Genomic DNA, 144179 nt, shown 5'->3' on the forward strand with positions numbered 1-144179 from the left:
GCATGTGTTTCAGCATTATTTTGCTATTTTACTAGTTAGCACAAGCTTACCCTGTAAATGTTCGGCGAGCCAAGGAAAACCCAAAAATTGTGTCAAATCCTGGTTCGCCGAGTTCACTCCACACTAGTAGAGTGGAGATATGGAATGGGATAGGGAGGGTTTCTTTAAACTTTTTAAAAAATAACTGTAATTCTGAGATTGCTTTTTTTTAAAATAAAGGGAAATGATGGGAGCACACTGATCTTTATGTATTGGTCACAAAGGTACATTTTGATTGTCACTTTTCATTCAAATAACTAATTAGTTTTTTTTTTATTAACAATTGATGCACACATTTTTAATTGGATTGTGGGAATGCTCTATTTCATACAATATGATCTGTGCAGCTACAGTACACATACCCACAGAAATAGCATTCTGCACTGTGGTTACAATCTTTTCCCACTTTAAGACAAACGGTACCTAAGCTGCAACAAATTAACTTTAATTGCTTTAAATTATTAAATAGCCAACAAAGAAACCTTTCAAACCAGTAGCTTGCTGCAAGCCGGCTGTGCAATGTTGGCTAAACATAAAAGTTTGTTTGTGAAGTAATCTGTTATTGTCAGTGTGAGAAATGGGAGAAATTAAAGTGGCCAGCTTTTTGTTCTTCCTAGAAGAGTCTCATAGAATATGTATAAAAAATATGACAGCTTCTTTGCAGAAATATAGATAGGCTGTTTCTTACTCTGTTTGACTACATTTTGGAGCAGTAGTTAAAAAAAATCTACTCATTTGAACAAAGTAGTATTTTGGGAATTTTACAATAAAATGTTTTATTTGTCTGGAACTAATGATAAGACTAAGAAGACTTTATGCCTAATAACCTATATGCATCTATTACAAATTAAAGGTAAAGTGTCACATTGGAAAACCAGACTATTACGTGGTAATTATAGGACAAAAGAAGCTAAGTAGATTAATATATTGTTTCATAAAAAAAAAAAAAAAGATGCAGTATTTCTTGTACTCTATTGGTCCCTGCTCAATTTGGGCTTAGGAGTCCTGTGGGTGGTCCTACTGAATGATTAACAGCCTTAAAAAAATGTTTGCATACTGAACATCCACGGAATGCTGAAGTTAAGAAAAAGCAGAGATTTAGACATTTTCATTGTGAAAGGTTCTTTTTAAAGTCAAAGTTTTTTTTTTTTTTCAAAGAATGATGGTCAGTCTTCTATCAAATCCAGTCAAGCTATGTATCAGCCATCTCAGGTAATGGATATTATACCACAACCTTATGGAGTTAAAATTATATTCTAGGAATCCATTCAAATTACAAATACCAGACAAAAAAAATATTGAGAGAATTATACATACTGGTCTTTCATATACTCCTGCTGCCATTGGATTCAGCAGATTCACACACCTCTTAACAAATTTGCCACCGCAGACACTGTCCATGCACCTAATGTATAGATCTACACTAGCTCACAGCCATCGTAAGTTTCTGCTATAGTTTACAACAGTTGCTGGGATGAACTAGAGTAAATTACTGGTTCTTGGAGGCCTAGTTCACATTTGCGGAAAGCCATGTCCAGGTTTTTCAAATGGGCAAGGGGGGTGTTAAAGCATCAAAAAGGCACAAGTTTTTTGGTATAAATGAGCATTTTTTTTATGCCAAAACCTGGTGATAACATAATAAAAATGATAATAATAATATGACAATCAGAGGTTCAAGCCTTCTAGTTTCCTACTACATTACAGTTAGCTGTGCTATTTTATGCAACTAATAAAATGCTTAAAATAACAGGGTTCCCTGCGGGAGGTCTTAAAGGGGTACTCAGGCGCTTAGGCATCTTATCTTCTATCCAAAGGATAGGGGATAAGATGCCTGATTGCGGGGGTCCCGCCACAATACTCCGGCCCCGTGATCGACAGTAATCAGATCCGGAGCAAACACACTCCGGGGACTGATTTTTACGGGGTGCGGCGTGCAAGATCACGGGGGTCCCCAGCGGCGGGACCCCCGCGATCAGGCATCTTATCCCTTATCCTTTGGATAGGGGATAAGATGTCTAAGCGCCGGAGTACCCCTTTAAGCAAGGAATATTTATCTATGACATTAATATGCGCTCATTCCATGGCAGCATACTTTTTTTCAAAAAGTGACTAAATCCCCTGTCATTTTGTTTTTCACTTTTACAGTGTTATGCCAATGATTGTTAATTCTAAATTGCAACACTTTCTTTTTTTTAGGGACGAAGGGGTATAAATGTACGCCATGCACCCACACGCAATCTATGAAGTGCGCTTAGGAGTTAGGAGCATGCTTTATAGCCAGTTGGTTATGCCGGATATCAATGATAAGTGTTAGAGATGAGAAAATTTTTGGAAAATTCGATTCAGCCGGTTCGCCGAATTTCCCGAAAAAATTTGGTTCGGTCTAAAATTTATTTGCGGCAAATCGCTATTAACCTCTTAGGGACGCAGGACATCATACCTGGTCGGTCCAGGCGGTTAATGGAAGCTGTGACCCTGGACTAATAGTGTGCTGCACCGATTGTTGTGCCGTGTGCTATTAACCCTTTAGACGGGGCATTCAAAGTTCATCTCCGCGTCTAAAATGAAAGTGAAAGCTTCCCGGCAGCTCAGTCAGGCTGATCGGGACCATCGCGGTGAAATCGCGCTATCCCGATCAGCTAGGATGCAGCAGGAGGGTCCCTTACCTGCCTCCATTGCAACCGATTGGCGATTGAGTGCTCCAAGCCTGAAATCTAGGCTTGAGCAATCGACCACAAATAACACTGATCTTTGCCGTGCTAATGCACGGGAATGATCTGTTTTGTAGATCAGTGTGTGCAGTTTAATATCCACTAGGGGGCTATAACACAGCAAAAAAAATTGTGAAAAAAAGTTAATAAAGATCATTTAACCCCTTCTATAATAAAAGTAAGAATCACCCCCCTTTTCCCATTTTAAAAAAAACTGTATATATTGAAATAAACATATGTGGTATCGCCATGTGCGGAAATGTCCGAATTATAAAAATATATTGTTAATTAAAACGCACGGTCAATGGCGTATGCGCAAAAAAAATCTTAAATTCCAAAATAGCGTATTTTTGGTCACTTTTATGTCATGAAAAAATTTATGAAAAGCGATCAAAAAAGTCTGATCAATACAAAAATGGTACCAATAAAAACGTCAGATCACAGCGCAAAAAATTAGCCCTCATACCGGTCTGTACGCAGAGAAATTAAAAAGTTATAGGGGTCAGAAGATGACAATTTTAAACATATACATTTTCCTGCATGTAGTTATCATTTTTTTCAGAAGTAATACAAAATCAAACCTATATTAGTAGGGTATTTTAACTGTATGGACCTACAGAATAAAGATAAGGTGTCATTTTTACCGAAAAATGCACTGCGTAGAAACGGAAGCCCCCAAAAGTTACAAAATGTCATTTTTTTTCTTCAATTTTGCCGCACAATGAATTTTTTTTCCATTTCACCGTGGATTTTTTGGTAAAACTGCTAATGTCACTGCAAAGTAGAATTGGTGGCGCAAAAAATAAGCCATCATATGGAATTTTAGGTGAAAAATTTTAAGCGTTAAGATTTTAAGAAGGTTATGAGGAAAAAATGAAAATGCAAAAACAGAAAAACCCTGCGTCCTTAAAGGGGTTGTGCGCTGCCCTGCAGTTCGGAGCTCCGCTCACAGCATCCGGAAGTTCATTACTCCGAACGCTGTGTGCGGGCTTCCGTGTTTGCGGCCGCCGGGCGTGACGTCACACCCGGCCCCTTCGTGACGTCTCGCCCGCCCCCTCATGATGTCACGCCCGCCCCCTCTACCAAAGTCTATGGGAAGGGGGCGTGACAGCGGTCGCGCCCCCTTCCCATAGACTTTCGTTGAGGGGGCGGGCAAGACATCACAAGGGGGGCGGGCGTGACGTCACGCCCGGCGGCTGCGAACACGGAAGCCCGCACACAGAGTTCGGAGTAATGAACTTCCAGATGCTGTGAGCGGAGCTCCAAACTGCAGGGCAGCGCACAACCCCTTTTAAGGGGTTAAAAACAGCTATTTCTGGGCTACAGAGAGCCTCAGTAGGGGTGTAGAACACTTTGCCTTGTTGTAACACGCAAAGCTAGTGTGCTGTGTTAATGAAATAACACTGTTATTCAGTATGACATGCAGATTACAGGCATTGCTATTAGAATCACTGCCGCAGAGCATCTGTATGTGGCAGCAGGGTCAGTAGACCATATGGCGTCACAATAGAAGAGATTAAAGAGATTTTTTAATGTAATTTTTTTTTTATTTACATTTATTTCAATGTTTTAAAATCCTTTTTTGAGGACCCATTCTGGTGAGCATCGAGCTGGCGGTCAACCTTAGGCTAGCTACCACCTGTTCCAGCCCCTGCCTCTCAGAAAAACAATCCGCCCCCCTCCCCGAATGTCTTATTCTGTGTGGAACTGCAAATGTTTCATTTAATCAGTTATGGTTCATTTTAATCGCTCCAACCTGTTTCATTGGATTCTTATGGTAATTCCAGATGTAATATATGACGACGAACATAGGGCCTCAGTCTTGAAAAGATTACATAGATTTTTTAGAATTTAAATTAAAGATTTTGAATAGATTCACAAGTTTAACACACCAGCAGCATGAGGAGATCATGTGGCGACACAATGACAGCGCCTGGTAATTGGAATGAGCAAACTTTAAATTCTTTTTTGAAATACCCATTGGAGGGCAAGTTTGGTGCCAGCAGCCACGGTAATTTCAACTCCAATAGTGTATAATTGCTGCAGTGTAAACTATGGCAAAGCTCCTAGTTGTATCTTAAAATCGAGCTGGCGGTCCGCCGCAAGGCCAGCTACCGCCTGTCCCAGCCCCTGCCTCTCAGCGCACCCCCATGCACTGAGTGTCCACTTGAAAAGGGAGGGACTGCAGTACCAACAACTTGGACAGGAGCACATTCGGCTTCTGCGCTGTTGGATAAGTGGGCGCATACTTCTAGAAGTTGCTGCAGTGAAAAATCTCCTACTTTTATCTTAAAATCGAGCTGGCGGTCCTCCACGAGGTGAGCTACCACCGTTCTAGCCATTGCCTCTCAGTGCCCCCCCCCCCCCCATTTTGAAACTGCCAATATTTCATTTAAGCTTCATTGTTGTCGCTCCATCCTGTTTCATTGGATTCTTGTGGTAATTCACACACAGGTAATTTATGACGACGACCATATGACCTCTCAATTGAAAAGATTGAAGAGATTTTTTTTTTTTTAATTAAATTGAAGATTTTGATTAGATTCACAAGTTTAATGTCCCGAGTGCCTGAAATGTTTACTTTGAACTAATACTGTATGACCACAAAACCCAATATAACAAGGAGTCACATGGCGGCACATTGACAGAGCCTAGATATGGCAGAAGCCCGACGAGGGCCTCACAATTGAAAAGATTAAATATATTTTTTTTAATTTTAATTGAAGATTTTAAATAGATTAAAATTTTTAAAGTTTAAATTAATGTGCCAACAGAATGAGGAGACCATATGGCGGCACAATGACAGAGCCTGGAGGTGGCAGCATCAGCATGAGGAGACCATATGGCAGCACAATGACAGAGCCTGGAGGTGGCAGCAGCAGCATGAGGACCATGCCAACTGAGGGTTGAGTCTTAGGAACCCACCCACTGTTGACTGGGGGTGTTGGATGTCACTTGGATGTCAGTTGGGATGAGGTGGATGACCGAGTGAACCAATAAATCACAGCTACTGGGTTGCTGGTCGAGACACGACTGCTAGCTGACACCGGGAGCTTAGACCTCTTGCTGCAACTCCTGCTGCCACAAGCCCCTACTCTGCTGCAACCTCAGCCTGCGCCTGATGAATTAAGGCCTCTGCCACTCCTTTGTGCATGACCTGTCACTTCTCTGCCTGACATACTTATACACCAGCGTATATGTTTCACTTATGAGAGGAGGACAATACGCTCCACTACGCTTAAAACAAGTGTGCAGCTTTGGCTTATGACTTTAACAGGAACAAAATCATACACCACGTAGGTGTACATATAGTTTACACTTATGAGAGAAGGACTATACGCTCCACTACAAACTGTATAAGGCTTTAGAGTTGTAGTACACACTAGTGATGCAGCACATAGTCGCTGTGTAGTACAGCCCAGTACAGTATTATTATGCACTAATAGCAGGTGACAATGGCTTTTAGTGCTCATCCTAACTGGCCCCTATAAGCTTTAGAGTTGTTGTACACGCCACTGCAGCAGTACAGAGTCGCTGTGTAGAACAGACAAGTACAGTATTATTATGCACTAATAGCAGTTGACAAAGGCTTTTAGTGCTCAGCCTAACTGAGCTTTAGAGTTGTTGCACACCCCACTGCAGCAGTACAGAGTCAATGTGTAGTACACCCAAAAGTGTACTTTCTCTCTCTCCCTTCCCTGTCTGTGCTTTTCTTCAGGGATTTGGGCTAGTGGTGAATGGCTGCTGTAAAGCTGTTTTTCTGTGCAATAAACACACTGCTCTATCTCTCTCTCTGCAATAAACACTCTCTCTGACATAATACACTGGAATGGCGGGCCGCAAGATGGCTGACAATTATATAGGGCTGTGACATCACATGGCTGGCTGGCTGCTGATAGGCTGCATGCTGCATGTGATTCAGGGTCATCCCGCCTACCCGCCTTCCCAGAGTTCCTTGCCCCATGTCCTCACATGTGGATCCGCCAATTTAGATCTGGAGCCTGGATCGCACTATATGTAGTTTAATGAAGTGATTTGTTTTATCGAATCATGGAGATAATCAGATTCATTACGAATCAAATGTTTCTGAAATTCGTAACAAATTCGGATTCATCAGATTTGATTCGCTCATCCTTAATAGGAGTGATGAATGTCATTAATAAAAGTTGATTGAGGCATCTAAATGTGTTAAAAACCAGCTCATTGGGACCACTGGGGCGAGATCTCAGTATCCCGATCAGCTCAGAGGATGGAAAGAGGGTCCCTACCTGCCTACGGCTTGTGCGATAGTCACGCCTTGGCAGCCTTCACTAATATGGTCAATAATAATGATCAGTGCTTTACTATGGCAAAGCACTGTTCATTGTATGCAATCAAAAGTTTGTATGTACTAGTCCCCTATAGAAGCTAAAAAATTGTAATAAAAAAAAAATAGTTAATAAAAAAAAAAAAAAGGGATTAAAAAGTCCCATAAAAACAAAAATGGTATCAATAAAAACTACAGATCACGGTGCAAAAATGTATACCTCATAAAGCCTTGTATATGGAAAAATAAGAGTTATGAAGGTCAAAAGAGGAAAATTTTAACTACTTAACGACAATAGACGTAAATGTACATCATAGTGCTGTGGTACTTTGCGCACCATGACGTACATTTACGTCATGGACATGACCACAAGCACCGGACCAATGCTCGCAGCATGCGGCGGTAGGTCTCGGCTGCTGTTAGCAGCCAGGGACCCGCCGGAAATGGCGGACATCAGTGATCGCGCCAATGTCCGCCATTAAAACCTCAGATGCCGTGATCAATACAGTTCACGGCATCTGCGGCAGTGCGGTACTTGAAGGGGTAATCCAGTGGAAAACTTTTTTTTTTTTTTTAAATCAACTGGTGCCAGAAAGTTAAAGGGTAGCTCCCACCATAATTTTTTTTCTGTCCCTGCCTATTGGCCTTCTATCCCTAACACCCTCCCTGCCTTTATTTTTTTTTTACTATTTAAAAAATGGCATTTAGTCTGCCTGGTAGTGTGCTCACACAAAAGAACACTGTGCAATAATTGAGCCCCAAAAATGGACCCCCGCGATCTCTCCTGCAGCAGCCCCGTTTTTCAGCTGCACAGAGCGGGAATCATGTCCCACCCCCTCGATGCATGGTGGCAGGATCCCCGCGATCTAGCATCTTATACCCTATCCTTTTGATAGGGGCTAAGATGCTTAGCACCAGAGTACCTGTCACGATTCGGCTGGCTGGAGGTGGATCCTCTGTGGCAGAGAGGGATTGGTGTGGACCGTGTCGGTGGACCGGTTCTAAGTTGCTACTGGTATTCACCAGAGCCCGCCGCAAAGCGGGATGGTCTTGCAGCGGCGGTAGCAACCAGGTCGTATCCACCGGCAACGGCTCAACCTCTCTGACTGCTGAGATAAGCGCGGTACAAGGGAGTAGACAAGAGCAAGGTTGGACGTAGCAGAAGGTCAGGGCAGGCAGCAAGGATCGTAGTCAGGGGCAACGGCAGGAGGTCTGGAACACAGGCTAGGAACACACAAGGAAACGCTTTCACTGGCACAATGGCAACAAGATCCGGCGAGGGAGTGCAGGGGAAGTGAGGTATAAGTAGGGAGTGCACAGGTGAAGGTACTGATTAAAACCTGCTGCGCCAATCAGTGGCGCACCAGCCCTTTAAATCGCAATGACCCGGCGCGCGCGCGCCCTAAGGAGCGGGGCCGCGCGCGCCGGGACAGCACAGACGGGGAACTGGTCTGATAAGGGAATCGAGATGCGCATCGCGAGAGGGCGCGTCCCACATCGCGAATCGCGTCCAGGATGTTGTCCTCAGGTTCCCAAGATCTCTCCTCTGGGCCGCAATTCTCCCAGTCAACCAAAAATAATCTTTTACCTCTGACCGTCTTGGATGCTAGAATTTCCTTCACCGAAAAGTCGTCAGAGGACCCGGAAACTGGAGTGGGAGAAACAACTTTGGGAGAGAAGCGGTTAAGGATGAGTGGTTTAAGGAGAGAGACATGGAAAGCATTGGGAATACGGAGAGAAGGAGGAAGAAGGAATTTGTAAGAGACAGGGTTGATCAGGCACTCGACTTTGAAAGGACCAAGATAACGTGGTCACAGTTTATAACTGGGGACACGAAAGCGGACATACTTGGCGGAGAGCCATACCTTGTCTACGGGAGAAAAAATTGGGGGAAATTCTTCTTTTCTTATCAGCACATTTTTTCATCCGGGATGAAGCCTGTAAAAGAGAATTTTGAGTTTCTTTCCATATGGTGGAGAGGTCTCGAGTCACTTCATCAACAGCGGGCAAACCAGAGGGCATGGGAGTGGGGAGGGGGGGAAGAGGGTGACGGCCGTACACCACGAAGAATGGGGATTTAGCAGAGGATTCGGAGACTCTGAAATTATACGAGAATTCGGCCCATGGTAGAAGATCTGCCCAGTCATCCTGGCGGGAGGAAACAAAATGTTGCAAATAGTCACCCAGGACCTGATTAATTCTTTCTTTCAATTTGCCCATTGGATTGTGGATGATAAGAAGAAGAGAAGTTTAATTTGATTTTGAGCTGATTACAGAGGGCCCTCCAGAATTTAGACACAAATTGAACGCCTCTATCCGAGACGATATGCGTGGGCAACCCGTGAAGGCGAAAAATGTGTATAAAAAATTGTTTCGCCAACTGAGGCGCCGAAGGAAGACCTGGAAGAGGAATAAAATGTGCCATCTTGGAGAATCGATCAACGACCACCCAAACAACTATGTTGCCATGGGATAAAGGTAAGTCAGTAATAAAGTCCATACCAATCTGAGACCAAGGTCGTTCAGGAACAGGCAGAGGATGGAGGAGACCAGCAGGCTTCTGGCGAGGGGTCTTGTCCCGGGCACAGACTGTACAAGCCCGCACGAAATCAACAACATCAGTTTCCAGGGTAGGCCACCAATAAAATCGAGAGATGAGTTGGATGGATTTTTTGATGCCAGCATGGCCTGCGAGGTGAGAGGAGTGTCCCCACTTGAGAATCCTGAGGTGCTGGCATGGAGAGACGAAGGTCTTACCTGGAGGAGTTTGTCTGATGGAAGCTGGAGAAGTGGAGATCAGACAGTCCGGAGGAATAATATGTTGCGGGGAAGCTTCCACTTCAGAGGCATCTGATGAACGAGAGAGGGCATCGGCCCTAATGTTCTTGTCAGCAGGGCGAAAATGAATTTCAAAGTTAAAACGGGCAAAGAACAACAACCACCTAGCCTGGCGAGGGTTCAGCCGTTGGGCAGACTGGAGATAAGAGAGATTCTTGTGGTCAGTGTATATAATAACTAGATATTTGGATCCCTCCAGCAGGTGCCTCCATTCCTCAAGCGACAATTTTATGGCCAGTAGTTCTCGATCACCAATGGAGTAGTTTTTCTCCGCCGGAGAGAAGGTCCTAGAAAACAACCCACAAGTAACAGCATGCCCGGAAGAATTTTTTTGTAGAAGAACTGCTCCAGCTCCCACCGAGGAGGCGTCTACATCCAATGAGAAGGGTTTAGATGGGTCAGGTCTGGTGAGTACAGGGGGCAGAAGAAAAGGCAGTCTTGAGATGTTTGAATGCGTCTTCCGCTTGAGGAGGCCAGGACTTAGGATTGGTGTTTTTCTTGGTTAGAGCCACGATAGGAGCCACACTAGTGGAAAAGTGTGGGATAAATTGTCTGTAATAATTGGCGAACCCCAAAAAACGTTGGATAGCACAGAGTCCGGAGGGGCGTGGCCAATCCAATACGGCAGATAGTTTATCTGGGTCCATTTGTAGTCCCTGGCCAGAGACTAAGTATCCTAGGAAGGGAAGAGACTGACATTCAAAGAGACATTTTTCCATTTTGGCATATAATTGATTGTCCCGAAGTCTCTGAAGAACCATGCGGACATGCTGGCGGTGTTCTTCTAGGTTAGCAGAAAAAATCAGAATATCGTCTAGGTAAACCGCAACACAGGTATATAGAAGATCACGAAAAATTTCATTTACAAAGTCTTGGAAGACGGCAGGGGCATTGCAAAGGCCAAAGGGCATAACCAGATATTCAAAGTGTCTATCTCTGGTGTTAAATGCAGTCTTCCACTCGTCCCCCTCCCTGATGCGGATGAGATTATAAGCACCTCTTAAGTCCAGCTTGGTAAAGATGTGGGTGCCTCGTAGGCGGTCAAAGAGTTCCGAGATAAGAGGTAGGGGGTAGCGTTTTTTTACAGTGATTTTATTAAGTCCGCGGTAATCAATGCAAGGGCGTAGGGAGCCGTCTTTTTTGGAAACAAAAAAAATCCAGCTCCGGCAGGGGAGGAGGACTTGCGGATAAACCCCTTTTTTAAGTTCTCTTGGATGTACTCCGACATGGCTTGAGTTTCCGGAGCAGACAGAGGATAGATTCTGCCCCGGGGTGGAGTAGTACCAGGGAGGAGGTCAATAGGACAGTCATAAGGCCTGTGAGGAGGCAAAGTCTCTGCTTGTTTTTTGCAAAAAACATCAGCATAATCCAGATAGGCCTTGGGAAGACCAGATACCGGGGGAACCACAGGGTCTTGACTGAGAGTACAGGGAGCCGGTTTAAGACAGTCCTTGTGGCAAGAAGTATCCCAGTTCTTGATTTCCCCGGTGGTCCAATCAAGGGTTGGGGAATGGCGTTGAAGCCACGGTAATCCAAGAAGAATTTCTGAAGTGCAGTTAGAGAGGACCAAAAATTAAATTTTTTCGTGATGGGGTCCGATGCACATTAAGAGAGGTTCCGTGCGGTAACGCACAGTACAGTCCAATCTTTCATTATTAACAAAGTCGATGTAGAGGGGTCTGGCGAGACTGGTCACCAGGATGTTGAACCTGTTGATGAGAGAGGCCAAAATAAAATTTCCTGCAGATCCGGAATCCAAGAAGGCCATAGCTGAGAAGGAGAAGGTAGAAAAAGAAATCCGCACAGGCACAGTAAGACGTGGAGAAGCAGAGTTCACATCAAGAGCTGTCTCACCTTTGTGCGGAGTCAGCGTGCGTCTTTCCTGGCGAGGAGGTCGGATAGGACAATCCTTCAAGAATAGTTCGGTACTGGCACAGTACAGGCAAAGGTTCTCCATGCGGCGTCGTGTCCTCTCTTGAGGTGTCAAGCGAGACCGGTCAACTTGCATAGCCTCCACGGCGGAAGGCACAGGAACGGATTGCAGTGGACCAGAGGAGAGAGGAGCCGGGGAGAGAAACCGCCTCGTGTGAACAAAGTCCATATCCTGGCGGAGCTCCTGACGCCTTTTGGAAAAACGCATGTCAATGCGGGTAGCAAGATGAATAAGTTCATGCAGGTTAGCAGGAATTTCTCGTGCGGCCAGCACATCTTTAATGTTACTGGATAGGCCTTTTTTAAAGGTCACGCAGAGGGCCTCGTTATTCCAGGACAATTCGGAGGCGCAAGTACGGAATTGGATGGCGTACTCGCCAACAGAAGAATTACCCTGGACCAGGTTCAGCAGGGCAGTCTCGGCAGAAGAGGCCCGGGCAGGTTCCTCAAAGACACTTCGAATCTCCGTGAAGAAGGAGTGTACAGAGGCAGTGACAGGATCATTGCGGTCCCAGAGCGGTGTGGCCCATGACAGGGCTTTCCCAGACAGAAGGCTGACTACGAAAGCCACCTTTGACCTTTCAGTTGGAAACTGGTCCGACATCATCTCCAAATGCAGGGAAGATTGCGAAAGAAAACCACGGCAAAATTTAGAGTCCCCATCAAATTTATCCGGCAAAGATAATCGGAGGCTGGATGCGGCCACTGGCGGAGGAGATGATTGTTGAAGCTGTGGTAGTAGCTGCTGTAGCATCACGGTCAGTTGAGACAGCTGGTGGCCTTGTTGCGCTATCTGTTGCGACTGCTGGGCGACCACCGTGGTGAGGTCGGCGACAACTGGCAGCGGGACCTCAGCGGGATCCATGGCCGGATCTACTGTCACGATTCGGCTGGCTGGAGGTGGATCCTCTGTGCCAGAGAGGGATTAGCGTGGACCGTGTCGGTGGACCGGTTCTAAGTTGCTACTGGTATTCACCAGAGCCCGCCGCAAAGCGGGATGGTCTTGCAGCGGCGGTAGCAACCAGGTCGTATCCACCGGCAACGGCTCAACCTCTCTGACTGCTGAGATAAGCGCGGTACAAGGGAGTAGACAAGAGCAAGGTCGGACGTAGCAGAAGGTCAGGGCAGGCAGCAAGGATCATAGTCAGGGGCAACGGCAGGAGGTCTGGAACACAGGCTAGGAACACACAAGAAACGCTTTCACTGGCACAATGGCAACAAGATCCGGCGAGGGAGTGCAGGGGAAGTGAGGTATAAGTAGGGAGTGCACAGGTGAAGGTACTGATTAAAACCTGCTGCGCCAATCAGTGGCGCACCGGCCCTTTAAATCGCAAATACCCGGCACGTGCGCGCCCTAAGGAGTGGGGCCGCGCGCGCCGGGACAGCACAGACGGGGAACAGGTAAGGGAATCGAGATGCGCATCGCGAGCGGGCGCGTCCCGCATCGTGAATCGCATCCCGGCTGGGAGCAATATCGCAGCGCACCCGGTCGGCAGGTCTGACCGGGGCGCTGTGAATAAGAGAACGCTGTGAGCGCTCCGGGGAGGAGCGGGGACCCGGAGCACTCGGCGTAACAGTACCCCTTTAAGTCCAAAATGGGCTTGGCCCTTAAGGGATTAAGCATACTAATTTTCTTACAAAATGTCTTCTCTTTACATATCATGGTAATTCTATCATGGGGATTGCAGGTTCATAAGACACATTGCCGTAGATTTCATACACAGAGCTACAAAGAATATCATTTTCTTTTAGCTACTGGGCAGATCTGCTAGCAGACCAAGGCTGTTTGACAACTATGACATCATGCATTTCAAAAGGAGCTATACCCAATGGATATTTGTTTATATGACACCGATGGGTGACAAAATCACAGTGGATCCCCTGTCCATACCATTCTCTGAAATCCACCCACTGGCCTGAGGCTATGTATTATGGCAAACTATGTGGCTTCTTTATTTGGAAGGTGGTATTTTGGAAACAACAGTAGAGGCTTTGGACATGTTGAGGGGCAGTTTCTCTCTGCTGTTTGATTCTGTGATGGACCAGGACTGACCAGTATGCATATAATGAGAAGCAGACCAAAGAAGTAAATCGTAGATATCATTGATCTGTGCTATGCCTATGCACAGTACTGAACAGTTTTAGCAATCAAAACATTGCAATAAATAGTGTCCTATGGGGCCTTAAAAAATTAACAAAAGAAGAAAAAAAAGTTTTAATAAATGTGAATAAGTCCCTCCCCCAATAAAAAAATAAATGACTCCCATTCCTATTTTACAAATAAAAATAAAAAAGTAAATCAATAAAATAAAGAAAACATATTTGGTATAGCTGCATGCAAAAACATCCAAACTATTAAAATATAATGTTAATGCTCTTGTACAGTGAATGGTATTGTTATGTTATGCGCTCCGGCCGCACACGCTGGCCGTGAACGCATGGTCCCGTTACCTGCTGCTGCCGTGGGATGTGCTCGCATGCGAGCCCCAGTCCATCACTCACCGGGTGTTTCTCCTGCCCCCGCCTCTGCCTCTCTGCTCCGGCGTGCACGCACCAGAGCTTTAAGATTTAAAGGGCCTGTGTGCTCATTAGTGTAATTCACCAGTGGCTCATTGATAAATTCCTCCACCCTCCTCACTTCCCTGCTGGATCTTTGTTGCCTTGAGCCTGAGAGAAAGCATTCCTGTTATTGCCTTGCTGTGTATCTAATCCTTTGCTCCGTGACCTGACCATGCTCCTTGCTGCCTGCCTACTGACCATTTGCTACGTTCCTGACTACGCTACTGTGCCGCCTGCCCTGACCTTCTGCTATCCTGACAACAAGCTGCCTTATCCCTCCTGTGCCTCGCATCTCCTCAGCCGCCTGTGTGGTTGAGCATTGCCAGGAGTATCGACCTGGCTGCCCCCTGCCGCAGCAAGTCCATCCTGCTTTGCAGCAGGCTCTGGTGAAAACCAGCGGCACCTTAGACTCCGCTCCCTGGTACGGTTCCGAGTCATCCACCACACAGGTCCAGCGGATCCACATCCACCGGGGTTCCTGTCTTCTGAAAAGTGAGTGTTGCAGGTATAAATGTAAAAAAAAAAAAAAATGTCCCATTTTAAAAAAAGAGATAAAAAGTAATCAAAAATTCTTATATACACAAAAGAACACTGTGCAAAAATTGAGCCCCATACAGTCATGTATACAAAACAAAGAAAGTTACAGGGGGTCGGAATAGGGACATTTTAAGTATCATTTCAATTTTATTGACATACAGAATAAAGAGAACATGCCCGTTTTACCATAAAGTGCTCTGTGTAAAAACAAAACAAGTCTTCATAAGGGTCTGTGGATGGAAAAATATATGGCGAGGAGATAAAAATGAAAACACAAAAAAGGAAAATTGTCTGTGTCCATCAAGGCCAAAATTGGCTAATTTAGGGGTGGGGGGGGGGGTTAAAGCAATACTATCATGATATTGCTTCATCTTTACCCAGCTATTTCTAGGAATCAGTCTTAGCATTAAGATCCCATCAAAACTTTTGACATCAACATGACATGTCAAAAGTTTTTCATCAAGATTGTAATCACATGCTTCTTAAAAGGTATCTGTTACCAGTATATTTAAAAGTTGAGTGATCTTTGCTATTTGAGTGATCTTTGCTATTTTTATTAAAGAGGAACAAAATAAGCTTACATGGTGTTTCTTATTTATCTATGGCTCTTTACTCACAAATTAGTCACATTACTCCTTGGAACAGCTGGCTACAGATGTCAGATTGTGGGGCTCAGATGAATGATGCACAGTATATGATGTACTTAACCCCTTAAGGACTCAGCCCATTTTGGCCTTAAGGACTCAGACAATTTAATTTTTATGTTTTCATTTTTTCCTCCTTGCCTTCTAAAAATCATAACTCTTTTATATTTTCATCCACAGACTAGTATGAGGGCTTGTTTTTTGCGCGACCAGTTGTCCTTTGTAATGACATCACTCATTATATCATAAAATGTATGGCGCAACCAAAAAACACTATTTTTGTGGGGAAATTAAAACAAAAAACGCAATTTTGCAAATTTTGAAAGGTTTCGTTTTTACGCCGTACAATTTATGGTAAAAATGACATGTGTTCTTTATTCTGAGGGTCAATATGATTAAAATGATACCCATTATTACGTACTTTTCTATTATTGTTGCGCTTAAAAAAAATCACAAACTTTTTAACCAAATTAGTACGTTTATAATCCCTTTATTTTGATGACCTCTAACTTTTTTATTTTTCCGTATAAGCGGCGGTATGGGGGCTCATTTTTTGCGCCATGATCTGTACTTTTTTTTGATACCACATTTGCATATGAAAAACTTTTAATAAATTTTTTATAATTTTTTTTTTAAATAAAATGCATTACAAAAGTAGGAATTTTGGACTTTTTTTTTTTTTTCGTTCACGCCGTTCACCGTACGGGATCATTAACATTTTATTTTAATAGTTCGGACATTTCCGCACGCGGCAATACCAAATATGTCTATAAAAAAACTTTTTTACGCTTTTTGGGGGTAAAATAGGAAAAAACGGACGTTTTACTTTTTTATTGGGGGAGGTTATTTTTCACTTTTTTTTTACTTTTACTTTTACATTTTTTTACATTTTTTTTCACACTTGAATAGTCCCCATAGGGGACTATTCATAGCAATACCATGATTGCTAATACTGATCTGTTCTATGTATAGGACATAGAACAGATCAGTATTATCGGTCATCTTCTGCTCTGGTCTGCTCGATCACAGACCAGAGCAGAAGATGCCGGGAGCCGCACGGAGGAAGGAGAGGGGACCTCCGTGCAGCGTTATGAATGATCCGATCCCCGCAGCAGCGCTGTGGGCTATCCGATCATTCATTCAAATCGCAAAGTGCCGCAGGTGCCGGGATCTGTATTGATCCCGGCACCTGAGGGGTTAATGGTGGACGCCGGCGAGATCGCGGGCGTCGGCCATTGCCGGCGGGTCCCTGGCTGCGATCAGCAGCCGGGATCAGCCGCGCATGACACGGGCATCGCTCCGTTGCCCGCGGTTATGCATAGGACGTAAATGTACGTCCTGGTGCGTTAAGTACCACCTCACCAGGACGTACATTTACGTCCTGCGACCTTAAGGGGTTAATGGATACCTGATACTTTATTTCAGCTTGTTGTGTTACACCAGGAACATATGGCATTTTGAAACATTATGCATAAAAGCACCTTCCTCACTGGAGCAAACACATGATTTCAGAGCATTTGGATGACTGTTTCTTAAACAATACATGAGCACTGGTAAAACCCTTAGCTGCCTCCGCTGTTTCTCCAACAATGGCTATTCCGTTTATATAGCAAAGTTACTGAGTGCATTGTCTTGATAGCTATGTTGGCTATATTACTATAAATTAATTTAAATTACATCTTAAATTCCACAATTACCTATATCCTTAAAATATAAATAGAATGGAAACCATGTTTTAAACATAATGGCCCTCATTTATTATTTATCTGTCTGTGCCAGAATTGAAAAAAACCTGACTAACTCTCCGTTTCACTAAGAAAACCCGAAAAAGGGGCATGGCCGGTGGTCAATGAAAAGGGGCGTGTTCCAGACATTTTCACAAAAACCCAACATATTTAAGTTTTCCTCAGAAAATGTGGTGGATTTGAGTTGAGGAAAACCCTACAGATCAGAGCATGTGTAAAAAATATGTAGGGAAAGTGGAAAATGTAGGGAAACCTAAATACTGTGGAAGTTTTTTTTTTATGTAGGGAATTAAAACCCACAAAGAAACCTACACTGCAATCTTAGTAAATCAGGGCCAATCTGTAACTCAGTAAATCCTCACAATAGTTAATATTTTTTTTTTTGTAATCTAAAACAATTATGTATCACCTTAAAGTTGTTGTCTTATCTCAGACAAACCATTTTAGTTTGGTGCCACAAGCAGTCGAGTGTCTGTCCTTCTACCATGCCCAGCATGATTGCCATTCAAATCAATAGCTACTGCTGCATTATACTGGCATGTCAGGTCTGCTAGAGTGGCTAGTAGAATTGCCATGGTAGCTCAAGAAGTACAAGATCAAAATATGAGGTTGGCCATGCAATAAGGTATTTTTTTTTAAGATGAACAACTCTAGATTTGCAATGGATTACAGCAATCACCAAGAGCACCTGTCTTGGGTCTTTCTCACGGTTTTCTGATGTCTCCGAGCACCAGCAATCACTCTAAGCACTTGTATCTGCGTCTTCCTATACCATCATTGCTCCTGATGTCTAACAACACCACTAAAGGAACAAAGGTAGGAATTTACAAGGAATAGCTGAAAAGTCTCAAAGGCAAGAAACCCATACAAAATAAAAGTCCAGTTTCTGTTTTTGCATTTTCATTTTTTCCTCCTCACCTTTTAAAAATCATTACCCTTTCAATTTTGCACCAAAAAATCCATATGAGGGCTTATTTTTTGTGACACCAATTCTAATTTGTAATGACATCAGTCATTTTACCCAAAAATCTACGGCAAAATGGGAAAAAAATCCTTGTGTGACAAAATTGAAGAAAAAACACCATTTTGTTCATTTTGGGGGCTTCCGTTTCTATGCCGTATATTTTTCAGTAAAAATTACAATTCATCTTTATTCTGTAGGTCCATACTATTAAAATGATACCCTACTTATATAGGTTTGATTTTGTCTTACTTTTGGAAAAAATCATATCTACATGCACGAAAATTAATACATTGAAAATTGTCCTCTTCTGACCCCTATAACTTTTTTTTGGTTCCGGGTATGGGCTGTTATGAGGGCTAATTGTTTGCGCCGTGATCTGAAGTTTTAATCGGTACCATTTCTGTTTTGATCGGACTTTTTGATCGCTTTTTATTCCTTTTTTTCTGGTATGAAAAGTGACCAAAAATACGCTATTTTGGACTTTGGAATTTTGCGCGTACGCCATTGACCATGCTGTTTAATTTACGATATATTTTTACAGTTCCGGCATTTACGCACGTGGCAAAACCATATGTTTATTTGCAATACCATATATGTTTATTTTTATTATGGTTATATATAGAGGTGCACCGAAATGGAAATTTCAGAACCGAAACGAAATAAAAAAAAATGTCCGGCCGAAACCGATACCGAAACCGAAAATGACTTCTCCCCGTCTCCTGGTAAAATGCAGCGCTCCGCTCATTAGATTCCCCCACATTAGATTGCCAGCTCCCCCACATTAGGTCGGGAGTTCCCCCACATTAATAGGCAGCTTCCCCACATTAATAGGCAGCTCCCCCACAATAGTAGGCAGTTCCCCCACAATATTAGGCAGCTCCCCCCACATTAGGTCAGCAGTTCCCCCACAATAGTAGGCAGTTCCCCCACAATATTAGGCAGCTCCCCACAACAATATTAGGCAGCTCCCCCCACATTTGTAGGCAGCTCCCCCCCCCCACAATATTAGGCAGCTCCCCCCCAACAATATTAGGCAGCTCCCCCACAATATTAGGCAGCTCCCCCACATTTGTAGGCAGCTCCCCCCACATTTGTAGGCAGCTCCCCCCCCCCACAATATTAGGCAGCTCCCCCCCAACAATATTAGGCAGCTCCCCCACACAATATTAGGCAGCTCCCCCACATTTGTAGGCAGCTCCCCCCAACAATATTAGGCAGCTCCCCCCCCCCACATTTGTAGGCAGCTGCCCCCAACAATATTAGGCAGCTCCCCCACAATAGTAGGCAGCTTCCCCCCACCCCACAGACATACAGCTTCCAGCCATATACAGTGTATGGCTGGAGGCTGTATGTCTGTACTGCTGCCCCCACAGTGTTTCGGTCACCGCTCCTCCGGCCCGGGGTCACATCTACTGCTATGGCCTAAGGACCATAGCAGTAGGTGTCGGGACCGGGGGAGCGGTGACCGGAACACTGAACAAGATGACGTGGTCACTTACCAGGCCCCGGCCGGCGTGCGTTCTCCTGCGACGATCCTGCGGTCCTCCTGCGTCTCTATGGTTGTACGCACGGGACGTCAGTGACGTCCCGTGCGTACGACCATAGAGGCGGAGAAGCGAGGGACCGAAGGAGGATCGCAGGAGGATGCCGGGTAATGGTGAGTGACCGGCGGACAGATTTTTCGGGACACAGGGATGTCCGGGATAGGAATACTTCTTTTTCTGTGCCCGGGCCGGCTCCCGTGTGTGGCTGTAGGCGGGGGCCGACCAGAGCATATAAAAACTAGTACTGTATACTAAAAACCAGGGGGCCTCCAGCTGTTGTGAAACTACAACTCCCAGCATGCCCGGACAGACTTTGCCGGTCCGGGCATGCTGGGAGTTGTAGTTTCACAACAGCTGGAGGCCCCCTGATTTTTAGTATACAGTATTAGGTTTTATATGCGCTGGCTGCAGCTGCACACGGGAGCTGGCCCGGGCACATAAAAAGAAGTATTCCTCTCCCGGAGAGCGTGCCCCCCCCAGATGTTGCGGCCGGCCCTCCCTGCATCCCCCATGAGTGCCTCTGCCACTGGCAGTGTTTGCAACTTGTGCTGTGGGTGGGCAGGGGAGGTGGGTCATTATCGGCAAATTTTTTGTTGTTTCGGCATTTCCCCGAAACAGCTATTTTCGGACGATATGTATCGGCCGCCGATATATCGGTGCATCCCTAGTTATATATTTTTTATATGGAATTTGAGAAAAGGGGGGTGATTTAAACTTTTAATAAGGAAGGGGTTAATGTGTGTGTTTTTAAACTTTTTTTAAACTTAATTTTTTTTTACACTTTTAGTCCCCTTAGTGGACTTTTAGGAGGAATCATTTGATTCCTCATACAGATCAATGGGATTACATACAATCCCATTGATCTGTGTGCTCTGCGCTCGATTGAAAAAGCCTGGCCCTGCCAGGCTTTATCATTCTGATTACCAGAGCCGCCGCAGCAGTGGATCACCCCCCACTACTGTCCATGGTCGTTATCGGGTTAATCAAACCAAGGAGAAAGGCTTCCAGTACACAGTATTCACTCTAATATATTAAGAAGGGTTGAGACTGGTGGGAACACTCTAAGATCAAAAACTTTATTGCCATTGATCAAGGTTCTATTATAGTATTGAGTGCGAATATACGAAATGCAAATTTTTACAGCGAATATCGAAACTTCGCAATTTCGCGAATATTTTGAATATAATGATATATATTCGTAATGACGAATATTAATTTTTTATGCGAATTTATGCAAATATGTATGTGAATATTTCTGTGAATATTGGCACTTCCAAACTGGACACTGATCCCTCCCTTCTTTTAGGTGAAAGATATAATTGCGCATGCGCACTATGCGAATTTCAGTAAAAATTTTCACATGAAAAAAAAAAAAGAATGAACATAGTGCATATGCTCATTTCCCAAACATAGTACGAAGATTCGTCCACATATTCGCGAAATATCGCAAATTCGAATATGGCCCCTGCCACTCATCACTAGGTTCTAAGACTGCAGCTAAGAATCACATTCAAGTTGTTGTCAATATGTCTTCTTCAATTGCAGTAAAAAAAATAATCAAACAACCACAATTATAGGATGGTCATTCAGCTTCTTTTTTTTTAATAGCAAATACAGACATCACAAGTACAGGATGACAAAACAATGTTATTTTAACCCCTTCCCGACCTATGACATACCTGTACGTCATGGGTGGCAAGGTGTTCCCGACCCATGACATACAGGTACGTCATGGACATTACTGCCGCTACTCGCGGCATCCCGCAGCGCCCGGAAAGATGGTGGCTATCACTGATAGCCAGCCATCTTACCGTGCGACCATGGGGGGTTTCGTCCCCCACCCCCCCCAGCGATGGCTGCTATCAGCTGGTCAAATCTGACTAGCTGATAGCAGCGTTTCGCTATGAAAATACTTAGCAGCGCGGTGTGTAAGTCCCGATCACGGGGATCGGGACACACACCGCTCTGCTAAGTGTCCCTGTCCCGTCCCCCGGCGTCACTTACCCGTCGGAGCGGTGTCCCGAGCGGTCCCGGCGTCCTCCGTGCGGTCCCGGCGTCCTCCATGCGGTCCCGGCTGCGCTGCGTCCCGGAGGTGAGTTTCCGGCAGCAGGGCGGCATCTTCATTGGCAGCAGTGAGATCGCCGTAAAGCGATCTCACTGCTGCCTCTGAGAGTTTCAAAACTGCAACTCCCAGCATGCCCAGACAGCCTTTGGCTTTCTGGGCATGCTGGGAGTTGTAGTTTTGCAACATCTGGAGGTCCACAGTTTGGAGACCACTGTATAATGGTCTCCAATCTGTGCTCTTCCAGATGTTGCAAAACTACAAATCTCAGCATGCTCAGTCTGTCCAGGCATGCTGGGAGTTGTAGTTCTCTAACATCTGGAAGAGCACAGATTGGAGACCATTATACAGTGGTCTCCAAACTGTGGACCTCCAGATGTTGCAAAACTACAACTCCCAGCATGCCCAGACTGCCCAGGCATGCTGGAAGTTGTAGTTCAGCAACATCTGATCCTTCAGATATTGCCGAACTACAACTTCCAGCATGCCTTGGCAGTCTGGGCATGCTGGGAGTTGTAGTTTTGCAACATCTGGAGGCACACTAGTTGGGAAACATTGTCCGTTTCCTACCTCAGTGCCTCCAGCTGTTGCAATTGTTGCAAAACTATAACTCCCAGCATGCACTGACAGACCATGCATGCTGGGAGTTGTAGTTTTGCAACAGCTGGAGGCACACTGGTTTGGAAACACTAAGTTTGGTTGCAAAACACTTGAAAGTTTATTACTTAACTTAGTGTTTCCAAACCAGTGTTCCTCCAGCTGTTGCAAAACTACAACTCCCAGCATGCACGGACAGCCAAAGGGCATGCTCGGAGTTTGCAACAGCTGGATGTTTGCCCCCTCCCCCCAATGTGAATGTACAGGGTACACTCACATGGGCGGAGGTTTACAGTGAGTGCTGCAAGTTTGAGATGGCGCAAATTTTGCGCTGCAGCTCAAACTTCCAGCGGCAAACTTGCTGTGAACCTCTGCCCATGTGTCTGTACCCTAAAAACACTACACTACACTGACACTAACCTAAAATAAAAAGTAAAAAACACTACATATACACATACCCCTACACAGCCCCCCTCCCCCCAAAAAATGAAAAACGTCTGGTACGCTACTGTTTCCAAAACGGAGCCTCCAGCTGTTGCAAAATAATAACTCCCAGTATTGCCGGACAGCCATTGACTGTCCAGGCATGCTGGGAGTTTTGTAACAGCTGGAGGCACCCTGTTTGAGAATCACTGGTGTAGAATACCCCTATGTCCACCCCTATGCAAATCCCTAATTCAGGCCTCAAATGCGCATGGCGCTCTCTCACTTTGGAGCCCTGTCGTATTTCAGGGCAACAGTTTTGGGACACATATGGGGTATCGCCGTACTCGGGAGAAATTGCCTTACAAATTTTGGGGGGCTTTTTCTTCTTTAACCCCTTATGAAAAGGTGAAGTTGGGGTCTACACCAGCATGTTAGTGTAAAAAAATAAATTTTTTACACTGACATGCTGGTGTTGCCCTATACTTTTCATTTTCACAAGAGGTAAAAGGGAAAAAAGACCCTCTAAATTTGTAACGCAATTTCTCCTGAGTACGGAGATACCCCATATGTGGGCGCAAAGTGCTCTGGGGGCGCACAACAAGGCCCAGAAGGGAGAGTGCACCATGTACATTTGAGGCGATTTGCACAGGGGTGGCTGATTGTTACAGCAGTTCTGACAAACGCAAAACAATAAATATCCATATGTGACCCCATTTTGGAAACTACACCCCTCACGGAATGTAATAAGGGGTGCAGTGAGCATTTACACCCCACTGGTGTATGACAGATTTTTGGAACAGTGGTCTGTGAAAATGAAAAATAAAATTTTTGATTTGCACAGTCCACCGTTTCAAATATCTGTCAAACGCCAGTGGGGTGTAAATGCTCACTGCACCCCTTATTACATTCCATGAGGGGTATAGTTTCCAAAATGGGGTCACATGTGGGGGGGTCCACTGTTCTGGCACCATAGGGGCTTCCTAAATGGGACATGCCCCCCAAAAACCCTTTCAGAAAAACTCACTCTCCAAAATCCCATTGTCGCTCCTTCCCTTCTGAGCCCTCTACTGCGCCCACCGAACATTTTACATACGCATATGAGGTATTTCCTTACTCGAGAGAAATTGGGTTACAAATTTTAGGGTGATTTCTCTCCTTTTACCCCTTGTAAAAATTAAAAAATTGGGTCTACAAGAAAATGCGAGTGTAAAAAATGAAGATTTAGAATTTTCTCCTTCACTTTGCTGCTATTCCTGTGAAACACCTAAAGGGTTAAAACACTTACTGAATGTCATTTTGAATACTTTGGGGGGTGCAGTTTTTATAATGGGGTCATTTATGGGGTATTTCTAATATGAAGATCCTTAAAATCCCCTTCCAACCTGAACTGGGCCCTGAAAAATTAAGATTTTGAAAATCTTGAGAAAAATTGGAAAATTGCTGCGGAACTTTGAAGCCCTCTGATGTCTTCCAAAAGTAAAAACTTGTCAATTTTTTAATGCAAACACAAAGTAGACATATTGTATATGTGAATCAATATGTAATTTATTTGGAATATCCATTTTCCTTTCAAGCAGAGACTTTCAAAGTTAGAAAAATGCTAAATTTTCAAAATTTTCATGAAATTTTTAGATTTTTTACCAAGAAAGGATACAAATATCAGTGAAATTTTACCGATAAAATAAAGTAGAATATGTCACGAAAAAACAATCTCGGAATCAGAATGATAAGTAAAAGCATTCCAAAGTTATTAATGTTTAAAGTGACAGTGGTCAGATTTTCAAAAAATGCCCAGGTCATGAAGGTGAAAATGGGCTGGGTCATGAAGGGGTTAAAGGGATTGTCAAAGAGAATAGAATATGTTGCTTACTGCCTCACTATGTGTTAAAAAACAAAAACGGCAAAATACTTACCTCACCCACTCCCTTTGCACTGCAGCTGCCAGATCTTTCAGTCCCTACTGTGCTCCTGTTTTTGTTCCTTCTGATGATGCTCCCTTACCCAGCTCTATGATCTGACAGCTGCAGTGCCATGGGAGCAGGTGAGGTATTGTATGTTTGTCTACTGTGTTTTTTTTTAACATACATAGAGGGACAGTAAACAACATATCTTCTTAGGGAAACCCCTTCAATAGCTGAATTTCTGGCTTATGTGAAATGCTCCTTGTCGTGTCCCCAGCATCTCAATTAGAGATCAGCGAATCGAAGCTGACTGACCCGAATTCGCGCGAATTTTCTGAAATATTCTATTCGCACCGAATGCGAATATTGCTGTGATTCTATCGCGTGAATCGCTTTATTAAACTTAATTTACTGCAGTCCAGGCTCCAGGGCATCTAAAATGGCGGATCCACATGTCAGTACAGGGGGGCAAGGAATGCTGGGAAGGCAGGAAGGCAAGGCGGGAAGGGAAGAAGGCAGGATGACCCTGAATCACATGTAGGATGCAGCCTATCAGCAGCCAGTCACCCCTGTGATGACACAGCCCTATAAATTCGGCAGCCATTTTGCAGCTCGTCATATCATTCATTACATTGCATACAGATAGGACGGACATCGCTGTGTGTGTGTGTTACATAGAAAAGCTTATTCAAGCAGCATTTCACATCCCAGTCACATCAGCGTTCTCATGGAAAGAGAGGAGTCTTTTTTTCACTAATAAGGATTTTTACTGCAGCCATAAACCTCCCAGTTATTTTCTTAAGCATTGTATTACAGAGGGGGCATATAGCTGTGAGTTGCCTCATACATTTCAACAAGCTGCCTCAACTTCATAAACCTTTGCAGAGGAGGCAGGAATAATTTTTCAGTGCAATTCTGTGTCTTTGTTCCACAAAACAATTCATCTGCTGGTTATTCTAGGCTGTAGACAGTATAATACCCACTAGTCCATTCCTAATAGTCTTTGACAGAGTGCAATTTTGTGTTTAGTACACAGCTTTTTTGTGCTGCAGCACTGTTGTGTTCTGCTGGTGTTGTACAAAAATATGTTTTTTTTAAGTGTACTGTACCACATGTTTCTGCCCTCATAAGTGCATACCACATACCTACATCTAAGTGGTGTACTATTTTGTGCCTGTTAATCTGTCAAAGGCCTACATACTGTGAAAGGACAGCCAAAAGTAATCAGCGGCTGGTGTTTTACTCAAATAATTTTTGAAGTGTACAGTAGCACATTTTTCTGCCCTCATAAGTGAATACCACATACGTACATCTAAGTAGTGTACTATTTTGTACCTGTTAATCAGTCAAGGGCCTAAATACTGTGAAAGGACAGCCAAAAGTCTGGTGTTTTTACTCAGATACTTTAAGTGCACTGTAGCGCATTTTTCTGCCCTCATAAGTGCATACCACATACCTATATTTGAGTTGTGTACTATTTTGTACCTGTTAATTGGTCAAGGGCCTAGTTCCTTTGAAAGTCCAGGCAAAAGTATTCACCTGCTGGTGTTTTTACTTTATACTATAAGTGTACTGTAGCGCATTTTTCTGCCCTCATAAGTGCATACCACATACCTACATCTAAGTAGTGTACTATTTTGTACCTGTTAATCTGTCAAGAGTCCATATACTGTGAAAGGACGGCCAGTAGTACACACCTTCTGCTGTTCTAGACAAATACTGTTTTAAGCGTAGTGAAGTGTATTGTACTTCCCTCATATACGCAATAAGTATGTCAGGCAGAGTAGTGCCAGGACGTGCACAGAAGAGTGGCAGAGGCCTAAATTCATCAGGCACAGGCAGAGGTCACAGCAGAGTAGGGGTGTGTGGCCGCCGGAGTCGCAGCAAGAGTTCTGAGCTCCCAGTGTCGGATAGCAGTCATGTGGCGACCAGCAACCCAGCAGCCGTGATTGATCGGTTCACTCGGTCATCCACTTCATCCCAAGTGGGGTTCACTCTGTCATCCACTTCATCCCAAGTGACATCCGACACCCCCAGTCAACAGTCGGCATGGCCCTCATGCTGCTGCTGCCACCTCCAGGCTCTGTCATTGTGCTGCTCTATGGTCTCCTCGTGCTAATGCTACTACCTCCAGGCTCTGTCATTGTGCTGCCATATGGTCTCCTCATGCTGATACTGCCACCTCCAGGCACTGTCATTGTGTCACCATATGGTCTCCTCATGTTGATGCTGCCACCTCCAGGCTCTCTAATTGTGCTGCTCTATTGTCTCCTCATTCTGATGCTATCACCTCCAGGCTCTCTCATTGTGCTGCCATGGATACTGCAAAACATAATTACGGTGCTGGTCCCCAGTTTCAGAAATTCCTTGCATTAGGGTCACTTTCAGGACTCCTGATGCCACCTCCAGGCTGTCTCATTCAGCCACAATATGGTCTCCTCATGCTTCAGCCAACTCCAGGCTGTGCCATTCAGCCACTATATTTTCTACTCATGCTTCAATCAACTCCAGGCTGTGCCATTCAGCCACTATATAATATTGACCAAATTATCAATCACAGCAAAATAGACTATTTAAAACATAAAACTTTTAATTTCAAGCTCATAAAACAAGGGGTTCCACAAAAATATGATTATATTCACTCACAAAAGATAATGAAACGTATCTATCGGCAGATAGATTATATTTCCTAGTACGTCTGATAAAGCATATAACACAGATCGTATCTATCCACCTAGAATAAATCAGTCTGTTGGTTGATTCAGCAGACTATCAAGACAATTATAAGATGGAGATCAAATATACACAGTATGTATCTAACAAACCCTAACCCCCGATGACACAGGGAGGGTACAGGGAGGGACAACTGGAGGGGCGGGGGACCGGTAGCCTGTCACTCCCTATACTAGTCCTTCTCTCAAGCCCTATCCCTAGGCAGAATTGTTGCCCTAATAAGGACGGTTCCGCACTGGAACCTCCTAATATAGGCTGTCCTCACCCTAGCAATAACTAACTTGCTGGCTAAAATTATGACTGTCTAGCTCACCTGGCAAATCCCTATGGCTTAATTGGGAATAATAAATACACAATTAAAGATGTCACATAATACACATTGCCAGTGTCTATCAATTATATTAATGGTCTAGTACAGTATATGGCAAAAATAGTGGCTGATAGAAGATGTCCCTTCTGAATAAGACAAACAGCATTTTTAGATGTCTCCATTCGTGTGTGGCATGTAACTTAAATGTACAGTGGCAAATAATGAAAAGGACTGACAAATGGTCATATCATATTTGATAGTGTCAATACACAACTCATATGCACGGAAGCTCTTAAAGGGACGCAACCCGTGTACAGTCTGATACAGATACGACTCCTGTAGAGATGGTGTTTAGGTGGCGGTGGGTTCCTGATAATGGTCCGGCTCCGGATGAGGATCCGGATGAGGATCCTGCAGCGCTTCCACAGGAAGGTTAGTTACGATACTTGCGGCATCCTCATGGCAGCGAGGCACGCGTGATCCTTGGTAAATGATGGACAGATATTTCCGCCGGTCTTAGGTTGCTCAATAGTGGACTGGAACTGTATCGTATGTATGATGGTGGTCTCAATAATAGTATAGGGGATGCTGGACGCGTTTCAGGACTTTTTTCAGTCCTTTCTTCAGCAGCTATAGGTACCTTATTTATTTTGTCACCTTGGGTATAGGTGTCTTAATTGGGCAGCCCAGGTCACATGGTCATTCGAGTGACAGGAGCCTCTCCAAATCTGTTTTGTGATACTTTGACTACTATTTTTCCTATATGCTAGATGTCTGCCACATATAGTGACATTAATAACAAAAGCAACAATTAGTGTAGGAAATACAGATAAAATATAAACTACATGCAGCAGCACTTGTTAATAATTCCATGTATCCAACTGCAAAAGGCCGCAGTATCAAGATAGATATTAGTGTATGCAACACGTTTATAGCCACAACACTATTTATAGCCGCATATAACAACACAAATTACAGCCACAAAACCAAGACAGGTGTTAGTACAGACAAGACATAAAGCAAGCAGATTAGCTGTGCAGGCACAGATAAACCATGAATAGCAATGCCGCATCTATGATAATCCTGCAACTATATCCCCCTCCAAAGAAGGGTGCCAAAAAATCCACTATTTTAAATGCAAGAAGCAGCTATTTAGATACATAGGGTGTATACTTATACTGATAGATGTGCGATGGTATGACTCTTGTCTTATTCAGAAGGGACATCTTCTATCAGCCACTATGTTTGCAATACACTATAGACCATTAATATAATTGATAAACACTGGCAATGTGTATTATGTGACATCTTTAATTGTGTAATTATTATTTACACTTAAGCCATAGGGATTTGCCAGGTGAGCTAGACAGTCATAATTTTAGCCAGCTAGTTAGTCGTTGCTAGGGTGAGGATAGCCTATATTAGGAGGTTCCAGTGGGGGACTGTCCTGATTAGGGCGACAATTCCGCCTAGGGATAAGGCTTGAGAGAAGGACTATTATAGAGAGTGACAGGCTCCCGGTCCCCTGCCCCTCCAGTTGTCCCTCTCTGTACCCTCCCTGTGTCATCGGGGGTTAGGGTTCGTTAGATACATACTGTCTATATTTGATCTCCATCATTATAATTGTCTTGGTAGTCTGCTGTATCAACCAACAGAATGGGTTATTCTAGGAGGAAAGATACGATCTGTGTTATATGCTTTATCAGACGTACTAGGAAATATAATCTATCCACCGATAGATACGTTTCATTATCTTTTGTGAGTGAATTAAATCATATTTTTGTGGTACCCCTTGTTTTATGGGCTTGAAAATTAAATGTTATGTTTTAAATAGTCTATTTTTCTGTGATTGGTCTCCCTTTGCTGCCACAAACTCCAGGCAGTCATTCAGCCACTCTATGGTCTTCTCATACTGATGCCATGTGACATGTGATTCATTGTTAGATTTGGTCCTTTGTACCCACACGCCGGGGCCTCGGACACTAAACTTGAGAGTTAAAATTTCAACTTCAAAATCCCCAATTTAGATTTCAAAATCTTAAATTTCAATGGTCTCCTCATGCTTCTGCCAACTCCAGGCTGTGCCATTCAGACACTATATGGTCTTCTCATGCTTCATCCAACTCCAGGCTGCATCATTCAGCCAATATATGGTTTACTGATGCTGCTGGGGCTGGGCCTAAAAAAATTGATGGTATCTCTAGCTACCCTAAATCTTCAATTTAAATTTCAAAATTCATCTTTTAATCTTAGGAATAGTGAAGCCCTAGTGTCTTCTCATGCTGCTGCCAACTCCAGGCTGTGCCATTCAGGCACTATATGGTCTCCTCATGCTTCATCCAACTCCAGGCTGTGTCATTCAGCTAATATGTTTACTGATGCTGCTGGGCCTGGGTCTAAAAAAAATTTATGGTAGAACTAGCTACCCTAAATCTTCAATTTAAATTTGGAAATTAATCTTTTAATATTTGGGATTGTGAAGCCCTAGTGTCTACTCATGCTGCTGCCAGCTCCAGGCTGTGTCATTCAGCATCTATATGGTCTCCACATGCTGCCAACACCTCCACGCTGTGTCATTCATCCACTATATGGTCTCCTCATGCGTCAGCCACAGCCAAGCTGTGTCATTCAGCTACTATATGGTCTCCTCAGGCTGTCAACACCTCCACGCTGTGTCATTTAGCCACTATATGGTCTCATCATGCTGCCATCACCTCCGCGCTGTGTCATTCAGCCACTATATTGTTTCCTCATACTGATGCCACCTCCAGGCTTTGTCATTGTGCCGCTCTGTGGCAGTGATTCTAAAAGCGATGCCGGTAATCTGCATGTTATTCTGAATAACAATATTATTTCACTACCCCAGCACACTCCATATGCATGTTAGAACAAAGCAAAGTGTTCTACACCCCTATTGAGGCTCTCTGTAGTCCAGAAATAGATTAGCTGCAAATAAATTCCGATCAAACCAAATTTCTTTAAAAAAATTTGGCGAATCGGCCCAATAAATTTTTTTTAAATTTGCTCATTTGTAATCTCAATGTACTGTGTAGTGTTCATATTTACAGTCATGGCCGTAACTGTTGGCACCCCTGAAATTTTTCAAGAAAATGAATTATTTCTTACAGGAAAGGATTGCAGTAACATATGTTTTGCTATACACATGTTTATTCCCTTTGTGTGTATTGGAACTAAACCAAAAAAGGGAGGAAAAAAAGCAAATTGGACAAAATGTCAAACCAAACTCCAAAAATGGGCTGGACAAAATTATTGGCACCCTTTACTTAATATTTGGTTGTACACATTGTAAAAAAAAAAATGAAATCAGTGGCTTCCTATAACAATCAATAAGCTTCTTACACCTCTCAGCTGGAATGTTGGACCACTCTTCCTTTACAAACTGCTCCAGATCTCTCTTCTTGGAAGGGCACCTTTTCCCAACAGTAATCTCAAGATCTCTCCACAGGTGTTCAATGGGATTTAGATCTTGACTCATTGCTGGCAACTTCAGAACTTCCCAGTGCTTTGTTGCCATCCATTTCTGGGTGCTTTTTGACATATGTTTGGGGTCATTGTCCTGCTGGAAGACCCAAGATCTCAGACGCAAACCCAGCTTTCTGACACTGGGTTGTACAGTGCAACCCAAAATCCATTGGTAATCCTAAGATTTCATGATGCCTTGCACACAGTCAAGGCACCCAGTGCCAGAGGCAGCAGAACAACCCCAAAACCTCATTGAACCTCCACCATATTTCACTGTAGGTACTGTGTTCTTTTCTTTGTAGGCCTGATTTCATTTTTGGTAAACAGTAGAATGATGTTCTTTACCGAAAAGCTCTATCTTGGTCTCATCTATCCACAAGACGTTTTCCCAGAAGGATTTTGGCTTACTCAAGTTCATTTTGGCAAAAAGTAGTCTTGCTTTTTTAAGTCTTTGTGTCAGCAGTGGGGTCCTCCTGGGTCTCCTGCCATAGCATTTAATTTCATTTAAATGTCGATGGATAGTTCGCGCTGACACTGATGCTCCCTGAGCCTGCAGGACAACTTGAATATCTTTGGAACTTGTTTGGGACTGCTTATCCACCATCCGGACTGGCCTGCATTGACACCTTTCATCAATTTTTTTCTTCTGTCCACGCCCAGGGATATTAGCTACAGAGCCATGGGTTGCAAACTTCTTCATAATGTTGCGCACTGTGGACAAAGGCAAATCTAGATCTCTGGAGAGGGACTTTTAACCTTGAGATTGTTGATATTTTTCCACAATTTTGGTTCTCAAGTCCTCAGACAGATCTCTTCTCCGCTTTGTGTTGTCCATGCTTAGTGTGGCACACACAGACAAATAATGCAAAGACTACGTGCACTTCTCTCCTTTTTATCTGCTTTCAGGTGTGATTTTTATATTGCACACACCTGTTACTTTCCCCAGGTGAGTTTAAAGGAGCATCACATGCTTGAAACAATCTTATTTATCCACAATTTTGAAAGGGAGACAATAATTTTGTCCAGCACATTTTTGGAATTTGGTGTGACATTATGTCCAATTTGCTTTTTTTCCTCCCTTTTTTGGTTTAGTTCCAATACACACAAAGGTAATAAACATGTGTATACAAAACATGTGTTACTGTAATCCTTTTCTGTGAGAAATACCTAATTTTCTTGAAATATTTCAGGGGTGCCAACACTGTACATAGACAATCTATCTAGTGGCTGACTTTGCCTCCCTGCGTATTGTCCCTCTGCTGTTCCCATTCTTCCTCAGTGAAGTGAGGCATTCTGGAAAGAGAACTTTATTTTCAGATTGTGCTAAGAAGAGAAAAACTGTATTTGCCATTCTCCCATGAGGCAGCATTACTATTTAGTATATGGACTTGCCCCACAGATACTCAGTCCCAGCTGCCATCAGCTATACAAACTTTTATGTTCAGGAGCAGCACTAACATTGGTCCCAAGTCATGCCTAGCAGTCTGGCTCTTCACATGTCATCCGTGTTATTACATGTTGTATTTCAGCCATCTTGTAGTATGCTAATATGTATGTTGTATATGAACTTATGTTTTTTCTCATGTTTTCTGCTCTACTGTTTTCTTGTTTCACCGTGCATTTCCTAAAATGTAATAAATCTACTCACTTCACCATACAGGCTTGCCTGTTGAAGAGTAGGGCAGTTTATCTGCTTGCCAAACTACATACACACTACAGGGTAACGTGTGGGGAAGAGAAAATACTCCCTAAATGAATAAAGGTATATTATTTTAATGAATAATATTTTTTCCATATCAAGTATAGAAAAAAAAATATGGAATTACTCAATGCTGAGGAGAAAATAGGGAATCATCTTGTTTTTGCAAACAGGTACCAGGGCAAGTCTGAATACAAAATCAGCAGTTAAAGAGGAGTGCTTATCTTAAAAAGTGCCTGAGTTTTGATAGGTCAGGGTCTGGGTCTGTGAATTCAGAGCCTGTGAATTATCATTATGAGGCCATCTCAATCGTGTGGCACTGAGCCAGGAGAGAACAAGCTTAGTGCTATCTTCTCCTGGCTCGTTTTACTGATTGATTGGGGTCTGAATACCCAGACCCCGACTGATCAAAATTGTGAACAAGCCCCTAGGGCAAGACAATTTTTTTTTTTTTAAACTCAGTGACCTGACCTTTTAACAACGAATTGATATGGACCCACAAAGAGAGTTGGAACTTAAAAGTATTATAAGACATTATAGTATTTCCAAAATAGAAATCTAACATAAAGGAGGCGATTTATCAAAGCCTGTGCAGAGAAAAAGTGGACCAGTTGCCCATAACACTTTTTAAAAGGACCTGAAAAGAAAGAAGCAATCTAATTGGTTACGATGGGCAACTTGTCAACTTTTCCCATGCACCGGTTTCAATAACTCTCCCCCAAAGTGTTTCAGAATACATACTGGTTCTTAGTTATCTGTATGTAAAAGAAAATGAGACATTATTAAAATGAAAAAACATTAAGGTAGACCAAGGAAGGCTTCAAAGAGGTTATTTAATAAAAAAATAAAACCTTTAGAAAACCCAAAGGAAAACCAGCACAAACACCTTTACAGTGTTACAGTGGACTAAAGAGAAGCAATCATGCAGTGTAGATGATTTGATAAAAGTGATATATTCAGTGATGATTAACCATTTTGCACTGGCCAAGGAGATGATGCTGAAACTTTTGTATAGTTCCATTCTTGTCAGGTAAGGGACCAGAGCAGATGGCAACCATTAACTTAACAGGTGCACATAGACATTTCAGGCACTTTTCTTCTTCCTCAAATAGGATATTGTTTTGGTCATGAAGAGGTCATCTCAGGTGGATAATGCATTTGCCGCAAAGCAAAGAGTGTTAAAGGGGTAGTCCAATTTAAGAATATGTATCTATCTTCAAAAGGATAGGGGATAAGTATCTGATCGCAGGGAGTGTGACCAATGGAACCCCCCACGATCTCCTGTAAGGCACTCTGGCCATCCTCATGCACAAAGCGAGGGTCAACACACCTTTTCTATGCATCTCTCTGGGAGTACCAGAGATACAAGTGTACAGCGCTTCTGTGGATCCGGCTTTCCAATAGAGATGCATATAGGGGCATGTCGACCCCTGCTCCGTGCCCGAGGAGACCTGAAGTGCCATACAGATCGTAGGGGGTCCCAGCAGTCAGATATCATGTGACCAGACACTTATCCCCTATCCTTTTGATAGAGGATACATTTTCCTAAACTGAACTACTCCTTTAAGGAAGCAAAAAATGTTTTAGAAACATTGCTAACTCCACCACTAACTCCACTTCACCAGAATTCTTGCATATGTTTCATTTCAGCTCAGTATCACAGAGTCTCTTCTGATTCAATCACTGCATTAACCAGCTAAAGCTTAACATTTATTAACTTCTTAAGGATGAAAAACGTACATGTATGTCCTGCACTCATAAGCTGAGCACACTTCAAACTCGGTGGGTCCCAGTTGCTTTTAGCAGCCAGGATCTACAGCTAATGCCAGGATGATATCCAGCACTAACCCTTTAGATGCCACGATCAAAGTTGATTGCGGCGTCTAAATGTGGGAAATTAGCTTGCTGGCTAGATAAGCAGGCTGATTGGGACCACTGCAATGAAATTGTGGGGTCCAGATGAGATGTGAAGACAGCAGATGGTCCCTAACTTGCCTCTTGTTTGTCCAATAAGTGCTCCTTTAGTGCAGAAAGCCATTGCAGGCTGTACTAATAGAGCACCAATAACACTGGTCAATGCTGTTCTATGTTTGAATCACCCACTTTTTCCCTTTTTCAAATAAAATAATGTATACAAAAATAAACAGAAATGGTCTCCCTACGTGCATACATGTCCAATCTATTAACATTTTTATTTAATTAAACCACAATATCAAGGGCGTAAACGTAAAAAAAATATGTGACTTCAAATACCATAAAAATATCTTATCCCATAAAAAATTGGTCAGTTTAAATACCATTAAAAAATTAATACAAAGCGATAAAAAATCCTATCAAAACAAAAATTGTTCAGACAAAAACTACAAAAAACACAGCACAACAAATTAGCCCTAATACAGCCATGTATAAAGAAAAATTTTAAAGTTATAGGGGTCAGTAGAGGACAATTTAAAGCATCCTAATTTTCATACAAAAAATATTTTTTTTTAAAGTAGCAAAACAAAATACAGCCAACATAAACTGGGTATTGTTGTAATCGTCCGGACCTACAGAATAGTGTGTCATTTTTATTGAAAAGTGCACAGTGTGGAAATGGAAGCCACCAAAAGTTGCAAAATTGCATATTTTTGTTTTTTTTTTCTCCTAAATTTTTTTGGGAGGGGTTCCCCTATAGACTTTGTGGTAAAACGATTGAAGTCATTTTAAAGTACAATTGGTCAAATCTGGGTCTGTAGGTGGAAAATTTAAAGCGTTATGATTAATAGATAGTGAGGAGGAAGAATCCTGCCTACTCAAAGGGTTAAATATTTTTTTTAAATACTCTAAAATATATACAGTATGATGGAGATATCAATGCCAATGCATAAGCAGAAAATAAACAATACAGTACTGGTGGTAGCATCAATAGATAATTCAGCATTCACAGTGTGATACATCCCTAAATCAATCAAACACAGTGATATGAAGTGAGAAAAATACCACACATAGATGTGTTGCCACATCCTCAAATAAAAGAAGTACTTCTTGCATGGTGCCAGGTTCATCGTAGCTTATTACAGCAATCATTTTCCCGATTTTATCAAAATAGGAAAATAATTCAATTCTAGATTCTGGATTATTGGAGAATTAATTTGGGATTTGTTGGACTAATTTATCTAAATATACTAATGAGATAGGCACTGTTGTTCCCTGTCTAACAGGTATGCCGCCCTAAAATGTTCATCTTCACCCTATGAAAGCTGTGCCCTATAATATGCCACCAATATGCTTTCCCTTCCTATGCTCATGGCCCCTTTGTTTTCCTGTTTCCCCTTTGCTAAAAAGTCAATGAGAGGACCTTATAAAATAATACATGCCCTGGGCTCCAGTCATCAACATCTGTGTTAATAAACACATATTTACACTCTCAACACTAAAATACACTACACTAAAATTGTAATACCAAAAGCAAGAGTAGTGGAATTATGGAAATTACAAGATTGATAGACATGTTACTGATGCAAATGATAACAAAATGGAAATACACTAATTAAAACATCTCAATTTTTTCAGTAATCTAGTAGAACTGTCATGTGCAAAAATACACACACTTACACGCTTGGCATGGTATCAATGAGGTTATTAATGTTGTCAGAGGAATGTTCTGCCACGCTGAATGCACTTGGGCATGCAAATCGTCAAAACTTTCTTTAAAGGGGTACTCCAGTGAAAACCTTTTTTCTTTTAAATCAACTGGTTGCAGAAAGTTAAACATATTTGTAAATTACTTCTATTAAAAAATCTTAATCCTTCCAGTACTTGTTAGCTGCTGAATGCTACAGATGAAATTCCTTTCTTTTTGGAACACTGATGACATCACGAGCACAGTGCTCTCTGCTGACATCTCTGTCCATTTTAGCAACCAAGCATAGCAGATGTATGCCAAGGGCAGCACGGTGGCTCAGTGGTTAGCACTACTGCCTTTCAGTGCTGGGGACTTGGGTTCAAATCCCACTAAGGACAACAATAAATAAAGCATTATTATTATTATAATAACGTCAGCAGAGAGAACTGTGCTCGTGATGTCATCAGAGAGGATTCCAAAAAGAAAAGAATTTCCTCTGTAGTATTCAGCAGCTAATAAGTACAGGAAGGATTAAGATTTTTTAATAGAAGTAATTTATAAATATGTTTATCTTTCTGCCACCAGTTGATTTAAAAGAAAAAAGGTTTTCAGCGGAGTACCCCTTTAACCAGCCTGCAAACACTATAAGCCACTAGCTGCAAATCCAACCCAGCCTAAGGTCCAATGCTGGTATTGCAATCTGTAAAGCCAGAAATATACTGTAGTATGTTTAAACAGGAAATTGTAGCCACATTCTTGATAGCCAAGTGTAACCTCAACTTTCTGTGAATATGCCAAAACCACTAACTGCAAAACAATTCTAACTAATGGTACTGGTAACTCGCAATCAGTAAAGCTGCTGTATTAATAAAAGAACAACTAGTAAAGCCATCTTTCCAGGGTCCTGCTCTTAGAGAAACACATTTACAATAATATACTGGTAATTAAAAGCAACAGTTAAAGGGTTTTTCTGGGACTTTTACATCATCACTGTTCAGCAAAGCTGCTGCTCTGACATATACACAATGAATAGTGCCAGAAGCAGATAGCTGCCGTATATACTCGAGTATAAGCCGAGTTTTTCAGCACGATTTTTTGTGCTGAAAACACCCCCCTCGGCTTATACTCGAGTGAACTCTGCGCCCTCAGTGGTCTTCAACCTGCGGACCTCCAGATGTTTCAAAACTACAACTCCCAGCATGCCCGGACAGCCATCGGCTGTCCGGGCATACTGGGAGTTGTAGTTTTTAAACATCTGGAGGTCCTGAAGGGGGGGGATGATGACAGGGTAATGATGAAGGGGGGGATGATGATGAAGGGGGGGATGATGATAGGGTAATGATGAAGGGGGGATGATGACAGGGTAATGATGATGAGGGTGTTAATGACGGGTCTGGATGATGACAGGGGGGATGATGTATTTCCCACCCTAGGCTTATAGTCGAATCAATAACTTTTCCTGGGTTTTTGGGGGAAAATTAGGGGCCTCGGCTTATATTCGGGTCGGCTTATGCTCGAGTATATACGGTACATTAAAGGGGTACTCCAGTAGAAAACAAATGTTTTTAAATCAACAGGTGCCAGAAAGTTAAACAGATTTGTAAATTACTTCTATTTAAAAATCTTAATCCTTCCAGTACTTATCAGCTGCTGTAGGCTCCACAAGAAGTTGTGTAATTCTTTCTAGACTGACCACAGTGCTAACACCTTTGTCCGTGTCAGGAACTGTCCAGAGTAGAAGCAAATCCCCTTAGCAAATTTCTTCTGCTCTAGCCAATTACTGACACAGACAAAGGTGGCAGCAGAGAGCACTGTGGTCAGACTGGAAAGAACTACACAACTTCCTCTGGAGCATACAGCAGCTGATAATTACTGGAAGGATTAAGATTTTAAATAGAAGTAATTTACAAATCTGTTAAATTTTCTGGCACCAGTTGATTGGAAAACATTTGTTTTCGAGTCCATCCCAGGCATGGCTGAAAGTCAAACCTGTTCAGTAGCACAGCGGGTCCAATTCTATTGCTCATTACACACTCTCATGAAGACATTACCCATACATTGTCAAAAAAATATCATATCCATTGCATAAAGTGCAAACACCATAAGTACAAAACACAGAAGTGTGGAACATGGGGCTAGCACATCCATCAACCAAAAAGCAAACTGAACAGCACTCAGGGGAAAACTGTTTAGCTCTAAACTGCAAATATTTCCTTTAATTTGTATTTATTTTTTAATATTCATTTTCTCTTTTTAACTATTTGTTGTTTGTCTTCTACTATATATTCATGCACATGTAAACAGACTCTGAATAGCTGTACAGATGATTTAAGGATCTGAACATTCATATTAGGTTTATTGTCTGGCAAAAAAAATAATTACCATATGTAAATAATATTTTGAAAAACAGGAAACATCTCCATGCTTTCATCTGAATTATGTAAAATTAGATGTGATCTGAGTAACAATTTTGGTGATTGTACAGATTTAGGAGACCTTACTGAACAGATCAGCAGAGCTTCAGCATCAACACACAGTAATTTAGCTGCCAGTATTCTTACTACCTTGTTTTTGACAGTTTCCCTACTGAAATAATTCAGTTGCAGTATAATTTACATTTTTTATGCTAACCTCTTCAACATTTATCTTTTTTATTTAGCACTTATGCATAAAGAACAAGAGAGTTTTCCAATATGTAAAAAAAAAAAAAAAGATCATGTTCCTCCCTCCCTGAGACAGCCACTAAGCTTGGAATAACTGCCCCACAGGAGTGGCTTGTAAAGGGATTGCTGCTTTTATCTAAACATTTGGTGACAGTTTGGGATTGTGTTAAAATAACTAAATATAAAAAAATAAATAAATAAATTAAGATAAAAAAAGAGACTTTAGCCAATCACTGGCCTCAGTGGTCTGGTGCCATATATAAGGTGGAGCAGAGGCATTGGATGCAAGAAGGATTAACCTGGTGAGTCTTGCAGTTTGTCTTTTTGTTTTTTGGAATTTTAACAAAGTTCCAAGCAGTGGCTACATTTTTATATACTGTACCTTTATTCATTATCTATGGAAAATGCGGCATTTATTGATACGTTTATTGATAACTCCGTCTAGCTTCTTGGCTCTGTCTTGCCTTGGAAACTGTCTACTCTAAGCCTAGCACTTCTCTGTGTTCCAATACACGTGAGTTTCTCTTTTTCCTAAACTCTCTCTCCTAAAAAAGGAAAATGGTCATCCAATGAATATTTAAATTCACCCAGCGGGCCCGCCTCCTGTGCGCAAATCAGCAGGGATAGAAGAGGATCTTCGGAGGGACACAGCTCTGGACTACAGTTACGTATTTAACTTATTGACCCCCTCATCGGTCTCCTGTTCCCCCACACTTTAACCCAGTGTATTGGTGTAGTGGGTAACCAGGTTGACCGTTTTCCTTTAAACATTTATATGCAACTATGAATTTTGGTGTGATTCCACATGTGATCCACATTAAAAATCTGCAGTACTGGGATTTGGTTGCAGATCTTGACTTCCACATTGAAGCCAATTGATAAATTCTGCAATAAATCATCTGCACAGACAATTCCTGCAGCATCTGGATGAGATTTCCCCCCAGTGCTGATCCTAGGCCGGTTTATGGGGTGCACGGCACCCAGGCGCAAGCGGAAGAAGAGGGAACTATATGTGCGCTTATAAACTGCAAAAGAGCATCGTTCGTTTGCATTTTATAAGTGCACATTTGCACTGGAAACACTGAAGGTACAGTCACTGGACTAGTCCCCCTATGGATAGTACGGCTTCTGCTGTCAGAGATATCTTACAAGTGCCCTGCACTGTCTTGTAGTTACATCGGATCTGTGCTACCTGGTGTTGTCATCACCTCCATACTATCCTTAGTATCCTCCTTCTCTGTAGGATAAGAGGAGACACAAAGTATGGAGAAGAAGATGTCACCAGGCAGCACACATCAGATGTAACAGAAAAAACATGGCTGATGCCCTTAATTTTTTGGTACGCTGTCAGAGAGCGCTCGACAGACATAAGACAGGGATTGCTGGGCATCAGGTACACTGAGCTAATATACTGCAGCATGACTGTGGGGCCCAGAAAGCACCCAGGCCCAGTGTGTCACACTGTCGCTCAGCGAATCGCTGGCAGGATAAATCTGTGGCCAGTGATTCGATGAGACACTGGGCTAGGTACTTAATGAGCCCAACAGTGACGCTGCAGCTCAGGAAGATGATTGCTGCGAGGACCAGAGCAGGACACCAGAGGCAACACTGGAGTGCTGAAGTTAAGTAAAGATTGACTTTGTTATATACCCATGGGCGTGGAAACTGGGAGGGATGGGGGGACACATCCCCCCCCCAGGAAATCATGTTGGGGGACTGATAATTACTGAATACCCCCCTCAGTTTTTCCCGCATTCCCAACTTAATAAGTGGTTACCGTGGTTTTAGGTCTGGTGGGAAAACCGTATACGGGGCAAAAATTAGCCAACTGGAGTCAGCGTTTCACTCTGGGCAGCTAATTGAAGTGAATGGGGTTCCGGACAGATCCGGCTGAGGTACGGGAGCAGCCGGTTTTCGCTCCTCCCAACTGGAGGAGAACCTTGGGACTGCGGGTGGCAGATGCGGCTCCTGCACTTACAGGTGGGAGGTAAAGCCAGCGGAGCCAGGCATCGGGGCACTGCAGCCTCTGTCAAATTATATACTCAGTTCAAACTTTTAAGGTCCGCCCACCTGATGCTGCCTACGCACATGTTAGTGTCAGCCAGGTCTGCAGGACGTCTCCTCTGTCTCCTGGGACTCCCCTTGCAGCAGGCTCCCAGCTCTCACAGCAGCTCACAGGCTCTACAATATGGCAGGTGCACTGTGACCCTCCCCCACCTCTCTGGCCCTGTTATCAGCCTCAATGATGGGACTGGGAGCAGCGTGACAGAGAGTACTGTCACTAATGTGTAAACTAAAGTGTAAAAAACCATAGGACTGTTAACCCCTAAGATACAGTCCCTAAGAAAAGCAGATTTGGAGCTAATCTGAAGTGCACCCCAGAAACTCTCTTTATACCCACCATAAATGCTCTCCTGCTCTGATATCTAGGAAAATTAGTTTCTATTGGGAAATTGTTTGTAAGTAATGTGTATAAAGGGGGGGGAACAGGAGGAAAGGACTGATCTATTTTGTAGGAATTAGGGGATCACTATCGTCACTACTTTTAACCTGTTAACAGGGCCTGTTTTAGGCTTAGCCTGGCCCTGGGCAAAAATCAGAAGTGGGGCCCCAAAAGTTGTAATAGGGCACTAACCAGATGTGTACGTTTTTGAAAGGTCCCATCAAAGCAAAAATGGTACTGAAAAAACTACAAATCAAAGCGCAAAAAATGACCCTCATACATCCCCATATACAGAAAAATAAAACAGTTATAGGGATCAGAATGGTACAATTTTATATTTTTGTATAGTTCCCCCACATTATGTTGGCTGTATAGTCCCCCCACATTAGGTTGGCAGTATAGTTCCCTCCACATTAGGTTGGCAGTATAGTTCCCCCACATTAGGTTGGCTGTATAGTTCCCCCACATGAGGTTGCCAGTATGGCTTCCCAAGATTAGGTTAGCAGTATAGTCCCCCCCACATTAGGTTGTAGTTCCCCCACATTAGGTTGGCAGGATAGTTCCCACCACATTAGGTTGTAGTTCCCCCACATTAGGTTGGCAGTATAGTTCCCCCACATTAGGTAGGCAGTATAGTTCCCCACATTAGGTTGGCAGTATAGTTCCCCCCACACCACATATGTTGACAGTATAGTTCCCCTCCCCCCACATTAGGTTGTAGTTCCCCCACATTAGGTTGGCAGTATAGTCCCCCCCCCCCCCCACATTAGGTTGTAGTTCCCCCACGTTAGGTTGGCAGTATAGTTCCCCCACATTAGGTTGGCAGTATGGTTCCCCCACATTAGGTTGGCTGTATAGTCTTCTCACATTAGGTTGCCAGTATAGCTTCCCAAGATTAGATTAGCAGTATAGTTCCCCCACATTAGGTTGGAGTTCCCCCACATAAGTTTGGCAGTATAGTCCCCCCCACATTAGGTTGTAGTTCCCCCACATTAGGTTGGCAGTATAGTTCCCCCCCTTTAGGTTGTAGTTCCCCCACATTAGGTTGGCAGTATAGTTCCCCCCACATTAGGTTGTAGTTCCCCAACATTAGGTTGGCAGTATAGTTCCCCCACATTATGTTGGCAGTATAGTTCCCCCACATTAGGTAGACAGTATAGTTCCCCCACATTAGGTAGACAGTATAGTTCCCCCACATTAGGTAGGCAGTATGTTCCCCCACATTAGGTAGGCAGTATAGTTCCCTCACATTAGGTTGGCAGTATAGTTCCCCCACATTAGGTTGTAGTTCCCCCATCATTAGGTTGGCAGTATAGTTCATCCACATCAGGTTGGCAGTACAGTTCCCCCACATTAGGTTGGCAGTACAGTTCCCCCACATTAGGTAGGCAGTACAGTTCCCCCACACTAGGTTGGCAGTACATTTCCCCCACACTGGGTTGGCAGTACAGTTCCCCCACACTAGGTTGGCAGTACAGTTCTCCCACACTAGGTTGGCAGTACAGTTCCCCCACTCTAGGTTGGCAGTACAGTTCCCCCACATTAGGTTCAGTACAGTTCCCCCACATTAGGTGCAGTATAGTTCCCCCACAGACATACAGCCTTCAGCCATATACAGTGTATGGCTGGAGGCTGTATGTCTGTGTACTACCCCACTTCAGTGTTCCGACCACCGGTCTGGGGTCACAGTCTACTGCTATGACCTGTAGACCATAGCAGTAGTTCCCGGGACCGGAGGAGCGGTGGTCAGAGCACCGAAGATGGCGTTCTGCCAGCTGGTGCTGGTGACTTACCATGCCGGCCAGCGCTCGTCCTCCTCGTCGATGCTCCGCTCAACCGTTGCTATGGGCGCATGCACGGTACATCAGTGACATCCCTGCGTGCGCTACCTCCCGGCGGCCACTGCGTTTTTAAAGTTAATGGGGGGGGGGCGGCCGCAGGCATCCTTCGGGACACAGGGATGTCCAGAATATGACGGGGGGCTCCCTGCGGCTGCTCAGTGGCGGCCGCGGATCCCTCCCATGGCTTGATTAGGCCTATGCTAAGCAGCCGGCAGGGGGCCCCCTGGGGGATGAGGGCCCCAGGCAATTGCCTGGTTTGCGCTGCCCTAACGCCGGCCCTGCCTGTTAAGGAAGCAGGGCGTAAAGTTACACCCTTGACGTCCAGGACTTAATGGAAAACGGTCACCCTGATCACCCACACTAAATCCACTGGGTTATAGTGTGGGTGACCAGGAGTCCAAAGAAGGGTAATTTACTATATTTTCTGGTATAAACAGGGCGGCACTGTGTAGGTAGGTGCCAGGGACGAGTAGTCCAATAGAGGTAATAAGATCCCGGCACTCAAATGATGCTTGAAGAAATTCTTTCGTTTATTTAATGCATAAACTGTATACTGTAGTTGAGAAAGGCTTTTGTAAAGCCGGAACGTGTGCTGCATTATACAGTTTATGCATTAAATAAACAAAAGGATTTTTTTCAAGCATCATTTGAGTGCTGGGATCTAATTACCTCTATTTACAACATTTTGGCCAGTGGTTCTTGTGGCATGGGCTCCAAAAGTTCTCTTGCTATATTCACTTGCGCAGGAGGTGGAGCCCCGCTGACTGGCTGCCCTGTCTCTGTCCATCTCTTTCCACTGCTGGCCCTAAATTAGTATAATCATCTTCTGCGACTCTACATCCCAGTGACGTGGAGACACCGGTCACGTGAGCACTTCGCTCTGTAGCTGGAGCGCATGCGCACTACTAGATTAGCAGAGTGCTATCGGCAAACACCGCTCTCCCATCTCGGCATCCTGGGACCTGTGCTTCTCTAACTTCAGTGTGGTTGGTGTTATTTTTCATAATTCAAGTTGCTTATGGCACTTTAGCAGTTCTATGTTGCACTGTAGTTATTCTCTGCACCTTGCTTAGGTTCTCTTAAACTTAGCACATTGTGCTTCCATACAGACTATAGGTATTTAGGTACCTTGGAGCCTTGTATTTTACTCATCCAGGTGCAACATAGACTGCATAGCTTTTCATCTGTTATGTAGCATTATTATTTATTTGTACCATCCACACTTGCATATAGCATTATTTTCTTTGCACATGCATATACCTATTCGTCCCAGGCTGCCATCCTTTTCAATTGTCAATTGTTGTATTCCTCCCTTCTTTTAAAATAGTTTTATTGTGTCACATTTTGTGTTGATAAAGCTTGTCTATTTTTGTAAACAATTTTATGTGAGTTGCTCCGTATTTTCTTGGCTAATCATTTAGATTAGCAGATTGCTATCAGCAAACACCGCTCTCACATCATTACAACACGAGAGCTGTATAGTTCGTTGGCTTATGCGCTCTAGCTACAGAGCGAAGTGTTCACGTGACCGGTGACTCCACAACACTGGGGCGTTGCGTCACAGAAGATGACTATGCAAATTGAGGGCCAGCAGTAGAAGGAGATGGACAGAGGCAGGGGCGGCCAGCCAGGGGGGGGGCCACCTCCTGCGCGCAATCAAGTAAATATGGCAAGAGATCTTCCCCACTATAAGTCAGTGTATTGGGTTTAGTGTGGGTGATCAGGGTGGCAGTTTTTCCTTTAATGCACCAATAGCTGCGCTCGCTTCAGAGCAGTGAGTGTCAGCTACGATCCCACCGATGCCTGTCATTTACCCTTTAGACACCATGATCAATTTGGATCACGGTGTCTAAAGTGAAATTAAATGTTGCCAGTGGCTAAGTAGATCTTATCGTACCTCCGCGATGTGATCACAGGGGTAGGAGAAGGTAAAATACCTGTCACAAATCGTTTTTTCACTGATGCAGCTTGGCTTGGCCAGGCTATATAACTAAATCACTGATCTCAATGTGTAATACCATGCCATAGGCATAGCATTATACAGTGAATGCAATCTAATGAATGCATATAAAAGTCCTCTATGGGGACTTAAAAAGTGTAAAAACAAAATGGAATTATTCAAGATCTGTGCTGAGGGAAAGTTGACCAGTTGCACATAGCAACCAATAAGATTGCTTCTTTAATTTTTCAGAGGCCTTTTAAAAAAATGAAAGAAGCGATCTGATTGGTTGCTATTGGCAACTGGTCGAATTTTCTGCTACATAAGTTTTGATGAATCTCCCCCAATGTCTCTAAAATTATACTAAACCCCCTCCCCTAATAAAAAATAAAATTGCCCATATTTTCTCAATAAAAAAAGTAACACATTTGGTATCGTCGCATGCGTAATTGTTCAAACTACTGAAATACACTGCTCAAAAAAATAAAGGGAACATCCTAGATAACACATCCTAGATCTGAATGAATGAATCTTATGAAATACTTTCATCTTTACATAGTTGAATGTGCTGACAACAAAATCACAATTTTTTTTTTTTATGGAAATCAAATTTATCAACCCATGGAGGTCTGGATATGGAGTCACACTCAAAATTAAAGTGGAAAACCACACTACAGGCTGATCCAACTTTGATGTAATGTCCTTAAAACAAGTCAAAATGAGGCTCAGTAGTGTTTGTGTGGCCTCCATGTGCCTGTATGACCTCCCTACAATGTCTGGGCATGCTCCTGATGAGGTGGCAGATGGTCTCCTGAGGGATCTCCTCCCAGACCTGGACAGTCTGTGGTACAACGTGGCGTTGGTGGATGGAGCGAGATATGATGTCCAAGATGTGCTCAATCGGATTCAGGTCTGGGGAATGGAGGGCCAGTCAAAAGCATCAATGCCATCCTCTTGCAGGAACTGCTGACATACTCCGGCCACATGAGGTTTAGCAGTGTCTTGCATAAGGAGGAATCCATGGCCAACCGCACCAGCATATGGTCTCACAAGGGGTCTGAGGATCTCATCTTGGTACCTAATGGCAGTCAGGCTACCTCTGGCAAGCACATAGAGGGCTGTGCGACCTCCCAACGAAATGCCACCCCACACCATTACTGATCCACGGCCAAACCGGTCATGCTGGAGGATGTTGAAGGCAGCAGAACATTCTCCATGGCGTCTCCAGACTCTTTCACGTCTGTCATATGTGCTTAGTTTGAACCTGCTTTTATCTGGGAAGAGTACAGGGCACCAGTGGTGAATTTGCCAATCTTGGTGTTCTCTGGCAAATGCTAAACGTCCTGCATGGTGTTGGGCTGTAAGCCTCTTAAATGGAGAGGAGGAAAAAACGAAAGCGCAAAAATGAAAATTGTCCTCAAGGCTAAAATGGGCTGTGTCCTTAAGAGGTTAAGGGGAAATTAATTTTGCTGAGGGAATAATTGCTATGACTGCACCCTGTAAAGTCATAAAACCCCTCTATAAGCATATGTGTGTGTCTCTACATATGTGTGTGCCTAAATGTGTGTCTGCACATGTATATATGTGTCTATGTATACATGTCGGTGCTATGTGTACTGTATGGGGGGAATTTATCAAAAAGTTTGTCTGTTTTTACACCAGCCCTCATGTGGGTACAGTATGGGGGCCAGAGGAGTCCTGAACTACTATATAGGGAAGCAATGTGAGTATCCTAATACCATATTACCATATATGGTAACATAGGTGACTAACTGCTTTACAGGGACACAAAGGGGGCCAAACTTTGATCTGGGGGAACCGAAGCGGCACTATTACTGTGTGAGGAAATACACATGGGAGTTTGTTTAGAGGTGAAGATTCTCCTTAAGCAAGAACCAGGACCTGTGTACAGCCGGTATCTTCCTCTATATGGGCACTGTATGTGAGGAATAAGGCTCTTTGTATTGTGTATTTTATTCAGTAGCAGTGTGGTGGTCACAGTCAGTACGTGATGGTAATATGTGGGTGTGGTGTGACATTATTTTTGTCCCTTGTTTACTGGTATTATCGGTAATGTTGGTCTTTGCGTAGGGTTTGCAGTATGGTGATATTATCCAAGCTTTCCATTTTACATGGTGGTATAACTTGTTAAATGTGTACTGGTAGTATTGTTAATATTGGTCTCAGTAGACTGTATTTAGTCAGTAACAGTATGATGGTAATAAGTATGGTGATAATATAGGTATACAATAGTAAAATGGCAAATTATGTTTTTTAAGGGGAGAAAACATTTCTAAAGGGAAGGAGTTAATAAAGATAAACATGCCCACCCCAGAACAGGCACCAATAATTAATTTTGACAGGTGTCCATGACCACAGGACATTTCCTGAACATTTGCAGCACCACATCAGACATTTTTACACAATTGTCAAAGGGGGAATTTACTCCCGAAACGCGTCTGATACAATGTAATGTCCTGTCCTTTTGTATTTTGTGTCATTAAAATTTGATACCCTTTACATTTGGACTCCTGTGAATTTGACCTGATCGTGCAGCGCCATCGCAAGCTTTTTCCTTCAAGTATATTCCTTCATAAACATTTGCAGAGAAGACCTGCTCACCCATCATTTTGTTTATCTTTTCTGCAATGCTTTGTTCATTGCTATGTCTGTACGAATGCTCACTTAATATCCGAAAACAAAAACATTTACCTACTACACTGGATCAAAAGGCTTTTATATCAATACATTTTCCCCTTTGTCTATGTTATTTGTTTTTGTAGCACCATAGTGCCATCTGCTTGAGTACCAACTGCAGCAATTAGAGTTTCATTTTAGCAAAACTAATTAAAATATCCAACCATATCATTTGATTGTAGAACCCGCCACTTGTGTAATTGGCGAGAAAATTACATGTTTAAAACTTTAATTGAGGCGCATGGGAAATGTAGTGGTCATGTTAACATGTATTCTATGAAGCCATACACAAAGGCTCTGAGTCATGATAGAGAAATGGAACGCAATATATTTAGAATTAGAAAATTGACTATCCCAGTGCATAGGTTATTCTCTTGTCCTTCACCGTAATGTACACATTGGTTTTAAAACAGTAATTAAAATGAATTTTACATGGACTCCCTATTGGAATGTAAGATGTATTCATAAGTACTGTATGTGCTGCCGTACAGGGCACTTCACATACTGCTGAATTGTCTTGTCAATTATATCTAGACATCTACATACATCTTCTTCTGCTAGACTTGCAACATCTTAATAAACAAGAGGCAATGTAACTTAAAAACAGTAAATTGACTGTTCATCAAACAGAGATTTTTTTTTAGAAGTGTAGAAGGATAGAGCAGTGGGCAGTTTTGCTGAATGCTACATCAAAAAGCGCACTATGCACACCAACATATAACCACCACACAAATAACAATACATAAGTTAGGTTAAAAATATTTAGCTTTTATTAAAGAAAACCAGAAGGTATATATAAGGCCCCTTTCACACTACAAGTATCATCCTGTAAAAACCTCTGTTATTACTCCCGGCAAAAAGTCCTTAAAACGTCCGTCAAAAAATCCCATTCATGTCATTGGGATTTTTTGACCATCCCTTTGCATCAGGTATGTCCATTTTTACTAATGTCCGTAATTTTTGCCAGCAAAAAAGATGGTGCATGCACTAATTTTTGGTCCGGCAAAAATAATGGTGAAAAAACGGCCGTTAAAATTTAACATTAAAGTCTATGGGAAACAGATATTAAAAAAAACATCTGTTATCATCCGACATTGTCTGTTTTTTTAACATCCGTTTTTTGTACTGATCATGCTCAGTACAGCTTTACAAAAAAGGGTTTAAAACCTGAACAAAAAAAAAGAACAGATGTAAATGGTAATAATGGATAATAACAGATTAACATCAAGTTTTTTAAGAAAAATAAACATTAAAAATAACGGATGATGGTCATCAGTTATCATCCGTTATTACCAGTTATTGCATCTGTTTTTTTTTCATCCGTTATTGTAAAATAACTGAAGTAAAACAGCAAGATGATACCTGTAGTGTGAAAGGGGTCCTAATGAGGTATTAGAATATACACAAAGACGGAATAAAAAAAAATGCAAATATATATCAGAATTGTTAATAAGATAACAAATGGATACGGGGGTGAAAGTCCTGTTGTAATAAATTAATAAATACTCTTTATGTCTGATAAAAACTGAAATCAGTGGCTTCCTATAACCATCAATAAGCTTCTTACACCTCTCAGTCGGAATTTTGGACCACTCTTCCTTTTCAAACTGCTCCAGGTCTCTTATTGGAAGGTGCCTTTTCCCAACAGCAATTTTAAGATCTCTCCACAGGTGTTCAATGAGATTTAGATCTGGACTCATTGCTGCCACTTCAGAACTCTCCAGAGCTTTGTTGCCAGGTGCTTTATGATGTATGTTTGGGGTCATTGTACTGCTGGAAGACCCATGATCTCAGACGCAAACCCAGCTTTCTGACACTGGGCTGTACAGTGCGACCCAAAATCCGTTGGCAATCCTCAGATTTCATGATGCCTTGCACACATTCAAGGCACCCAGTGCCAGAGGCAGCAAAACAACCCCAAAACATCATTGAACCTCCACCATATGTCACTGTAGTTACTGTGTTCTTTTCTTTGTAGGCCTCATTCCGTTTTAGATAAACAATAGAATGATGTTCTTTACCAAAAAGCTCTATCTTGGTCTCATTTGTCCACAAGACATTTTCCTAGAAGGATTTTGGCTTACTCAAGTTTATTTTGGCAATATGTAGTCTTGCTTTATTATGCCTCTGTCAGCAGTAGGGTCCTCCTGGGTCTCCTGCCATAGCGTTTCATTTCATTTAAATGTCGACGGATAGTTTGCACTTATACTGATTCTCCATCAGCCTGCGGGACAGCTTGAATATCTTTGGAACTTGTTTGGGGCTGCTCATCCACCATCCGGTCTATTCTGCGTGGACATCTTTTATCAATTTTTCTCTTCTGTCCACGCCCAGAGAGATTAGCTACAGTCCCATGGGTTGCAAACTTCTTGATAATGTTACGCACTGTGGACAAAGGCAAATCTAGATCTCTGGAGATGGACTTGTAACCTTGAGATTGTTGATATTTTTCCCACAATTGTTGTTCTCAAGTCCTCAGACAGTTCTCTTCTCCTCTTTCTGTTGTCCATGCTTAGTGTGGCACATACAGACACACAATGCAAAGACTAAGTGAACTTCTCTCATTTTTATCTGCTTTCAGGTATGATTTTTATATTGCCCACACCTGTTACTTGCCACAGGTGAGTTTAAAGGAGCATCACATGCTTGAAACAATCTTTTTTTATACACAATTTTGAAAGGGTGCCAATAATTTTGTCCAGCCCATTTTTGGAGTTTGGAGTGACATTATGTCCAATTTGCTTTTTTTCCTCCCTTTTTTGGTTTAGTTCCAATACACACAAAGGGAATAAACATGTGTATAGCAAAACATGGGTTACTGCAATATTTTTCTGTGAGAAATACCCCATTTTCTTTAAACATTTTAGGGGGGGGGGCATCATTTACGGCCATGACTGTATACAACATTTGACCAATAGAAAGTGAAATAAAACACACACCTGTCGGGAAATATACTTAGCCCCGCTGGCCAGAAGCTAAGTGAGATGCCATGCTGGTCATGTGATGGTTCATATGTCTAAGAAGGCAAATGCAGCTACACAAATATGACCACCGAACAATACACTGCGCATACGTGCGCAATCCATCACTAGAGGAAAAAAAAATTAAAAAGTCCACACAGAAATGGACATCCGGCACAGAGGCTGTATAGAAATAAATGCAGAACTGGCTGTGTGAATTAACATGAGGGAGACAAGAATAGTGATGACAAAAAGAGGGGCCATAGAAAGTGAATGTGAGGCGAAAAAATTTGAATAAAAATGTGAAAATGGGGTGTGTGTAATAAATCAATGTTATACAGTTATATTGAGCCTATATCTAGAAAGGATTTTATTGGTTCATACAATGAATGCTACATCATGTCCAATGCAAAATCATGTTTTCCAAAAATCCAAAGGGGATTTACATTTTTAGCTTGACAGAAAATATGGCTGGACTATTTACTATGAAGTAAAAGTGACAAAGCAACTTATAAGCAATTTATAGATTTCTTTTGCAATACCATGAATGTTTTCTGCTGTTTCCAAGCACATTATTAGTGCCCATTGGGTAGGAAAAGAAAGGAAATTGTTTATATATGCTTAATAGAGTATATTTCTAAATTAATGTATTAAACGATTTTTTACACAATTCAAGGCACATTTTCCATATAAAAAAGAATCTTTTAGTAAAGATAGAAGATATTGTCCAATCTAAACTAGGGATCGACCGATTATTGGTTTGGCCGAAATTATCGTCCGATATTCACGATTTTGGACATTATCGGTATCGGCAATTACCTTGCCGATAATCCGATCATGCACCGCACCCCCCACCGCAATGCACCGCAACGCACTGGCCAGAGACCGCCGCCGCTGCCCCATTGCCTCCCCCATCCCCGGTTTTATAATTACCTGTTCCCGGGGCACAGGGTCCGTGCTACTTCTGGCTCCTGCAGTGCGCACAGTGACAGCTCAGGACGCCACCGAGCCAGGAGTAGTGCAGAACCCGGGCCCCGGAAACAGGTAATTATAAAACCGGGAATGGGGGAGGCAATGGGGCAGTGGTGGTGGTTGGACTAAGGGCCGGCAGGGGGAGAAAAGCGGGCGGCAGCGGTTTCTGGGCAGAGGATAGGTAGGGAGGTAGGGGGGGGGCAGCGGTGGTGGTAGGACTCAGGAGTTCCCCAGGACAGGCAGGGGGAGAGAAGCGGGTGGCAGCGGCGGTCTCTGGCACTGCAAAAGCCGCTGCAGTTCATTGATTTAAAGCGCCAGATTTAAAGTTATCGGCCTTAACCTCCACAGATTATCGGTATCGGCCCTAAAAAATCGATATCGGTCGATCCCTAATCTAAACCAAATTTTGCATGTGAGTTTTGGCAGTCAATATTTGCCCGATTCAATCAGAGAAAAAAGTGGAACAATGAGCCACCCTGCTACTGAGGGATTGCACAGTGATATGTGCTATACTTGCTATATAAATACTGTCCTGGTAAATGCACTTTGGCCCCTACCTCCTGACACACAAACACATAACTGCAATGGGCTAACCCATTTAACCTTCTTGCAAAATGATGTACATGCAAAAAAATAAAAATTTGCAGAATGTAATTCCTACACAATGCTATACATGTACATAATTGCAAATGAGATAATGTAACAGTGATTGACAGCCTCAGTAACGTCTTAGCAACCGCGTGTAGTGTTTTTACGATGGCTGTTTAGGGGGCAACCTTTGATGTTCTACATTTTTATGGTGGTGCTTCAAAATAAGATTGTAAAACAATGTTCTACATAATACCGGTTCAGTTAGTAACAGCCTTGAGCATCCAGACATCAATAAGAGATCAGTCAATAGCAACTGCAGCACCTAAAGGCCCTTTTACATGGGCTGATTATGAGTGTTGCTAGGAATGCTGGTTCCTATTTATCACCCCATGTAATAGGTTAAACAATCAGCCAACAAAAAAGAAAAGGCTTGCTTATTGGCTGATAGGATCTTTTGTGCGCACCACTAAGTCCGTTATAAGCATCTACCAAAGCACAGTCTTATAGTTTGTCTGTGTGAAAACACTGTTCTCAAAACTAGACAAATAAATCAGTAATCAAATAAATAAATACAAATTCATAAGCTGCATTCACATTACGTATAGGGTATATGGCAGCCAGATTTTAAAACAGACTCCTGCCGTGTCCCTGTCGGACCCATGCCGTGCCCCATTAATTTCAATGAGGTGACCGGAGTCAGCTTACATATGGGGTATTTCTGTACTCAGGAGAAATTCTTTTAGAAATTTTGGGGGTCTTTTTTTCCTTTTACTGCTTGTGAAAATAAAAAGTATGGGACAACACCAGCATGATAGTGTAAAACATTTTGTTTTTTTAGACTAACAGGCTGCTGTAGCCCCCAACTTTTCCTTTCCATAAGGGGTAAAAGGAGAAAAAGGGGTGATATCAGCAGTCACCCCGGTCCAGTCCCCGCCCGCCACGCGGCAGGGACCGAAATTCCCACGGGTGTATGCATACGCCCTTCGTCCCCAACAGGTTAAGGACCACTGTCACTTTAAGCATTAATAACTCTGGGATGCTTTTACTTATGAATTTGATTCCAAGATAGTTTTTTCATGACAAATTCTACTTTATCATAGTGGTAAATTTTGGTCGATACTTGCATAATTTCTTGGTGAAAAAATGTCATGAAAACTTACATATACAATATGTCTTTTTTATGTTGGCATCATAAAGTTGACATGTTTTTACTTTTGGAAGACATCAGAGGGTTTCAAAGTTCAGCAGCAATTTTCCAATTTTTCACAAAACTTTCAAAATCGGAATTTTTCAGGGACCAGTTCAGTTTCGAAGTGGATTTGAGGGGCCTTTATTTTAGAAATATCCCATAAATGACCCCATTATAAAAACTACACCCCTTAAAGTATACAAAATGATATTCAGAAAGTTTGTTAACCCTTTAGATGTTTCACAGGAATAGTAGCAAAGTGAAGGAGAAAATTAAAAATCTAAATTTTTTACACTGACATGTTCTTGTAGACCCAGTTTTTGAATTTTTACAGAGTAAAAGGAGAAAAAGCCCCCTAAAATGTGTAACCCAATTTCTCTGGAGTAAGGAGATACCTCATATGTGAATGTACAGTGCTTTGTGGGTGCACTAGAGGACAATGGGATTTTGTGAGAGGGTGAGTTTTTCTGAATGGTTTTTGGGCCGCATGTCACATTTAGGAAGCCCCTATGGTGCCAGAACAGCAAAATAAGAACCCAACATGGCATACTATTTTGAAAACACCCCTCAAGGAATGTAACAAGGGGTACAGAGAGCCTTAACACCCCACAGGTGTAAAAAAAGAAAAAAAAATTTCACTAAAATGCAGTTTTTTCCCAAAATGGGTAATAGAAGAAAATGCCCCCCACAATTTGTAACCCCATCTCTTCTAAGTATGGAAATACCCCGTGTGTGGACGTCAAGTGCACAGTGGGTGCACTACAATAGGAGTCACATTTGGCTTTTGGAAAGAAAATTTTGCTGAAATGGTTTTTGGGGGGCATGTCTCATTTAAGAAGCCCCTATGGTGCCAGAGCAGCAAATTAATAACAATAATAATAAAAATAAAAACACATGGCATACTATTTTGGAAACTACACCCTAAATGAATGTAACAAGGGGTACAGTGAGCCTTAACACCCCACAGGTGTTTGATAAATTTCCGCTAAAGTTGGACGTGAAAATGAAAAATTAGATTTTTTCACAAAAATACTGCTGTTACCTCAAATTTTTCATTTTAACAAGGCGTAATAGGAGAAAAAGCCTCCCAAAATTGTTATCCTCATTTCTTCTGAGTATGCAAATACCCCATATGTGGATGTAAAATGCTCTGTGGGTGAACTACAATGCTCAGAAGAGAAGGAGCACCATTGAGCTTTTGGAGAGAGAATTTGGTTGGAATAGAAGTCAGGGGTCATGTGCACTTACAAAGCCCCCATGGTGCCAGAATAGTGGACCCCCCACACATGACCCCATTTTGGAAACTACACCCCTCACGTAATGTAAGGGGTGCAGTGAACATTTACACCCCACTGGCGTTTGACAGATCTTTGGAACACTGGGCATGGCAAATGAAAAATAAAATTTTTCATTTTCACAGACCACTGTTCCAAAAATCTGTCAGACACTTGTGGGGAGTAAAATGCTCATTGTACCCCTTAATAGATTATGTGAGGGGTGTAGTTTCCGAAATGGGGTCACATGTTGGGGGGGCTCCACTGTTCAGGCACTATGGGGGCTTTGAAAACACACATGGTCTCCAATTTCGGACACATTTTCTCTCCAAAAGCTCAATGGCACTCCTTCTCTTCTGAACATTGTAGTTCGCCTGCAGAGCACTTTACATGAACATATGGGGTATTTACATACTCAGAAGAAATGGGGTTACAAATTTTGGGGGAATTTTTCCTATTTTCCCTTGTGAAAATGAAAAATGTAAGGTAACACCAGCATTTTAGTGAAAAACATTTTTTTTTCATTTTCACATCCAACTTTAACAAAAATTCGTCAAACACCTTTGGGGTGTTAAGGCTCACTATACCCATTGTTATGTTCTGTGAGGGGTTTAATTTGTAAAATGGGGTCACATGTGGGTATTTATTGTTTTGCATTTATGCCAGAACTGCTGTAAAATCAGCCACCCCTGTGTAAATCACCAATTTAGACCTCAAATGTACATGGTGCACTCTCACTCCTGAGCCTTGTTGTGTGCCCGTAGAATATTTTGTGTTCACATATGGGGTACTGCGTTACAAATTTTGGGGATCTTTTTTTTCCTTTTAGCGCTCGTTAAAATTAAAAGTATGGGGCAACACCAGCATGTTAGTGTAAACATTTTTTACACTATCATGCTGGTGTAGACCCCAACTTGACCTTTTCATAAGGGGTAAAAGGAAAAAAGCCCCCCCCCCCCCCCCAAAATTTGTAACACAATTTTTCCTGAGTACGGAAAGGCACTAAACTGTTGCCTTGAAATACGACAGGGCTCCAAAGCGCATTTAGGGACTAAATTGGGGATTTGCTTCCACCACCGAAATACCCTACGGCAGTGTTTCCCAAACAGGGTGTCTCCAGCTATTGCAAAACTCCCAGCATGCCTGGACAGTCAGTGGCTGTTTGGCAATACTCAGAGTTGTTGTTTTTCAACAGCTGGAGGCTCCATTTTGGAAACAGTGATGTACAAGACGTTTTTTATTTTTATTGGGGGAAGGGGGGGCGCTGTGTAAGGGGGTGTATATGTAGTGTTTTACCTTTTTATTTTGTGTTGGTGTGGTGTAGTGTAGTGTAGTGCTTTTAGGGTACATTCACACTGGGGGTGGTTTACAGTGAGTTTCCCGCTGGGAGTTTGAGCTGCGGTGGAAAATTTGCTGCATTTCAAACTTGCATTCACATTGGGGGGAGGACAAACCTCAGCTGTTGCAAAACTACAACTCCTAGCATACACTGACAGACCATACATGCTGGGAGTTGTAGTTATGCAACAGCTGGAGGCACATAGGTTGCAAAACACTGAAAGTTTGTTACTTAACTCAGTGTTTCACAACCAGTGTGCCTCCAGCTGTTGCACAAACTACAACCCCCAGCATGTACGGTCTATTAATGCATGCTGAGAGTTGTAGTTTGAAAGAGCTGGATGCACACTGGTTGCGAAACACTGAGTTAGGTAACAAACTCAGTGTTTCACAACCAGTGTGCCTCCAGTTGTTGCATAACTACAACCCCCAGCATACAGAAACTACCAAAGGACATGCTGGGAGTTGTAGTAGTGCCTTCTGCTGTTGCATACCAACAACTCCCAGCATACCCTTTTGTACATGCTGGGAGTTTTCACTAAGCAACAGCAGGAGGCCAGCCTTACCTCCTGCTGCTGCTCTGCCGGATCCTACCTGCCGCCGCCGCTGTCTCCATTCCGGGGGCTTCGATCCTGCTGCTGATGCTGGGAATCAGGGGCCCCCACTCCAGGTACTCTCTCCGGCACCTGCTCTTGCCCTCGGGAATAGGGGCGGAGTGGGTGCCGTTAGGGACACCTCGACAGCAGGAGTCCTGTTTCGTTGGCCAGTAATGACTGATGAATCAGGACGATCGTGAGGTTGCACCAGGTGGCACCCTATAGCACCTGCTGCTATAGGGTGATAGGTGCTGTGTCGGACGGCACCTAGCACCCTTTTTTTCCGGGTCACCGGGGACCCGATTGACCCAGAATCGCCGATCTGAATTGATGGGGGGTCTCAGGACCCCCAATAGGTTTGCACAGGGTGCCTGCTGAATGATTTTAGCAGGCATCCCGGTCCGGTCCATGTCTGGTGAGTGGCGCGGGACCAGAATTCCCACGGGCGTACAAGTACGCCACCAGGACGTACCCGTATGCCCTATGTCCTTAACGGGTTAAGGAACAAGGATATGAAAACTTTTTATTTGTTTTGTGAAACCACATTTAAACATGAGCGATGTATCTCGGGCTCCCCCATGGAGATGCATGGAGGGGGGGTGTCGGCCAAAGCTCTAAGCAGTGACCGACACAGTTTTGTGCACAGAGCAGTGCCCACTTAGTGCATGTGGAAAGTCAGTACACTGGGCAAGAGATTGAGGGAGGTCCCTGTGGTTACACCACCCCCTGTAAATAGGGAATAAGTTGTTAAGTAATGGAGTACCCCATTAACACATGATGAATCCTCAATAAAAACATGATTAGAAAAAGGGGCAACATTTATCATAAACACTGCAGCCCTTTTCCTTGAGCTGTGTCTGGTATTGTAGTTTAGTAATAATTGCTTGAATAGAGATAAGCTGCCATACCAGAAACGATCCTTGGATAAATTGGTGCTGTTTATGGCAAATTTTTCCCCCAATACTGGAAAACTTCTGTCCTCTTTCCCTATTAGAACAATTACAAAGGTGTGGGATGCCATTATGATACTTGTGGTTTGTTGCAGGCATCCTCCATTGTATGCATATTTATGCTGGGGATTGCCCATAGCAACGGACCACAAGTGCAGGATCTGCCCCCCATAAAAAATGCATATCGACATTTGGGGTTAGCATCTCCTGCCATGTGAGGCCACACCTTTGTAATTGTTCAAAAATTATTTACTAATGTGCCTGTATCATCACTATAGGTAGCATTAAGGTACACCTGTGAGGCTGGCAACTTATCAGCCTACTTGGGTGGGGCTTATGGCCTGTCTCCCTCCTCCCATTGTATGTGTATAAACACACTGGAATTGACCTGGGAGCAGTCTGAGTCGGATCTAATGCGGTTGTAATTGCCCACTGGCCCCTGGTTTTGCTTATCATGCACAGGTAGGTAAGTGTTAGGTCCTGTGCCACTTGAGAAACCTTGGCGTGGTGTGCAGGCTCAGGTATGTCCTTCATCTAAGGATATACTGGCTAATGTCTCAATTTCACATCAGTTTTGAGGGTTAGCCGATGCCATTGTACATCTACCACAGTTATTCACTTACATTCCGATTTATATTATACTCTTTCCCTATTAGGACTTATGGGATATACAGAGGGGATTTCCCTGCTCCTGCCTGGGACCCATCCTAGGTCTGTTGCATCTATATAAAATTTGAATGTCATGAATATAATGATGCAGAGAAAAGGTATGGTTAGATAAGGCTTCCCCAGCTGATGCTGGGTGGGCTGGGTAATGTTTGTCAGCCTGTTTTAAAGGGGAATTCTGTTGGTTAATTAAAGTGAATACAAGTGGGAGTTCCCAAAGAAACTAGGGAAAGAGGATTGAAGTGGAAAATGTCCTTCTATGAGAAGTGAGGTAAGTGATAAATCTACCCACCAAGTGTTTCTTATCTGTTCTATCATATGTTATATATCTTATACATATCAGACATTACAGTTACATCTTTGTACTGATCACATTAACTGATGGTGTGCTAGTCATGTGATGTCATCTGGATGTTGGGTTCCAGTGGTTATCAGTAATGTAGCATTCATTGCATATCACATGCTAGAAATAGAGATTATTAAGATATATACAATATTTTTATAATGTACAGCATAAGAGAAAATGCATTTTTGGCTGCTGAAGTTTATGCTACCTTGTGTATATAGATGTTACTCAATATTTAACAAAGTGTCTATGTAATGTGCATATCCAGTGCTCATATATCTAAAGTGTTATTTATGCAGAATCAATTTGTGTTCTCTACATTGTCACTTTCTTTCAAACATTAGATCTATGATGGCGTTGATAACATATGAGAGATGAAAGGCGGATTTCTGCATACATCCAGAAGCCTGATAAGCCTATTGTTTTACACATTCAGTGCCACCATGCCTGATTTATCTTCATGTGGCGATTTCATTTACCGCTCTTTTGAGATAAATGGTATTTCTATCTATTATAATGATGTTTTATGCCATTTATTTGCAGCATCTCACAACTCTGTGTAGATAGTATGTTCTCTAAAGGCCATAAACGGGCCTAAACTCCTGGGTATAAGCTGCTGTAAAAAGGTGACTCTCATCTTAGAAAATAAGGACACCACTTACCAATTAGAGATGAGCGAGTTGAGCTTGGCAAACCCAGTCTCGCTCGGAACTCTGGGGTGACAGCAGCTGGCTGAACTTTCAAACATTTCCTGGTTTGGCATCGGCGGTAATAATAAGCAGAAGGAATGAGGAGCACATGGCATTTTGGCACCTAAATAAAAGGAAAACACTGGGTAAGGTAGCCCAGCATACCTTGCAGCTACTAGCAAGATCATATGACCCCAGGTGATCCAATCATTGCTTGCATTTATGTGCAATAGATTTCCCCGGCAAATAGGACACTGCATAGGGGTGGATTTAGAAGGCTAATAAAAACCCATGCACTTCATTGAGTTTGGCATTTTAGAGAGAAAGCTTGAGAAAGCATAGACTACTGATTCCAGAAAGCCTTCACAAATCATATATTATACAGATGTTTTCAGGCTTATTTCATTACTAGTTTGGTCAGAACCTGTTTGATGCACACCTAAAAATTCACCGAAAGTTCACCAAGCCTGACAAACCAAATTTTAAAATAATAATATATTAAAATAATAATTTATTACAAATAGTGCACACTTATGATTATTGCTATTGTGTTTTTTTATATTTGTATAACACCATTGTCATGAATATAATGGTTCTAATTTTGGGTTCACTTGTTCCTAAATGGAAAATGTTAAAAATAATAGCAATAATTACTTGTACCAAAAGTTTATTTCACATACATAGTTTATAGAAAAAAACAGCATAGTGACAAAAGGTATATGTAACGGTCCGGACAGGTGGCAGGAGGTGGATCCACTGGACCAGAAGAATGACAGTGGGCTGTACCCGGGGAACGGAATCTAAGGAGCTACTGGTCTTCACCAGAGCCCGCTGCAAAGCGGGATGGTCTTGCTGCGGCAGGTAGTCCCCAGGTCGTTCCGCCCGGTAGCGACTCAACTTCTCTGGTTGCTGAGATAGACACGGTACAGGAGGAACAGGCAGAAGCGTAGTCAGACGTAGCAAAGGTCAGGGCAGGCGGCACAGGATCAGAGGCAGTAGTGACTAGCAACAGGTCAAGGCAGGCAGCATGGGTTCTGAGGCGGTAGTCACGGGAAAAGGGTCGGCAACAGGCAGGGAAACACTACACAAATATGGAACACTTTCTCTTGGCACAAGGCACGAAGATCTGGCAAGGACAGGAATGGGCAGGGAACATTTATAGATGACTTTGGGCCAGGCACCAATCAATGGTGCGCTGGCCCTTTAAATTTCATGAAGCCGGCGTGCTCGTGCCCTAGAGAGCGGGGACGCGTGCGCCAGGGGACAGAGGAGAGACGCGAGCCGCAGGAGGTAGGGTACAGCATCGGGATGCGGCGCGTGAGCGGGGACCTCCCGCCACGCTAACCGCATCCCCGTCGGGGATAACTCTGCGCTCCCGGTCAGCGTGTCTGACTGGGACGCGCAGGGACGCTGCAGGCCGGGACAGAGGCAGAGAGCGCTCCGGACCAGAAGCAGGGACCGGAGCACTCACTGTAACAGTACCCCCCCCCCCTTTGGTCTCCCCCTCTTCTTGGTGCCCAATAACCTGAGGATAAGACTACGGTCCAAGATGTTCTCCTCCGGCTCCCAAGACCTCTCCTCAGGACTGCAGCCTTCCCAGTCGACCAAAAAAAATCTTCTCCCCCGGATCAACTTGGAAGCCAGGACCTCTTTGACAGAGAAAATGTCCGATGTACCGGCCACTGGGCTAGGAGTGGTGACCTTGGGGGAGAACCGGTTAAAGATAGCTGGCTTGAGGAGGGAGACATGAAATGAGTTTGGGATCCTAAGAGACCATGAAAAACGGTGACTTGTTAGAGGCAGAGGAATTCCTGAAGTTGTAGGAGAATTCCGCCCAAGGAAGAAGATCAGCCCAATCATCATGACATGAACATACAAAATGGCGTAGATATTCCCCCAAGACTTGGTTCACGCGTTCCACTTGGCCGTTAGTTTGGGGGTGATGAGAGGATGAGAAATCAAATTTCACTTTGAACCGTCCACAAAGAGATCTCCAGAATTTGGAAACAAATTGCACCCCACGATCAGAAACAATATGCAAGGGAAGACCATGAAGGCGAAAAATGTGCAGGGAAAAATGTTTCACCAGCAGAGGCGCAGAAGGTAATCCTGGTAGGGGTACAAAATGTGCCATTTTAGAGAAACGGTCAACAACGACCCAAATGACCGTCATACCCTGGGAAGGAGGAAGGTCAGTCACAAAGTCCATGGCGATGTGAGACCAAGGGGTCTCAGGGACAGGAAGAGGTTGGAGCAGCCCAGCCGGCTTCAGACGAGGCGACTTGTCCCGTGCGCTGACTGTACAGGCTTGAACAAACTCAAACATGTCCTTAGCCATAGTAGGCCACCAATATCTTCGAGCGACTTGTTGAGGGGTCTTTTGGACACCTGGATGACCCGCCAGCAAGGAAGAGTGACCCCACTTAAGGACTTCCAACTGTTGGCGAGGAGGTACACAGGATTTGCCAGGAGGAAGAAGACAAAGATCCACAGGTGCAGCGGCAATAAGGCGCTAAGGTGGAATTATATGCTGTGGAGTAACCTCTTCACCCACTACATCTGAAGAGTTGGAGAGGGCATCTGCCCTTATGTTCTTGCTCGCTGGACGGAAGTGGATGTCAAAGTTGAAGCGAGCAAAGAACAGGGACCAGCGAGCCTGTCGTGGGTTGAGCCTCTGTTCGGACTGGAGATAGGCAAGATTTTTGTGATCCGTGTAAATGCAAAAAGGATGAATGGAGCCCTCGAGAAGATGCCTCCACTCGAGTGCCAATTTGATGGCCAACAACTCCCTGTCTCCCATAGAGTAGTTTCTCTCGGCTGGGGTGAAGGTCTTGGCGAAATAGCCGCAAGTTAAGGTTTTGCCCCTAGATGATTTCTGGGTGAGAACAGATCCGGCTCCTATGCAGGAGGCATCCACTTCCAAAGAAAAGGGCTTAGCGGGGTCGGGTCTGGAAAGTACAGGTGCGGAGGCGAAAACGACCTTCAGGGACTGGAAGGCCTCTTCCGCCTGAGATGGCCAGGATTTTGGAATAGCCCCTTTCTTGGTCAAGGCCACAATAGGAGACACAAGGGTGGAGTAGTGCGGGATGAATTGCCTATAATAATTGGCGAAACCCAAAAATCTTTGAATGGCACGAAGTCCAGAGGGGCGTGGCCAGTCCAGGCCCGCGGTGAGGTTAGGAGTTTGACAGTCGCAGGTGGGGAGTTTGACTGGGGCGGTACACCTGTCAAACCGTAACGCAGGTGTCCTAAGGCGAGCTCAGGGAGGACAGAAACCTCCCGTGGAGCAGAAGGGCCGGGTCCATCTGTAAGCCCTGGGCAGAAATTATGTACCATAGGAAGGGCAGACTGGACCGCTCGAAGAGGCACTTCTCGATCTCAGCGTAGAGGCGTTTTTTTCTGAGGCGAGACAGAACCTGGCGTACGTGTACCTGGTGTACATCAAGGTTTGGGGAGAAAATGTGAATGTCGTCAAGGTATACGACCATGCAGGTGTAAAGCAAATCTCTAAAAATGTCATTGACGCATTCTTGAAATACGGCAGGTGCATTGCAGAGACCGAAGGGCATCACCAGATATTCAAAATGGCCATCCCGTGTGTTGAAGGCGGTCTTCCACTCATCACCCTCTCTAATTCGGACCAAGTTTTAGGCTCCTCTAAGATCCAACTTGGTAAAGATTCTGGCCCCACCGAGACGGTCAAAGAGCTCAGAGATCAAGGGGAGAGGGTAACGGTTCTTAATTGTGATCTTGTTTAGGCCTGTGTAATCGATGCAAGGACGGAGGGAACCGTCCTTTTTAGCAACAAAGAAAAAACTGGCTCCAGCGGGAGAGGAGGATTTCCTTATGAAACCTCTCTGCAAGTTTGCATGAATGTAGTCCGACATGGCGAGAGTCTCTGGTTGAGAGAGTGGGTAGATTCTACCCCAAGGAGGTGTAGTACCTGACAACAAGTCGATTGGACAATCATAGGGTCTATGGGGTGGAAGAACCTTGGCTTGCTTCTTGCAAAAGACGTCCGCGTAACTGTGGTAGAGCGCTGGAAGACCAGTTGGTGGAGAAGCAACTGGGTCTTGCTTAACAGGAGCAGACCGGAGACAGCGGCCGAAGCAAGAGGAACCCCAACTCTGGATTTTTTCGGAGGACCAATCCAGGACGGGACAATGGCGTTGTAGCCAGGGCATAACCAGGAGGAGTTCCGAGGAGCAAAAAGGAAGGACCAAGAACTCCAATCTCTCAGTATGCAGAATACCAATGTCCATCTGTAATGGTGAAGTGTGGTACTGCACTGTAGTAGTAAGTCTCTCACCATTAACTGTAGAGATGAAGAAGGGCTTGGGCAGTCGGTGCACAGGAATCTGGTACTTGTCAATCAGGGAGGCGTGGATGAAATTGCCGGCAGATCCTGAATCCAAGAAGGCGGTAGCAGTGAAGGTAGACTTGGCAGACACGTGAGCTGTACAGATAATGTAAGACGTGGAGAGGAGGAATCCACACCTAGCAACGCCTCTCCCACATTCACTAGGTGCGTGCGTTTCCCAAACGTGGAGGACGGAGAGGACAGTCTCTAAGGAAGTGCTCGGTACTGGCTCAGTACAGACACAAATTCTCATTTCTTCGACGACTCCGTTCTTGAGTGGTCAAGCGAGACCGATCCACCTGCATGGCTTCCACGGCGGAAGGCCCAGAAAAGGGTTGCGGAGTCAGATGAGGATAGCGTCTTGGACGAGCTTTCTCCTTTTCATGCAGAAGTTCCTCTTTTTTCTCCGAGAAACGTTTGTCAATCCTAGTGGCCAGTAGTATAAACTCACTAAGAGTAGATTGCATCTCACGTGCAGCTAGGACGTCCTTAATTTCACTGCTTAATCCCTTCTTAAATGTGGCACATAGAGCATCATCATTCCAATTCAACTCGGAGGCAAGAGTGCGGATTTGGATGGCGTAATCACCCACAGTAGAGCCTCCTTGGGGCAGGTTCCTCGAATACACTGCGGAACTCTTGGCAAAAATTCTGGACAGAGGTAGTGGCTGAATCAGAGCGGTCCCACAAAGGTGTAGCCCAGGCCAGGGCCTTCCCGGTTAGCAGACTGAGAATGAAGGCCACCTTGGCACGTTCAGACGGAAACTGGTCGGCCAATAACTCAAGGTGGAGTGAGCACTGCGACAGGAACCCACGCCACTGCTTCGGATCTCCGCCATACTTGTCTGGCAAGGACAAGCGGATTCTGGAAGAAGAGATGACTGCTGGCTGAGGTGGAGCAGCAGGCATAGGCGGAGGTGAAGGCTGTTGCTGGACAGGAAGGAGCTGCTGCACCATGGTGGTCAACTGGGCCAGCTGTTGACCTTGCTGGGCAATCTGCTGCGTCTGTTGAGCCACTACGATAGTGAGATCCGCAAGGCTAGGAAGAGGTACCTCAGCGGGATCCATGGCCGGATCTTACTGTAATGGTCCAGACAGGTGGCAGGAGGTGGATCCACTGGACCAGAGGAGTGATGGCGTGTGTCGTACCCGGGGAACGGAATCTAAGGAGTTACTGGTCTTCACCAGAGCCCGCCGCAAAGCGGGATGGTCTTGCTCCGGCAGGTAGCCCCCAGGTTGTTCCACCAGGTAGCGACTCAACTCCTCTGGTTGCTGAGATAGACGCAGTACAGGAGGAATAGGCAGAAGCGTAGTCAGATGTAGCGAAGGTCAGGGCAGGCGGCACAGGATCAGAGGCGGTAGTCACTAACAACAGGTCAAGGCAGGCAGCACGGGTTCTGAGGCGGTAGTCACGGGCAAAGGGTCGGCAACAGGCAGGGAAACACAATACAAATATGGAACGCTTTCTATTGGCACAAGGCACCAAGATCCGGCAAGGACAAGAAGTGGCAGGGAACATTTATAGATGACTTTGGGCCAGGCACCAATCAATGGTGCGCTGGTCCTTCAAATTTCATGAAGCCGGCGTGTTGCTTTCAGTCAATTGCGAATACGTGAAAAAAATACAAAGTCCAAACTTGTGTATTTTTGGTCACTTTGTGTACAAAGTGACCTATATAACAAAATGTATGGAAAGTGATAAAAAAAAGTCCCATCAAAACAACAAATGTTACCAATGAAAAATACAGATCATGGCGCAAAAAATGAGCCCTTACACTTCCCCATATACGGAAAAATGGGGGTCAGAAGAGGACATTTTTGAACATGCTAATATTCGTACAAAAAGTTATAATTTTTTAAAAGAAATAAAACAAAATCAAACTTATGTAAGTTGGGTATCATTTTAATCGCATGGACGTACAGAATAAAGATAATGGGTCATTTTTACTGAAAAGTGCATTGTGTAGAATCGGAAGCCTGTAAAATTTGCAATATGATGTTTTGTTTTGTTTCCGTTTTTTTTTTTTTTTTTTCAATTTTACCCCAGAAATAATTTTTTGTTTCTCCATAGATTTTGTGGTGAAAGTAAAATTGGTGGCGCAAAAAACAAGCCCTCATATGGGTATGTAGGTGGAAAATTGAAAGTGTTATGATTTTAAGAAGGGTAGGAGGAAAAAATGAAAGTTCAAAAATGAAAACTTGAATGGTCCTCAAGGGGTTAAGGAAGCTAACATAAAAGTCTGAGGAAGTCGATTTCATCATATGCAGTGTGAACACTATTTATCATTATTCATTAATGTTCATTTTCAGTTCTGCTGCAGCTCAGGCAAATTTCAATTAAACTGTTGTTTGCAGTTACATTTTGTACTGATGATTCTGCTATTCTGGAGCTTTACATTAAAGTAGCCAACAGGTTTGTATATGTACTTGCCCAAAAGCTAATATTTTAAATTATGTACATATCTCTCCCTCATAATCCTAGTTTTAGACTTACCCTGCTTATTGATTATGTATGATAATCTTCATTGTTAATAACTAGCGATGTGGACATCTTAAGTACAGTATATTTTTGGAAAATTGTTTCAAGCATTTAATGTAAGAGATGATAGCTAGACTATGAATATATATTTAAGGGATTAGCTCTCATAGAGAAGAAATAGAGAAGAAAGGCACAGTTATAGCTGCTACCAACACCCCCGCTCAGAAGCCTTTAACTAAGATGGCACATACTGCACATTGCCATATCAAAGATGCACCCGTTAAATCTCATTAATGTACAGTGCATGCACTGGCACCAACCCCTATGATGGTTTTGGTAACAAAAAGCGGTGCTTCCTGCTGAAGTCTATTTGTTGTCTGGTCCCCATGGTCTGATTGGCTATTAAAGGAAAACTGTCAGATATTTTCTCCCGGACTATCAACAGGTACTGATGGATAGTGCAGGAGACGCTGATTCCAACGAGCCCTACCTTATCCGGTTAGTTTTATTCTATGTGTATATCTTGCTGTAACTGGCCTGGCGGGGCTTCTGCAGGTTAACTGGCACTGACGTCAGCGCCACTTATGAATATTCATCCCCCTCCCTCCAGTTCTCCCTCTCTTCGCCGCTCCTAACTGGAGGGAGGGGGGATGAATATTCATAAGTGACGCTGACGTCAGTGCCAGTTATCCTGCAGAAGCCCCGCCCATGCCAGTTACAGCAAGATTTCCACATATAATAAAACTACAATTGCGGGCGAACGGCCGGGCAGATCAGGGTAAGGTAGGACTCCTTGGAATCAGCGTCTCCCGCACAATCCACCAGTACCTGTGGATAGTGCGGGAGAAAATATCTGCCAGTTTTCCATTCAATGTCATTCAATGTCGGCACATGTCAAGTGCCCAGGTTCAGGCATTCTGTCAGTATTTCTTGCCCCAATAATTTCATTGACTATAGTTGACCTCAATCTTTAGACTGTAATGAATACGGCACTCTCTCTAGGTGTGGGTGCTCAGTTAAGGTCCCAAGCCATTTCAAAGAATACAAGAAAGTAACATGGCACTCCACTTGCGGTGAAATCAGAAGAATTTTATTAGTGCAATCCAGTTTACAAAAGTGACGTTATGGTCAATTCAGACCTTCATCAGACCAGATTGCTTCGGAGAAAATGATAATCAAGGATGAATAAAGGTCAAGAACCGTGCTCAGAGGCAAGTTGTGCAGCAACCATAGCCGCAAGGTAGAATTCTAGTGAATGATGCATTCTAGTCTATTAGGGTACGTTCCCACACACCGTATTTTGCTGCGTATTTGGTGCTGCGTATTTTCCTACCTATTGACTTCAACAGAGAAAATAAAATACGCAGAAGCAAATACGCCGTGTGGGAATGTACCCTTATAGTTGGAAAAATGCATTGGTGCTAAATTTATCAAAAGCGACAAGTCACATCGGCTAAAAGTTCGCTGAAATGTCAGACCATGCTGGAGCAGGTTTAAATACAGTCTAAAGCATAGATCCCAGAGTCCGTGTGCAGAATTTATCAAGAGTAGTGCAACTTTTGATAAATTAGGCGCACAATAGACCGACCTTATGCTCGGTAGGTTGGTCTATATCGGGAAATAGACAACTTTGATAAATGTCCGCCATTATATCAGACTCAGTCAAAGAATGAAAGTTGAACAGTAATTGCTTTGCAAAAGAATGAGTGGGTGCATAAACACATCATTACAAGTTAATATCATAATATCAACATGAAAAAAGCTTACTTTAGTATTAAATCATACTTTTTAAGGAAAAAAAACACTTAGTAACCACTCGGGTCTCGCAAATGTTTATTTTATATTAACCTCTTAAGGACTTAGGGCGTACCTGTATGCCCTAAGCCCGGTCCCGGTGTGAAAAACGGGGTCACGCCATGACCCCGCATCACACCGGGTCGGTCCCGGCTGCTAACAATAGCTGGGACCCTGGGCTAACAGCGTGTGGCACTGATTGTTGTGCCACGCGCTGTTAACCCTTCAGACGCGGCAATCAAAGTTGATTGTAGCGTCTGAAATGAAAGTAAACGGTTGCCGGCAGCTCAGTCGGGCTGATCAGGACATCGCGATAAAATCGCGATGTTCCGATCAGCTGGGACGCAGGCGGAGGTCTCCTTACCTCTCTCCGCGGCGTCCGATCGGGGATTGATTGCTCCAAGCCTGAGCTGCAGGCTTGAGCAATCGAGCCCCTAATTGACTGATCCCTGCAAAGCTATGGCTTTGCAGGGATCAGCATAGGAGATCAGTGTGTGAAGTGCTATAGCTCCCAATGGGAGCTATAACACTGCAAAAAAAAAATTGAAAAAAAAAAAGTCCGAGCTATAAAAATATATAGTTAAATTGCACGGTCCATGGCGTGCACGCAAAAAAATTCCAAAGTCCAAAATAGTGTATTTTTGGTCACTTTTTATATAATGAAAAAATGAATAAAAAGCGATAAAAAAAAGTCTGATCAATACAAAAATGGTACCAATAAAAACTTCAGAACACGGCGCTAAAAATTAGTCCTCCTACCGGCCCGTACGCAAAAAACTAAAAAAAGTTATAGGGGTTAGAAGATAAGAATTTTTAACATACATTTTCCTGCATGTAGTTATGATTTTTTTCCGAAGTACGACAATATCCAACCTATATAAGTAGGGATCATTTTAACAGTATGGACCTACAGAATAAAGATAAGGTGTTATTTTTACGGAAAAATGCTCTCCGTAGAAATGGAAGCCCCCAAAAGTTACAAAATGAAATTTTTTCTTCAATTTTGTCGCACAATGATTTTTTTTTTTCTGTTTCGCCGTGGATTTTTTTGTAAAATGACTAATGTCACTGCAAAGTAGAATTGGTGGCACAAAAAATAAGACATCATATTGATTTTTAGGTGCAAAATTGAAAGCCTTATGATTTTTAGAAGGTGATGAGGAAAAAATGGAAATGCAAAAACGGAAAACGCTGCATCCTTAAGGGGTTAAAAAAAAATTTTTTTTACTGAAATGTTATGTAATGTTTATGGGGGTATTACAGTTTATGCAAATAACCAGTGGATTGCCAGTGGATTGCCTTAGAACTCTGGATACTCATCTAGAGACACCCAACTGGAAGACTGAGGAGACAGGACTCCATGTTAAATCATTAGCATCCAATGAGGAAGAAACAAATCCCTCATTGCTTGGAATCTATTAGAAACCCATATAGTGGTTGGACGTAAAAGGGATGGTCATATACGTCTCTCAGTTTATAATCCATCTTAGATCTCCTAAACGGTCTAGGATAAATGAGAGATGATTTAGTAGGGGACAACCATGACCCTATTCTTTTATCTTAGTGAGCCCACTATAGAGGTTATTACAGAGCATATTGAAAATGCCTTACTGTTTCTTGGAGAGACACTCTTCTGTGAAGACAGTAATCCAGAAAAACATCTGATGGGATGAAGCTATAGGAATATAAAAATGTGCATTTCATAGGTGCAGAGAGCAAAACAACTACACTCAAGTCAAGGAGTTTTATTATCAAGAATACTCTGAAACATATGCCAAGATGTTACATCGATGGATGGAGTCCACCAACAGGGGTAGTGTACCCCTGCATACCATTACCGTGCTGCGTGCTCAGCTTCCCAGCTTCACTGTAGGGTCTGGGCATGCTCTTTCTGGCATGCCCCATAGCCATAGGGGTCATGTAGGTGCATAAGCTGACTCTAGTAGAGCCAGTGCATACTCTTGATTCCTTTTCCCCACCAACCCCTGCCAGGCAGCACATATATATAACCGCGCCACCTGTCCTCCGGTGTTCGAGCAATAGAGTAGTTCTTGCATTGTGAAGAGGTCTGAATCCTGTCCTATTTCTCCATTTCTGACCTGAGGGCTAAACAATATAAATGTCAAGAATAAATATCCTCTTTCCCCGATATCAGAATTATTTGACTGTACCTTAGCTTAAATATTCTTCAAGCTGGATCTGCAAGGAGCATGCAACTTGATCCATATCCGTGAAGACATTGGTCCTCATTTACTATTCTAAACCCGACTTGTTTTGTCGGGTTCTTTTGGCGCATCTTTGTCTGCGACATAACGCAGACATCGTGCGCCAGTCTGCGACACGATGCAACATTTTTTCCCCGACGGACCCGATGTGGATTCTCCCAAACCCGAAAAAGGGGCGTAACCCGACATTTCTGAGCTTTCCCACTAGTTTATAAAGGTTTCCAACCCAAATTTGTTGAATTGTTGTGGATTTTTTCCCGACAACTCAGAGGAGTTGGAAACCAAAACCAACAAAACCCACGTGCGACAAACAGGATGCGACATAATAATAAATACCAGGGGAAAAAAGCAGTCGGGTAAGAAAGCAAGATAGACTTACAACCCGATTTTCTAAGTAAATGAGGGCCAATGAGTGGAAGACAGAGTTTAACAGTCATGATGGCCACTACAAGTATCTGTCGTGCCTTTTGGCCTGCAATGCTACCACAAATTTTCCACAAGAATTTGTCAACAACAGCTTTCGATACCTGCTATATAATATTTGGTAGTATTTGGGCAATATGCACATGTTATCTTCTGACTTGTCTAACCACCAAAAGTCAAATGTAAGTGTGTATTTGAATTGTCCATCCTGGCTTTCTTGGAATACATTGTCTCCAGCACGGACCTGCAAATAGACCCTGATAAAGTGACTACTGTTCTAACCTGGTCATGTTCATAGGACCTGTGAGCTATCCAAAGGTTTTTGGGGTTTGCCAAATTTTAAAGACAGTTCATCTCTATCTTCTCCTTCCAGACTGCTCCGATTTCTGCTCTAGCTAAGAAATGGGTGCATGTGAAAAAGCATCCCTCTAAGGTGGAATCTGCTTTCTTGAGTCTAAAGTACTGTTTATCTGCTCCTTCTGTCCTCCATCACCCAGATGCATCTAAACATTTTTTTTTCTTGAAGAAGTTGCTTTCTCTGTTGGAGGAGGAGCAGTTCTGTTGCAGAAAAATGCTACAGTATTAAAACTGCTGCTCCTAGACCTTAGGTGAGGCGAGTGTGGACGCCATGTTGTTGCTCTGCAGTGAGCTACAGACTGGAGCAGTCACAGCAGTGCCCTGAGAACAGGACTGAGAGAGCCTTGCTGCCCTGCACTTGGAGTAACCACCACTACAAGGTCATGTCTGGATGTCTATGAGGGAGCAACCTTCTATTTTTTTTTTTTTTTTGCTGGACTGCATTGGCTTGCACCAGGTGTTTGCATAGTTCCTCCACAGCAGGTGACTGGACTGGCAGGAACGTAGCAGCTTTTATCCAGGACATATGCAGGTTAAACAGTCCAAAAATGTATGCAGTTATCACCCTTAGCAACCAGCGTGCCCGCATTCTCCACCAAAATGTGGGAATTAGCTGAACAAATGGTAGGCTGACAGGCAGAAGGCTGGTGCAAAACAAAAGGGTTTATTTAAAAAAAAAAAACAAGCAGGAACATAACAAGCAGAAGGCTTCTCAGCAGCCGGTTAACTCAGTCTATACAACAAACAAAAAAATAGAAGGTTGCTCCCTCATAAACATCCATACATGACCTTGTAGTGGTGGTTACTCCAAGTGCAGGGCAGCAAGGCTCTCTCAGTCCTGTTCTCAGGGCACTGCTGTGACTGCTCCAGTCTGTAGCTCACTGCAGAACAAAAACATGGCGTCCACACTCTCCTCACCTGAGGTCTAGGAGCAGCAGATTTAATACAGACTAAGTCCAGTAAAGCCCGGACCAGACTCAGGGCTGGTACAAGGATTTCTGCCTACACAAGCGAAGCTCCATTTTGGCGCCCCCCCTACCTGTGCATGCTGGGAGTTGTAGTTATGCAACAGCTGGAGGCACACTTTTTCATAGAGAAAATTTGCTGCCAGCTATTGCATAACTACAACCCTCAGCAGACACAGACAGCTAAAGGGCATGCTAGGATTTGTAGTTTTGAAGCAATTGGAGACACAGTATGTAGAAAAACTTCCCTATAGGACAAAAAAAAATTTAAACAACAAAGGCAATACAGTAACCCCCCGACATGTGATGGCTCCGACATATGATAAAATCGACATACAATTACCTCTCAGAGGCCATCGCATGTCGATGTCAGCATCGACATATGATGCTTTTATATGTCGGGCCATCGCATTAACTGCTATCCGACAGCGCAAAATGCTTAAGCTGCTGTCGGATAGCAGTTTAAGCATCCCAGACAGGTTCACTTACCTATTCCCTATTACCTATTACCTGCTCCGGGTCCACTTCACGATCCTCCGGCGTCTTCCGCATCTTCTCCAGGGTCCGGACCTCGCTTTCCGGCGTCGTTATTACGTCACTACGCACGCCGCGCCGGCGTAGCAGCGTAATAACGTCACCAGAAAGCAAGGCCCGGACCCTGCAGAAGATGCGGAAGAAGCCGGAGGATCACAAAGAAGACACCGGAGCAGCGGGACAGCATCGGGAGCCCCGGGACAGCATCGGGAGCGGTGAGGACCTGGTCCGGAGCGACGGGGACAGGTGAGTACAGCTTCCTATACTTTACATTGCACGGATCCCTCAACATACGATGGATTCGACAAACGATGGGTCGTTTGGAACGAATTACCATCGTATGTTGAGGGACCACTGTAATTGTAAAAAAAAAAACTCCCCTAATAAAAGCTGAAATCACTCCCCTTACTCCCCATTTTTCAAAAATAAGTAAATACAAATAAACCAACATATTTGGTATCACCGCATGCATAAATGTCCAATAAATGAAAATATAAGAATTCCCACGGTCAATGGCATAAACCTTTATTTAACCCCTTAAGGGGGCAGGGTTTTTCCGTTTTAGCATCCTCAATATTTCCTCTTTAAAAAATCCTAACTCTTTCAATTTTGCATCTAAAAATCTATTTGTGGCTTATTCTTTGCACCAACAATTCTACTTTGTAATGACATCAGTCATTTTACCCAAAAATCTACGGCAAAACGGGGAATAAAATAATTGTGCGGCAAAATTGAAAAAAAAACACTATTTTGTCAGTTTTTGGGGCTTCCGTTTCTACGCAGTGCATTATTCGGTAAAAATGACACCTTATCTTTATTCTGTAGGTCCATGCGGTTAAAAAGATACCCTACTTTTATAGGTTGGATTTTGTATTACTTCTGGAAAAAATCCTAACTAGAAAATGTATGCGTTTAAAATTGTCATCTTCTGACCCCTATAACTTTTAGATTTTTCCGCGTTCAGGGCGCTATGAGGGCTCATTTTTTTGTGCCGTGATCTGAAGTTTTTATCGGTTTTATCGTTTTTGTATTGATCTGACTTTTTGATAGCTTTTTTTTCATTTTTTCATGATATAAAAAGTGACCAAAATTACGCTATTATGGACTTTGGAATTTTTTTTGTGCATATGCCATTGACCGTGCGGTTTATTTAGAGGTATTATTTTTATAATTTGGACAGTTCCACACGTGGCAATACCACATGTTTATTTACACTTTTTTTATTGCACTGGGGGGAGAGAGGGGGGGGGGGTGGCCACAGAAAGGTAACCGGGACATCCTTGTGTCATTCCCCCTTCTCATCATTCTCCCCCTGCTCATCATTACCCCCCCCCCCCCTGCTCATCATTACCCCCCCTGCTCATCATTCTTCCCCCTGCTCATCATTCCCCCCTTGCTCATCATTCTCCCCCTACTCATCATTCCCCCCCCCCTTGCTCATCATTACCCCCCCGCTCATTATTACCCCCCTGCTCATTATTACCCCCCTGCTCATTATTACCCCCCCTGCTCATCACTACCCCCCCTGCTTATCATTACCCCCCCGCTCATCATTACCCCCCCTGCTCATCATTACCCCCTGCTCATCATTAACCCCCCCTGCTCATCATTAACCCCCCCCTGCTCATCATTCCCCCCCCCTCTGCCTCATCATCCTCCCCCACTCATAATCCTCCCCTGCTCATTGCTCCCCCCTCCTCCTCCTTTTTCTATTTATCATATTTCCTTACCTGGCCGCGCTCGGCAGGCTCAGGTGATACGTAGGGTCTTGTGGGCTGTGACGAGTTACGTCTCCTGCGGCTCCTCTGCACGGCGTCAGGGACGTCCCTCGTCATTTCCTGCAGCGCTGGAGTGTAATGAAGAAAACTGTGCCATGCAGGAAATGATGAGTTACGTCCCTGACGCTGTGCAGAGGGGCCGCAGGAGACGTAACTGGTGACAGCCCACAAGACCCGACGCATCACCTGAGCCTGCCGAGCGCGGCCAGGTAAGGAAATATGAAATATAGAAAACAGGAGGAGTCCGGGGCGAGCCCATAGGAGCCACCGCTGGTCACTGTTTTAAAGTGGCCACGGCCGGGCTATCGGGGGGCCCCGATCCGCAACTCAGCAGCCCGCAGGGATGTCCAAAAAAAAAGAGGTTAATTTTTCCGCCCCACCCCCGGCTGCGGACCTGCCCGCCCCTAAGTGGCCGCTCCGTCCGCCTGGTGGTTCCACCAGGCCTGACCAGACTGTGGGAACGGCCTCCCACCCACACTACAGCCGTTCCAGGAAAAGAGCCCACTAAAACTGCATGGCAGTCATCCTAGCTATGCACATATCAGTTAGCTACTGTTACTGATTACAAAAAATGCTCTTTTCCCCCACTGAGCCCCGGGACTTCGGTGGCACATACACTGCAGCTTCCTTGCTTTAACTTAGCTGCATGGCAACACTGAAACGGATTGCTGGATCGGCCTCTCTGACAACCCTGGAAGTTTAGTAGTGAATACAGAAATCTACTTGGCGCATATCTACCTTCCACCACTTTGCCTGCAACCTGAAACAAAAAATTGTGCTGAAAAACTCGGCTTATACTCGAGTATATACGGTATTCTTTAATCCATAGCAAATATGAACTTTCCCTTTAACACAATATTTTTGTTTACATGCACCAAATCTGTTATTTTTAATAATTCCTCTTTTTGGAGAGGTATTTTGCAAGGAGTTCATAGTTGATTGTAATATTTGTTTAGAGTGAATAACCTATACAGTATTCTATTTTGCAATATTTTTATGTCAGTTGTTTAAAACAAAAATGAATCTCTAACACTTCCTTCTATGAAAAATAATATATTTTTGCAGTGCAGAAACTAAATTTTATTGGGGAAGTGAACAAGTTTGGCTTTCTCAGGGAGGACATTACCAATGATTTTGTGGTGCATAACTACCCTAAAATATTGTGTGCAATGCCACTCAGCAATAAATAGATATTCACAGTGCCTAAACTGTATTACTATTAGTATACTCAGTAATTGGATGTTAGTGCCTGCATGCTGATTGCTTCTAAGACCACACACATGCACCAGACCACCCCTCCAGGATTCAAAATGAGCCTGCAGAAACATACCTCCTTTTAGTTAGAGCCAGCTACACCTGCTGCTCCTTTCTTTATGGTGAAATCTGGCATACATGGCTATTACGCCTGACATGGCCTGTCATTTTTGCTGCACTGGCTTCAATTTGCCTGCTACTCCTGCATTCAAGTGAACAAACAAAAGGAGGCCGAGGCTCAAGGATTAATGACTAGACTGGGTAACATTAGCTTACAGAGTATTTGAAGAACAGACACATTAACTCCTTCTATTTCACTTGAACCAGTGTAAATGTGGACTGTGCTTCACTGTTTGCCTTGGAAGCTGTCACTCATTGTTACAGTGCAGAAATGTAATGAGCCCAACATCTGCCACGGTCTACACAGATGATGCAGAGCAGAGTCTTAGAGAATATTCCAAGTATGTAATTTGGGATTCGGTTTCTGCATTAATTTCCAAGAATATGGCAGTACTGTTTGCACAGACGTTCTGGCTTCCTATTATATATGCATATATGGATTTCTTGTTTGTAGATGAATGTGTTTGGATAGAAGAAAGCAAAACATGAACAGCAAAAAGCATCAGGCTCATAAAGCAATGGAAATTTTTATCAATCTGTGAATTGGAAATATTCACACACAGCTTTTTGTGGTAGTTTTTGCCTCAGTCTGTAAGGATTGGATTTTGTTTCCCCATCACATCCCTCAGATGCTCTATTTGGAGGCCAAGTCAACACCTTTAACTGTTTGAGATGTTCCTGAACAATTTTTGTAGTGTAGGAAAATGCATTATTCCAATGAAAAAGGCCACTGCTAATAGGGACTCAATAATGTTTAGTAGGTGGTACATGCCAAAACCCCATGAATGCCAGGACCCAATGATGTGCACCTGACAGCTTGGGCTTTTCACATAGGGGGAGATTTATCAAAACCTGTGCAAAGGAAAAATTGCCCATAACAACCAATCAGATCCCTTCTTTCATTTTGCAGAGGCCTTGTTAAAAATGAAAGAAGCGAGCTGATTGTTTGCTATGGGCAACTGGTGCCTAGTCTTCTTCCTCTGGTAAGTGCAATCCCACATAATGCGAAAGAAAATATGATTTCAGGGGTGGATAGTGTCAGCCCCATACACAGGAATCTGTGATGTTTTGTGTCTTCTGACACCCTTGTAGTATATCCAACATTGCCTTTTTCAGCAAAGCGTGCCACTGTGGAATGACAGGACAAGCTAGCCTTTGATATTTACTAGTGTTGGGCGCGAATATTCGCATTTCAAATTTTTATTGCGAATATCGCAAATTTGCGGATTCACGAATATATTCGCTCTATATATTCGAAATTAGGAATATTCACTTTTTTCCACATATTCGCATACATATGTAAATATTCGCATATTCCTTCTTTTCACATGTGGGCCAATTAGAATGATGCAAATACACTTGTCAGAGGTTATCAACAACATCCCAAGCAACCAATAGTAAAGTTGCCCACCCCCTCACTGTTTTCTTCCTCAAATACGTGAATATGGGAATATTTTCAAATGCAAATATGCGAATATTCACATATGCGAATATAATGAATACGGAAATTCGTGAATATAGGATGAATATTCGTCTATATATTCGCGAAATATCACGAATTCGAATATGGGCAATGCCGCTCATCACTAATATTTACACACATCAGTGAGTCTCGGGTGCCTATGAGCCCTTCACTTATTTACTAGCTGTCCTTCCTTGAACCACGATAAAGGGGTACTTTGGTGGAAAACAATTTTTTTTTAAATCAACTTAGGCCAGAAAGTTAAACCGATTTGTAAATTACTTCTATTTAAAAATTTTAATCCTTCCAGTACCTATCAGCTGCTGTATACTACAGAGAAAGATTTTTTTCTTTTTGAATTTCTTTTTTGTCTGACCACGGTGCTCTCTGCTGACACCTCTGTCCATGTCAGGAACTGTCCAGAGCAGGAGCAAATCCCCATAGCAAACCTATCCTGCTCTGGACAGTTCCTGACATGGACAGAGGTGTCAGCCGAGAGCACTGTGGTCAGACAGAAAATAAATTAAAAAAGAAAAGAACTTCCTCTGTAGTATACAGTATCTGATAAGTACTGGAAGGATTAAGATTTTCAAATAAAAGTAATTTACAACTCTACCAAACTGAAGAGGAGTAAAACGGAGCACACACCTGTAAGTCCTGCTGCAGTCGTTTATTCAATGTTCATGTGCCAAACAAAGACATCCCCTCACCCCATAATCACGAGCAGAGCTGGTGGGCAGGCTGGTCTGCTCGTGATTATGGGGTGAGGGGATGTCTTTTTTTGGCACATGAACATTGAATAAACTACTGCAGCAGGACTTACAGGTGTGTGCTCCGTTTTCCTCTTCTTCAGTTTGGTACGTTTTACATTCATCTACTTTCTTGTAGCACCGCACTATTCCTGGACTGCTAGAAATAAGTAAGTATTAACCAGTGCATACCAGAAACACCTCCTAATTCCTGCAGCTTGTAAATTACAATTTACTGTATATACTCGAGTATAAGCCGAGTTTTTCAGCACGATTTTTCGTGCTGAAAACACCCCTCACTGCTTATACTCAAGTGAACTCTCCGCCCTCAGTGGTCTTCAACCTGCGGACCTCCAGATGTTTCAAAACTACAACTCCCAGCATGCGTCATCGTCAAGGCAACCTCATTTTTCAGTGGCCGGGCGTGAAGCACGGAGAAGAGGCCCACCCGGTGAAGATGGACAGCCCGGAACGACTATCCCTCCCCCCGGACAGTCCTGCAGCACAGATGGCCCAGACGAGCTCACCCGAACGTCCCGCCGAGCGGAGGTGAGTACAAAACTAGAGAGGGGAGGGGGGGCTGGATGATGACGAAGGCCCGGGCAGTGGTCTTCAACCTGCAGACCTCCAGATGTTTCAAAACTACAACTCCCAGCATGCCCGGACAGCCGATGGCTGTCCGGGCATGCTGGGAGTTGTAGTTTTGGAACATCTAGAGGTCCGCAGGTTGAAGACCACTGTTAAATCAGACATTGACAAGCGGTGATGATGAAGGGGTTGGTGTGGGATGATGACAGGGTGATGATGAAGGGGGGGATGATGACAGGGTAATGATGAAGGGGGGATGATGACAAGGTAATGATGAAGGGGGGGATGATGACAGGGTAATGATGAAGGGGGGGATGATGACAAGGTAATGATGAAGGGGGGGATGATGACAGGGTAATGATGAAGGGGGGATGATAACAGGGTAATGATGAAGGGGGATGATGACAGGTGATGATGATGACAGGGTGATGATGAAGGGGGGATGATGACAGGTGATGATGATGACAGGGTGATGATGATGAGGGTGTTAATGACGGGGTCTGGATGATGTATTTCCCACCCTAGGCTTATAGTCGAGTCAATAACTTTTCCTGGGATTTTGGGGTGAAATTAGGGGCCTCGGCTTATATTCGGGTCAGCTTATACTCGAGCATATACGGTACCTAGCCATTACAATTTAGACCATGTCAGATTCTTACTTTCAATAAGTTTTTATTAAGCAGGTTTTCAAATAGAAAAACAACAATACAACTGCATAGGACAGTCACAGCTGTCCTAAAAGCATAGAAATTAGTACAGGTAATAGTGCATCGTTGTAGAAGGTGTGAAAGTATAAACGTTAACAACAGAACAAATAAGCAAAATGAGTAGGGATAATAGTATGACCTATACATATGATGAGCAATCAAATGGATAATGTGTAGGTAAGTGAATCCTGATTGTATGGGTCCCTGGAGAGGGACAGGGTAGGTTATATCAACGGAGATGTGGTCTCGTACCGTTAGACCATGTCAGGTTCTTATGCTTGCCATGCACATCAGGCAGCTGAAAACAAGTTTGTTCGCTATGGTAAGGAAGGTATGTCGCCCCTTTAGACTAAACCTTTTTTTTTCTCCAAATGGAGGGAATGCCCTTTTGTTCTTTGAGGGGGTTTTACCTGGAACAGTTTTTCCTCATATTTTTTGTAAGGGCCATTTAAATACTGAAATAAGTTTATTATATTCCCCCTTAAACATCTCTTCTCAATACTAAACTAATGTCATAAGCATAAACGTACACTCGTGGCAGGCTCCTGTTATGTGAAGCATGCTCAGGAGCTGAGCGCGCTTCATACCCGGCAGGTCCCGTTTGCTATCAGCAGCCAGGACCCGCGGCTAATACCGGACATCGCCGATCGGGCTGATGTCTGGTATTAACCCTTTAGACGCCGCAATAAAAATTGAACGCGGCATCTAAAACAGGAGAAAATCGTTGCCGGTTAGCTCAGTCGGCTGTTCGAGACCACCGCGGTGAAATTGCGGCATCCCGAACAGCTAAGAGGACAGCGGGGGGCTTCTTACCTTGTCTCCCATCATCCAACCGTGCCTCTGCTGCTCCATGCCTGAGATCCAGGCTGGAGCTGCAGAGCACTGAGAACACAGATCAATGCAATGCTATGGCTTTTCATTGATCAGTGTCTGCAATCAAGGTATTGCATGTTATAGTCCCCTATAGGGGCGATAACACTGCAAAATAAAAGTGTAAAAAAAATTGTTAATAAATCTGATTTAACTGCTTCCCTAAAAAAAGTTTGAATCACCCCCCTTTTTCCCATAAAAAAAATATGTAAACAAAAATAAAAATAAACATATGTGGTATTGCTGCATGCGTAAATGTCCGAAATATGAAAAAATAATGTTAATTAAACCACACAGTTAATGACTTACACATAAAAAAAAAAATCCAAAGTCCAGAATTGCATATTTTTGGTCACTTTGCATACCCTAAAAAAATAGGCAAACAAAAAGTCCCATCAAAACTAAAATTAAAACTTCAGATCATGGCGCAAAAAATGAGCACTCATATATCCCCGTATATATATATATATATATATATATATATATATATATATATATATATACTCTCAAAACTGCAACTCCCAGCATGCCCAGACAGCCTTTGGATTTCTGTGCATGCTGGGAGTTGTAGTTTTGCAACATCTGGAGGTCCACAGTTTGGAGACCACTGTATAATGGTCTCCAATCTGTGCTCTTCCAGATGTTGCAAAACTACAAATCTCAGCATGCTCAGTCTGTCCAGGCATGCTGGGAGTTGTAGTTCTGTAACATCTGGAAAAGCACAGATTGGAGACCATTATACAGTGGTCTCCAAACTGTGGACCTCCAGATGTTGCAAAGCTACAACTCCGAGCATACCAGACTGCCCAAGCATGCTGGAAGTTGTAGCTCGGCAACATCTGATGCTTCAGATATTGCCGAACTACAGCTTCCAGCATGCCTGGGCAGTCTGGGCATGGTGGGAGTTGTAGTTTTGCAACAACTGGAGGCACACTAGTTGGGAAACATTGTCCGTTTCCTAACTTAGTGTTTCCCCACCCGTGTGCCTCCAGCTGTTGCAAAACTATAACTCCCACATGCACTGACAGACCATGCATGCTGGGAGTTGTAGTTTTGCAACAGCTGGAGGCACACTGGTTTGGAAACACTAAGCTAAGTAATAAACTTTCAAGTGTTTTGCAACCAGTGTGCCTTCAGCTGTTGCATAACTACAACCCCCAGCATGCACGGACAGCCAAAGGGCATTCTGGGAGTTGTAGCAGTATGCCTCTAGCTGTTGCATAACTACAAGTCCCAGCATGCCCTTCTGCTGTCACTGCATGCTGATTTGTAGTTTTTGCAACAGCTGAAGGCACACTGGTTGCGAAACACCAGTTTGTTATCTAACTCCGTGTTGCACAACCAGTGTGCCTCCAGCTGTTGCAAAACTACAACTCCCAGCATGCACGGACAGCCAAAGGGCATGCTGGGAGTTGTAGTTTTGCAACAGCTGGATGTTTGTCCCCCCAATGTGAATGTACAGGGTACACTCACATGGGTGGAGGTTTACAGTGAGTGCTGCAAGTTTGAGATGGCGCAAATTTTGCACTGCAGCTCAAACTCCCAGCAGCAAACTTGCTGTGAACCTCTGCCCGTGTGACTGTACCCTAAAAACACTACACTACACTTACACTAACCTAAAATAAAAAGTACATAAAATACGTATACACATACCCCTACACAGCCCCCCACCCCATCCCAATAAAAATGAAAAACGTCTGGTACGCTACTGTTTCCAAAACGGAGCCTCCAGCTGTTGCAAAACAACAACTCCCAGTATTGCCAGACAGCCATTGACTGTCCAGGCATGCTGGGAGTTTTGCAACAGCTGTAGGCACCCTGTTTGGGAATCACTGACGTACAATACCCCTATGTCCACCCCTATGCAAATCCCTAATTTAGGCCTCAAATGCGCATGGCGCTCTCTCACTTCGGAGCCCTGTCGTATTTCAGAGCAACAGTTTTGGGACACATATGGGGTATCGCCGTACTCGGGAGAAATTGCCTAACAAATTTTGGGGGGCTTTTTCTTCTTTAACTCCTAAGAAAAGGTGAAGTTGGGGTCTACACCAGCATGTTAGTGTATAAAAATTTATTTTTTTACACTTACATGCTGGTGTTGCCGCATACTTTTCATTTTCACAAGAGGTAAAAGGGAAAAAAGACCCTCGAAATTTGTAATGCAATTTCTCCTGACTACGGAGATACCCCATATGTGGGCGCAAAGTGCTCTGGGGGCGCAAAACAAGGCTCAGAAGGGAGAGTGCGCCATGTACATTTGAGGTGATTTGCACAGGGGTGGCTGATTGTTATAGCAGTTCTGACATAAACGGAAAACAATAAATATCCATATGTGACCCCATTTTGGAAACTACACCCCTCACGGAATGTAATAAGGGGTGCAGTGAGCATTTACACACCACTGGTGTATGACAGATTTTTGGAACAGTGGTCTGAGAAAATGAAAAATACAATTTTTCATTTGCACAGTCCACTGTTTTAAATATCTGTCAAACGCCAGTGGGGTGCAAATGCTCACTGCACCCCTTATTAAATTCCATGAGGGGTATAGTTTCCAAAATGGGGTCACATGTGGGGGGGTTCACTGTTCTGGCACCATAGGGGCTTCCTAAATGGGACAAGCCCCCAAAAACCCTTTCAGAAAAACTTGCTCTCCAAAATCCCATTGTCGCTCCTTCCGTTCTGAGCCCTCTACTGCGCCCGCCGAACACTTTACATACACATATGAGGTGTTTACTTACTTGAGAGAAATTGGGTTACAAATTTTAGGGTAATTTCTCTCCTTTTACCCCTTGTAAAAATAAAAACATTGGGTCTACAAGAACATGCGAGTGTAAAAAATTAAGATTTTGAATTTTCTCCTTCACTTTGCTGCTATTCCTGTGAAACACCTGAAGGGTGAAAACACTTACTGAATGTCCTTTTGAATACTTTGGGGGGTGCAGTTTTTATAATGGGGTCATTTATAGGGTATTTCTAAAAGTAAGACCCTTAAAATCCACTTTCAACCTGAACTGGTCCCTGAAAAAGTACGATTTTGAAAATCTTGAGGAAAAATTGGAAAATTGCTGCTGAACTCTGGTGTCTTCCAAAAGTAAAAACACGTCAATTTTTTGATGGAAACATAAAGTAGACATATTTTATATGTGCATCAATATGTAATTTATTTGGAATATCCATTTTCCTTCCAAGCAGAGAGTTTCAAAGTTAGAAAAATGCTAAATTTTCAAAATTTTCATGAAATTTTTAGATTTTTTTATACCAAGAAAGGATGCAAATATCAGTGTAATTTTACCAATAACATAAAGTAGAATATGTCATGAAAAAACAATCTCGGAATCAGAATGATAACTAAAAGCATTCCAGAGTTATTAATGTTTAAAGTGACAGTGGTCAGATGTTCAAAAAATGCCCAGGTCCTGAAGGTGAAAATGGGCTGGGTCGTGAAGGGGTTAAGGGGGTACTCCCGTGGATTTTTTTTTTTTTTTTTTTTAAATCAACTGGTGCCAGAAAGTTAAACAGATTTGTAAATTACTTCTATAAAAAAAATCCTTCTAGTACTTATTAGCTGCTGAATACTACACACAATAATTATTTTCTTTTTGGAACACAGAGCTCTCTGCTGACATCATGACCACAGTGCTCTCTGCTGACATCTCTGTCCATTTTAGAAACTGACCAGAGCAGCATATGTTTGCTATGGGGATTTTCTCCTACTCTGGACAGTTCCTAAAATGGACAGATATGTCAGCAGAGAGCACTGTGCTCGTGATTCACCAGAGAGCTCTGTGTTCCAAAAAGAAAATAAATTCTTCTGTAGTATTCAGCAGCTAATAAGTACTGGAAGGATTGAGATTTTTTAATAGAAGTAATTTACAAATCTGTTTAACTTTCTGCCACAAGTTTAAATCTGTTGATTTAAAAAAAAATAAGTTTTCCACCGGAGTACCCCTTTAAGCCAGTTCAGTACATTACATGATGTGTTACCAGCACTGGCCCAGCCTGCATCAGCTCCTCCCTCTTCTTTCGTATATACAGAACAAAAGAAACCATTCAGCAGCCACCTGCCTCCTCCTTATCCTTAGCTGCCACCTCCCCATTATCATTACTAAGGCGTCCTACATGCTCTGCCCTCGGTTTTTATATTTGGCCACCTGCATTTCATTGTGAATGTTTGCTGTTTTTATTATACTTTTACAGATTTTATTAAGCTCTTTGTAATGTTTAAATGCTATAGCTAACCCTTCAGATATGTGTTTTTTAAATGCAAATTTTTTTTTTATTGCTCTTCTAACATCAGTTGTCAGCCATGCAGGATTTAGCTTTAATCATTTATAATTGTTCCCCATAGGGATAAATTTAGCTGTATAGTTATTCAGTGTTGATTTTAAAATTTCTCATTTATCATCTGTATCAGTATTTGACAACACCTCCTCCCAGTCTGTCCCTAAGTACAGCTCTTAGCCCAGGAAAATTTGCCATTTTATAATTATATGTTCTTGCCCTCCCAACATGTTTTTGTTTTCTACACTTTAAGCCAAAAGTAACTATATTGTGATCACTATTCCCAAGGTATCCGCACAGTTACATTTCCAACCAGCTCTGCGTTGTTGGAAATGATCAGATCCAACAGAGCATCACTTCTTGTTGGGTCCTCCACAAACTGGCCCATAAAGTTATCCTCCAATAAATTTAGGAACTTTCTCCCCTTCTCAGTTGTAGCAGAACCTAACCCGGTTGCTCAGTCGGGCTGTTCGGGACAACTGCGGTTAAATTGCAACGTCCTGAACAGCTTACAGGACACCGGGAGGGCCCTTACCTGCCTCTTCGGTGTCCGATCGACGAATGACTGTTCTGTGCCTGAGATCCAGGCAGGAGCAGTCAAGCACCGATAACACTGATCACAGGCGTGTTAATACATGCCAGTGATCTGTGTAAAAGATCAGTGTGTGCAGTGTTATAGGTCCCTGTGGGACCTATAACACTGCAAAAAAAAGTTTAAAAAAAAGTGTTAATAAAGGTAATTTAACCCCTTCCCTAATAAAAGTTTGAATCACCCCCCTTTTCCCATAAAAAAAATAAAACAGTGTAAATAAAAAATAAACTGGTATTGCCACATGCGTAAATGTCCGAATTATTAAAATATATTGTTAATTAAACCGCACGGTCAATGGCGTACACGTAAAAAAATTCCAAAGTCCAAAAAAGCGTATTTTTTGTCACTTTTTATACCATTAAAAAAAGAATAAAAAGTGATCAAAAAGTCAGATCAAAACAAAAATGGTACCGATAAAAACTTCAGATCACGGCGCAAAAAAATGAGCCCTCAAACCGCCCTGTACGTGGAAAAATAAAAAAGTTATAGGGGTCAGAATAGGACATTTTTAAACGTATAAATTTTCCTGCATGTAGCTATGATTTTTTACAGAAGTAAGACAAAATTAAACCTATATAAGTAGGGTATCATTTTAACCGTATGGACCTACAGAATAATGATAAGGTGTCATTTTTAACGAAATATGCACTGCGTAGAAATGGAAGCCCACACAATTACAAAGTGCCATTTTTTCTTCGATTCTGTCGCACAATGATTTTTTTTTTCGGTTTTGCCATGAATTTTTGGGTAATATGACTAATGTCACTGCAAAGTAGAATTGGTGATGCAAAAAATAAGCCATAATTTGGATTTTTAGGTGGAAAATTGAAAGGGTTATGATTTTTAAAAGGTAAGGAGAAAAAACGAAAGTGCAAAAACTGAAAAACCCTGCATCCTTAAGGGGTTAAAAAATCTCAAGTGTGTATTGCCTACAGTCAAACATGGTGGAGGTGTCATGGTCTGGGACTGCATGAGTGCTGCTCGCACTGGGGAGCTACAGTTCATTGAGGGAACCATAAATGCCAAATGTACTGTGACATACTGAAGCAGACCATGATCCCCTTACTTTGGAGACTGGGCCGCAGGGTAGTATTCCAACATGATGACCCCAAACACTTTTCCAAGATCTGGTCAAGAATGTCTCCAGACCTAAACACTATTGAGCATCTTCAGGCATCCTAAATGGAAGGTCAGGAGCGCAAGGTCTCTAACATCCACCAGCTCAGTGATGTTATAATGAAGGAATGGAAGAGGACTCCAGTGGCAATCTGTGAAGCTTTAGTGAACTCCATTCCCAAGAGGCTTAAGGGAGTGCTGGGAAATAATGGTGGCCGCACAAAATATTGACACTTTGAGACCAATTTGGACATTTCAGCTTATGGTGTACTCACTCTTGTTAACAAGGATTAAACATTAATGTCTGTGTGTTGAGTTATTTTGAGGGGACATAACATTAAACACTGTAATACAGTCTGTGCACTCAATACTTTATATTGTAGCAGAGTGTCATTTATTCAGTGTTGTCACATGAAAATATATAATAAAATATTTGCAAAAATATCAGGGGTGTACTCACTTATGTGAGATTCTATATGAGTAACATTTGTACCAAGTGTCATGGAAATGTCTCCAGCTATTTGGAAGTAATTATGGAACATAATATATACATACAGACAAGGATTTCTGAAGAATGTGAAAAATTACAAAAAGGCAACACACATTTACATATGTTAGTTTTTTTTTCCTTATTTAAAAAAAAATGAAGTTCTCTATAAGAAAGACACCACAAACTGGATAAAAACAATACACATAAAACTTGTCACTGGCCAAACATTAAAGGGAAGAAATATGCTAAACATTGCATTGTACACCCTGTTCCAAATTGTTGTGCAAATTATATTTGTGTCAAAAAGATTAAATATTTAGTTTTTAGTTTAACTTATGAATGGATTTGTGTCCAGGCTTGAGCAATCGACTGCTGATAACACTGATCAATGAACTGCTATGGCATAGCATTGAACAGTGCTGGCAATCAATGTACTGCATGTTATAGCCCATTATGGGAGCTATAACATTGCAAAAAAAAAAAAAGTGCAAAAAAAAAGTTAAGAAATGTAATTTAACCCCTTCCCTAATAACATTTTGAATTACCCCCGTTTTCCCATTTAAAAAAAACATGTAAATGAAAATAAATATAAACATATGTGGTATAGCCGCATGCGTAATTGTCCCAACTATCAAAATATATTAATTAAACCGCACTATCAATGGCGTACACGTAAAAAAAATTCCAAAATAGCGTATTTTTGGTAACTATTTATACCATAAAAAAAAGAATAAAAAGTGATCAAAAAGTCAGATCAAAACAAAAATGGTAACGATAAAAACTTCAGATCCCGACACAAAAAAATGAGCCCTCATACATCCCCGTATGCGGAAAAATTAAAAACTTATAGGGGTCAGAAGAGGACATTTTTCAACGTATTAATTTTCGTTCATGTAGTTATGAGTTTTTTTTCCAGAAGTAAGACAAAATCAAACCTATATAAGTAGGGTATCATTTTAATCGTATGGACCTACAGAATAAAGATCAGGTGTCATATTTATCGAAAAAGGTACTGCGTAGAAATGGAAGCCCCCAAAATTTACAAAATGGCGTTTTTTGGTTAGTTTTTTTTTTTTCAATTTTGTCGCACAATGATTTTTTTTTTGTTTAGCGTAGATCTTTGGGTAAAATGACTGATGTCATTACAAAGTAGAATTGGTAACGCAAATGAAAAAGCCCTCATATGGGTCTGTGGCTAGGTTTCCACTTTTTTTTCTGGCAGTTTTTGGAAAACTGCCACTGCAGTATTTAAGCAAAAGACAGAAGTGTATTCAAAAGGAATAAGACATATAAAGGAAGGACTTATACTTCTCCTCCCTTATGGATCCACTCCTGGCTTTGGCTCAAATACTGCAGTGGTAGTTTTCCAAAAAGTGCAAAAATGGAAAAACCCTGAGTCCCCAAGGAGCTAAGAGATTTGTGGCTGCTTCAGAGCACAAACTGGTTTGTGCAGATAAAGGCAAGTTGAGGAACATCTGCCAGATCCATGCATCAGATCAAGAGAGTAGCTGTTAAAGTACCATTACATAGCAGCAAACAGATATTTGAAGCTGCTGGTACCTCTGGAGTGCCATGGACATCAAGGTGTAGAGTCCTCCAGAGTCTTGAAACTGTGCATAAACCTTCTATTCGGCCACCACTTACCAATGCTCACAAGCAGAAATGGCTGCATTGGGCAGAAAAATACATGCAGACTAATTTTCAAACAGTCCTGTTCACTGATGAGTGCTGTGCAACCCTGAATGGTCCAGATGGATGGATTAGTGGATGGTTGGTGGATGGCCACCCTGTTCCAACAAGGCTGCAACATCAGAAAGGCGGGGGTGGAGTCATGGCTAAGGCAAGAATCGTGGGAAGAGAGCTGGTCGGCCCCTTTAGGGTCTCCGAAGGTGTAAAAATGACCTCTGCAAAGTATGACTGACTGACCACTTTCTTCCCTGGTACAGATGGAAGAACTATGCTTTCTGTAATAAAATCATCTTCATGCATGACAATGCACCATCTCATGCTGCAAAGAATACTTCTGCATCAATGGCTGCTATGGGGATAAAAGGAGAGAAAGTCATGGTGTAGCCTGCATCCTCCCCTGACCTCACTCCTATTGAGAACCTTTGAAGCATCCTCAAGCAAAAGATCTATGAGGGTGGGAGGCAGTTTACATCCAAACAGCACCTCTGGGAGGCTATTCTGACATTTTTCAAATAAATTCAAGCAGAAACTGTCATAAAACTCACAAGTTCAATGGATGCAAAACTTGAGAAGCTGCTATCAAATAAGGGGTCCAATGTTAAAATGCAACCAGACCTGTTAAAATGTTTAAAAAAAGTTAAAATGTTGTTAAAAGTTTGATTTAAATAGTTTTTGATTTTTCCTAAAATGCCGCAAACACAACAAATGACAATTTTCAGTTCTTTACAACCTATAAAGTGTTTTGAAACTTACTGTGTGTAATAATTTGGAACAGTGTATTATAAGTTTTTTTATGTTTAAAAAAAATACTTTTATCATTAGGAGGTTTGTTCAATAAAATTTGAATTGTACTCTTAATAGTTGATAACATGAGAATTATTGTCACGCCGAGCCCTCCGGGTCCCACTGCGCTCACGGCCTGCTTCTGCTTGCAGCGCTCCGGTCGGCACCGCTGACCGCGAGCACTGCTCCCTTGTCACCGGAGGGGACGCGATCCGAGGCACGGGTCGTGCCCGCCCTCGGATCGTGCCCCATGTCACTCACCTCACTCCTCCGTCTGCTTCCTCCCGGCACACGCGGCCCTGCTCCCTAGGGCGCGCGCGGCCCTGCTCCCTAGGGCGCGCGCGCCGGCTTGCTAAGATTTAAAGGGCCAGTGCACCACTAATTGGTGCCTGGCCCAATCACTCCCAATCACTCCCATTCCTATAAAAACCCACTTCCCCTTCCTCTCCTTGCCGGATCTTGTTGCCTTGTGCCCAGTGAAAGTGTTATAGTGTGTTTCCAAGCCTGTGTACCCAGACCTTCTGCTGTTGCCCCCGACTACGAACCTTGCTGCCTGCCCTGACCTTCTGCTACGTCTGACCGTCTGACCTCGCCTCTGTCTTGTCCTTGTGTACCGCGCCAGTCTCGACTGCCAGAGAGGTCGAGTCGCTACTGGGGAACATGACCTGGTAGTTACCGCCGCAGCAAGTCCATCCCGCTTTGCGGCGGGCTCTAGTGAACATCAGTAACTGCTTAGAACCGATTCCCCAGTACGACCCGTGTCATCGCCTCTCTGGCACAGGGGATTCACCTCCAGTTTCCTCATCAGCCGCTAATCCAGACGCTGATAATTATGCTGACTGTTATTTACATCAATTATTTAGGTAAATGAGAAAAATATCATTTACATAATAATTTGTATCAGGGTGTAATTATAACATTTTATATTTTCCTATTGACATCCAGCTTATATCTGGGTGCAGTGTTGTTTAAAAGTTGGTAAAAACTCACCAAGAAAATTACAAAAGTAACATCATGTTTAAATCTACCTTTTATGTCAGGGTTGTGAAAATCATATTGCTCAATGCCCTGGACATGCAGTTCCGGGCATCAGGCAGGTGAATTCATCAGGCATTGAACCCTGCTTCAGGGATCCAGGGCTCACGCCTTTAAGACGCACAGAGTTTAAAGCACACTCCTGCCACTACAGACGGGGCTTCCTGTGCATGCAGCTTCTACATAACGCTGCACACACAGAAATAATAGGAGCCTGTCAGGATCCGGGTACTGTGAGGATACTGGTGGTGGATCCTCTGTGTCAGTGGGGTGATGACGGCTGAGACAGGCGCGGTACAAGGGATTAGGAAATAACAAGGTCGGACGTAGCAGGAGGTCAGGGCAGGCAGCAAGGATCGTAGTCGGGCAACGGCAGAGGGTCTGGAACACTGGCTTGGGACATACAAGGAAACGCTTTCACTGGCACAAGGCAACAAGATCCGGCAATACTGGGAAGGGGAAGTGAGGTTATATAGAGAGGGCACAGGTGTCAGCACTAATTGGGCCAGGCGCCAATCAGTGGCACACTGGCCCTTTAAATCGCAGAGAGCCCGCGTTCGCGCGCCCTAGGGAGCGGGGCCGTGCGCCGGGACTGAGCTGTCGGGGAACAGGACGGGTGAGGAGACCAGGATGCGAGCCGCGAGCGGGCGTGTCCCGCTACGCGGGTTGCATCCCCGCCGGTAACATTAATGCAGCGTTCCCGGTCAACGGGTCTGACCGGGGCGCTGCAAGAAGGTGAACGCCGTGAGCGCTCCGGGGAGGAGCAGGGACCCGGAGCGCTCGGCGTAACAGAGCCGTGGGAGAGGAGTACATAAAGCTGCGGGGGAGAGGTGAGTGGTGTTTTTTTTTCATTGAGCCTGCAGTATGGAGGCAATGTGTGAAGGGACATGGCTGGGGGAAGTATATGAGGGGACATGGTTGGGGGCAATATGTGGGGGGATATGGCTGGGAGCAATATGTGGGGGACATGGCTGCCTCTTGCAGATCCCCTAGAAAAATATAAAATCCAAACAAATGTCTTTTTTTTTTTTAGATTCATGGAATGCAAAACTCAGGAATATTGAAGAAAGATAGATATGGTGTAAATAGGAATACAGTTTGCCAGTAAGACAGGCTTCATAGCAGTTTTAGTGACCGCTCATCATTATGTTAAAGGGCAGCTTCCCCAACCAGGGCGATTATTCTCTGGTTTCATTGTTAGCATCTGAATGGAGTAACATCATTCACTCCATCATATGCTTTTTTAAGCACCACTATTGTTGGCTAGGGAGTTTTACTAGTGATAGTTAGAGAGCATGTACTGTAGCTGCAATGTAAAACTCCCTAGCCAACAGTAGTGATTAGTGTTAGCTAGGGAGTTTTACATTGTAGCTACAGTACAGGCACTGTGGTTGCAAACCTTGGAGAGCAGAAGAACCATTTGTGAAAGGTTTTTCCAGCTTTCTCTAGTCGTTGTGTGTCAGTTATTTCATTTACCTCCAAGAGTTTTATGCTCCGATAACGATTATCTAGTAGAACCAAGCATGGCAAGGGACTAAATGGCCTCATGAGGTAGACTGTGTTAAATGGGTATTCCGGCTTTATACATCTTATCCCCTATCCAAAGGATAGGGGATAAGATGTATAAAGCCGGAATACCCCTTTAATATTTTTTGGGGTTTAAAGCTTCTATTTTCATTTGGAAAACTGTTAAAGCTTCCAACTTGATTGCATTTGTTGATTGCACTAAAGTATTTTTACATCTGCCTATTTAATATTTCTATTAATAAAGACCTTATTTACATACTATTTTGGTTAAAATTATTTAGTGTACTAGGAATAGTGGATTGTCATGAGAAACAAGTAGATTGTGCTCTCATTTTACTCCCTCGGACAAGTAGTTTATTTATTTATTTATTTTTTAAATGTCCACACCCCTGTATATGGATCTATGAAGCTGGCATTTGTGGTCATTAAACCCGTACTTGGGCCAAGGCACTCATAATACAAGAGCAAAATGCTGGTGTAAAATTGGTCTAAAAGAAGAGGATCGGGATTGTTTTTTAACAACATATTTAGTAGATTTTATGAGAGCAAGCGTTTTTAATAGTACAGTATTTGTCTTGTTTGTATCTTTACTCTACTCTGTGCTTTTAGTGTAAGTAGGATTACTAATCACCATTCAGATCCTCAAACTTCCTTGGGGAAATCCATTTTTCCTGTTTGTTTGTTCTTCGTACTAAACAAACATTTACAGATACCGTGCAGTGTTGACTTAAGCAGACACAGACCAGCACAGCATTTATCTGAATACTGAGTACCAATGCTATGGTACATTAATATTTTACAAAGTATAGAAAACAGCTATAACAGTTCATGTGAATGAAAAGAATTATGAAATAAATATGATACTGAAATACTGTTATTGGTCCACAAGGCAATGTATGCTCTTGTGTAGCACACTAATCTGCCTATTTCACAATGCATTTAAGGCTCTTTTCACAATGCATTTTTGGAGCCAGAGCCTTAGCTGTTGGATGCACATTCATTGAGCGAATAGCTCATATTTCTCTTGACTCCCCCAATAAGAATAGGTATATAGCAACTCTCTAGTAAATAAGTAGTCTTTGCCAGAGTAAAAACGCCACAGGCCTAATATGTGGCGCTTACATTTTAATTCAGTTAATTTTGGGGGGATTCCTGAATTGCAGCTTGTTAATATTATTATATCAACAGCACACCAATTCTTTTGCTGGTAATACAAAACATTCATTGGACACGCACATGGCCCTGTGTGACTTACTAGAGAGACCGCCTGCTCCCTTCGCGAGTGCTGGCTCCTGCTGGCCGAAACCTCTGTGCTCTTGCACTGTGCTAGAGGCAGAGAGTCACACGCGCAACCAGGACGTCAGGGGCACATGTGCTGAGGACCTCTGTTTCTCTGGCAGCGGTCCAAGTGGTGATGTGGGGAGGATAGGCGGGGGCGCAGGGGACGGGGCATTGCACAGTCGACTGTTGCTGACCAGTATCCAAACATGATTTTCGCATGGATAAAGCAGCCAGAAGCATAGCCAAAGGTATGGATGCATTACATGTGTTCACAACAGTAAGATTATGTGGGTGGTCTGGGGGGTAAAACACTGGTGACAGTTGCGCTTTAAAAGAGGAACTCCAGTACTTGACAAATTATCCCCTATCCACAGAATAGGGGATAAGTGTTTGATCGGAGGGGTCCGACCACATCAGCATAATCTCCTGCCCGGAGCCCCGGCTTTCCCTATGCATGAAGCGGCTAAGATCACTGCATCTCTGGCTCTTCCATTGAGAAGCATGGAGGGTGGCATATCAGGCACTGTACCATGTGGTGGTCAACACAGCTCGGACCCTGTGCAATCAAATATTGATCCCCTATCCACACGATAGTTGTTATGTATTGGAGTTCCCCTTTGAATTTGATAATGCACCTGAATTTTTCATAATATGTTATTCAAGGAACTATATGGAATATATGTCCTTTCAGAACTGCTATAGATATGTTGTTTAGACATTTGTTCAAGCAATAAAATGTATAGCACTATTTTATTGTACAATATGAGTGTCATGGGGGGGATCACATTTTATTACATTGCTCATAATTTGTCCTCCTTTGGCTTTTTTCCCATGTCAGGCTGAATTTTTGAATTTACAGACTTGTATCTCAGAACAGCTGGTACATTCGAACTTGTTTTTTTTACCTTAATCATCTGTAACTGGGACTCCTTGAGAGAACATGAAGAATGCGATTGCAGTTCCTCTACACGTAATAGCAGTGGAAATACAATTATTATGAATAATACATTCTTTCCCCATAGTTTAGGAGCTTCATATGGTCTTAGGGTTTAATTGTCCAGGCACTGTACAATGAAGTGACCATAAAGTAGTCTTCTGAAAATGAATTAAGTATCCATGAATGTAAATCAGTCTTGCCTGTCTTGTCTCCTCATTGTCACCTCTGCTAAGAGCATTCAATGAATTTTAATGTACATCACAGTAGGAGAAATTAAACACATGCACCCTTTCGGGACACTATTGAGATTGCATTTACCTAGAACACGGGAGTTATGGATTAATCTCCATTAATAGCTGGTTTGCTGTGTGGATGACTCAAAAAGCTTCTCTTTCATGTACAAAAGGCACTTTTCACCGACTTAGCAATGCCCAGTTCAGGGGGATTTTCAAACAGGGTTAGAAGTTATTTGCAGCAACAATTTGAAAGGATTATAAGCATTTGAGCCTTTTTACATTTTTTTTGCTTTTTTATTCAGTCAGCCAAGTCTGTGGTAAAGTTACTTGGAATTTATTGCAAGGAAATAATTCTGTGTATATGACAGCAGCGGTAATGTTTAGCCAGGAGCTGTTTACACCAATTCCAGGCTATGCTTTATCCTTTGTCAGTGCTATTCTACATGCTCTTGTTTTCTTATTTTTTCAGAAGCATTTTGTTGACACTTAATTTTTTCCCTTCTTGATATAATGCATTGTTTTGCAAGAGCATAGAGGTTACTGACCTACCAATTGCCTGTCGAGACCATTGGATGACCTGTCTAATTCTATGTCTCTTTTGAAGCAGGGATGCTGAACTCCTGGCTTATAAACATTCAATAACCATTTTATTATTTCCTCTAGCAAGCCTGGGAACTCAAGTCGAGGTTTTTTAAGGATAATTAAATTCCAGTTTGGCATTATGTATGAAGAGACAGGCATCCTCAGAACGGCTGACACTTTGGAGAAAAATGTGTGCGCCAGGATTTTGCTCCAAAGAAAAAACCTGAAGGCACGTCCTTCTAGATTATTAACTCAAGTTAGACAAAAAGAATTAAGGTGTGCAGTGTGCTTGACAAGGGTGTGTGGCCTAATGAAAGTAGGTGTGTAGTACTGCTAGACCATGACTCCATACAAATTTAAGCTGTTATGGAAACAGCCAAATGAGAGCAACTGGATGCCATCATTCAAACTTCTTATTTTTGTAGTCATGCTGATGGGAAACATAGGACAGTGAAACCCTGTACAAGTGGTAGTGGAGATTAATTTTTTTTTCTTCACTTTTTTTAATCCCACCTTCCAAGGGCCTTCATTTTTTTCCTGTCAACGTAGCCATACAGCCACTTTTTTTTTTTGTGAAGTTGTATTTTTTATAGCACCATTTTGGGCTACAAAAAATGTTTTGATAAACTGATCACTGATCATAACATATAAAGAGTTAAGTGGCCGGGATTGAAGTTATCTCTAATCCCAACAATAAGGGCTTGATGACAGCAGAGGCAAGTGATGGTGTAGAAACAGCCCCTGCACCATCACTGTAATGTATATTCATAGTTTGTGGGAAAGTCCCGCTTACCGTGATGTATATGTATGTCATGGGGCAGAAAGGGGTTAAAGGGGTTGTCCAAGAACAGAAAATAACTGTGTATGGTTTTAAAATGTATAATAAAACAACTTGCTAATATAGTGTTTTTATTTAAAGTGAACAGATCACTCATTTCAGTTGTGGTTTGTTCCTGTAAGCTGTGACGTCATGTCACAGCCTGAGTAGCAGCTCCATCCCTTCTCCCCTTCCTTTCTCCTAGCGTCATCATGGGACTGGGAGAGGGCTGGTTTTACTACTTAATAGCTTCATGGCTGATTCATGGCTGCAGGCCCATGTGACACTAAAGGAAGGAGGGACAGATGTTACAGGATGTTACAGGAAGAAAGCATAGCTAAAATGGGTGATCTGTTAACTTTGGATAATAACACTATATTAGTCAGTTACCTTATTACACATTTTGATACCATACACATGTTGATTCTGTCGCTGGAAAACCCTGTATGTTTGCATCTAAAAAAAAAATTAAGTACTTTTGTAGTATATGTCAGCAAAGCAGCCTAATCCCACCAGATCCATTGATTTAATGGACTGAACAAAGTCTACAAGTGACTATGTTTAATCCATTTCTAAGCGTATACTGGATATTTTATAGGACTAAAAAGTGTGCCTATTTGCACTTTTAAGTACCACAATAAAAACAATATATGCTTTAAAATGGACCAATGTAGTTATATTTAAACTACTTTCCGTCCCTTGAATTTAAGAGCTCTGGCAAGGGTACGCTGTGGTATATATCGGAATAACGTTTGGATGGTTTTTCTACTTACATCACAAAAATATTGCATAACTGGACATAAACGTAACCTAAGGGTTCATATTTGGTTGTTCATATTTGATTGTAAAGTCCAGTAGAGCAGCACTAGACTTTATTTAAGAAAATGGTGAGAAGAGGGTGTCAGCAACCAGGCCAATATATCAAAAAACATAAAAATTGGAAACGAGACAAAATGTGTTTATTCACCTATGTGAAAATAAAATGCCTCAACTCTCACAGAGCCTTGTAACATTATAAGGTTTCATATATACAAGGATTGGACAAAATAACAACTTATATTGTTGGCACTTTCCTAATGACTTTCCTGTGACCCAGGTTGCTGAGTTTATGGATGTGTTAAGGTTTACTGTTTCATTGATGACATCTCAGTATGCAAAGATCAGCATAGCATCTGTAGACGGAAGTAGCTGTTGCTGAAAGTCAAAGAAAGTGATGCAAGGAACAGGAAAGCACTTATTCAAATTGTAGTAAAAACAAATAGATACTGGTGGCCTTAAACTTAGTTTCAACTTTTCAATACTTTATGGGTCTGTAGTTTTGTGTTTTTGACTAAAATGCAACAAAGTGCCTCTCTGTCCCTCCTATCAAGCATTGACTTTCAACCACAGCTACTTTTATCTGGAGATATTTTGTGCACAACAGATGTAAATATTGTAACGAGTAGATCTGGTTCTGGCAGAAGAATTAGAAGTTGGGCTGATGCATCCTGCATTGCTCTGACGACATTTGGGCAAATCAGGGGGCTTGGACAAATAGATCTGGCCTCAGCGTCCACACTCTTCTTAGGTGGGATGTATAAATACTCAGCCAGTCTGTTACTCCTTGCCCAAGTTTAGGTTCTTTCAGCACTAGTTCCTGAATTGCTTTTTGCTTGATCTATTCTGTGCATTTTTACCCTTGGCTAAGGGACTCGACTATTCTTCTGTTTTCTTTTTTTGTACTGCAACCACTCTAGGTTTGGATTTGGCCTGTTTCATTACTTGTTTATGCTTTACTCTTTTTCTTGTTTGTCTCTTTATCCCCTGTGTTTTTTTATTTGTTTTGTTCTATGCCTGGTAATCCATTGTGTCCTGGGTTTGGCACTGTAGTTCGAGCCATCCTAATGGTCTGGGTGAGCTCAAGGCTGAACTTTTCCGTGTCCAATGTAACATTGGTGAAGGAAAATGTATTACATGTGCCCCTAGAAATCACCCCCCCCCCCCCCCCCCGCTCTGATGGACATTCCAATAGGGTACATTGAAAGAGGTTGTCTTTTCTACTCAAATACTTGCAGCCACTTCCTGTGCCCCTTGCTTGTCTTTGTAGCACTCTGTAGATAAAATATACTTTTTTACAATAGCAGTAATCAACAAGTGTACTGTACAGGTACACGGCATAAAGTATATACTGTGGAATTTAAGAGGGCATATACTGTACATCCCTGTTACAAGTTATCTTATTAGCTGAATAAAATGGTTTTCTAAAAGAAAAAAAAAAGATGACATCTATTATTTAACCTCCTCAGAAAGAAGTAAAGGGAGAATATAATGGGAGAGAGTCCATATGCTCTTATGATTTGGCACTTTTAAATAACTTGTAAATCACCAACAAACTATATAGTAGTACAGTGGGGATCAAAAGTTTGGGCACCCCAGGTAAAAATGTATATTAATGTGCATAAAGAAGCCAAAGAAAGATGGAAAAATCTCCAAAAGGCATCAATTTATAGATTAGAAATTCTTATATGTCAACAAAAGTTAGATTTTAGTTCCATCATTTACACTTTCAAAATAACAGAAACCAAAAAAAATGGCGTCTGCAAAAGTTTGGGCACCCTGCAGAATTTAAAGCATGCAATGCCCCCTTTGCAAAGCGGAGACCTGCCAGTGTCATGGATTGTTCTCAATCATCATCTGGGAAGACCACGTGATGTCAATCTCAAAGGTTTTAAATGCCCAGACTCATCTGACCTTGCCCCAACAATCAGCACCACAGGTTCTTCTAAGCAGTTGTCTAGAAATCTGAAACTGAAAATAGTTGACACTCACAAAGCTGGAGAAGGCTATAAGAAGATAGCAAAATGTTTTCAGATGTCAATATCCTCTGTTCGGAATGTAATTAACAAATGGCAGTCATCAGGAACAGTGACAGTTAAAGCAAGATCTGGAAGACCAAGAAAAATATCAGAGAGAATAGCTTGCAGGATTGTGAGAAAAACAATTCAAAACCCACGTTTGACTGCACAATCCCTCCAGAAAGATCTGGCAGACACTGGAGTTCCACTATAAAAAGATACTTGTACAAATATGGTTTTCATGGAAGAGTCATCAGAAGAAAACCTCTTCTACGTCCTCATCACAAAAATCAGCCTTTGAACTTTGCAAATGAACATATGGACAAGTCTGGTGCATTTGGAAACAAGTTCTGTTAAAATTTAACTTTTTGGCAGGAATGAGCAAAGGTAGGTTTGGAGAAGAAGGGGAACAGAATTTAATGAAAAGAACCTCTGTCCAACTGTTAAGCATGGGGGTGGATCAATCATGATTAGGGGTTGTATTGCAGCCAGTGGCACAGGGAACATCTCACAAGTAGAAGGAAAAATGGATTCAATAAAATTTCAGCAAATTTTGGATGCTAACTTGATGCCATCTGTGAAAAAGCTGAAGAGAGGATGGCTTCTACAAATGGATAATGATCCTAAACACACCTCGAAATCCACGGGGGATTCATCAAGAGGTGTAAACTGAAGGTTTTGCCATGGCTTTCACAATCTCCTGACCTCAACATAATTGAAAATCTATGGATAGACCTTAAAAGAGCAGAGCGTGACAGACAGCCCAGAAATCTCAAAGAACTGGAAGACTTTTGTAAGGAAGAATGGGCAAAGATACCTCAAACAAGAATTGAAAGGCTCTTGGCTGGCTACAAAAAGCATTTACAAGCTGTGATACTTGCCAAAGGGGGCTGTACAAAATACTAGTTCTGCAGGGTGCCCAAACTTTTGCAGATGCAATTTTTTTGTTTTCTGTTATTTTGAAAGTGTAAATGATGGAAATAAAATCTAACTTTTGTTGACATATTATAAGAATGTCTAATCTGTAATTTGATGCCTTTTGGAGATTTTTCCATCTTTCCTTGGCGTACATTAATACAAATTTTTACCGGGGGTGCCCAAACTTTCGATCCCCACTGTATAGATTCAGATTTCCTTATTTCCCATTAAGAGTTTGGCAGACAGTCCCAATTATGATTGGGTCTTTATTAATTGTAACTATGTTGTTGCTCTTTGTAAAGCAATTAAGCATCAGTGATGTGAAGAAACTCCAGAGAAAATGTTTAGTGAACAATCCAGTCTGTTATCATCCAGTAAATATGTATTCATTGGATGTCTGAGATGGTGAATATAAAGCATAGTTAAAACCAAGTGGGACCAAACTTCCATGCACGGCTCTAGCAGGACACAATGAAGTTGAGAACAGAGCAATTTCGAATTTACTGAGGGGAGTTCTTGTAATTTTATTGTTTTACATTTCATTATTTAACAAGGAACAACTTGAAGGATTTTATTTTATTTATGACAAGTGCTTTGGTTGTTTTCCCATTACAACAATGGACTGTTATTTACAGTCCAAAGCTAGCAATAAACATAGGGATTTTTATGTGAACTGTTAATACATAAAGATTTTTATTTCTCATTTTTTTTATACAAAAAAGCAAACACTACAAAAGAACACTTGAATTGCCACAACAGAAAAGTATCATGTTATTATTGTAGAAATCTCTTACTACAACAAAAACAATTATATAAATGAAGATTTTTAAGTATGCCTAGAGAATATTTTTTTACCCAATGATCATTAATTTAACCCCTTAAGGACCAATGCAAATAAACCTGTACGCCCCTGAAAGACCAGGCCTGTTTTTTCAAATCGGGGATGTCTGTCTTTATTAGAGAATAACTCTGGTAACGTTTTGCCAATCACGATAATTCTGACATTGTTTTTTTGTCACAAGTTGTCCTTCATGTACATAGTAAAAGTAAGCCGATAACATTTGTAGTTTTTTTTTACAATGCAAAAAATCACGAAATTTTTACAAAAAATTTCAATTTTTTGCTATTTTAACACTAATAGGTTGCATATATTTATACTTACTGACCAAATAGTTTATGAAACTTATACTTTCAGATGTCTACTTTATTTTTACATCATTTTTTTGTTTTTAATTAACATTTTAAATTAGTTAGAAGCCTAACAATTTAACTTGAAATTTTGAAAATTTTGAAAATTTGAAAAGTACATCTTTTTTTATGTGCTATGCAAGGTTTGCAGAAATGAAAAGGTAGTAGAACATAGGAACACCCCCCGAAATGACCCCATTTTAAAAACTAGACCCCTCAAGGTATTCGCTAGGGGGTACAGTGAGTATTTTAACACCATAGTTTTTTGGCAGGAATTATTACAACGTCAGTGTTAAAAATTCGAAATTAGCAATTTTTCACAAATGCATCATTTGGGGGGCATATTTTTTGTACATCACTTCTGATATTGAAAGAAATGCACCCTATATTTTATTTAGCTGCTTGTCCCATGTTCGGAAATACCCCCGCTTTGGCCATATATGGTTCCTTGGCCGCGTGGTAGGACTCAGAAGGAGAGGAGCGCCATTTGGCTTTCAGGGCAGAACAGTACCCCCACCCCCACAAGTGACCCCATTTATATACCGCACCCCTACAAGTTATTGGCTGGACCAGGGACCTCTCTGATTGGTCCTTGGTCGGCTGGCAGTATAACGCGTCTGTCTGTGACAGTTAAGGCTCCTGATGGATATATCCGCCATGTTGTGGGAATAAGCACCCGCTTATGGCGAATATATCCATCACTGCTGCGGCTGGGTAGCTCAGTGTGTCCGCTCATGACTGCCGGCGGGAAATCCGCCGCTATGAGTGGACACACAAAGCTACCCAGCCGCAGCAGGGAGCTCATTACCGTGACTGCTGCATAATGTGTAGGATCACATGGTGGACATCCACAGCATATTACATGCTGCGGATGTCCGCCAATGCGATCCTACACATTATGCTTTTTTTTTTTTATTAGATTCATTTAATAAATGTATTTTTAATATTTTTTTTACACTTTTATTACATTTTTATTTATTTTTACACTTTTATTTTATTTATTTTATTTTTTTTACACTTTTTAATGCTTTGGAATATTTAGTATTCCAAAGCATTGCAGTTATATGCTGCCTGCCAGTTTTCACTAGCAGGCAGATTATCAGGACGTGCCTCTGGCACGTCCTACAGGCAATACCCAGGGCAGACCTGGGGGTCTTTGTAGGACTCCCGGCTGCCCAGGTATGCAGCAGCACCCCGCGATGCTCCGGGGTGCTGCAGGAGAGACAGAGGAAGCCCCCTCCCTCTGTCAGAACTCCTTACAGCGCGCGGTCACTTCTGACCACGGCTGTAGGGGTTAAACTGTCAGGAGTGAAGTGAACTTCACTCCCGGCAGTGCGGCCACACACAGCACCCCGCGATCGCGATGCGGGGTGCTGCAGAGGAGACAGAGGGAGCCCCCTCCCTCTGTCAGAACGCCTTACAGCGCGCGGTCACTTCACTTCAAGTGAACTTCACTCCCGGCAGTGCGGCAGGTCCCGGCCAGGCGCGGCCACACACAGCACCCCGCGATCGCGATGCGGGGTGCTGCAGAGGAGACAGAGGGAGCTCCCTCCCTCTGTCATAACACTTACAGCCCGCGGTCATTTCCGACCGCGGCTGTAAGGGTTAAAACTGCCAGGACTGAAGTTTACTTCGGTCCTGGCAGTGCAGCAGGGTCCCGGCTGTGTGATATAGTCGAGTCCCTGCCGCGATCTCGTGGGTGCACCCACGAGAATAATGGACGAGTATAGACGTCCAGGTGCGGGAACGGCCGCCAACCTGGACGTCTATACTCGTCCATGGTGGTTATCGGGTTAAGACAAAAGCTGTTATATCACTGAGAGGAATTCATTCTGCACTCAAGAAGAGGAATAACAAACAGCAATTTGAGGTGTTATGATCAGGGGCCTACTGAATAAAAATGTTATACGACACCTTTATATGTGGATAAATTATCATGTGGTGGGTGGGGAGTATGTGTTTTGAGGCTTGTGTCCCTGAACTTCTAAGACCCTAGCAATGCCCCTGGTGAATGCACAAGTAGCAGATTCACTTTGGCACTGGTGTCTGAAGGGTACCAAAGATCTCACTGCAACACCAAAATGCTCCAGTATTATAAATGGCCCATGGTAGGCTGGGTCCTGTTAGATTGCAAGATTTTTTACTGGGTCTCAGGAGCTTTAACCCGAAGGGGAAGCCTGGTACTTGGTGCACAGTGATGAAGCAAGACTGCTGCTATCAGCAGCCACCACTAACGGTGAATGACCAATATCGCTGTTTTTAAAAGTAGTACAGTAATAGACAAGCGCGTACCCATGGGTATTGTTTCATTCATATTAACCCAATGTCACTTCTGGGCAGGGAAGGGGTGCACAGTATTCTCGCCCACTCCCCGATCCCTGCCTACTTACAACGGGTCTGTAACCACGTTGACAAGAAACAAGTAAGGGACGTAACTGTCAAAATAAAAAAAAAATGCAATAATACAGACACAGGTCAAGGTACAGTAGGGAGCAGACAGACTAACAGAAGCAAAACTAACACACTCACACAATAAGTCAATGTCCACTATCCGTGTCAAAGCCAGGAGTTGTCAAAGTACAAAATCGCTAATACCAGAGAAGAGTCAGAGAACAGAGCCAAAGGGTCAAAATGCCAGATATAACAGAAAACAGTATAACGCAAGTTAGGAGTACACACTGAGCTCTTTAGCAGGCAAAGACTGGGAGTAGACTGTAAGCTTATATGGAGCCAGAACAGATTCTCCAATCAAGGTGGCTGACCAGTCCAGACAGCCGGGTGTAACCCAACAACAAAAAACAACAAAGAACCTGTCAGAACCTTTTAATCCTATAGGTTCTGACAGTACCCCCCCCCCCCCTTTTAGGAGGGGCCACTGGACCCTTCACAACGTACACAGTACAAAGTAAAGAGGCCTTGACTTGGATACAGATGGATCATCAATGTCCTCGTCTGTATCCTCATCCTCCAAATCACACCACTCATCCTCCAGAATCTTACTACTTCCCTCTGACTACAAGTCAACAGGAGGACACTCCACATTCTTATTGCCCATGGTGTCACATGATGCCGGTTGAGCCAGAGACTGATGCAAAACAGGCTTTACAATACTCTTAGATGTTAAGTCAGATTGTAAACTAGATGGAACAATGCCTCCCAAAAGAACTCTGAGAGGCCTGACATTCCTGTGTGCCCAAGTGGCCTCCACGATTGCCACTTGGACGCGGATGCTTGACACAGGAGGCGATGAAGTGTTTATTCTCCCTACAGTAAAAACACAGGCCATTTAGTTGACAAAATCTTCTGCGCTCCTCTGGGGGTATGAATTGACCCTATTTGCATGGACTCCACCTCATGCACAGGTTGGTTATTATAGACAGGCAAAGAGTCAAGCAAAAGAATAGAATTGGAGGAAGATGAACACTCTTGTTTGTGCTCATGTAGACGTCTATCTAAACCAGTGTTTCTTAACGTTGTTGGAGGTACTAAACCCCACCAGTTTCATATGCGCATTCACCGAACCCTTCTTAATTGGAAAAATAAAATATGATTTTTTCAAATTCAAAACATAGGAGGTATATATTTAAGTATATATTTATACATAGGTGCACAAAATGAACAAAACCATTAAAGAGCAAAACCATTAAGAAACATTAGGCGCAGACAGTGTTCCCCCACACATTAGGCTCAGGCAGTGTTCCCCCACACATTAGGTGCAGGCAGTGTTCCCCCACACATTAGGCACAGGCAGTGTTCCCCCACATTAGGCAGGCAGTGTTCCCCCACATTATGTAGGCAGTGTTACCCCACATACATAGAGCCTCCAGCCACATGCAGTGTATGGCTGGAGGCTGTATGCCTGTGTACTGCCCACTTCATTGTCTGCCCACCGCTCCGGCTATAGCAGTTGGTCCCGGGACTGGTGGTCGGAGCACCGAAGATGACATGCTGCTGGTCACTTACCAAGCTGGCCAGTGCACACCTTCCTCCTTCTCGATCCTCCGGTCCTCGGCGCCTTTGTTTCTAAGGGTGCAAGCATGGGACGCCAGTGATGTCCTGGCATGCGCTGATGTCCTGGCATCTCCCAGTGGCCCCTGCGTTTTTAAACTCAACGTGGGGCCGCAGGGAGTTAATAGTGATGGGGGGAATTGCCCAGTCGCTACAGGATGGGCAAAAACTGGCTCTGCTCGGGGCCCCGGGCCAGCTCGGGTCCCCAAGCAATTGCTTGGTTTGCCTGTCCTGTTGCAATGGGCCTGGAGTCGGGTGTGTGTCTTGACCTCCGTCGAACCCACGAGACTAACTCACCGAACCCCTGGGGTTCGATCAAACCCAGGTTAAGAACCACTGATCTAAACGGACAGCTAACGTCATGGCTTGGTCAAGGGTGTCAGGAGAGGGGTAAGTCACCAGCATGTCTTTTAGAGTGTCAGATAATCCCAATCTAAACTGACAAATCAAGGCTGGAGTATTCCAGTTGGAAGCCACGCACCACTTTCTAAAATCTGCACAGTACTCCTCTACTGGTCTGTGACCTTGCTTTAATGTACGCAGTTGACTTTCAGCATACACAGTACAGTCCTGTTCAGCTTACAAGAGACCCAATTCCACAAATAAGGCGTCAACTGAGTACAACTCCAGAGCATCGGGACCAAGAGAAAATGCCCATTCCTGGGGACCCCCTTGCAAAAGAGACATAATGATACCCATTCTTTGGGCCTCAGTACCAGATGAGTAAGGTCTGAAATACAATTTGCAGCTCTCACAAAAGGTTTTGAACATTTTGCGGTTACCAGAAAATCAGTCAGGGAGACTAACGTGTGGCTCCACAGAAGCTGCAGCAGGAACAGATGACTTCAGCTCCTGAATTCTGGCTAGCAAACTCTGAACTAACTGTTCCTGATCTTGCAACCTCTGAGTCAAGGTCTGGACTAATGCTGACTGAGACTGAGAAGACTCATATTGCTGAAGCCTTTCAGCTAAATCATGGACAAGCCCTGCATTTCCTCCACCAAAGCAGACATAGCTTCCATAATGCAGGAACAAGGCAAATGCAGGAATATGGGATTGCTAAAATGTCATGTCACGGTAGAGAAGGAGTGCACACAATTCTCGCCCACTCCCCTATGCCTGCCTAATTACATACCTACTTACATACCCGCCCTAGGCAACAAATACAATAATACAGACACAGGTCAAGGTACAGTAGGGAGCAGACAAACAGAAGCAAAACTAACACACTCACACAATAAGTCAATGTCCATTATCTGCAAGGCAATTTTTTTCAACTTTGCCTTGAAAAAAAAATACATTTTGCTTCAACGCACATTTTGTGGTAAAATAAAGGGTGTCATTATAATTGGTCTTGCAAAAATAAGCCCTCATATGGCTCTGTGGATGGAAAATAAAAGAGTTATGTCTCTTGGAAGATAAGGATGAATAAAACAAAAACACAAGACTAAAAAGTGGCCATGTTCTCAAGGCCAAAATGGGATGTGTCCTTAAGGGGTTAAAAAGGACCTGTGGTCAGTCCAACTTGTAATGTCCTTCTTTGTCAATGTATATGGGGCTTTACTTTTAGGTTGACCCTCTGTATTTTTCATTTTTGCAAAAAATTTCGTATAAATACTAGGCTGAGGGGTTCCCACCTATATGACTTTTCAGTAAAATGTACATAGTCAACCAAATCGTAAAACACCTACATCTCTAGAATGTAAGGGGGGTATGAAAGTAAAAACATCACTGCAATTGGAATCAGGGCATCCAAGGCTACAAATACTTACATAGACATACTAAACATTTTGACTTTTTGAACTGCCTACATGTCATCATTAAATGGGCACTCTCATTAAAACTAATTTTTGCTATTGCACTCCTTATGGTAAATGAAAAATATTTCTAATATACTTTGTTTAGAAAAAATGAAGTTTTCTATGTTTTATTTGTGGATAAAAAAGCTCAAGAGCACATTTTCCCCCAACTCGTACACAGACTTTGGACCAAAGTCCAAACACAGGAAGTGTTGAGAGGGGGGGGGGGTCAAGCCAACAGCATATGGCAGTTATTTGTGAGAGGAGCTATGATTGGATAAGGCTGGACACCCCCCCCCCCCCTCAGCACTCCAGGCGTCACTTCCTGTGTTTGGACTTTGGTCCAAAGTCTGTGTATGAGTTGGGGGAAAATGTGCTCTTGAGCTTTTTTAAGCACAAATAAAACTTTTTTTTAAACAAAGTATATTAGAAATATTTTTCATTTACCATAAGGAGTGCAATAGCAAAAATTAGTTTTAATGAGAGTGACCCTTTAAGTTATGTCTCAGAAAAATACATAAACTATAGATATATATATATATTTTTATATATATATATATATATATATATATATATATATATATATATATAACTCAATAGGGCATTGACCACTATATAACCTCTTTTCTGGTGAATTGTAGCAGAGGGCAGTTAGATAATGTATTGACTTGTTCACTATCTCTATCTTTATATAATCAGAAATCAACTGTTGCTACTATTTCTGGACTAACACTTGTATATCATGCTTACAATCTAAGCCTAAACAGCTCTATGTCATGTGCAAACTGTCTCCAAATATACTGTTATGTAACACATCATTATTTTATACAGATTAAATTATTGATAGCAGATTCTTGCCATGGTCTTTTTACATAACTAGTCTAATTCTACACTACAAAGTCTTCATATATTAGTAGGTTGTTGTATTAGAGCACATCCCATTTACATATTTGAGGAGGTCTCTGTTTGCTTTTATATTGTTTTTGCCAAAAACAAGAATATATCCCAGCACGAGTTATCCCTCCTTCCTCTTTGTGGATCCAATCCTGTTTTAGCAAAAGGAAACATGAACCTGAAGTGCAGACAGGCAAACTAGAACTTAAGCATAAGGACGGCAAAACTATTACAGGTTTACACTATGAAAACTCTGAGTATAATTCCGATTAAAAAATGATTGTGGTGCAGCAGAATCCCATTGATGTTAATGGAATTCTGTTGTAACATTCACACTGCGGAGTTTTCAAAGGAGAGTTTTGCCGCTGATATTCCGCTGCCATCAAAGAAGGCTCGATGATCAATCCTTCAACGGAATCCGTCTGACATTCCTTTACATACTGGGGGAGATTCTCAAAAATTACTGTAATTTCTGCTCCAGCGGTATTATTCACACTTTTTTTTTCTCCTCACATATTCAATGGTCGAGTGTGCTGCTTTTAAAATATGTGAAAATTCATTTTCACGCCACTTTTGTTTCTTTGTGACACCAAAAATCTTTTTTTGTTGCAGCCATATTGGATTTTTTATTTTTTTTGCCAATATGTGGTAAAATCGGAAATTTTTGCACCAAAATTGCTGATTTTTGTGCAAAATTTTATATCCCAGAAAATTCTGGCAGAGACATCTCACAAAATATTCCATGATTACTAGTGCCCAGACAAGTGATAACTGTATAAATAAAAGTACAGGTACAGTGACCAAGAAGAAAAGAAAAGAAAAAAATATATAATATATATGTATACAGTACAGACCAAAAGTTTGGACACACCTTCTCATTCAGAGTTTTCTTTATTTTCATGACTATGAAAATTGTAGATTCACACTGAAGGCATCAAAACTATGAATTAACACATGTGGAATTATATACATAACAAAAAAGTGTGAAAATATGTCATATTCTAGGTTCTAGCCTTTTGCTTTGATTACTGCTTTGCACACTTTTGGCATTCTCTTGATGAGGTTCAAGAGATAGTCACCTGAAATTGTCTTCCAACAGTCTTGAAGGAGTTCCCAGAGATGCTAAGCACTTGTTGGCCCTTTTTGCCTTCACTCTGTGGTCCAGCTCACCCCAAACCATCTCGATTGGGTTCAGGTCCGGTGACTGTGGAGGCCAGGTCATCTGGCGCAGCACCCAATCACTCTCCTTCTTGGTCAAATAGCCCTTACACAGCCTGGAGGTGTGTTTGGGGTCCTTGTCCTGTTAAAAAATAAATGATGGTCCAACTAAACGCAAACCGGATGGAATAGCATCCCGCCGCAAGATTCTGTGGTAGCCATGCTGGTTCAGTATGCTTTCAATTTTGAATAAATCCCCAACAGTGTCACCAGCAAAGCACCCCCACACCATCACACCTCCTCCACCACACCAGCACACCTGTGAAGTGAAAACCATTTCAGGTGACTACCTCTTGAATGTCAACAAGAGAATGCCAAGAGTGTGCAAAGCAGCAATCAAAGCAAAAGGTGGCTACTTTGAAGAACCTAAAATATGGCATATTTTCAGTTGTTTCACACTTTTTTTGTTATGTATATAATTCCACATGTGTTAATTCATAGTTGTGATACCTTCAATGTGAATCTACAATTTTCATAGTCATGAAAATAAAGAAAACTCTGAATGAGAAGGTGTGTCCAAACTTTTGATCTGTACTGTATATATAACATTTTTCAATAATAATTATTTCTTTTTTTTTATAATTACTTAAATAACAACTCCCCCCCCCCCAAAAAAAAAAAAAAAAAAAAAAAAAACAATAAAACTACAACCATTTCTGTGATTTATACACATCAAAAAGCTGGTGTGAAATTTTTGATGTAAGCTGGACTCTCACCCCTTTGAAAATATAATGTGAGGCAGACAATATACGTGGACACGCCCACTTTTACAAAACTGACGTGAACAGTGTAAACCGCAGCACAAAATTTTGAGGTGAGTCCTGCTTGTCCCAGCCGTACTTACCTTACTTTGTCTTGGTGCAGTGGCGGAATGAGTCAAACATCAGTGCGGCTTGGACAAGACAGATTTCACTGAAACAAGGACACAAGTGGTCACAGATATAGTGTCCTATTTTAACCTGTTAAGGACATAGGACGTTCTCTAACGTCCTCACTACCTGGGCTTTAATGCCCAAGGACGTTAGAGAACGTCCTGTTGTATTTCCGATCTCTGCCGCTCGCCGGGCAGAGATCGTAACAGGGTGCCTGCTGAAATCCTTCAGCAGGCATCCAGGGCAAACGCCGAGGGGGGCCATGTAGGCCCCCCATGTCGGCGATCGCCGCAAATCGCAAGGGAAATCGCCCTTGCGATCTGCGGCGATACCGGGCTGATCGGGTCTCTGGGACCCGACCGCCCGGTAATTTCGCATGATCCCGGCTGTCACAGACAGCCAGGACCATGCTGAAGTATCGGAGCGAGGTGGCAAGCCGGCCACCTCCTCCGATCCCCTGCGATCTGTCGGTTAGTTAACCGACCAATCGCAGGAGGGGGGGCGGTTACTTCCTCCCGTCCTGCCCGGCCCCTGAAAGTCCGGAGAGGACGGGAGGAAGACCGGAGGACGCGGCGGGGGACGGGGGAGTGCTGGGGACCGGCCCCGGTACTTACCTCGTCCCTGAAGACCCGGATCCCGGCGAGGAAGATGGCGGCGACAGGTGAGTATATCTTCAGCCGCGGTCGGGCCCTTTACAGCAATGCACGTCGCCGTAAAGCGACATGCATTGCTGTATTGGGACCCTGTAAACTACAACTCCCAGCATGCCCAGACAGCCCTTGGCGTCTGGGCATGCTGGGAGTTGCAGTTTTGCAACATCTGGAGGTCCACAGTTTGGAGACCACTGTGCCCTTCCAGATGTTGCAAAACTACACATCCTCAGCATGCCCTTACTGTCCAGGCATGCTGGGAGTTGTAGTTCTGTAACATCTGGCCCTTCAGATGTTGCAGAACTACAACTCCCAGCATGCCTGGACAGTTTTGGCATACTGGGAGTTCTAGTTTTGCAACATCTGGAAGGGCACAGATTGGGAACCACTGTATTAGTGGACTGCAAACTGTAGTCCTCCAGATGTTGCAAAACTACAACTCCCAGCATGCTGGGAGTTGTAGTTCGGCAACATCTGGCTCTAAAGATGTTGCCGAACTACTACTCCCAGCATGCCTGAGAATGTTTGGGAGTTGTGGTTTTGCAACAACTGGAGGCACACTGGTTGGGAAACATTGTCTGTTTCCTAACTCAGTGTTTCCCAACCGTGTGCCTCCAGCTGTTGCAAAACTATAACTACCAGCATGCACTGATAAACTGTGCATGCTGGGAGTTGTAGTTTTGTAACAGCTGGAGGTCCCCCCCTGTGAATGTACAGGGTACATTCACATGGGCAGGGGGCTTACAGTGAGTATCAGGCTGCAAGTTTGCGATGCAGCAAATTTTGCGCGGCAGCTCAAACTCGCAGCGGGAACTCGCTGTAATCCCCCGCCAGTGTGACTGTACCCTAAAAACACTACACTACACTAACAGAAAATAAAATAAAAAGTAAAAAACACTACATATACACATACCCCTACACAGCCCCCCTCTCCTCTCAATAAAAATGAAAAACGTCCGGTACGCCACTGTTTCCAAAATGGAGCCTCCAGCTGTTGCAAAACAACAACTCCCAGTATTGCTGGACAGCCGTTGACTGTCCAAGCATGCTGGGAGTTTTGCAACAGCTGGAGGCACCCTGTTTGGGAATCACTGGCGTAGAATACCCCTATGTCCACCCCTATGCAATCCCTAATTCAGGCCTCAAATGCGCATGGCGCTCTCTCACTTTGGAGCCCTGTCGTATTTCAAGGCAACAGTTTAGGGCCACATATGGGGTATCGCCGTACTCGGGAGAAATTGTGTTACAAATTTTGGGGGGATTTTTCTCCTTTAACCCCTTATGAAAAGGTGAAGTTGGGGTCTACAACAGCGTGTTAGTGTAAAAAAATAAATTTTTTACACTAACACGCTGGTGTTGCCCTTTACTTTTCATTTTGACAAAAGGTAAAAGGGAAAAACGCCCCCCAAAATTTGTAATGCAATTTCTCCCGAGTACGGAGATACCCCATATGTGGGCGCAAAGTGCTCTGGGGGCGCACAACAAGGCCCAGAAGGGAGAGTGCACCATGTACATTTGAGGTGATTTGCACAGGGGTGGATGATTGTTACAGCGGTTTTGACAAACGCAAAAAAAAAAAAAAAAAACACATGTGACCCCATTTCGGAAACTACACCCCTCACGGAATATAATGAGGGGTGCAGTGAGAATTTACACCCCACTGGTGTCTGACAGATCTTTGGAAGAGTGGGCTGTGCAAATTAAAAATTTTGTACAGCCCACTGTTCCAAAGTTCTGACAGACACCAGTGGGGGTAAATGCTCACTGTACACCTTGTTACGTTCCTCAAGGGGTCTAGTTTCCAAAATGGTATGCCATGTGGGGGTTATTTTGCTGTCCTGGCACCATAGGGGCTTCCTAAATGCGACATGCCCCCCGAGCAAAATTTGCTCTCCAAAAGCCAAATATGACTCCCTCTCTTCTGAGCATTGTAGTTCGCCCGTAGTGCACTTCAGGTCCACTTATGGGGTACCTTCATACTCAGAAGAGATGGGGTTACAAATTTTGGGGGGTATTTTCTGCTATTAACCCTTGCAAAAATGTGAAATTTGGGGGGAAACACACATTTTAGTGAAAAATTTTATTTTTTTTTTTACATATGCAAAAGTCGTGAAACCCCTGTAGGGTATTAAGGCTCACTTTATTCCTTGTTACGTTCCTCAAGGGGTCTAGTTTCCAAAATGGTATGCCATGTGAGGGTTTTTTGCTGTTGTGGCACCATAGGGGCTTCCTAAATACGACATGCCCCCCGACCAAAATTTGCTCTCCAAAAGCCAAATATGACTCCTTCTCTTCTGAGCATTGTAGTTCGCCCGTAGTGCACTTCAGGTCCACTTATGGGGTACCTCCATACTCAGAAGTGATGGGGTTACAAATTTTGGGGGGTATTTTCTGCTATTAACCCTTGCAAAAATGTGAAATTTGGGGGGAAACACACATTTTAGTGAAATTTTTATTTATTTTTTTACATATGCAAAAGTCGTGAAACACCTGTGGGGTATTAAGGTTCACTTTACCCCTTGTTACGTTTCCCAAGGGGTCTAGTTTCCAAAATGGTATGCCATGTGGGGATTTTTTGCTGTTCTGGTACCATAAGGGCTTCCTAAATGCAACATGCCCCCCAAAAACCATTTCAGAAAAACGTACACTTCAAAATTCCCTTGTCGCTCCTTCGCTTCTGAGCCCTCTACTGCGCCCGCCGAACACTTTACATAGACATATGAGGTATGTGCTTACTCGAGAGAAATTGGGCTACAAATATAAGTATAAATTTTCTCTTTTTACCCCTTGTAAAAATTCAAAAATTGGGTCTACAAGAACATGCGAGTGTAAAAAATGAAGATGGTGAATTTTCTCCTTCACTTTGCTGCTATTCCTGTGAAACACCTTAAGGGTTAAAACGCTGACTGAATGTCATTTTGAATACTTTGGGGGGTGCAGTTTTTATAATGGCGTCATTTGTGGGGTATTTCTAATATGAAGACCCTTCAAATCCACTTCAAACCTGAACTGGTCCCTGAAAAATAGTGAGTTTGAAAATTTTGTGAAAAATTGGAAAATTGCTGCTGAACTTTGAAGCCCTCTGGTGTCTTCCAAAAGTAAAAACTCATTAATTTTATGATGCAAACATAAAGTAGACATATTTTATTTGTGAATAAAAAATTTTTTTATTTGGAATATCCATTTTCCAAAATGCAAAATTTTCAATTTTTTCAGCAAATTTTGAAATTTTTCACTATGATACGATGCAAGTATCGACAAAATTTTACCAATAACATAAAGTAGAATATGTCACGAAAAAACTATCTCGGAATCAGAATGATAGGTAAAAGCATTCCAGAGTTATTAATGTTTAAAGTGACAGTGGTCAGATGTTCAAAAAACGCTCCGGTCCTAAGGTGTAAAATGGCCTGGTCCTTAAGGGGTTAAGCATACATATACAAAAAAAAATGTACATTTTAAATTTTTATATTTTGCCAGACTGTCATATATTAAAAGTTTTTACTAATGACAGTGTCCATTTAAGGAGATTTTTCCACATTATTGAGCAATTCACTGTTCTCATGCAATATGTGTAGGAAGAGAGCCCTTTCTGGAGATGAAAAGTGTGACATAGTTCAATGTCTTGTAAAAGGCCTGAAACAATTGATATGTCACAAAAACAGACAAGAGATCATTGAACTGTGAAGGGATATGTAAGTGATTCCGAGCACAAGTGAATACCATCTTATGAAGAAAAATCAGACAAATTAATTGTATTAAAAGAGCAGCTGTAAAAATGACTGCGGACACAGGTATTTCAAGCTGCTGGTGTCTCCGGAGTGACACAAACCTCTCCATACACGATCTTCCACAGGCTGAAAGTTGTGCTTAAACCTGTAACTCGGCCACCCATAACCAAAGCTCACGAGTGTTTGCAGTGGGCTCAGAAATAATGAGGGGTGCAGTGAGAATTTACACCCCACTGGTGTCTGACAGATCTTTGGAAGAGTGGGCTGTGCAAATTAAAAATTTTGTACAGCCCACTGTTCCAAAGTTCTGACAGACACCAGTGGGGGTAAATGCTCACTGTACACCTTGTTACGTTCCTCAAGGGGTCTAGTTTCCAAAATGGTATGCCATGTGGGGGTTATTTTGCTGTCCTGGCACCATAGGGGCTTCCTAAATGCGACATATGTCACAAAAACAGACAAGAGATCATTGAACTGTGAAGGGATATGTAAGTGATTCCGAGCACAAGTGAATACCATCTTATGAAGAAAAATCAGACAAATTAATTGTATTAAAAGAGCAGCTGTAAAAATGACTGCGGACACAGGTATTTCAAGCTGCTGGTGTCTCCGGAGTGACACAAACCTCTCCATACACGATCTTCCACAGGCTGAAAGTTGTGCTTAAACCTGTAACTCGGCCACCCATAACCAAAGCTCACGAGTGTTTGCAGTGGGCTCAGAAATACAGGAAGACTCATTTTCAAACAGTTTTATTCACTGACAAATGCCATGCTACACTGGATGGATATGATGGATGGAGTTCTGAATGGCTAGTCAATGGCCACCCTATTTTTAACAGGACTTGAACGCCAGCAAGGACATAGTGGAGTGATGATTTGGGCTAGAAATTTTAAAAGCTAGATGGTGGGTCCTTTTAAAGGGGTATTCCGGGGTTAACTAACTTTTAACTATCCTGCCCATTATGAACAATTATGCTAGTTTTACTTTTACATGCTATACCGCCGTGGATCATCTTCTTTTTCTTCATTACTGTATATGGTCCCCCCAGGTCTAGCATTTCCTTTCAGGTCCTGATGACGTTTGTCTCAAAATCCTTTATGGCTCGAGGTATACGGGGGCTAGGCTATTTCTTGTATTTCCTCACAAGCCAGCCCCCTGATGACGTTTGTGGTCCATCTGTATGTCCTGACATGCTGGCGTCCCGTGATCTCAGCAATCTGCGCAGGGAACACAGGGAATGCCGGGAATGCTGGCACGTCAGGACGTACAGATGGACTACAAATGTAATCGGGGGCTGGCTTGTGAGGAAGTATAAGAATAGCCAAGCCCCCTGATACAAGCTGCCTCCTCGAGCCACAAAGGATTGTGAGACAAACGTCATCAGGACTTGAAAGGAAACGCTAGATCTGGGGGACCACATAATGAAGAAAAAGAAGATGATCCGTGGCAGAGCGGTATAACAAGTAAATGTAAAACTAGCATAAGTATTCATAATGGGCAGGAATGTTAAAAGTTAGTTAACCCCAGAATACGGCTTTAACATCCCTAGGGTGTCAAAATGACCTCTTAACAATATATGGAGTTCATTACTGAGCATTTTCTCTCATGCTATTAAAAGAATTGTGCCTTCTGGGATGTGAGACCATCCCATGCTGAAAACACAATTGAACCCATGGTTGCTATGGGTATAAAAGAAGACCAAAAATTATAGTTTGGCCAAAATCATCAATCCTGACCACAATTCTATTGAAAACCTTCAGAGCATCCTTAAAAGGAACATCTATGAGAGTTGTCTCAGTGTACCTCAAAACGGCAGCTTTGGGAGGCAAACCTGGCATCCTCAAAGAAATACAAACAGAAAGTATACATGGACTTATAAGTTACTAGACTTTCAAGGCTCATATATCAATATGTAACTTGATTTGTAACTATAACATTTTTTATTTAACTTGTGTTTTTTTTTTTTTTTAACAAATGACGGGTTTCTGTCTGAAACCTATATGAATATCATTAGGACCCACATAATAATCTAGAACAATATATTTTGTGTTCTTTTCAAAATATAAAGTCATTGCCATTATCAGTACTTTCACTTGTAATAACATCTAAGTTCTAAGATAATTGTTAGGATTAAAAAGAAAAAAAAATCCTTGCCCTCGCACACTGAGTAAATTCATTCACAAAATTCCTTGCTGAATATCTTCTGTATATCCACAATATGTTAACGCTGAGGAAATGACAAAAAAAACAGTTCACACTAAGAGGGGTATTTATCAAGACCAGCATCTCACATGCCAACCAGTGCAGGAGTTCCCTTGATTTATTAAGAGACGCACACCTCTTGATAAATCAAGGTGTATGGGAGGCAGGCTGAGAAATCCAATAGGCAGAGATTTCCAGTACAATTTTTGCCCACTAGCAGGCAAAATTTGTATTAGAGGGGTTATCCACGGTAAGGAAATTTTAGTAGTACGTCCCTGCCAGAACTGGTCCTGTTTAATTTTGTTCTCTAAACTACACATCCCATAGTTCCATGCTTGTAAGTATGAGGTCACTTTCCTCCCTCCCACACATCAGCCACCCCACCCATTGAAACACACCTGTGATCCCTTCAATGCAATACACCAGTGATATTTTTTCAGTGTGAAAAAATCACAGATCCACAGAGGAAATTCAGCAAGGAATTTCCTCCCTGAATTTCCTTAGTGTGTACATAGGCCTTAAAGGGGTTATCCAGGGACAGAAAAATAGAGCTAGTTTCTTTCAAAAACAGCTACACGTCTTTCTTCAGGTTGTGTGTGGTTTTACAACTTGGCTTAATTTACTTCAATGGAACTGAGCTGCAGAACCACACCTAACCTGGAGACAGACGGGGAGTCTGTTTTTGAAAGAAATTAGCTCTGTTTTTGTATTCCTGGATAATGCCTTTAAAGTAAAACTGTCAGTAAACTCCCCCTGCACTAACCAGAGGTACTGGCTGGTAGTGTGGGAGACGTTGATCAATATGCTGCCTACCATGCCCGGATCCGCCCTGCCATTCGCCCGTTATCTTCATTCTTCTAGATATGCAAATTAGCTGCTAACTGGAAGGGGCGGGTTACAAGGCACCTTCTCGCACTCTGATGTCATGAATATTCATCTCTTATGAATATTCTCTTATGAATATGAGCAGCACTGACTTCAGAGTGCAAGAAGGAGCCTTGTAACCCCACCCATTCCGGTTAGCAGCTCATTTGCATATCCAGAAGAATGAAGATAACGAGCGAATGGTGGGGCGGATCCGGGCATGGTAAGCAGCACATTGATCAGTGTCCCCCGTACTACCAGCCAGTACCTCTGGTTAGTGCAGAGGGAGTTTACTGACAGTTTTCCCTTTAAGAAAAAACATGCCAAGTGCGTTAGATAGATGAATAGTTCATTCCAAAAGTGATGCTTAAATAAAAAAATAATCACGTCGCCCTTCCCATGATTCACACTGGAGCTGAGTAGCGTTGGTCGTAACCAGGTAACAAGTGACACGGTCGCAGTGAGACTCTGATGAGGCGATCATGTGACTCGGGTCCGGATCACGTCACACACAGGCGCAGTTGCAAACTTACTTACGCCATCGGGTGCCATTACACAATGTAGAGCGGGTAACTCTCCTCCTCCCTTTTTCTAATGTATATGTAATTATGAAGATGTACAGTCATCAAAAATTGTATTAATGAATATGGAGCAGGAAATTTCAAGCCTCTTCATGATTTTAAAACACATTTATGCACTTTACTTCTATATAAAGGCACTGATGATATTTACTATACACAGGGATATATATTTATGTATTGGATGTACACATTATGTAATTTTATTGACTATTTGTGATGTTTTTGCTTAATTGGCACTTGATTTTGTAATGTAATTGCTCACTGTTCACATGGGTATTTAAACCCCTTACTGGTGTGCATTACTAAGCTTGAAAATGGCTCCATAGGTGCAGAAACGTTGCTTGTCTGATTTGACAGAAATAAATTCACCCTTTAATTTTTATTTTTTGGAGTGCTGCGTCATTGCTGTTGTTCTATTTAAACAAGGACTTGTATCAAGGAGTTTGGGACGCTGGCACCAACTATATCTAGGCTGAGTAGTGCTGCAATATTTTTTGTTTATATATATATATATATATATATATATATATAGTAAATTTGAGTAGCCGTATTAGTCCAGTGATGCAGATGCAAATCATAAAATGTTGCAGTATTTTGTAATACCTTTTTTATTGGACTAACAGCATTTTGTAGAGACAAGCTTTCGGGATTCCTCCCTTTATCAAGTCCAAAGCAAAGAGAGTTGCTTTGGACTTGATAAAGGGAGGAATCCCGAAAGCTTGTCTCTACAAAATGCTGTTAGTCCAATAAAAAAGGTATTACAAGATACTGCAACATTTTATGATATATATATATATATATATATATATATATATATATATATATATATATTTATATATAAAGATACTGAGATATAAGAAACCTGATCCTGGACATCAGACTGAGTTGAAGGTCAACATTCTAACAAGACAATAACCCTAAGCACACAGAGACAACAAAGAAGTGGAAACTTTGAAATGTCCTTAAAGGGGTTATCCAGGAATATAAAACCAGAGCTGTTTCTGAAAGATATTACCTCTGTTTTTCTATTCCTGCATAACCCCTTCAAGTGGCCCAGCCAGAGCCAGAACCCAATCGAACATCTCTGGAAAAGCATAAAAATGGCTGTCCACCAAAGGCCCACCATTCAGACTGAAAGAGCTTAAATAAATCTGTAGAGAATAATGATTAAAAAAAATCCCCAAATCCAGGTAAGAAAACCTTGTAGCATTACACCCACATTACACTGGAGGCTCTAATATCTGCCAAATGTGCTTCTACCAAGTCAACGGTCTGAAAACTTATGTCAATGCAATAGTTTATTTTTTAACACAAGGCGATAAAGTAACACAATGTGAAAAAGAGAGAGGGTATGAAAATTTTCTGACTGCACTGTAAATAATAAAAAGTGACGTGTTTTTTTTTCAAATTCAAAGTTTTATTGTTTTAAATTAAGAGACAAACAATAACTGAAAAATCGCTGGTGTCAACAAGGACAATGGATCAAAACAAACATAAGTAATGTAATTACACTCAACATCCAAGCAAGTTGAAGTAGTACGCTGAACCTGGTACCAATCGGGTATAAGAGAGTAGAAATAACAGTAATGCAAATACAGCATAGGTAAAAAAAAAAAGGGAAAAGCAACTGTCTACGGAAAAGACAGAAAAAAGGAAGGGTGAGACCAATTACTTTATTTAAAAGCCAGACAATAGATAGGAAAAGAGAGAACCCAAGAGAGGGAAATCAGACAAGGAACACAGGGACTACAGAGATCGACACCACTAGACAACAAAGGTCAAAAGACGGGGAGAAAAGACAGAGAACTCTTAGGAGACTACTGAGTTCCCAGAGGCCAACAATGTGCGATATTCTGGCGTAGATTGGAAAGACAGCCAATCGAACCAGGTTTTACTCTAGCGCTCGCTCTCTGCAGGGGATAAAGCAATCAGTTCTTCCATATGCTGCAGATGGTTAATTTCCGCCATTCACTCACTAACAGTGGGAGGATCCGACGATCTCCATTTGCGAGGAATTACCGATTTGGCTGCCTGCAGAAGGTAGCGCAAAAGAGACTTCTTATAAGAGGAGGAGGAGACATCGAACATAAACAACAAAGTTGCTTCTGGGGAATCTGGTATAGACACAACGGTAACCCTATGGGCAGTGGTGCATACCGCAGTCCAGAAAGGGCACATGGACGAACAACCCCACCAAATGTGGGATACAGTGCCGATCGCATTGTTACAACGCCAACATAGTTCAGAAACTGAATGATACCAGCCATTCAGCATCTCTGGGGTGCGGTACCAATGAGATAAGATCTTATAATTAGTCTCCTGAGCATTGTTAACAATAACAGATTTGTGTGTGAGAAGGAAACATTTCCGCCACTGAGCCGGAATAAATTGCCTATTGAGTTCGGTCTCCCAGGCTGAGCAAAAGGAAGGTAAGGAAGAGGAGTATCTGGTTAGTAATAGCTGATAGAGGAAGCCAATGGTATGAGGAGTTACAGGAGGAGTGAGGCATAGGTGTTTAAATGGAGTGAGGTCCTGGTGTAGGCGGGCAGAGCGAGAGACAGATGCATAGAAATGTTTCAACTGTATATACTCAAATGGACTACAGGGCCTAGAAGACACACCAGGGCAGAGGTCAGATAGAGGTAGCACACCAGATGGAGAGAGCACATGTGTAAAACGCAGCGGAGTTCCCCCCATCCCCCCCAGAAAGGAACGGGAGGATGCCCCTGGGGGAAAATCTGGGTGATTGGTGATGGGCAACATCGGGCCCAAGGGATCTACAAGAGATCCATTGGACAGAGAACTCTTAAAGGGAACCAATCATCAGATTTTACCCTATATATTGCTTGGCAAAGCGTTATATAGGGTAAAATTGTTGTCCTCACCATCCCCAGGGGACGCTCCTGCCCCCAGGGATGGTGGAGATATGAAGTTATAAACTAGTCACCGCCGCGGGGAGCTCTTCTCATCTACTCCCGTTCTTCGGCCGGGAGCGACGCCCCCTCCGCTTGATTGATGGTCCGTGTCATTGTTCCGCTCACTGAACAGATGGAGCAGAGCTATGACGCTGCCCATCAATCAAGCAGAGGGGGCGTCGCTCCTGGCCGAAGGAGCTCCCCGCCCAGGTGACTACTTACGGCGGCGGCGGTGACTAGTTTATTCATTCATATCTTCACCATCCCTGGGGGCAGGAGCGTCCCCCGGGAATGGTGAAAATAAAGATTTTACCCTATATAACGCTTTGCCAAGCGTTATATAGGGTAAAATCTGATGATTGGTTCCCTTTAAGGGCAGAAAGCGTCTGACGCATGGTAAATGAAAGCAAGGGCAAAGAGGACGGAGGTGGGGGCCAAGTCCAAGGAAGACCAGCAACTGCCATGGGTGAGACATCATGTGCTATATGCACCCAGAGTTTAGAATCAATATTATGCAACATGTCCAACAAACAGGCGTGCATCACCGCCATATAGTACATGCAGCAATTAGGCAAGCCCACACCTCCACTCTCTTTCGGACAGTACCGTGTTTCCCGCCGTATCCGGGAGCGACCCGAGGCCCACACAAAGGAGCCAAATTTACTCTGCATATCACGCCAGAATGAGGAGGGAATACAGATGGGGATAGTTTGCACTAAATAGAGCATTTTAGGTAATAGAGTCATTTTAAGGATATTGGGGGAGATTTATCAAAGTATTTAGACTGGTTTTTCTTGTCTAAATTTGTCGCACAGAAAGTCGCAGTCTAAATATGTGCGACTTTTCTGCGACTTTTGCTCTAGAGGATTTTTAGAACATGATGCATGCTAGTCTATTTTAGACTGAAATGCATTGAAAAATGCATTGGTGCTGAATTTATCAAAAGCGACTTTTCAGCGACAAGTCGCATAGGCTGAAAGTACGCCGAAATGTCAGACCATGTTGGAGCAGGTTTAAATATAGACTAAAGAATTGATCATGCAGTCTGTGCACAGAATTTATCAAGAGCTGTGCGCCATTTGATAAATTAGGTGCACAATAGACCAGACTAATCCTCTGTAGTTTGGTCTATATTGATGCGGGACATAGACAACTTTGATAAATATCCCCCATTGATTCTTCCGAAGCACAAGAAATTTTTCCTGCGCCAAGACTGTAAGAGAGCATCAAACTATGATAGGAGAGGGACAAAATTACAGTGAAACAGGCGAGATAGGTTGGCGAGAATCTTCGTACCCAGATAGGAGAGACCCGTGGTAGGCCATGCAAAAGGAAAATTAAGTTTAACAAGGTTAACCGAGGCCATGGGAAGGGATACATTAAGTGCTCAGATTTAGCCACATTAATCTTAAAGTTGGACCATGCACCAAACCCAGACAGCTCTGCCATCAAGGAAGGGAGAGAAACATGGGGATTAGTTATATATATTAAAAGGTCATCAGCAAACGCTGAGCACTTATACTCAGTATTACCTATGGAGATGCCCGAGATGTCAGGGTTCTGGCGAATGGCCGTTAAGAGGTGTTCCATGATCAAGACATAAAAATCGGGGACAGGGGACACCCTTGGCTAGTACCGTTGTGTATGGTAAAGGGCCTAGACAGGGTACCATTAATTTTAAGCCGCGACAAAGGGGTCTGATAAAGGGAAAGAATTTTGGAAGTAAGAATAGGGCCAAGACCGATCGTAGATAGGGCTTGCTTTAAAGAGGACCAAGATATACGGTCGAAGGCCTTTTCGGCGTCCAAGGATAGAATCATAAGTGGGATCCCCCAGGACTTAGCATGGTGGATAATATCTAAGGTTTTCGTGGGCGTCCCTCCCCGGGACAAAGCCCGGCTGGTCAGGGTGAATCAGGTCCAGCAGGAGAGGACCTAAGCGAAGAGCAATTAATTTGGAAAAAATCTTCACATCTACATTCAGCAGAGAAATAGGCCTGTAGCTAGCACTGACCTGCGGGTCTTTGCCCTGTTTAGGGAGGACCGCGACATGTGCCAGGGTAGATTGGAGAGAGAAGGGGGCATCTGGGGAGACAGCGTTAAAGGCTGCAAGCATCAGGGGAGTTAAACGCTCGCTATAGGATTTGTAAAACGCAGCAGTAAAGCCGTCGTGGCTCGGACTCTTTCCTCCTGGACAGGACATAATGACCTCCTGGAGTTGGGAAGATGAAAATGGGGCTTCTAAGGTCTCCAGCATTTCTGTCGGAATCTGAGGGAGTGTGGTGAAGGGGAAAGAGTTCGACCGAGAGCTAGTATCTGTACGAGAGGGGAGGATATATAAGGAAGAGTAGTATAAATGTAGAAAAAGCGCAGCACTCCTCAATAACGTGAAAAAAAGTGGTGATTTATTGGCTCACATAGCAGCAACGTTTCTGTCCTACCATAGGACCATTTTCAAGCTTAGTGACACAACTCAAGTAGGGGGAATATATACCCGAACATATGTGTGTAATCAACATCATGATCAATATAAACAAGTTGCAAAATAAAGTGCATAAGTGCAAAAAATACATTGCATTACAAGCGGTGTAAACAGTATCAAAAGTGTACATTCATATTATATAAAGTGCATTACATAAAATGTGCGGTAGATTAAAAACATGCTTGAAAATCTCATAATACATATAATTGTCTATTAATAACTGCAGCTGATAACAATATTAAATAATGTATACTAGTATAATAGTAAGTGGAGATACCTGTGAGATGCTCCTAAGCATAACAGTATGGCGCCCGCAGCATGGGAAGGAAGAGCAGTAAGGAAGAGTAGTAGGTATGAAACACCTCCGCTATGGCCGGGGTCTCGTGTACAAAAGGACCTAACGGGGTCTTAAAACAGGGGATGTGAGATCTAGCTACGCGTTCCCGAAGGGCTCTGGCCAACATTCGTCCACTTTTGTCACCAAGCACGTAGAATTTGCTGCGACACATTTGAAGGGCTCGCTTCGAGGAGGCATCAAGGAAGCACCTAGCCTCCTTGCGTACCAAAAGAAGCTCGCCAAGAACAGGAGAGTGCACGTTTGTGGGCCAGTTCCAACTCGGCAATACGGTGTAAAGCCTGTCGCAATGTACCAGCATGTTCCCTCTTAAGGCGTGCACCATGTTTAATGAAGACTCCCCCCCCCCCCCCCGTAACACACACTTAAGAGCCTCCCATTTCACCATAGTTGAAGTAGAGTCCTGGGAATGATCTAAAATAAAATTGGAAATTGTTTGTTCCACCTCAACAGTACACACAGTGTCGAGCAAAAGGGATTCGTTTAATCGCCAGGTCCATTCCCCTTTAGAAAGGAAAGGCAGGCGTAAAGTGCTGATCACCGAAGCATGGTCCGACCATAGAATACTGCCTATGGAGGAAGAAACAAGCCACGGAAGGGCACTATGTTGGAGTAAAACATAATCAATACGACTATAAGAGCCAGAGATAGAGTAGAAACTATAGTCCCGGTCAGCCGGATGAAGCATCCCCCATGTGTCACAGAGTTGCAATAAATTGAACGCCTTCTTGACCCGTTTAATGGCTGAGTAAGCCAGTGGAATTGTCCAATGTGGGATCCAAAGTGAGATTCAGGTCGCCACACAGGAGAACTGTGCCTTTGAGTAAGGGAAGGGCAACGTCTATAAAGTCCAACAGGAAGGAGACCTGGCTATGATTAGGGGAGTACACATTGAGGATCGTGAGGACATGACCCCCGACTGACAAAGAGAGAATGAGATAGCGGGCATCCGGAGCAACCGTACAATTCAGGACCTGGTGGGGGAGGGACTTGTGGATTGCAATCGCCACCCCACAGGACCTGGAAAGAGGGTTGTTGGCACAGGACCATGTCGTGCAGTGAGGGTGTTTAAGAGAGGGTTCGTGTCCTACTTTGAAGTGAGTTTCTTGAAAACACACCACATGGGTCCTTTGTTTGTGAAAGTGATGCAATATCTGGGCTCTCTTTTCCGGAGTGTTCAGGCCCTTCGCATTGAAAGAGGCAATCTTGAAATCCGCCATGACACAAGCAGAGAGAGAGGAGAAAAGAGGGAGATGTTAGTAGAAGGAGGTGGGAGAAAGAAAGAGGGAACCCAGTAGCAAGGAAGGCAGGGAAAAGAGAAAGGGAAAGGAATACAAAGGGGGTGTTTGGAGAACTGTGACGTGGATGCAGAAACACAAGGTAGGGAAGGGGAACACCAAAAGGACACACAAAGACACAGAAGACCACAATAAAATAGAGGAGAGGGAGAGAAAAACACTACCAAGCGGTAGTAGAAAAGAGAGAACCAACTAACGACTATTCAAAGAGGTAAAGAAAGGAAAACACTCCAGGGTGTCAGAAAAAAACCCCACTGCAGGAATCCTACCCCTATTGGGGGAAAGAGTAGGTCAGGCAGCATAAACACCAGAGCTCCCACGCTACCTAGAATACAAGGAGAGAATGAAGGAGGTAAAATAGAGCATGCAAAGGGTCAGAAAGAGGTGCCTTACTGAGTGAAAGGGAAATGTGCAATAGGGGGAAACCAGGGAGAGGGCAGGACTAAAGCCCTAACCAAGAACATAGAGGGACTGCCAGTAGAAACCGTAAGTATAAACATCAACATTCAGCTAGCTACAGGGTAGCCACCTCCCCCCCCATTATTGGGAACACTGAGTCCCCAAAGCCAGGAAGAGAACATAGGCTAAAAGATACAAGTAGATAAGGCAACATATGAAAAAAATAATGCAAAAAAAAAGGGGGGGGGGAGGTAAATATCATAAGGATGACACATCAGGTAGCAGACGACCCTGCCTTTAGAGCAGCCGTAACAACAGGAAGCGACTTCTCAGGAGGATACAGCAGGAGGACCCCTAGTGCGGATATCACTTGGAGAAGGACCAGAGCGGACAGTCTTTGCTGGTGAAGCAGTACCAGGGCGAAGCGGTCTCTTGAACGGAGAAGGCTATAGCTTAGACCAGTCTGGGAGGACAACATCTGGGAGATCTAAGTCCTGTAGGAAGCCTGGTAGATCGTCAGGTGATCGGAGAGTGAACACACGGCCTTGCTGACGAACCGTGAAGGAAAAGGGGAATCCCCACCGATATGAGAGCCCGTGGTCCCGAAGAACTTGCAGAAGCGGTTTAAGAGCAGCACTTGAGCCAATGCATTGCGGGAGAGATCAGGGTATAGGTACATCCTTGTAGGTGATCCGCCGCCTCCGTCTAGCACAGTACAAGATATCTTCTTCTTCAGCACTAGGAGGGCGCAGCGCCCGGTGGGCTCTATCCATTTCTATATGCATATCAGGAGGATGGTCCAGGAGATCATTGAAGATAACGGTAAGGGCAACCCACAGCTCCCCAGAGGATACCGCCTCTGGCAGACCATGGATTCGTATATTATTCCGTCTGCTGCGGTTTTCGATGTCATCAAGGTGTTGATGAAATAGAAAAAGCTGATCCATGTGGCCACTGACAACAGACTGTAGGGCTTGAAGAGAGGCCAACGTGGAGTCCTGAGCCACTTCTATAGCATCCACCTGGACGGTGACTGAGGACAAGTCCCTCTTGAGCTGCGCAAATTCCTGTTTAGACTCATCAACTACCCGTCTAGTAAGAGCAAAGATATCATCTTTTGTAGGCAGAGAGCGGGTCAAGGCCTGCAGGTCAGACAGAGTGACAGGTGCAGAGGGCGCAGAGGTGGAGGATGCAGCCCAAGCATATCTCAATTGGTCTAGCTGTCATCCTTGAGGAAGCCACATATAGTGGTGAAACATGTAGGATGTTAGCAGTTGTATGATTGTAATTGCATCATTTCCACTGGTATATTAAAAATCCTGAGAGGCAGTGCACACTGTAGGTGCAACTGCTTCCAATGTTGGCATAATAAGCCTCTAATCAGCACCAGTATAGTACTGAATATCCTCCTCTAAGGGAACCAGTTCAATTAGAACAAGTTGTATACAAAATAATTGGAGAGGATAGTGGAATACATCCAGTGGATTTGATTGTGGTTTTAATACTACTCCCTGTTTGTTTAATATAATAAATTGAATAAAAGTAATTTTACTAGAGAAGGGACAAAGAGGGAATAGTGCCTCATGGCCACACTTGTTGTTTAGTTGTATTATACCCTCCCCTCCTCTTGGGGCATTTATTTAGTAATTAGTGTTTTTATGCATGCACTCGTTTTGATATTAGACTTGATTTTTTCCAGTGCATAGGAAATATTTTTCTCCCTCATAGTTTGCAGAGACCACTTAACATCGCTTGTATAAGCATCACTTTTACCATTATATTGTCTTATCTATTAGATTTACATATCATTTTAGTATTCCACTTCAGCTTTGTTACACACAGTTTGCGATTTCACTCTGAGGCTGTCATAATAAGCAGAGTCACTGAAAAGAACACACATTTAATCTTCCATTGAAATTGTTTCCTTTTCTATCCTGACACTTCGATCTCTTTATTAATAAAATGATATGCTTTATACATCAGATTATAAAGCTATTAAAGGGAGAAAGAAATTGAAAACACTTTTCATACTATATGATAGAATCCATCAACAAGGTACCTAATAAACGTGGAGAGTCAAATGTCATCTCATATTAATAGTAATGTCACCCATTGTGCAGTCATTCACTGTTTGTATAAATTTGTAAAGACGCGCTAACACGTGGCTTTTTAAACTACCTATGAATAAAAGAATGAATGAAGTAATTTTCGAAGACCTGATGGACAATCCTCACTGTTGGTGAGGAGGAATATCATTGCTTCTTATATATGATGCCTATTGTATACAAAAATGGTATAATATATAGTAAATAATCAAAGAGTTTTTATTTACAATTTTATTTATTTCCTGCATTTACACTGTCCAGTTACCACAACAGTGACTCTGAAACATACAATCATGGCCATCATTGGCCAGAGTAAATAGACGTTTTCTGGGATCATGGGGTTTTCTGTGCACGTGTGTAACTGTGTCTTGTTCATTCCACTTAAGATAGACCACCAGTTAAAAGCCAGGCAATCCTTTCGGGCACATGCTTCGGGGCTGCAAGAACATGAAGACCAGGGAGGTGAGTGACGGGCTGGGATTCGCATGTGGGCTCATCCCGCAATGCGAACCCCAGCCCCGCCGGCAGCGGGGACATAACAAGAGAGAGCTCATGTCCAGCGAGTCTGGCCAGAGCGCAGATGTTACAACATGTCAAAATTTTGATTGGATCTGGGTGTCCAGAACCCCACCTATTGCCAGGTAGAGCAGGAAGACATGTGTGACTGAGCTCTTCTCTCCCCAGCTCACTGTGGTCTCCATCTTACTGCAGGAGATGGTCTTTGTAGACTTACAATCGAGCCCATCTTATGCAATCTAGCACATGTGAAACTTTTTTTCTTTCTTTTTTTAAATGACAGGAACACTTTAGTGTCCATGTGGTAAAATGCTGCAATACCGTGTGGCCAAAGAATGGGCAGGTGAAAATTTTATTTTTGCATTTTATGACATTAAAGGGGTACGCCGCCCCTAGACATCTACCCCCCATAAGATGTCTGATCGTGGGGGCCCGCTGCTGGGGAACCCCGCCTCCTGCAGTACCCACTTGTCATCAGCTGCACGAAGCGAAGATTGCTCCGTGCTGACGACTCACGATACAGGGGCCGGAGTTTTGTGATGTCATGGCCCAGCCCCCTCGTGCTGTCACACCCCGCCCCCTCAATGCAAGCCTATAAGATGTCTAGGGGTGGAGAACCCTTTTAAGCTTCTTATTTGATTTTTTTCAAAGGAAAATAACCATTTAATATAACTATCTTTACTGCTATCCAAGAAAAAGTTGTGTAAGTATAGCATACAAGGCATACCTTTTTTATGTTAACCACCTTATTTATAAATACTTTTTTTTATATTTTAACCTGTTATTTTGATAATTATCCTACTTTATTATTAATTTTTTTTTTTTTAAACTTCCCCACACTACGTACAGTCAGTCAACAATAAAACTGCACAGTTCATCTAGAATTCCCCCTCTGCAGCCATGCGGACGGCTCTGTTTTCCAGCATGGAAGACTGCCCTTTTGCTATGCAAGAGCTTGGAGGATAGTTCCAACTTAGAGTCACAAGACAAAGCTTTCATACACGTCATTAAAATCTCTCATGAGATTACCCGAACAGAGGGATTTTGTCAGCTGATAGTTTCAAGTTTACCGATTCCAGATAATTCCAGAAGACAGTGGGGCAATGAAGGACAACTGTGTTAGGAATATAGGGCGAAAGTTTAACTTATCCGTTACAATAGAGAGCGTTCTATTTCTTATATGCCTCCTTTGTAAAGGGTCTTAGTCTGCAGGTGGTTAAAGTCATGGTGAAAAACAACATTCTCTAAACACAGGTCCACATGCTGAAGGCACTTTGTAGTGCAGGGAACTGTAATGTACAAGTTATGTATACCACAATAGAAGCTATGAACTGTTTCTGGTCATTGTTACTGTTCACTGCACATTGATACATTCTGACATGTATCCACCATTTATGATGATGTTCAGTGAAAACTACATCACTCGTACAAGAAGCCAGATGTAATACATCCTGAAAGCAGACGTAAATACTCTATTAGAGCTTTATGTTGTTTACGTTTATTTAGTGGAACAAAGATAAAAGAGAAAAATAATGTGATGCAGTGCTTTATGCTGGAACATAAGTAACTTAAAACAATCATATGTGGAAACTAGAAAGGCAATTTCCAGATCCCCAATTGAGGGTTTGCGTTCCAAATAGCATAAATGGTATAGGCTTGCAAAATCTCCAGATGTGGCTTAAAAATGAGGTACAGGTTGTATTCGGACTGGAGCACAAACACTCAAAAAACAATAAAAATGTAAATAATAAAAATATAGATTTTTGTGTTTATTAATGAAATTCATTGATTTTGTTGTTCATTCAATAATACAGTGATTCATTTAATAGATATTCACAAAATAGTATTTCATGTGTAAGGTGCCGGAGAAATTCAGGATAAACCTAAAAACAAAGAGCATGAATATGTAAGGACTTCTATTAAATAAAGCATTATTGAAAATGATAGTAAAACTTTGGAAGCTTGAAAGGACTGCTAAAGTGATGAGTGACTTGTTATAAAGTATCATGTCATGTGAACAGATACTGTAAAGGAAAACTATTAAAGATGCCCCTGTGTATACTAGGATAGGAATCCTGAAGGGGACTTTAATGTGTCGCTTTCATGTGTGGCAGCTTTTATGTATTTCTGTTGTATTTTTAGTTGTTTCTGCTGAATACATCGTTTTAGCCTCTTCCTTTGCCCAATTTAAAAAAAAAAAAAAACACCTCCTCTAATTTCCTATTCTACTCTCCTCTGATATTCTATTCTTGTTCCTTCAACACAGACGGTGAGGACATTCCTAAACCCCAGAAAATAGAGATGTCATTTGCAGTTCATCAAGTAACAGGATTCATTAGTACAATATGAGGTGTTGCGCTTCATGCATGCTCGCTTCCTCTGGAATCATCATTTTATTTGATAATTGAACGTGACCCTTTTCCTCACAAAAATGACATGGTAGCTCTTAAAATTCTAATAAACCATGTAACTGGCCATTCCATCAGCCTGTGTAAACTTAGCTGTTATTACCAGGAATCTCTCTCAGGAGACGGACGTCTTTGTTATGCTTCTCCTTACAAAAGCAGTGGCTATGCTGTCAGCAGTCATCTAAAGAGAACATATTTTGATAATTTTGTGCAAAAGAGCAAACTCCTTCCATTTTTACGATTTTGAATGTAGCATTGGATGTGAATCAAAGGATAGTATTTTGTTGTGCATTACATGTTCCTTTAAAGGGGTACTCCGCCTAGACATCTTATCCGCTATCCAAAGGATAGGGGATAAGATGTCTGAACACCGCTGGGGACCCCCGTGATCTTTCTTGCTGTACCCCGTGATCTCCCCTCGGGTGCCGGAGCACCGGAGGCTCGTGACATCACAGCCACGGCCCCTCAAGTCTATGGGAGGGGGCGTGATGGCCGCCACACCCCTTCTCATAGACTTGCAATGAGGTGGCATGGCCGTGACGTCACAAGCCTCCGCCCCGCATTGCCAGTGATCCGGCACGGAAAGAAGACAAATCACCCGGAGGATCAAGCTAAATCTTCATGAATACATAGGGGTGCTACCAAGCATAATATACATGTCAAAATACCACACAAAAGCTAAATGCTATAATAGATGCACACCCAATATCAATTATGTTGAATCAAAAACAATGTTAACCTTTACAAAGACATCAAGAAACAGGACACAATGAAATAAAAACACTTTAAAAACTCTGCAGTGCCACACTATCCGGTACGGAGCGATCAGACATCTTATCTCCCCTATCCAAAGGAGATATCTAGAGGCGGAGAACCCCTTTTAGAAAAACTACTCTTAGAAAAGAATGTGAAAATTCAGCGAGAAATATAGCTGCTCTGTAACGTCATCCCTCTGGCCAGACATGCTGTCCGTGAGCACTCCCCTGTCTTGTTCCCGCTGCCGGCGGGGCCGGGATTCGCATTGAGGGGCGTGTCCGCATGCGAGTTCCAGCCCGTCACTCACCTCCCTGGTATTCCGTGTTCTCAGCCCTGGCGCGCGTGCCCCCACTTCCTAGGGCGCCGGAGCATTTCCATTTAAAGGGCCAGTACGCCCTTAGTTAGTAAATTCACCTGCAACTTCTCATCTAAGTATCTGTTCCTCCCATAACTCCCTGCCGGATCTTTGTTGCCCTAGTGCCTGAGTGAAAGCTTCTTTGTTCCATTGTTTCTGTTTATCTGTGTACCTATTCCTTTGTTTCGTAACCGTACCCTGCTACTGTGCCGCCTGCCTTTACCATCAGATATCCTGACCACGTCTGTTCTGAATCCTTCCTTACCACTCTTCATCCCAGCAACCTGTGTTGTCGTGCCAGGGGTAGTGACCTGGGTGCCGCCTGCCGCAGCAAAACCATCCTGCTTTGCGGCGGGCTCTGGTGAAAACCAACGGCACCTTAGATTCCGCTCCCTGGCACGGCTCATGTCATCATCCACACAGGACCAGGGGATCCACCACCTGCCGTGACCCTTACATGCTCTCACTGTCAGTCTGCAGCAGTATGCATGATCTTGCACAAATCTTGCACAGAACACATGGGTGAAGCTGGTGTCATACTGCGTTAAGCCGTGTCTGTCAGTGTTCTTTTAACATAACAACTGGCATAGGTTCCAGTGTGTATGCATTAAACAGATCCATAGCCCCCCACCCCCAGACAGAGGCCAAAAGTGTGTAATTTTGACATCCGTTCCAGTGGAATTTGTTGAGGTTTGCTGGAGCCCAATTATGTCAGATGCCACTGAGAGGCATCTATCTTAGGTATACATTAAACTTGTATGTCAGGAATTCCCCCGGATGCATACATCAGAAAGACACCACTAACACAGTGTGAAACCAGCCTTAGGCTGGAATTCCCCTTGTTGTTTTTTTTTTTTGTTTTTTTTCTGGGGGCGGATGCCAAGAAAAATGACAATTCTGCCGCATGACGTTTTTTTGGGCAAAAAAATGCTGCGGCCAGATGTTTGCTATAAATCAATGAGAAATTGCAAAATACTTTTTCCACTTTGCGTTTTTCAGTTTTGCTTTTTTTTAAATTCTTTTGGCGTTTTCTCAATCCTTTTTAAATCGTTTTTCAAAATTGCAGCATATTGAGCCTATGGCGTTTTTCCCCTGAAATCGTGGCGTTTTTCTCCCATAGTCCATGGGAGTAAAAAATGGCAAGAAAAATGCCATGTGGGTTTTAGCTTTGGTGTTTTGCAGGTGTTTTTTATTGTTTTTTGGACTTTTGGATTTTAATAAAATTTCGTAGGGTACCATTAAAAAAATGTAAAAAAAAAAAAAAGATACAGTAGTGATGGAAAATTTGTATTTAACGAAATTTATCTTTTTTTATAACAAAATTTTAATTAATTTTTAAACAGGGATAAATTTATGTGTGCAGGCAGGGCACTAAAAATGCAGGCAACAATAATAAAAATGTGTGTGTGTTTTTTTTTTCGTTTTTTTTTTCTTTATTTTAATTTTTTTTTAGGTAGTAGTACTACTCCCTGCATGAAATACAGAGTTCCATGATGGCAGAAGTAGTACCTGTACTAATTGACAGATTCTTTTTGTTAAAATGAATTTTAAAAAATGTTTTTTTTTAAACAAAACTATTTTTCTTTATATTTAGGTTAGTGCAGGTGATGCAGCTGTTATTTTCCCTTTACTCTCTGTTACGCCGAGCACTCCGGGTCCCCGCTCCTCCCCGGAGCGCTCGCAGCGTTCTCTCATTCGCAGCGCCCCGGTCAGACCTGCTGACCGGGTGCGCTGCGATATTACTCCCAGCCGGGATGCGATTCGCGATGCGGGACGCGCCCGTTCGCGATGCGCATCTCGGCTCCCGTACCTGACCCGTTCCCCGTCTGTGTTGTCCCGGCGCGCGCGGCCCCGCTCCTTAGGGCGCGCGCGCGCCGGGTCTCTGCCATTTAAAGGGCCGCTGCGCCACTGATTGGCGCAGCAGGCCTAATCAGTATACTCACTTCCCCTGCACTCCCTCGCCGGATCTTGTTGCCATTGTGCCAGTGAAAGCGTTTCCTTGTGTGTTCCTAGCCTGTGTTCCAGACCTCCTGCCGTTGCCCCTGACTACGATCCTTGCTGCCTGCCCTGACCTTCTGCTACGTCCGACCTTGCTCTTGTCTACTCCCTTGTACCGCGCCTATCTTCAGCAGTCAGAGAGGTTGAGCCGTTGCTGGTGGATACGACCTGGTTGCTACCGCCGCTGCAAGACCATCCCGCTTTGCGGCGGGCTCTGGTGAATACCAGTAGCAACTTAGAACCGGTCCACCAACATGGTCCACACCAATCCCTCTCTGGCACAGAGGATCCACCTCCAGCCAGCCGAATCGTGACAGTAGATCCGGCCATGGATCCCGCTAAAGTCCCACTGCCAGTTGTCGCCGACCTCACCACGGTGGTCGCCCAGCAGTCGCAACAGATAGCACAACAAGGTCACCAGCTGTCTCAACTGACCGTGATGCTACAGCAGCTATTACCACAGCTCCAGCAACAATCTCCTCCGCCAGCTCCTGCACCTCCTCCGCAGCGAGTGGCCGCTTCCGGCTTACGATTATCCTTGCCGGATAAATTTGATGGGGACTCTAAGTTTTGCCGTGGCTTTCTTTCGCAATGTTCCCTGCACTTGGAGATGATGTCGGACTAGTTTCCAACTGAAAGGTCTAAGGTGGCTTTCGTAGTCAGCCTTCTGTCTGGGAAAGCTCTGTCATGGGCCACACCGCTCTGGGACCGCAATGACCCTGTCACTGCCTCTGTACACTCCTTCTTCACGGAGATCCGAAGTGTCTTTGAGGAACCTGCCCGAGCCTCTTCTGCTGAGACTGCCCTGCTGAACCTGGTCCAGGGTAATTCTTCTGTTGGCGAGTACGCCATCCAATTCCGTACTCTTGCCTCCGAATTATCCTGGAATAATGAGGCCCTCTGCGCGGCCTTTAAAAAAAGGCCTATCCAGCAACATTAAAGATGTGCTGGCCGCACGAGAAATTCCTGCTAACCTGCATGAACTTATTCATCTTGCCACCCGCATTGACATGCGTTTTTCCGAAAGGCGTCAGGAGCTCCGCCAGGATATGGACTTTGTTCGCACGAGGCGGTTTCTCTCCCCGGCTCCTCTCTCCTCTGGTCCTCTGCAATCCGTTCCTGTGCCTCCCGCCGTGGAGGCTATGCAAGTTGACCGGTCTCGCTTGACACCTCAAGAGAGGACACGACGCCGCATGGAGAACCTATGCCTGTACTGTGCCGGTACCGAACACTTCTTGAAAGATTGTCCTATCCGTCCTCCCCGCCTGGAAAGACATATGCTGACTCCGCACAAAGATGAGACAGTTCTTGATGTCTACTCTGCTTCTCCACGCCTTACTGTGCCTGTGCGGATATCTTCCTCTACCTTCTCCTTCTCTGCTACAACCTTCTTGGATTCCGGATCTGCAGGAAATTTTATTTTGGCCTCTCTCATCAACAGGTTCAACATCCCGGTGACCAGTCTCGCCAGACCCCTCTACATCAATTCTGTCAACAATGAAAGATTGGACTGTACCGTGCGTTACCGCACGGAACCTCTCCTAATGTGCATCGGACCTCATCACGAAAAAATTTAATTTTTGGTCCTCTCCAGCTGCACTTCTGAAATTCTTCTTGGATTACCGTGGCTTCAACACCATTCCCCAACCCTTGATTGGTCCACAGGAGAAATCAAGAACTGGGGTACTTCTTGTCACAAGGACTGTCTTAAATCGGTTCCCAGTACTCCTTGCCGTGACCCTGTGGTTCCCCCTGTATCCGGTCTTCCTAATGCTTATATGGACTATTCTGACGTTTTTTGCAAAAAGCAAGCTGAGACTTTGCCTCCTCACAGGCCTTATGACTGTCCTATTGACCTCCTCCCGGGTACAACCCCACCCCGGGGCAGAATCTATCCTCTGTCTGCTCCTGAGACTCTTGCCATGTCGGAGTACATCCAGGAGAATTTAAAAAAGGGGTTTATCCGCAAGTCCTCCTCTCCTGCCGGAGCTGGATTTTTTTTTGTGTCCAAAAAAGATGGCTCCCTACGTCCTTGTATTGATTACCGCGGACTTAATAAAATCACGGTAAAAAAACGCTACCCCTTACCTCTTATCTCGGAACTCTTTGATCGCTTACAAGGTGCCCACATCTTTACCAAACTGGACTTAAGAGGTGCTTATAATCTCATCCGCATCAGGGAGGGGGACGAATGGAAGACCGCATTTAACACCAGAGATGGACACTTTGAGTATCTGGTCATGCCCTTTGGCCTATGCAACGCCCCTGCCGTCTTCCAAGACTTTGTTAATGACATTTTTCGTGATCTCCTATATTCCTGTGTTGTGGTTTATCTGGACGATATTCTGATTTTTTCTGCCAACTTAGAAGAACACCGCCAGCATGTCCGCATGGTTCTTCAGAGACTTCGTGACAATCAACTTTATGCCAAAATGGAGAAATGTCTCTTTGAATGTCAATCTCTTCCTTTCCTAGGATACTTGGTCTCTGGCCAGGGACTACAAATGGACCCAGATAAACTCTCTGCCGTCTTAGATTGGCCACGCCCCTCCGGACTCCGTGCTATCCAACGTTTTTTGGGGTTCGCCAATTATTACAGACAGTTTATTCCACACTTTTCCACTATTGTGGCTCCTATCGTGGCTTTAACCAAGAAAAATGCCAATCCCAAGTCCTGGTCCCCCCAAGCGGAAGACGCATTTAAACATCTCAAGTCTGCCTTTTCTTCCGCTCCCGTGCTCTCCAGACCTGACCCATCTAAACCCTTCCTATTGGAGGTAGATGCCTCCTCAGTGGGAGCTGGAGCTGTCCTTCTACAAAAAAATTCTTCCGGGCATGCTGTGACTTGTGGGTTTTTTTCTAGGACCTTCTCCCGGGCGGAGAGAAACTATTCCATCGGGGATCGAGAACTACTGGCCATTAAATTGGCGCTTGAGGAATGGAGGCACCTGCTGGAGGGATCAAAATTTCCAGTTATCATATACACTGATCACAAGAATCTCTCCTACCTCCAGTCTGCCCAACGACTGAACCCTCGCCAGGCTAGGTGGTCGTTGTTCTTTGCCCGTTTTAACTTTGAAATCCATTTTCGCCCTGCTGACAAGAACATTAGGGCCGATGCCCTCTCTCGTTCTTCTGATGCCTCTGAAGTAGAGGTCTCTCCGCAACACATCATTCCTCCGGACTGTCTGATCTCCACTTCTCCAGCTTCCATCAGGCAAACTCCTCCAGGGAAGACCTTCGTTTCTCCACGCCAGCGTCTCGGGATTCTCAAATGGGGACACTCCTCCCACCTCGCAGGCCATGTGGACATCAAAAAATCCTTGCAACTCATCTCTCGATTTTATTGGTGGCCGACTCTGGAGACTGATGTTATTGATTTCGTGCGGGCCTGTACTGTCTGTGCCCGGGATAAGACTCCTCGCCAGAAGCCTGCTGGTCTCCTTCATCCTCTGCCTGTTCCTGAACAGCCTTGGTCACAGATTGGTATGGACTTTATTACGGACTTGCCCTCATCCCGTGGCAACACAGTTGTTTGGGTGGTCGTTGATCGATTTTCCAAGATGGCACATTTTATTCCTCTTCCTGGTCTTCCTTCAGCGCCTCAGTTGGCAAAGCAATTTTTTGTACACATTTTTCGCCTTCACGGTTTGCCCACGCATATCGTCTCAGATAGAGGCGTCCAATTCGTGTCTAAATTCTGGAGGGCCCTCTGTAAACAGCTCAAGATCAAATTAAACTTCTCTTCTTCTTATCATCCCCAATCCAATGGGCAAGTAGAAAGAGTTAATCAGGTCCTGGGTGACTATTTACGGCATTTTGTTTCCTCCCGCCAGGATGACTGGGCAGATCTTCTACCATGGGCCGAATTCTCATACAACTTCAGAGTCTCCGAATCTTCTGCTAAATCCCCATTTTTCGTGGTGTACGGCCGTCACCCTCTTCCGCCCCTCCCTACTCCCTTGCCCTCTGGTTTGCCCGCTGTGGATGAAGTGACTCGTGATCTTTCCACCATATGGAAAGAGACCCAAAATTCTCTTTTACAGGCTTCATCCCGGATGAAAAGATTTGCTGATAAAAAAAGAAGAACTCCCCCCATTTTTGCTCCCGGAGACAAGGTATGGCTCTCCGCTAAATATGTCCGCTTTCATGTCCCCAGTTATAAACTGGGACCACGCTATCTTGGTCCTTTCAAAATCAAGTGCCAGATCAACCCTGTCTCTCACAAACTCCTTCTTCCTCCTTCTCTCCATATTCCCAATGCCTTCCATGTCTCTCTCCTTAAACCACTCATTCTTAACCGCTTCTCTCCCAAAGTTGTTTCTCCCACTCCAGTTTCCGGATCTTCTGACGTCTTTTCTGTGAAGGAGATTCTAGCATCAAAGACGGTCAGAGGTAAAAGATTCTTCTTGGTCGACTGGGAGAATTGCGGCCCTGAGGAGAGATCCTGGGAACCTGAGGACAACATCCTGGACAAAAGTCTTATCCTCAGGTTCTCAGGCTCCAAAAAGAGGGGGAGACCCAAGGGGGGGGGGTACTGTTACGCCGAGCGCTCCGGGTCCCCGCTCCTCCCCGGAGCGCTCGCAGCGTTCTCTCATTCGCAGCGCCCCGGTCAGACCTGCTGACCGGGTGCGCTGCGATATTACTCCCAGCCGGGATGCGATTCGCGATGCGGGACGCGCCCGCTCGCGATGCGCATCTCTGCTCCCGTACCTGACCCGTTCCCCGTCTGTGTTGTCCCGGCGCGCGCGGCCCCGCTCCTTAGGGCGCGCGCGCGCCGGGTCTCTGCCATTTAAAGGGCCGCTGCGCCACTGATTGGCGCAGCAGGCCTAATCAGTATTCTCACTTCCCCTGCACTCCCTCGCCGGATCTTGTTGCCATTGTGCCAGTGAAAGCGTTTCCTTGTGTGTTCCTAGCCTGTGTTACAGACCTCCTGCCGTTGCCCCTGACTACGATCCTTGCTGCCTGCCCTGACCTTCTGCTACGTCCGACCTTGCTCTTGTCTACTCCCTTGTACCGCGCCTATCTTCAGCAGTCAGAGAGGTTGAGCCGTTGCTGGTGGATACGACCTGGTTGCTACCGCCGCTGCAAGACCATCCCGCTTTGCGGCGGGCTCTGGTGAATACCAGTAGCAACTTAGAACCGGTCCACCAACACGGTCCACGCCAATCCCTCTCTGGCAAAGAGGATCCACCTCCAGCCTGCCGAATCGTGACACTCTCCTACTGATTGTTCCACCATTGGCTCAGCCAATCACTATTCTGCCTCAGTCAGTTATAAGATGGTTTCATGTGGCCCTGACCAAACATCCACACGGTACATGGTTAAGTTTATTTTCCCACAATGCATTTCACATTGATAGCATGCCAATTCTTTGTTATCCATTGAGAAATGCATTGTTTGTCCTGATCTAAGCGTGGGAGCGGCTGCAGGTGGACGCTCCTTGTAATCCAATAATAGGTAGAAAAAACGTGAAGCTGAGCTCAGGGCAAGCAACAAAGCCATTTCACGGTCTCACACTTCCTCTGGCCAGAGGAAGGCCAGAGGAAGCGGAAGACCATGAAACGCTTCCATTGCCTGCCCTTCGCATAGCTTCGGCTGATGCAGCTTTCCACTCTTGCCAGTATGAGCAGCTTTTAAAGGGGTACTCCGGTGGGGAAAAAAAAAAATTTCAGATCAACTAGTGCCAGAAAATGTATTTTTTTATTTGTAAATTAGATTTGTAAATTACATCTATTTAAAAATCGTAATCCTTCCAGTACTTATCAACTGCTATATACTACAGAGAAATTTGTTGAAGTTCTTTCCAGGCTGACCACAGTGCCCTCCACCTTTGTCCGTGTCAGGAACTGTCCAGAGCGGAAAGGTTTTCTATGAGGACATGCTTCTAATCTGCACAGTTCCTGAAATGGACAGAGGGGTCAGCAAAGAGCACTGTGGTCAGACTGAAAAGAACTTCATAATTTTCTCTGTTGTATACACCAAATGATAAGTACTGGAAGGATTAAGATTTTTAAATAGTTGTAATTTACAAATCTATTATACTTTCTGGCACTAGTTGATTTAAAAAAAAAAAAAAAAACACCGGAGTACCCCTTTAAAATATGCTCATACTGGCAAGAGTGGAAAACTGCATCAGCTGAAGCTGAGCAGGCAATGGAAGCGTTTCATGGTCTTCCGCTTCTTCTGGCCTTAAAGGTGTACTCTGGTGGAAAACATTTTTTTTTTAATCAACTGGTGCCAGAAAGTTAAAACGATTTGTAAATGACTTCTATAAAAAAATCTTTACCCTTCCAGAACATTTTAGCAGCTGTATGCTACAGAGGAAATTCTATACTTTTTGAATTTCTTTTTTGTCTTGTCCACAGTGCTGCTGACACCTCTGTCCATGTCAGGAAATGTCCACAGCAGCATAGGTTTGCAATGGGGATTTCCCCTTCTCTGGACAGTTCCTGGTACGGGCAGCAGGTGTCAGCAGAGAGCACTGTGGACAAGACAAAAAAGAAATTCAAAAAGAAAAGAATTTCTTCCGTAGCATACAGCAGCTGATAAGTACTGGAAGGGTAAAGATTTTTTAATAGAAGTCATTTACAAATCTGTTTAACTTTCTGGCACCAGTTGATTTAAAAAAAAGTTTTCCACCCGCGTACCCCTTTAAGTAATTTACAAATCTAGATAAAATCGGAGAGGCTCTTGACAGACTAGTCACCACAAAGGCCTGAGACGCCCAACTGACACCTATACCCATGGTGCCCAGAAACTATAAAAATAAATATATGGATTTGGGCCTCAAGGTCACTGATATTATATTTATTTCAATAAAATAGTATTGGTATGTACCATACAAGTAAATAAGGAGAGGGATACAGTATAAAATACAATAGATTTGCTTCTCAAATTAAAGTCAGATATTTATTATATACCCACAAAGACCAGTATATGGTGGGTTAATTAATTATTTGAACCTATAGATCACCTTAGTGATCCAACTAAACCCTTTTTCCCATATACCCAGTAAAATAGTGCTTTATTCACAATGGCACATAATAAGTGATTTAAAATCCTAGTGCACATCTACTCCCAGTACATCATTGTACCATACTGGTCACAGAATATGAACGCCTCATGCGCTGCAGTTGCTGGGCTATTAACTGGGTAGATGTGACACTATATTAAAACACACTACACCTCGGCCCCCCTCAACATGTTTCACTGCTTCCACAGCTTTGTCAAGAGGAACAGCGGGGCACTGAGGGAAGACGCCATGACGGGGGTTTATAATACCTCCCCTTGTGACATAATTCTATCAGGATGCACTGTAGTGATTGGTCAGTACCGCTCCATACCAATCACATCCCTGTATATCTAAATGACAATCACACTGACCTATAAACATGCTCAACACTGCATCAATCATCTGCTTATACATCCTGACAGCGATTAGGTACCGGCGCTGTAACCCCTGTAGCCTCTCGCTGTATCAGGCCAACATGCGCGATGACCCCTGCGCGTACACTTACACTCTTTCAGCCCATCAGCATCTCCGAAACTGTGCCGCGCACGCGCTAAAACTTAGAGCCTGGAGCGCCTGGATATCATTACGGCGCACGCGTTGACATTCATGCTTTCTGCCGCTTCATATCCGCGGCCTGTGTCGCGCTCCCGATCCCCGAAGCTGCGCGTGCACAAGCTCTTCCAGGTACGTATAGGATTCATTTTGATCAGTCCCCAAAATTTTAGTCCCCTTGTGGACATCTCTCATATGTCTCGCTGGGGGTGTGTCTGTACCAGTGCGAATGGTGCTAAGGTGTTGGGAGATACCTCTCCTCAGTTGTTGAGTCGTTTTTCCTACATACAACATCATGCATTCGCACTGGGCTATATACACCAAAATTGACTTAGGATATTCAAAATCCGGTGGTTATGTTCGTCATATGTTCCAATAAAGCGACAATCTTGTGTTCTGGATCAGAAGTAACTTTATTTCGTAACAATTTCTGGGAGTATTGTGTGCTCTCGCGAAGGCCCGATGTAGGACCCTCTTCGGGCATCCCCGTTTAATGAACCGATCATACAGGATCCTACTCTCCTGTAGAAATGCTTCTTGACTGGAGCTATTCCTCTTTGCCCGGAGGTATTGACCAACCGGTATCCCTCTCTTGAGGGGGCCAGGATGATAACTGCCCCACTCAAGGAAACTATTTGTAGAGGTAGGTTTCCTATAAATTCTTGTTTGGACACTACCTTCACTATCCAAAGAAATCTCGAGGTCCAAAAAATTTATGGTGCTCTTGTGTATTTCAGAAGTGAAAAACATACCAATATCGTTAGTGTTAAGTGTCTTAACAAATTGGTTAAATAATTCTACAGTGCCGTCCCAAAAAATCAATACATCGTCAATGAAACGTGCCCAAAATAAAATGTGAGAAGTGTAGTGATGGTGAGTGTCTGAAAAAAAACAATTAAATCCTCCCACCACCCTAAAAATAAATTAGCAAAATTTGGTGCACATGCCGTGCCCATTGCTGTGCCTTTGTGTTGTAAATAATATTTTCCATCGAAAATAAAATAATTGTGAGTAAGCAAAAACTTAAGCAGTGTCAAAATAAATAAATTGTGCTCAGTGAATTGTAACCCCCTGGTGCGTAAAAAGTGATCCCCTGACTTTATACCCAAATCATGCCTGATATTGGTGTATAGTGCCTCTACATCGAGACTGGCCACAAAAGTTGTAGGCGGGAATGAGATTTCTTGGAGTCTTGCCTCCGCATCTCCAGTGTCTCTTAAGTATGACAGCAAAGTATGGACAAACGGGGCAAGCATCTGATTCACATATAGGCTTATACCCTCTGTGAGATTTCCCAGATATGATGGGACGTCCGGGCACAGGGATCTTCTTTTTGTGGATCTTGGGTAGGGCGTATATTGTTGCCACTGTAGGTTTGGGGTTCAACATGACCTTGAATTCATCTTCTGAGATTAAATTCCTACTTTTTGCATCAGTCAATAATGTTCTCAATTCATCAACATATCCCTCTGTAGGATTTACTCCTAAGCGCTGGTAAGTTGTTTCATCCTGAATTAGCCTCTGTACCATTTCATAATAGTCAGTTTTATTCATGGCTACAATGTTGCCCCCCTTGTCGGAGGGCTTAATAATTATTTCTGGATTATTGCGTAGTTCTGATAGGGCTCGGCCCTCTTCAGGTGTCAAGTTGCTACTAAAGTTTCTTGGTTTCAATTTCTCCAGCTGTATGCTCACCATTTGCACAAATATGTTGATATTGCTGAATTGAGAAAAATTTGGGGTGGTACGACACTTAGGTTTTAAATTGGAGCAAGGGGGTGAAGGTCTATAAACTCCACTCTCACTTTCTTCCAGCAATTTATACAGGTCCGATACTGCTTGATTATCACGAATAGCGTTCATGTCATTGCCTCTTTGTTTAGGTACTTTGTGTAATGCGAGTTTCCTCGCAAAGAGATTAACATCCTTAATCCACTCAAACGAGTCGAAACTTGGTGTTGGTGTAAATGACAAACCTTTCTTCAAGAGATTTTGCTGATCTATGGTGAGCATGTATGATGATAAATTACATATTTGCATCTCATTGTCCTTGTTTATATCTGCTTGGGTCTGGATGGGTATGCCCATCTCTCTCTGTCCCGCAGTTGAACCCCTTCGCCTAAAAAAAGGGGGAGAAGAGGTTGGTTCGTATTTTGTGAGTGAACTACAGGTGTAATCTGTGCAGCCGTAGTGACCACTGGTTGCTGAACCAGTGGTGTACACTGCAATGCTGAGGCTTATGACGTGGTAAATGGGGAGGGTTCTCCATTTCTGTTGATTATGGAGGGATTCTGAACTGTATGATGGAGTGGTACTGCATTTCCTACCCATTGTGGCTGTAACACTGTACTGCCGCTGTAACTACCACTTCCGCTATTCTGAGTATTAGTGGTATTATCCTATTGTACACAACCGGTATGGTCCTGTACACGACCGAAATATTCATAAATCCTCTTTGCAACAAAACAATATAATCACCAGCTGACCATTACCAGTGAAAGACGTGCCTAAAAATTACCTTTTATTTCCATTCTTAAAATTAATAAAAGCAACATATATGTGAATATTGTGCTTGTATTATGACATAATACAAGCACAATATTCACATATATGTTGCTTTTATTAATTTTAAGAATGGAAATAAAAGGTAATTTTTAGGCACCTCTTTCACTGGTAATGGTCAGCTGGTGATTATATTATTAGTGGTATTACCAGCAGGTGGACCCTGACGTTGGTATGAGTTGTTGGTACCCTGGTATTGTTGGTTACCCTGATATTGTTGGGTACCCTGATGTTGTTGGGTACTATTAGGACCTCTAGGATATTGTCTCCTATAAGGGGCTCTCTTCCTGCTCTTATTCCTAGGTTATCTATTGCCTGGATTTTTTCCACCACTGTTAGTATTCGTTGGGTCGTCAGACTCAGAAAACTCTGACTCCGAAATATCAGTATATTTACTATACAAATTGTCAGTAGGCTTTCTCGTATACACCTGTCCAGAGTCGAAGTCTCTTTTGTCGCGTAAATATTTTTTATGCTTTTTTTCTTTGATCTCAGATTGAAATGTCTAAATATTACGTTGTAACCGTTGCTCAAGGTTAACAAATTCAGTATTGTCTTTAAAAGTCTGTATCTCTTCCAATTTGGTTGAGATATAGCCATATATTAGATGGCATCATATCTATATTGTTTCTTGCAACATCAGTCCTCCAGTAGCGATGTCCTTATTGTAGTTCTGGAGGGATCTACGGGAATGGATGGACCTGTAAATGTAAGAAGAAATGTATTACAATGAAGCGTATGGGATTAAATACACATTATTAGGGAGTTAACTGGAGATAATCCAGCGTGGAAGATATATATATATATATATATATATATATATATATATATATATATATATATATGAATATGCTGGTTGGGGTACAGAAGGGGTGCCCCA

This window comes from Hyla sarda, chromosome 7 (genome assembly GCF_029499605.1).
Source record: "Hyla sarda isolate aHylSar1 chromosome 7, aHylSar1.hap1, whole genome shotgun sequence".
NCBI classification, from domain to species: Eukaryota; Metazoa; Chordata; class Amphibia; order Anura; family Hylidae; genus Hyla; species Hyla sarda.